Below are 144179 nucleotides of genomic sequence, written 5' to 3' on the forward strand. Positions count from 1 at the left end.
AACTGGTTTCACGATTAAATTCGATTACAATTCAATATGATATATCGATGCATCACGATTATATAAAAATACTTTCCGTACTTTTCAGTAACTGAGAGCATTTTAAGTATCCGAAAATTTACAGACAAACATAATTATGGGTTTTTCTTTTTTTCCATTTGATTATTACTGATTAGGCTATTTCCACATCCACATCTTGATGCATTGATACATTTTTCATGTGGTTGTTAATGTATTGTGTTCGTTTTTAAAATGTCACTATGTGGTTTCTAAGGGGTTTTTATGTAGTAACTAGGGTGTTGACATGTTGCAATTTTTATTTTTTTTTGGCTACAGTAGGGTGTTTCTTTGGGGTTGTTGAGGTATTCTAAGTGTTTTGTAACAAGTCGTCAGGGTGTTAGTTTTAGCATGTCATTATGTGGTACCTAATGTATTGCTAATATATAATGGGTGTTTTAGCGTGTTTCTATGTGGTTGCTAAAGTGTTCTGGGATCTTTTTAGCAAGTTGCTATGCCTTTGCCAGGGTGATCTGGATGAATTTAGAATGTTGCTGTGTGGTTGCTGAGGCATTTACATGTATATGTATGTGCTAGGGAGTTGCTGGTTGGCTAAAGTATTCTAGATCTTTTTTTCTAGAATGTTCTGGATGTTTTATCATGTTGCTAAGGAATTAGGGGTATTCTTAACATGCTACGTGCTTATTAAGAGGTTCTGTTTTTTATGCCACTGTTTGTTGGATAAGGCAATCTGGGTGCTTTGTGGCTACACAGGTGTTCTAAACAGTTTTAGCATGTCGCTATGTGCATGCTAAGGTGTTGTTTCTAAAGCCGTAGACACACTGTTTGATTTTGGCCATGATTTGGCTGTCTGAGATAAATTGAGCAAATCCTAAAAAAAATTCCTAGGCTAAAATCTCTGTCTTTGATAATTAGTTTGACATGTTCACTGAAAACCGATTAATGACTACCTCTGAAGAAATTCGGGCAGTGTCACAAGATTTGGTGCAAAGTCCTTCAGTGTGATTTCTCCTATGACAAACATCAAATTGCTTGATGAGAATTAATACTAGATTTCTTCATAAACTCTGGCGCACCTGGCCACTGTTCACAGAATTCATATGATATGTTGCCTTCGATAAACACCAGTTGCGCCGCTGCTTTTATGTGGGTGTGTGCTGCTTCAATATGCCTGGATTGCCGCGATTCATAGACTTTTCATGATTACCAACATTCTGCCTGCATGTAATCCAGCTCACAGTCACTGAACATGTACAGGGTTGATATGTATGGGTCGATAATGTAAAACTTTATAAATATTTTAAATAAAGTAAAAGTTTTCTTGCGCGTGCCCATTTTTAACATGTCTTGATTGTCGTACAGTCTGATATTAATGACAACTGAGATCCCACAGTGTGACATGATCATCATGTTTGTAGAGTCTGACAAGCAACAATTGTAAAGGACTATTATTTTTAAGGACTATAATCGTGCAGTGTGCACCTGGGTTAAGTGATTTGTATGTAGTTACTAGGATGTTGCTATGTGGCTGCTAAGGCATTCTGTTTTTTAGTTTGTCATTTTGTGGTTGTTAAGGTGTTCTGAGAGTGTTTTAAGATGTCACTATTTGGTTTCTATGGTTCTGGGTGCTTTATAGCATGTTGCTATGCAGTTTCAGGGTTTTCTGAGTATTTTTAGCATGTCGCTATATGGTTTCTGGGTTGTTTTCTTACAGTCTTGTATGAAGAGAGTGCCCCCTCACATCTTTGTGATCTTCTGGTCTATAGATTATGGCTTGTGCCCCTCCAGTAAATCTGCACGATCCTTTTTAACTTTCCACCAGACAAACACACTGAAGTCTAACTTTAGGCATTCACTGAGATACTTATATTAATGCTTGCTTTAGAAAAAAAAAAAACACTAATATTCCAATTCAAACGTTTAAAATAGGCTCCAGATGGGTGAAATCTGTGTGTGCGCGCACATTATATCTCAGAGGAACGTCTGTCTTTCTCTCTTTCTAGATAAGACTGGATACTGAAGGGTTTATTTAATGGGCTGTTTTTGTGCTATCAGATGAACAGACCTGCTGATGTTAAACTGGCACACATCTCTGCTCACAATCATTTCATCACAGTACATTCACACAGTTATCAAGTATATGCTAATTTATATGAATGTAAAAGAGGAAGTGTTAGATGTTGTAACTACTCACCATTTCCTTTCACCTTGTAGCTTTTTAGCTGTTTGTGTGTACAGTCCTGCTGTGACAAATGAATAAAATAACAAATATTTTATGTTGTGAAATCCTAATAATGTATGTAAAATCATTTATAGAAAAATGAATAAAAATTGCTCTTAAAATTTTAGATGAAGTATACTGTGTAGTGCACCTCTTTCCTTCTATGTTTTCTATGACTTTTGGATCATTTTGTCACTTATGCAATGATACCATGTTTGCATGTGTACTCTCTATAAATGTGCAGTTCTGTTTTATAGACTCTTAAATTAGTGAGATTATCCTCTCAAACACTCACTCCACAATAGCATCTATCTGAATCCATAAAGATCACCAAACGTGAGTTGCGCGTGCAGCGAGAGAGAATACAATGAATTTTAATGGCTGTTTGTGTCAAGTGTTTGTCCGCATGGCTGGACAGAGCGAGTCAGAAATCAGAGCCGCATCTCAAAGATCAGCCCACCTAAAGCCAGAGACAAACATCAAAATTCTTTTTTTTTTTAATTTTCTGCACAAAATAGTGGATTTTTTTGCACATGCAAAAATTACATTGCTATGAAGTTGCTAAGTCGTTCTGATTGGTTTAGCACATTGCTGTGAGGTTGCTAGGGTGTTGCTATGCGGTATGGCATCATAATTACACACTGGGTCTAAAATCAGCCAATGCAATTTTCTAAGACATTTTGATAACGTTCCCATTAAGCTATTAAAATGTTATTTAATGTTCACTCAATGTTCAAAATGTCCAGGTTTCATTTATGTTTTAAAGATGTTTTTCCTGTTTATGCGAACATTAAGGAAAATGTTAATTTGAGTGGTACATATTTCGCTGGAAATCCGAGCATGCCACTGTGTCATTACGTCACGTGTTTAAATAAAAAGAAGTTGTCTCCCCCACACTTTACCCAAAACCTACCAATACTAGGGGGGTAAAATGTTAGGAAATCGTCTGTTTTAGAAATGAAACGTTCACTGAAAGACATATTTGTACTAATGTTTTGAGTACGTTATTAAAGACCAGATAACTCTGAACAAACAATATTTTAGCATTACTGGAAGAACATTTGTTTATAGCTTGAGAGAACTGTGACAAAACATTGTTAGTTCTGTTAGCTGAGTAATCAACCTCATACACGGTCACCTAATGAAAACAGAGAACTAGCCTAAATTTGGTCTCACGTTTACTCTTTTCAATGTAAAAGAATTGAAAGCCACACAACTTCAAAATTAAATGCAAATGACATGCAGAACACACAATAAACCCAAACACCGTCTCAATGGGTAGTTTGAGAGCACGTGTCATTATTTACACGCTCTGCGTAGCATTTGGGATGCTGGCGGTCATTATCTTGAGCGTAAACATGAACGGAACGGTTGTTATTATTTCTCAACACAGCTTGATAATAACACACTACTGGAATGATTCAGATAGAGAGAAAATAACAGCTTTTTTTCTCCGCAGCTTCATGCATTTACACATTTACTGTATCTTGAAACTGAATCCTCACAGGACTGGTTTAATTATAAATCAATGAGCGAAAAATCGGTTGATATTTCCAAGCCTCTCCTGCTGTTGACTCTGTGACTGTAGCACGTCCTACTCAGCACTGACTCACTCCACATCTCATGCTTTCGGTTAAAATTAGAGCTCGGGTGGTTAGTTGGTTCGCGGGCTAGTTGTTTGTTCCAGCGCAGGAGTGTTTGTGTGTGTGTTTAAGAGCAGAGAATTGAGCGATGCGTCCTGTTATAACCCGTGAGTCGGTTGACATGTGAGAGCAGACAGAAGCGCCACACGTTCTGCTGTTTGTCCCGTGTGACAGAACGGATTCTGTGTGTTCAGTTTTCACTCAGTCTCCAGTCAGTACGACTGCAGTCTCACCTCAGATGGCACGGCAGCAGACAGTTTGCGGACACACAGCAATGACAGGAGCCTTCTCCAAATCACAAGGGTGTTGTTTACATGGTACCAGAGATTTAGAACTTCTGAGGATAAAAATGTTGCTAGATGTGTTAAAGTTTGAGAGGTTGATCACATCTTAAGGGGACGTTCATTAAGAGTGAATTGTAAAAACCCTTCACAAGGAGGGTAAGCTACAAACATTCATAGCCAAACAAGTTGGCTGTTCACAGAGTGCTGTATCCAAGCATGTTAACAGAAAGTTGAGTGGAAGGAAAAAGTGTGGAAGAAAAAGATTCACTACAAACCGAGTGAACCCCTGCCTTATGAGGATTGTCAAGCAAAATCGATTCATTAATTTGAGTGGAAATAAATTTACAGAAATAAATGTAAATAAATTTACTTTTCCACAACATTCTAATTGTTTAGACTGGTCTATTTTGATGGTCTCAGAGATGATTAGGTCACCTCAAGGATGGATTACATTAAACGACTTTTCAACAAATTCCAAAAAAGTAGGCACACAATTGCTGACTTTGGTTACAGGAGAAAAATTAAGCATCATGAACAAAATTACTGTGGACCGCACAATAGCGACCTTTTAATTTGCTCCGAAATAGGGTTGCCATATCCGGCGTTCATACAGGACATGTCCCAGCCAGGATTTTAATAATGCCTAAAATATCCAGGTTTTGGTTATTTGCACTGTGCAGTTTTATCGTTGTGTAACATTCATGAGAGCTATAAAGAGCAGAGCAGACAGCTCCTTATGCTTTTAAATCGGTTTCACATGTTTGTTCATTCGTTAAACTTGAAGCATTGTGGCACACTTTTTTTTTTTGGGGGGGGGGGGGGGGGGGGGTTTGTGCGCAGTGACACTTCTAGTCAATCGAACAAACAACCAGCTGCACATATTTGCATCGCTTTTATTGTTTCCTCTAGATCTCACCTTCTCACACGCAGCCACACGATTGGTCAATTATGTACAATACCTGCATGTTATTGGTCAAACTGCTCTGGATGTTTTAGGAAATATTAGAATCCTGGCCTTGGAGGCTTGGAAATATTGAGTGAATACTCCGAAAACAAGAAACTCACACAGAATTTCAGCTGTGTGTCGATTGCTAGCATACACTTGACAACGTGTGCCAGAGTGAAGTGATGCACTACTGAGTAGAGTTTTATGAACTGTGAGTGGGGTTTTATGGCATGTGTTTGATTCATTTTTATACTGCTGTTTAATATTCGATACCCAGTCAAAGTTAAACTTTGAAAAGAAATGTATTAATAAAGGTATTCCTATTTCCTTATTCTGGTTGTGGTTGCTCAGACTCCCTATCCCGCAACTAACTGGGCTTAACAAAGGAGGTGGCAGCAAGTTAATTAAAAAGTGAACTTGCTCTTGAGTGTTCATTGACCTGTTTTGACCATTCCAAGATGGCGGACAACTTACGTATATAGCAGCCCACCTTATTCTTCAACAAAGAATTAACTCTATGGGGAACTTCCAGTTTATTAGTCGCTATAGTAAAATACAGAGAAGTATAACAATATGCAGTAAATGGTAAAACTGTTGCACTTCAATCCAGTGTGTTCACAATTAAGATAATACAATTAAAATAATATGGTAAGACCCAACAATTTTCAACAGTTTTTTACATCTAAAAAAGGCTGGACGCGGATGAGACCAGAAGCTAGAACTCCAAAAAATTCTTACAGGGAGATAAGGGTGGAATATATCCTCTGACTGGTTGGAATTATATCTTAAAGCTAAAAAAAAAATCTGCATACTATCGGCAAATAGTGTTGACATCAACTTATGTTCTATCTTATGTTTAAAATCTATACCATATAAAAGACTATATTTTAACCATCATATATTTAAATTAGCAAAACTTTTGTGTTACTCAAAACACAACATAGCATTGGTAACCATTTATTTACTGTATTCAATTCAAAACATTAAAGGGGGGGGGGGGTTTGAAATGCTATTTCATGCATACTGAGTTTTTTACACTGTTAAAGAGTTGGATTCCCATGCTAAACATGGACAAAGTTTCAAAAATTAAGTTGTACGTTTGAAGGAGTATTTCTGTTCCAAAATTACTCCTTCCGGTTTGTCACAAGTTTCGGAAAGTTTTTTTCGAGTATGGCTCTGTGTGACGTTAGATGGAGCGGAATTTCCTTATATGGGTCCTGAGGGCACATCTGCCAGAAGAGCGCGCGCTCCAGTATAGCAGAGCAATGAGAGCACAATAGACGTTCACTGATCAGAGCGAGAGCGTCGCGAAATGTCACAAACAGAGTGTGTTTTTGGTTGCCAGGGCAAGACAACCCTGCACAGATTACCAAAGAAAAAACAGCATTAAGGGACCAGTGGATGGAGTTTATTTTTCAGAGCATCAACGGAATTGTGCAAGTGTTTGTGTTTGTTCCCTGCATTTCTAAAATGCCAGTTTTACAAACAAAGCCCAGTTTGACAACGGATTTGCGTATCGTTTATTTCTTAAGGATGATGCAATCCTATCAAAAAAGGGTCACGATTGTGTGTTGGAACCACAGGCGGTGAGTAAAACTGCTTAAAATATCTCTGCCTCCTTGTTAGTGCATCCGCCTCCCATTGGAGACCCGGGTTCGAGCCCCGCTCGGAGCGAGTCGTTGCTGCTGCTGCTCTCGTTCAGTTTCAGCCTTCACAGCTGTCACAGCTTCCAAACGCTCTCAACGCAAAAGCCTACTCGCGCTCGTGATTCTTTAGCTCCGCCCACACGTCACGCCTCCAGTCGCTCGTGTTTCTAGACAGACTATCTTTCTCTTATGAATATAATAAAACTAAATACTTTTTAGAGTTATGAAAGATGCAGTACTACTCTATAGGTACTCAAGATTAACAGGATATTGAGTGAAAATTAGCATTTCACCCCCCCTTTAATCACAATATATAACTGAACCGATAAATCTCAACACTCTTCTCACATGCCTATTTCTACTGGCGTTTCTTGATTATGTCTGTCTGAATGTCTTCTGTGGGTGGCAGGCCATTTTCTGCTGTCGACCCATGACTTCAGAAACTACCACTTAACTCTGATCTTTCGTCTCCAAGATCACAATTAAAAACGTATCACTTTTAAATTGTGTTGTCGCACCTGAGCTCCTTTCGGCTTTTACTTTGTTCTGATTTCCTCTTTATTCTTCATGAGTAAAGAAACTTTACTTCTAAGAAAAGTATCAAATTTACTTTACTATTCATTTTTATGACAGTCTTTAGAATTAAGGCCAGTCATTGCAGTTCTTGCGCAACTGTGGTGTAACAAACAGTAGGGGTGATAGAGTTTCCTATGACATTTTATGACATTTTATGACATTTTTTCCTATGGATTTTATTGATTTAGGTAACTGCTATAAACATGTTTAACTAACTTGCCCAGTAAGATTTTCTTCAAACTGTTGCTTAATAGTTGAACAAGAAAAAGACAAAAGTGACTGTATAAGAAGACAATTCACACTAACACCAGATATAGCACCTCTTGTGCTAAACACAGACAATGCAACACATACCTGATTTGTGCTTTGAATTTTTTGGACACATTTCATAATGCAAAGATGCATTAAAGGAGCCTGAGTATGTTTCAGGCATAAAAGTGAGCACCTCTTGGCTAGATTAATAATAAATATGCCTAATACATTTTATTTTTAAGGCAGCTTAAGCAGCAGAGTGAAGTGGATTTACACTAATAGTCAAAATTTTCAGTGAGTGTTACTGATCACCTGTAGAAGCACTCATCAGTCGTCCCGTACCTATCCCAGGGTGCCGCGGGGTGACTGGCTCGACAGGAAAGAATGAGATGGTGATGATGATGACAGCGCTGGTGGGACTTTGCTTCTGACAATAATGAGTGATGGCTTCTCTCCAGGGAAAGAAAAAGTGTGTGAGGAAGGAAAAAAAAGAGGAATGGATAGGGAATAAGTGGTGTCATTCTTCTCGCCATTCGCCAGTGCGTTTGTGCCCTAGAGGACTGGAATATAATCAATATCCTTCTGTTCAAATGTGCTCTCTCTCTCTCTCTTATACACACACACACACACACACTCATTTGTGGAGGAACTTTTAATCATGATGTTTCTCTATATGCTTCTAGTGGAGGCCGATTAAACCAAATCAAACTTTTGGGGGTTTTGTCACACATCCATAAATCTGAAAAGGAAAGAGGTGCCCTGTATGGATGAAAAAACAAAACAAATTAATGGACCTTAATTAGCAAAGATGACAATTTTATATTTGATGCAAATGAATAGGCATTTAGCTACTGGAAATGTTTTGGGAAAACACATTTTAATATTTTACTGACTGAAAAATGAAATGTTTTCCATTTTGAATCGCATTTATTCTGATTAAAGGTCCATAACTCCTATTTCTCTGTTCCTCCTGAGAAGAATACCCCAGAAATGAAGAGATCTTGGCAACGTCTCAAACTGTTAATTGACATAACACTGAAATAAAGTCAAAATATTACATAAAATATATAACTGAATTGAAATGAAGTTAATATCAATATTAGTAATTAAAATAAGTCTAAGATGAAGTATTAAAACTTAAATACTAATCAATTGAAGATAAACAGGACTATTTAAATATATAAAACTGAAATAAAATATTAAATTTAAAAACTTAATTGAAAATAAGTTAACACACACGCACACACACACACACACACACACACACACATATATATATATATATATATGTATATATTTATAACCCTATGAAAACTGACTCAATTGGGAAATATTTGAGACAAAGATATTTGAACGAAACCTGAGGACTCTTGAACTATATAAGAGAAACCTTTGAGCAATATAATGCTCCTCTGGGGTGAGACTGCAGCGCTGGCATGTGTTTTTAATGCATAAATAAATAAATGAAGAAAACACAGACCGAAAACCCATGCCAGCATCAGTCATGCCACCGCATTCATGTGATGCTCCCGGAGGGCGGCATCTTCTTTCAATGTCACACTCGCCTGCCTCTTCCTCTCCTCTCTCCTCCTCTTCCTCAGCGGCTCACTGAGGACGTCTGGACACATGCCAGGCAAGATGTCATGCACCTCGAGCCTTCAGGTCACTCTCCTGGAGCCGTGCCCGTGTTTATTTCCCGTTTTATATCATTAGTTAGATGGCTGAATGTGTCGCTGCAGCTGAAGAAGGATTTAGACTGTTTAGCATTCAGCGACGTGTCCCAAAACAAGCTCTGCTGTACCTCACAAAAACAAAATACGTTATGATCCAAACATCATGTCCCTACGCCCTTTTCACCATGAGGGAGTGTACTAGAAAAATATAATTTGTCCAAAATTTCAAAATAACACCATGCTCATTAATTCACTAATTCAGCTCATTTCAAAACCATCCTTGACCGGAACACAAGGATGTATATAACGTCTGTGAAATTTATTCCTTCATACCTGAATTATGTTTCAAATTTCTGAAAAATATAAAAGAACATTTTCCCAGCTCATGAGGCTTCTATAAATGAGACTGAATACAAATAATACAAATTTTGTATTATTTCAATGGATGTCAGGTCAAAACAGGGGTACTTCACAAAAATGTACCATTATGAAATACAATAATAAACATAAAAATTGTTGGTCTATACTTTAAGCTTCTTCTGAAGGTAAAAAACTTGAATAACATTTCAGTATAACATTTCAACCTTATTTTTATTTTATTTTTTTTGGTTTTTGTTTTACAGATTGCATTGCACATTGTTTGTGACAATTAATATGGTCATTTTAGAGTCATTTTCTGTGCGCATCTTTCTTTCTTTTTTTCCAAACACTTAGTAGTGCACCTTGCACTTATCACAGAAGATGTGTTTTCCAAGAACAACCTTCCAATTTGCATCTTATTGCTTCTTTTTTTGTATCATAATTTGGCAGGTGGTCCATCATATGTTTTTGGACTTCAAGAACTGTCCGGCCTTCCCTTGCCCCTCTCTTTTGTCCAGCTTCATGATGTGGAGTTTGAGAGGTACTGGCTGCATAAGATTGCTTGGCCTCCCTCGTTTTTTTTTTTTTTTTTTTTTTTAACCCTGTGGCTTCCCAGAACGCACAAGCACTTTGGCCACATTCATTTTGAATTCAAGGAGATCCATGATTTTCTGTGGCTGAGGTCCTTTGTATTCATTGTCCCCTGCAAAACTCAAGCCAGCTGTTCACTACAGCAACATCAAAAGCATGAGTAATCATGCGCAGCGGCCATTTGCATGATATCAAACCTGTAAAGGCTGATTAGCTGATCAAGCTTGTCGACCCCTCCCATGCCCTTCAATCAGCATTACTGGACGTGATTTCAGTAACAGACATTCTAATGGACAGACAATTCTACAATCGATTTTAAACTTTAAATAATAAGTTAAATCCTTCTATTTTAAATACAAACTATGAAATACTGGCAAACATGTCATTTTTTTTTAAATAAAACCATAGAAAATGCTTCTTGCTTCTGTGTTTGGAGTTAAGTGCTGCCATGCTTCTCTTCAATGTAGTGTTTTTTTTAATTACCACATGCAGAGTTTTACTGCCATTTGGTTGGAAGACAAACGTCCAATCTCATGGACTGCAGGCTTTAAACTAGGTGAAATGCTCCAGAAGTAAAAAAAAAAAAAAAAAAAAAAAGGACTGACATGTGATGTCCATTATAATGACGTAGGGTCCGAATGGGTTAAATCCCTCAACAAAAATCTAAATCAAATAATAATAATAAGTGAAAGTGACGTGACATTCAGCCAAGTATGGTGACCCATACTCAGAATTTGTGCTCTGCATTTAACCCATTTGAAATGCACACACACAAAGCAGTGAACACACACCCGGAGCAGTGGACAGCCATTTATGCTGCAGCACCCAGGGAGCAGTTGGGGGTTCAATGCCTTGCTCAAGGGCAACTAAGTCGTGGTATTGAAGGTGGAGAGAGAACTGTACATGCACACCCCACTCACAATTCCTGCCGGCACGGGACTCGAACTCACAACCTTTTGATTGGGAGTCCAACTCTCTATAATAATAATAATAATAATAATAATAATAATAATAATAATTCCTTCCATTTATATAGCGCTTTTCTAGGCACTCAAATGGGGGTATCTCCTCATCCACCACCACCAATAAAATAAGATAAGATACTTTAACCTGATTAAAATATTGCAAATTTAAATTAATCTCTGACCGGTACACAACAATGTATCTGATTCAAGAGAGATTCACGGATCGGGGTTGGAGACGGGTAGGTTTAGGGGTGGAGTTGTGTGGGTTTAGGGATCAGGGGTGGAGCTGGGTTGGTTAAGGAATCGGGGTTGGAGATGGGTAGTTGTACGGGTGGAGTTGGGTGGGTTTAGGGATCAGGTGTGGAGACAGGTAGGTTTAGGGGTGGAGTTAGGTGGGTTTAGGGATCAGGGGTGGAGACCGGTAGGTTAAGGGGTGGAGTTTTGGTGGGAGGAGTTGGATCTGAATCCAACCTTGCCCCCTGGACCTTGTGTTCATCATTGAGGACCATCTCTGGTAGTCTTGTATTTTTTATTTTCGTTTGCAATGTTCAAGAACAGCTTCATATTTTTAATGATTTTGTCTATAATCAGATGAGAATATGACTATTGAATATACTAATTGCATAATATTGATGATTAAGTTAGAGGTTTGTTTATTTCTAAACAGATTCTTTTTTGGAAAAAAATGAAAATGGATCAAAGACACACACATCTTATCTTTTTGGATAATAAAAAAAATTGAGAACAATTATTGACTGACTGTTCAATGGTTTTTATTATAAAAATATAAATGAGTTTCCAGGCACTTATGCATTGCCACTTTTATGTTATCCCACTTGTGTTGGGGGACTTTTCCGATCACATTCACATCCAGAACCAAAAAAATGGCAGATCATATGAAAGCCAATTCCAATTGATTTTGATACACCATCTTTGGAAATAATTTTTATTTGTTGGAACGTTCCCTTTTAGCAAATGACCCATTTCAGTTCTCATAAATATGTGCTGGAAATCCAGACATATTCACCTGACAAGTGTTGTTAATTTAATAATTAACTTTAATGAAGAAGTTCTGCTTCTGAAGAAGAAGAGTTTATGACCGCAGACTGTAGTGAGCAAATTTACAGACAAAAGGCTATCTAAAGGGTTTCCTTATCTTCCACGATCCCGCTGGGTTGAGCCATGTCTGCCCACGAGCAGCTCAGACAAGAAACCAAGCAGATTCTGATAGACCACAGAAAGATGAATCACCCTGCCACTCACAGGGAGCGCTGAATGGAAATTAAAGGCATATTTCACATTGAAATTCCCTGGGTGTCGAGACGACTCTCCAGAGATAAAGAAGCACGAAGTAGATTTTATGTCTTAAAAAAACACAGGAGTCATTTGCAGAAGCCCATTAATAAATAAAAACAGGCACACCTGAGCAAAGAAATCAACTATACATAGAAAAACATTTGAATAAATTGAAAGATTTAAAGCCAGAAATCAAATCAAATCTGACTGAGCGTGAGAAAACGATGACATGACAGGTTTTAAATTAGTTGCTTTAAGCACTTCCCAGAGACTTTGTCCACATTGTCTTTGCGTGAATGAAGACTGGAATGAAAGTGACAATGAACAGAAAGCGTATTTACGAGAGGACAGTGATATTGAACCTTTCCTGTCAAACATCCACAATACGCAATGTTTAAGAGCAGTTCTTCACACTGCAGACATGCTCAACAAATACTGGCCTTTTATAAGACGTCTGACCCCATCGCTTCCATCTGTTTCCAGCTTTTATGGTATGGTTTTCAGATAGACAGATGTTAAGAGTTACAGCAAACAACCAATACAACTAAATTAAACTATAATAAAATATACTGCATATGCTAAGCAAACCTTTTAACATTCTAAATGCACGAGTGCATGTTTTTGATCTACTGTCTCCCAGCACTATACTATAGGATTTTGACTGTTTAATAATTTATAAATAGCAATAAATGCACAAGTGTTTGAGCATACACAGAAACAAATCAAAACCAACTCTATTTACTGTCCACATGCACAATTATGTTTCCCCATCACCAGTGAATAGCATACTAGTAGTGTGTTGTAGAAGTATGAGTCAGACTCCTTTTAAAAAATATCTTGAATGAAAGAAAAAGACTCAATACTCCTCATCCTCATGAACTTAAATAAATAAAACCATACCCTCAGGTGCACCCCCGAGACACTTTTATAAGAATATCTTTGGAAATGTTTTCAGGAGCCTTTTGGCAGTCTATGGACAGTTGCCAGGCAATATATGAATGTTTAATTGAATGGAACGAATCATTGTTGAATTCAGAGGGCATCTTTATGTGTGTGTGTGTGTGTGTGTGTATGTGTGTGTGTGTGTCCCGTATCAGCAGATGTTTGGTCAAGCTAGTAACTGTCATCAAGGTTTGACAGCACACATGGTGTGAGAATGCAGCAATGACAACAGATGACGATGATGTCACAGATTTCCCTGAGGAAGGACAAGTGCTTAAAGATCAGCGTAAAAAAAAAAAATCCGATTAAATTATATCTTTTTTAAATTATCAGGCATAAATGCGGCATTATGACATCACTGAATGCTGAACATCACATCAGTATGTGTCATCAGGTATTTTTTTTATTTTAATATTTAGATTATATTATATTTATATTTTATAGTGTTCCTGTAGCAAGTGGTAGAGCATTGTGTTATCAAGGTTGGGGGTTCGATTCCCCGGGAACACAACAAATTGATAGCCTGAATGCACTGTAAGTCGCTTTTGGATAAGGGCGTCTGCTAAATGCATAAATTTCATATAAATTATTTAAATATTTAAATCTGGATAAGCAACATTGTTTTATTTTAGTTTCAAAATAATTCTGATGGCACACTGACGTTAAATAAGGCGAATGGTTTCTGTTTCTTTCCTCAAATGGTTGTTCTGTGAGCAATCTACATACAGTATGTTAGGTGAGTGGGTTCGAAATTCTGCGTAAAGGGCAAGTTGCTTTATGGCAGCAACAAATGCACATATACATCTTGGACACCAAAGCTTCAAAACTTGTATCAATATAAAAGTTTAAGTTCACATTAAAGGTACAGGTTGTAGGACCTGCCACTAGAGGGCGCACTACCTAAACAATAACAATCGCGTAGTTTGATGACACTAAGAAAGAGCGTGGAATGATGGTATTTGTTGATCATGGATGGACTTAATGGATGAGATAAAGTTTTATAAATGTTGTGTTTGATGTCAGAATTTTATTATATTGAATTAGACCTGAGTAATGGAAGGTTTACAACTAAATACATAGCAACGCTATGTATTATGCTAAATACAACGCTAGTTCAACGATTTGCATGAGTAGATTAACGTTACATACAAAGTCAATGCAAAGACCCGATCAGACTATGGATCAGATGCTTCCTCGCGCAGGTCTAGAGACGCGATGCCCCGCGTTTGCCGTGTATGCCCCATAATACTAATCTTGTTGGTCATTATAATAGCATACATTTTCTGTAAAGATACGAATCAAGTAACTCACCTGTCGAGTAAAACACAAGCTAGATCGGCATCTCTTTCTAGTTGAAGTTTGTCGCAAAGCTCTCTCCATCTAGAAAATGCAACACTGATATTGATCCTCCCTCTTTCTCTCCTCTTGTCCCAAACTCTTCTTGGTTCGTTTGGTTGGCCTGTACACTTATGTTTACGGGAGCTTTCCTTGTCGACAGAACCAGTGGCAGACGGTAAACAGTAATTATGTTCCATAAATAAGTAACACGATCCACCATAAAACGTGCAAGAAGAAGTAAATAAGGAACTGCTTGAAGCAAGCTAGTGGTTTGCTGGACGCTAGACACTACTTCGCATTTGTCCACGACACTGCTGTCATATGGTTTCTACGTCAGTAAACAAAGGGTAACTAACGTCATTGACAGGCGACTGCACTGCCCCGTGTCACTGTTTAGAATGGGAATTTTCTCATGATTTACAAGTAGTTGAAAACATTAGAGATATTGTAAGTTATCAGCTGGACAACACTAGCCTAGTGGTTTTTGGATATTTTACTACAAATATCTTACAAATTGTACCTCTACCCACTGAATTGGAGCTTGATTAAACGAAAACGCCACCTTTTTTCCATATTCCACTATGTTCTTCTTCCTCTCAACTTCGAAGAGTTGATACGTACCACCCGTTGATACGTGCGTGTAGCGGCACCATGCTAGCGTTTAGCTTAGCACCATTCATTCCTTAGGATCCAAATAGGGTTGAATTTAGAAGCCACCAAACATTTCCATGGTTTCCCTAGTTAAAGATGGTTACATGAGTAGTTAGATGAGTATGGTGACACCAAATAAACAGTGGTAATTTCCTAAACAGGAAAAAATTATGACTATAATGTATGACGGAGGAGCACTTCGCAACAAATATTAAAAAAATATTTTAAGTAAACCTAATGTATCTGAAAAAAAAAGAGTTGTATCTCTTTCCTATTTATCTTATTATCTTGTTCTGCTTCTTTTTCTTTTTTTTTATACATGAACAACTATAATTTTTTATAAGTTTCTCCTTTTACACTACTATTGAAGTACTACTATTGATAGTTCACCCAAAAACTTTGTTTGACTAAAAGTAATGACTAAAAGTTGACAAAAATGCAATGACTTTTCGTCGACTAAATCTAGACTAAAACTATACAAGACTAAAATGTGACTAAGACTATTAAGCATTTTAATCTCATGATAAAGACTAAGAGTAAATCAAAATTAACACTGGTCTGTAATAACAATCTTTATTGTTAAAAGCGTTATATAAATAAAAGGTGACTTGACTTGACCTTATTTTTCAACGGGGAAGTGAGTCATGAGCGAGACTTCTGGTTCATTCTGCTGTAGGGAAATAAGTAAATGCAGTAAGTGCAGTAAACAGTAAAATTGTTTGCACTACAATCCAGTGTGTTCATAATTAAGATAATACATTAAAATAAAATACCAAGACAGATGCAAATGACTCGAAGCCAGGCGAAATGCGTTTACAAAAAGCCGTGCCCGCTCTAATGGAAAAAATAAGGTGGATACAATTACAGTGATTACTTGATACCAACTTTTAAAAAGCTTTCACGTCGTCATAGAACTTGTAATTATAACTTGTGAACTACAGCAAATGTTACCACCGTAGAATCATTGGATGCTATGTGCGATATAGCTCCGAGTCCAAGTGTGTGAACAGCTCCATGTAGAAAGTCCCATGTTGTCATTTCAAAATTACAGTAATTAGGACATGGCGTGAATGCACCCAGGCAAAAGTAGAAGGTCATCTAGGGACTTTTTGCATACAGTTTTTTTTTAATACTATGAATTCGGACATATTACTCTTTTGGTGAACTGTTTTTCACGTACTATATAGTAGGGAGGTATTAGATTTCGGAGTGTTCAGTGAGTGTTTTATGTTGACTGTAGCTATGCAGTTTGAGTTGTATAAACTAAAAAGAACAGAAGACATGAGGAATCAATGTAAAATCAATTAAATCCACCGTATTACCATTCATTCACCCAACTAATGCTTGGAATGCCATAGAGATGGATCAGTCAGAGGGAATGCTGTGAAACATCCTGTGTATTTAGTTTATCCACCCAGAAAACAGACAGTCACATCAGGATGTGAATCACAGACCCAATCGGACACACCGAACACATCCTGTGACTTTGAGCGTGCGCCACATCATGTCAGATGAACAAAACGACGGCTTGATTTCCTGGTCCCAGTCACCGTCAGCTCGAGCTTGGGCTGTAGATGCCATGGTTACCGTCACCCCTGAGACTCTTTGCTTGTTATTCTGTCATTCATACAGCCGGCAGCCGCAGTGTAAATATCTTCAGGCACAGACGATCTGCCAGCGTGATAAAATAGCTGTTGCAGGTGTCAAGTGATGGCTTCTTGAAAACACCGTCTTCAACGCAATGCACATATTCCAGAATGGCCCGTTATATGTTGAGCAGTGACACGAACGCAGTGTGGATGTTACCGTGGAGACGAGCACAATCTCATCCTACGGGTCATAATGGAAGTTGCCAGATCATGGCTAAATGGGACGGAGTAATAACCACCACCCCCTGAAGCTCATCTGTGTAATATTCATGTTTTATGTCATACCCTCTTGTGGAAAACTACATTTCTTTCTGTTTAGTGCTTGTTTGCGTAATCAAGTTTCTTATCAGCGTGTCTGCAGATTCTGATGTACCGTTTACAGCTGCGAGCTCTGAATATGATGAGCATCAGGGGAAATTTCATGTTTCAATTTTGCTGACATTCGTCTTGTGTTCCACGGCGTGCTGATAATATTCACAGAGAGAATTCAGTTCAGTTCAGTTTAGGTCATTTCTGAACAGAGCCCATTTAAAATATCTATATATATTTGTCTATAAATAGCACATTATAGGCCGACATCGTTTTTATTTTCCTTTTACAGGAGAAGAATACTCTGGAAGTCTGGATGCTCGAGTGAATAACAAAAAAGATAAAATAATAATATATTTTCACACATTTTAAGACTGACATGATTTGTTGTTTTAACCACATTTTCACTAATTATTTATATATAAGTCATAAATTAGTATATAGTAAAATATCAGTTCAGCAATACTAATGTTCTAGATCTCTATGTTTAAGAAATACAATTATATATATATATATATATATATATATATATATTATCTGTCTATCTATCTATCTATGCTGAAGTTATGAGCACCAGGGAAAATGTATTGTATTGCTTTCTAACATTTGTTTCCTATACGTAGAGAACTGATGATGACAATAGTTCATGAAGAGAATTTAATGTTAATATATATACAGTACAGACCAAAAGTTTGGACACACCTTCTCATTCAAAGAGTTTTCTTTATTTTCATGACTAAAATTGTAGATTCACACTGAAGGCATCAAAACTATGAATTAACACATGTGGAATTATATATGAAATTATATACATAACAAAAAAGTGTGAAACAACTGAAAATATGTCATATTGTAGGTTCTTCAAAGTAGCCACCTTTTGCTTTGGTTACTGCTTTGCACACTCTTGGCATTCTCTTGATGAGCTTCAAGAGGTAGTCACCTGAAATGGTCTTCCAACAGTCTTGAAGGAGTTCCCCGAGAGATGATTAGCACTTGTTGGCCCTTTTCCCTTCTGTCTGCGGTCCAGCTCACCCCTAAACCATCTCGATTGGATTCAGGTCCGGTGACTGTGGAGGCCAGGTCATCTGGTGCAGCACCCCATCACTCTCCTTCTTGGTCAAATAGCCCTTGATGCCTTCAGTGTGACTCTACAATTTTCATAGTCATGAAAATAAAGAAAACTCTTTGAATGAGAAGGTGTGTCCAAACTTTTGGTCTGTACTAATATATATATATATATATATATATATATATATATATATATATATATATATATATATATATATATATATATATATATATATATATATATATATATATATATATATATATGTATATGTGTGTGTGTGTGTGTGTGTGTGTGTGCGTGTGTGTGTGTGTGTGTGTGTGTCTGTGTACCCAGTGAAACTAAGAACACTTAAAACTTTTAATTTGAGTTATAAATAGCACAGTTATTTTGCTCAGTCATGTTTCTCCTTGTACAAGTGAAAAATCACATTCTGAATATGGGTGTATTTAATTAATTTCGTATTAGTGAAACAAAACATACATTCAGATAAATCTAAAGTCTTACTGTAAAACTATCAAAAGTGTACATCATGTAAACACTCTCGTTGTCTCTCACACTCAGTTTCTATAGAAAAAAAAAAGAAAGAAAAAAAAAAGAAAGAAAAAAAAGCTCTTTAGTCTGTTTGAGCAAATGATTTTTTTTACAGGCTAGAAAGTCTTCAATAAAAGCCCACAGATATTGTAGTGTGTGTATGTGTGTGTTTAGGTTAATCTCACAAAACCTGACAAGAACATAAAAAAGAAAAAAAAAAGAAATCATATTTGCACATTAAAATTAAAATTAAAAAATATATTGATTGATTAAAACACCAAAAAAAAAAAAAAAAAAAAGTTATAATATGTTTCACATTGAAATGTAAAACATATCAAATTAATATATATATATATATATATATATATATATATATATATATATATATATATATATATATATATATATATATATATATATATATCATTTTTTAAATATAAAATATATTAAATTAAAACATGAATGTGCATAATAAAAATTCAACTTAATTCAAATGCTCCAGGTGCATTACAGTAATAAATTAAAGGGAAATGTGTTTTAATGTCATGAAACTAATGCCACAAATCTTGTTTGTAAAAATAAGCTCATTATTTCATGCAAAATATTTATTTTTTCTCTCTTTTGATCTTCGGGTGAAATATATATATATATTTTTTTTGTAAGATTCACCCATGTGTGTGTGTCTGTGTTCTTGTGTTAATTAGACGGCCTGCATGGTGTGAAGAGGAAAAAAGATGTTTACGCACCTCACTGTTACTGCTCATCTGACTCATCATTAAATGATTCAAACATTTTTAAATTAAATGATATCATAACTGGTCAACATCACAGTGTTTTTATCTACTGTTTTCCTTTTCTCTGTATGTTTATCTCCCATGAGATACAATCTCAGAACAGGAAATGACTCTTAAGGGGGGCAATATCCCAGAATGCACTGCATACCTGCTTTGAGCCTTTAACCCTCGTTTATTCTGTTCGACTCTCCTCTCAGTTTTTCTCATCTCTCACTCTCTCTTCTGGAAGATGTTCATTATCTGAGTGAATTCACATCAGTTCATCATTCACTGATCACAGACAGTCCTGTTTGCTATTTTCCTTCACTTACAAACCAGCTCTGAGATAAATCATTTTGATTGGACTGATGATGTAACTGAATCAGTCTGGGGAACTAAAGCCGTTTTGTTATCAGAAAACATCACTACTCTTTTTTCACTTTAATGCAACAACAACATCCCATATAAACTATCATTACAAATGTCTGAATGTGATTCATTAAATCAAGTGTGTGTCTGTATCAGTGTGTCTAGAATCTTTTCTTTTCACTAATGTTCATTTTCTTTATTCTTAGCTGTTGATTTTTAGCGGATTTATGAATACAGTTCTATAGAAGCTTGTTTCCACTACAGAATAAATTAAAAAAAAAAAGAATAAAAGTCCTTTTTCTAAGAATAAAAGTCAGAATTGCAAAACATAAGCATGAGATGTTACATCAATATTTTGAGAAGAGGACTTTATATCTCATAGTTCAGACTTTTCTTCCCACCGCAGGAATCTCGTAATTCAGTCTTTTTTTCACAATTGCCTAGTAATATCTCACAATTTGGTCTTTTATTCTCATATATAGGTTTGTTTATATCTTGCGATGCAGGAATTTCATAATTCAGACTTTTTTTGCGGTTTCTAGTTTATATCTCACAAATTGATCTTTTATTTTCAGAATACATAGCTCATATATCGCAATTTGTCGACATTTTTTCGCAAATGCTAATTTAGAACTCACAATTAAGATTTTCCTTCTCAGAATTGAGAGCTTAAATCTGACAATTTGGTCTTTTATTCTCAGAATAAGAAGTTTATAGCTTGCAATTGTGGGAATCTCATAATTTAGACTTTTGTTTTGCCATTGCTAGTTTATATCTTACAATTCGAACATTTCTTCTCACAATTACTAGTTTATATCTCATAATTTTGATATTTCTTCTCAGGATAGGTCATTTATATCTTGCGATGCAGGAATTTCATAATTCAGACTTTTTTTTGGAGTTGCTAGTTTATATCTCACAATTTGGTCTTTTATTCTCAGAATACATAGCTCATATTTCGCAATTGCGGGAATCTTGCAATTCAGACTTTTTTTTCGCAATTGATAGTTTATATCTTACAATTCGACATTTCTTCTCAGAATTGCTAGTTTATATCTCACAATTTTGTTATTTCTTCTCAGGATAGGTCATTTATATCTTGCATTCGTGGGAATCTTGTAATTCTGCTTTTTTTTCACAATTACTAGTTTATATCTCACAATTTTGTTATTTCTTCTCAGGATAGGTCATTTATATCTTGCATTCGTGGGAATCTTGTAATTCTGCTTTTTTTCACAATTACTAGTTTATATCTCACAATTGAGAGTATATTTCTCAGAGCTGGTAGTTTATATGTCACAATTCTACAAAAAAGTATTTTTTTTCACAAGTCTTTTATTCTCATAATAGTTTATATCTCGCAATTGCGTGAATCTAGTAATTTGGACTTTTTTCGCAGTTGCTAGTTTATTTCTCAAACCGTAAAAACATCCGTCTGTCAGATATTTTGCTTGTAAAGTGTGTTTGTGCATCTTTTGCATGCATTTTATATCTACTGAATGACATTCAGACATTTTTAAGTGTCTTAAGTGTCCATATTCTTCTCCTAAACTACCATATAACTCTCTCCATCTGTCTGTCTCAAGGTTGTTTCTTAGCGTTCTTGCCAAACTTGTCGCTGAGTTGTTGAATAAGGTCAGCCAGTTCTCCAGTGGCCTGAGATTTTTCTTCCAGAAGTTCGTAGCGCAGACTGGAGATGTCCTGTTTTATTTCCTTCAGTTCACCTTTAACACACAGAGCTTTCGTTACTCATACCGAAGATAAGCATATTTTTACTTTTAGGAAAGAAAGTTTGAGTGATCAACAAGACAAATGATTTGAGCTGACAGTCTGGGGTGAAATAAAACCAGAGACTGCAGTAAATTTACTGGGTTTATACCTTCATTAACTTCATCGTTCTCTTTGTCGACCTGAGCCTTCAAAACATAGCGTTTAATCAAGCGCTTCATTATCTTCTGTTAGACAGACAGACAGACAGATAGAAATGAGGGAGAAATAGTTTGTCAGTTCAGACGGCATACAGAGATCATAATGAACTCTCTTCAGGTTCATTTGGTTTGTTGAGTCTCTCACTTGATATCTTGTGGGGTTTTTGATGGGTTTCTTGAAAGTGTTCTCCTCTCGGCTTCTAAGATTTGCTCTATGATGATCAGCCTAAAAAATAAAAAAAAAAAGACCAATATTCAACATGCATTACTGCTTCGAGTTTTCAGAATGTGAAACTGATTTTGTTTGACATGTTTTGTGAGTTTTGAATAACCAGATGTTTCAGTTTTGTATCCGTAACATTCTAAATTTAATCAATCAAATAATATAGAGGGTAACTACATTTCACTTAAAAAACATGTTTTAAAATCAATTAAAGATGTAAAAATGGAAATTAGCTCCTGGTTATGTAATATGCCAAAACTATCTATCAGAAACCAATCACTGTATAAAAAAATTACAAATAATATGCACTTTATATATATATATTTACACACACATAAATTATATACCTATTTAATGATATTACTTTACATAAATGATATATTATTTATAATATGTAATATTACATTACATATTTTATAAGTATAATCTATTCTAGTATAATTATAGTTATACAATAATTCTATAATAAGCATCATTTATTCTTCATTCTAAAATGTGTTTTAGTCCAAATTCTCTTCAGTTTTAGCACTAGTTCTCAATATAATTTTCTGAAGCTGCAATTCGGAAGCATACAGAGGCAAAACACTGCGAATAGCCGATTTGAGCCATTTGCTTGATTGAGTCTCACTGTCAAGATCATTTCCATAAGGATCTTAATCAAAGTCTTTCTGTCCGTCTGCAGCTGCAAATCAGTTTTGAAGACACACAACTGCAGACGAGAGAGAACTGAGACATCGGGCAATCAGACAAGACATTCAGATCTGCTGTGTGACGGATTAAAGTTTATAGAAAAATGACATATACGGTGCATGAGGAACTCAAATGTTGTTTAAGTAGACACTTTAAGTGTTTTACCTTCAGGCGTGAATTAAGCATTCCCATCTCCAGCTCGTTTTCATGCCGATGACCTTTGCCCTTACACAGTCGTATAAGGCAGGACTTGACCCGGATGATCAGATAGTAGAAGGATTTTGGAGTGGGCACCAGGTTAAACGGCGCAGGCAACGTCCGTCCCTCATCGAAATATGACAACCAGAGTTTAGCGCGAGCAAACTTCCACTCCACATCAGCGTCTTCCTACAGACACAGAGAGATCCATCAACTCACAAATCATGATTCAACACCACTGAGGATACAGAACGGAACATGTTTTATGTAAACATGCTGCAAGACAAGTATAATCAGATGCATTTGATAAATGAGTTAGGTCAAAATTAAGCAAAAGGTAATCAGATGACATTACCTTAAACGTGGAATCTAATCGAGGTTTTAGTCATGTAATCATCAGTGATGGATTATAATCTTAAGATATGTTTTTTTGTGAAACCAAGACTTTGTTAAGAGTGAGAATTGGTATTTTTTGCAGTAAATTCTTACCTCTATTTCCTGGTAGGAACTGTTGATCATTGCGATCAGCATGTTGAGAAGAACCACCACCATGGTGACGTTATAAACCCCGTACAAAACATAGCCGATGTTCTCGATGAACTTATGATCATACTTCAGAACCACAGAAATCACCTCCGACAGACCGAATATGGACCAGAACAGAGTCTTAAAGCTCTCCTCAACCCTGTCAACAAACACAGAGCAGATGAACATTATCGCTCTTTCACTGCTATTTATTTCTTTGTCTTTATACAAACTAAACAAAACCGGGTTAAACCATTATTTTACAAATTAAACCACTGAGAAAGCTTGTGACGTGGATGGAGTTTGTGACAGAGACTTTCGTCTGCAGACGTTTGTGTCTTAGTAAATCTGAGCAGTTTGAGACCTGGTGCGATCTCTTCTAGACAGGAAACATGTGAGATTTCTGGGGGCTTTTTCTCAGGAGAAACATCCGCGAGGCAGAAGAACTTCAAGTCTTCAATTGAACACTTCTGTGATTGTGCTTTCTTGTGCACGAAATGTTTTTGTTCCATCTGCGGCTGTGCCTGTTTTTTACAGAGAGCTGCATTCATGAGCTGAATGACTGCTGAATGAAGAAGATGAATCACTCAGTGAAGCAGAAGGAGTGACGCTGGAGAACAGAGGCTCTGTTAAATAATGGATTTGTTTTGTGATGTTGCTGAAATCTCTGTGTTTTAATGCTGAACTCATCGAGTGGACAGAGTCAAGGTCTCACTCCCTCCGTGTCGCTCTGAATATTTAAAAGGATTGTGTCTGTGCCAAAGATGGAATATAAATCACCAACAAAAATACTAAGGTTTGCATTGCTGTTATTTTTAAGCACATTTCCTGTCCAAATTCTCACTGTTATGCATTTGAAAACTTTTTTTTTTAATGTAAACAATAATAATATATTTTTAAATATTTTTTATGATTTTTGTTTCATCATAAATACGTTACCACAACAAATACTACCATGATGCATAAATATGTTACAATTAAAATTATAAATTTTTATGTGTGTCATATAACAATGTTCACATTTGGGGTAAAATGCAGTCAATTGTAATGAACAATGCCACAATTAAAAAAATAAAATAAAAAAATAAAATAGGTTTAATTTTTCTTAATGTACAATATAAATTATTATTAGTTTTAGGGTGTAATTAGGGGTGATACTGTTTCACATTTATAATATTACAAATAAATAAGTACATACACGCATACATACACAAAGGTCTTACAAATAGGATTTATTTTCCCCATAACAAATATATACACTTCTTTATTTTTGATTTAAGAGTGAAATATGAGCAGATTTCGATTGTACTCACTTTTGAGTACAATTTGGCTACAGTTATATCTGTTATTTATTAATATATTAAATATAACTGCATTCACTTTTCTACCATTCTCTGTAAAATTGTCCTTTTCAAATTTAAGTCTCTCTATTTCACACTTGATATTTTCTCAGTCTCTCATTCGTTATTAATATCTAGACGTGGTTTAGAATTTCTCTCTATCCCTAGTAATTTATGATTTCAGACAGTAGGTATATTATAGCCATGAGCAACTGGTTTTATTAACATGTAAATCATATTAGAAAGAGACTATTCGAAAATTATCCACCTAAAAAGTTCTTATCACTTCTGTTATGATCTCCTTCTCTCTCTCTCTCTCTTTCTATTTCTATTTACCCTTAGAAATTACATCTCCTTCTCTTGATTGTTCTTAATGACACTTCTTTTCTACTCATCTTTCCTGTTTTCCATCCATTAGTCTCTCTGAAGAAAGACTGGCCCACTCTTCACTCAAACACACCGGCTCAGATGAATAAATATTACCAGGAGATTAGATGCCTTCACAACGCCAATCAAAAAGATGAAACCAGCTTGTCTGTTTAATATGACAAATATTCTTTGGTGTGATGAGAGAGGAACATTTTAGTTCCCCTGTCACTCTTTAGATATTTGCTGACAAAAAAAGCTATTAAATGTGTGTGCGCTAAAACTGACCCCTAAAGTAAATCTGATAAAACCTCAGTGACATTAAGTGACAATCTGTCAAGAAAAACAAGTCAGCTGTACTTAGAGAAGAGCATTAATGGAATAACTTGCCCTGGAATGAACATTTGCTGAAAAGGTACTCACCCTCAGGCCATCCAAGATGCAAATGAGTTTGTTTCTTAATCAGATTTGGAGAAATGAAGCATTGCTCACCAATGGATCCTCTGCGATGAATGGGTGCCGTCAGAATGAGAGTCCAACCAGCTGATAAAAACATCATAATAATTCACAAGTAATCCACACAACTCCAGTCCATCAATTAAAGTCTTATGAAGCTAAAAGTTGTGTTTGTAAGCAATGAATCTATCACTAAGATGTTTTAACTTCAAACCATTGCTAAAATATGAGTACTCTATCCATAATATTGCTTTCTCAAGGGAATAAGTCATGAAAAACAGTCCAAAACAGTTCTAAACAAATATATGTATCTCATTCTGACGGCACCCATTCACTGCAGAGGATCCAGTGGTAAGCAAGTCATGTAATGCTACATTTCTCTAAGGAAGAAACAAACACATCCAGTATATTTTAAGAAAACTTTCATTTTTGAAAGAACTATTAAGACATGTATCCTTCTCTGAAAAATGCAATCCCGAAATCCACTGAAATGGGATAATAATATGATGATAAAAGAGAAATGATTACAATGCCCCGCTTCATATTTGCGGAATAAAATCCAGCACTTGTTTTGGACTCATTTTAGGCTGCTGATTCTAAATGTGTCTGTTTTATCACAGCATGTCACACTTTCTCACAAAATATAATGAATTTCATAGCATTTTTGCTTTTCATAACTAATTGTAAAGTGAAGTTGCCTTGTATTCTCCCTTAATCAGTAGAAAAAACTGCCACAAAGACATGATTCCTGTCTTCCTCTGAACTATTTTATTAAGTAATATACTTAATCATCATATATGTTCCATGAAGATATTTAGTAAATTTCCTCCATTAATATAATCAAAACTGAATTTTAGTTTATATGCAGTGCTAAGAACTGCATCTGGAGAAATTTAAAGGCGATTTTCTTTTTTTTTTTACCCTCAGATTCCAGATTTTCAAATAGTTGTGTCTCGGCCAAATATTGTCCTATTCTTATTTATTCATCATTCAGATGATGTATAAATCTTAATTTCAAAACTTGACCCTTATGACTGGTTTTGTTGTTCATGGTCAAATTGTATAAATATAAAGTATTAAATCACTGAATCACTAACAATTGTGAGTCACACTATTTGTGTAATGCTTCAAATCCATCACTTACGAGGTTTTATTTCAATCAGGACGTCATGGTCAAAGACAGCTGACTGTGTAGGTGGTGGGTAGCAAAGCAGCTCATTATGTTTCAGCTCCACAGAAGTCTACAGTAGAGCTTCTCAACCACCTTTGCTTCAGATGTGTGTCTGTATATGTGTTAGTAACTGTTTAGTCTCTGGTAAGTGTCCTAAAACTGCACAAACACACACAGCAGCATTTAATTCCTTAGAGCCATTCTCTATGTGTGTGTGTTTCACAAAATTACTTCACAGTGAACGTGCTTAAAGATGTAGGCAGAGAGAAAGAGAGACGCTTTCTGACTCATGTTGAGGTCATCTACCTTCCTTGCACACACACGCGCGCACACACACACACACACACTCACTCACTCACAGCAGGTTCCAGTTTTGTGTTGGTTTCTCTTCTGTTGCTTTGCGCCCACAGACTGGGCATGAAAACCATCCCCTCTCTCTCGATTTCTCCCTTTCTTAAAATATCATCCGTATTTTATCCAGCCGTAGACTGACTTTCATTCCCCTGTGTTTACAGGAATAGCTCTCACGTCTTCTGCTTCTTCAGGTCTTTAGCATTTATATTTAATTCATTTAGCAGATGCTTTTGTACGAATCGATTGACTAATGAGGTCTGGTGCAACACAAGTGATTCATCTTAACCAAAGCACTAGTGGTCCTCGGGGCTTCTGGCTTTAATGCAAATGAGGAGGGCGGGGTCTTCAAACCTGTCCTGAAGATGACCTATAAAATCCTTTCAAAAATCCAATGAATAATTCATACGCTGGAATAATCTACAACACTTGATGATTCTCTCTCCATATCTGATGTCTTTTTCTCGATAAACTGAGTGACATTCGATTGATTGTTAAAGTGTTTGATGCAGCATATATTTATATATAAACACACACACACACACACACACACACACACACACACACACACAGTGTTGGGGATAACACATTACAAGTAAAGTGACTAGTAAAGTAATACATTACTTTTTAATTTACAAAAACATATTAGAGTTACTTTTTCAAATTAGTAAAGACAGTTACTTTTTCCCATTTATTTGTCCCCATGTTGAGAGGAACTGGTAAGATGTTACTTTAGTTCTAGAATAAATGTCAATATGCATTAATTCATTTCACTCACAAAATAAATCAATAAATAAAATTAGATTTAGTTTTCCTCAGAATTAATAAAAACAGTTAAAAGCAACTCAAAATTTGACCCAAAGCTGCAATAATTAATTATGTTAAATAATACAAATATCCTTTATGTATTTAATCTAATTTCATTAACAAATTTGCTGCTGACATGCGATGGTCCGATTCAACCATACTAATAAGCATTTCTCCTTTTTTTATAGCTGAAGAGTGTTGAACTTTCTTTTTCTGCATTCTACTGTACAGACGTGAATATACATTTCCTTCAGCCTGAGGCATTTAATGCGAAAGGGCTTTTACATTTGGCAAAAACATAACTTTTTATTTTAAAAGCAAACAAGCAAGCCCAGTTCAGATTTAAGAAGTAACCCAAAAGTAACATAAGGCATTACTTTCAATACATATTAATAAGTAGCGTAATTAGTTACTTTTAATGAAGTAACACAATATTGTAACGCATTACTTCTAAAAGTAACTTTCCCCAACACTATATATATATATATATATATATATATATATATATATATGTGTGTGTGTGTGTGTGTACATATGTACTCCTTTATATTTAAAATCGTAAACTACTATAACATTATATAATTTTTATATAATATAAAATATTTATACAATTACATTTCAAATGTATTATTTATTAATAATAACATAAATTAATAGCCTTCTAATATTCCTAATATTAATATATTTTATACGTGTATACCACATTTATAATATATATATATATATATATATATATATATATATATATATATATATATATGTGTGTGTGTGTACGTGTTTATATATTTCATTTGTATACAACATTATAATCATATTATTTATACTTTTAGTACATTTATAAATGTATGTTCATTATTAATTATATTTATACATATATTTATTACATATGCATACATGCTTTTATATTATATGTGTGTAGATATGTATTACATTATTTACATGTATTATAGTTGCAGTATATTACAAATGTGCTGTTATTATTAATATTTATGTTTATTTATGTATTAATTGATTTATTACATTTATGTTATTTGTTAATAATATTTTCATACATTATAAATTATATTCACACATATGTGTGTGTTTGTGTGAGGCTTTCCGCAGTTATGCATTTTCAAATAATTCTGTAAAGCCCCTGAGTGACAGCAGGCCCCGGGGGTGACATTTTTCAAGATTTTCTTAAGTGTTTTTATATGTTCCCTGGCGAAAACCCACACACTGACGCACACACTTAAAAAGACTCTATGAGAGGAACCGTGTGCTCAAATGAAGCTCCACACACACTGTGAGCGTGTTTTCTGATCGATGTGCTTCAGCTTCTGCCAGCGGGAGAGTTTTTCCTTTTCTCTCCTGGTTCGAGGACATTTTCACTCATTCTGTCCATTCCTGTCTGTCTGTTTCCTCTGGTTCTTTATCTCTGAGTGTAAAAGTGCAAAGCCTGCAGTGGCGCTTCACAGAGACGCCCCAGCATCACGTCTCTCTCTCTCTCTCTCTCTCTCCCTCTCTCTCTCTCTCTCTCTCTCTCTCTATCTATCTCTCCTGGCTGAATTCATTCAACACTGAGGCTACTTGAACATGTTTGAGTATTCAGATTGTCACTCTCATTCTTTTTAGTGCAAACCTGCTTTATGTGTAAATAGGTCTCAGTATTGATTGTGCCTTATTCTCTAAACGAGCACAACCTAACACTCAGAAACGACCGGCATCATGAGGATGGCGGCATGCAATGACATGCAGCTCATTTTGTGGCACGTTTGCATTATCGGACTTATTACATCTTTAGTGAAACTGGTACTAAACAACACAGCTGGTGCATGCAAAGTCATGCTGCAATCCATTCTGTCAAGTTTCCCCTCTTTCTTATTCTTATACAGTTTATCTATGCATCCGCATTCAAATAAAACTTTATTTGGTTATTTCAATAAAGCTGGAATAAAATATAATTATTAGATGAAAAACTAAAATAAATAAACAAATAAATGGAAATTCAAATTGTTGCAATATCCTCATCATTGTTATTAACTTAGTAACTTGTTATTAAAAAGAGAATAAAAAAAAATGTAATAAAAAAAGTTTAATTAAAGCTGAAACTAAATATATAGATTATATAAATATCATTTTTATTCATTAGAAACAAGTTTATGTAAATTATTATTATTAACAAAAACTAAACCTGTTAAAACATTTTAAAAATTCAATAATTATCAATACTGAACGATATGAAATATTACATTGTTGATACATTTTTTCAGCTATATCGGCCAGCCCTAACATATTATAGATCATATTTCACCCCAAAAGCATGAAATTAGACCTGGATGTGTTTTCAGTCCATTTTCCAATTACAGTATGGTCGCCTTTAGAACAAGCCATCTCTCATCCTTGACAAGTGTCAGTGTGCGTGTGTTTGTGTGATCAGTTTGTGCTGTGCTGCTGTCTATCAAGTGTTAGCCAGCACTTCTTCAATTCTGTCCACTCACACACACACCGTCCCAAGGGAGATCATTATCACATCCACCTGCATCACACACACGCAAGATACTGAGCCGCAGAGATACTACACACACACACACACACACAAAGTATCTGTGCTCTAACCTTTAAGGCTTGTTAGCAAACCTGTGAGTGCTTGAACACTACTGAACCTCAAAACAATCTGTCTGGCGTTCATTTCCTCTGATTCACTCTGAATCCAGGGACAGACTGACCCTGCGGAGAACACAGCTGTAACGCTGGACAGAAAAACATCTGCAGAACTGGAAAAGTTCTCGTCAGATAATTACACAAGTTCACATTTGCACAGTGGTATAATGTAACGAAGTAAAAATACTTTGTTACAGTACTTAAGTATTTTTTGGGAGTTTGAGTTTTGAGTTTTTATATTTCAGCCAACTTTTACTCCACTACATTTCCTAATTAAAATGTATACTCTTATTCCGATACATTTCCCGTAAGTATATCCGTTACTTACTGCAAAATAGTCAGAAGAACACAGACTGCAGGAAAGCAGGTTTGATGAATCAGTTGTCTGGCATTTGCAAGTTAGACTCATAAAAACACCTTTCCTCATGTGCAAACAACCGCGAATGATTTCATTTTCCAGTCGAGGCTGGGGTGTGCGATACAGATTTGTCTGTGATAATATGGTAGGTGTTGTTGTAAAGATGTGCAAACTTACGTTATCAAGTAGGCTGTATAACCAAATCACACAAAGAGTGCATGCACATTGATTTATAAGTCTATTAAAACTATTTGACTATTAAAACAATATTCCAGGCATTTTAAATTGTAGACGGCAATAATTCTTCTGTATACTTTTTATATTTGGGCTATATAATTTGATATAACATTAGGACTTAATCTGTATCACACAATGAGTAAGTTAGGGTTTTTCTGCAGATGCATGAACACATTAAATAATAATTTTATTTATTTAATAAAATTTAGTTTTTTTTAGTACAATAAATCAATAAATAACATTTTAGACATAATATTGCTTGTTTTTGCACAATTTTGCTAATGTGAATGGTTCCGAACAAAGATCACTGCACATGTTTTGCGTCTCTGAGCAATGGATGGTGTTTACTTATTGAATAAATCAGCGTTTTGAACAAATCGGTTGAATAAATGATTCAGTGATTCACTAATTAACACAGTCAAATGCTTTGTTCCTGAATGAATCTGCCGTTTGAATGAATCGGATGAATCTCAGTGACTTGCTGTCATCTACTGGCACTTTTAATTTCACATTTCGACTATTTTTTATTTCTTTTTCTTTTTTTTTTATATCAGTATTCAACATTAAACATTAGGCCTTTTTATACATCTGTATCTGCAGTTTAAATTAATCCATGTCCCCTCTGAGATACATAAACTGTGTAAACACATGCTATTTCAGATGCAGATTCATAGAGATGATTTCTTATGTTGGAATGAAAGACACTAAGTACCGGATGAAGTGATTCTTATTCTTAGCCAAAAATACAAAATGTAGGGGTGCTCCGATCGCGCATCTCGTCAGTAAAGCCGGTTATCTAATCAGCGTTTAATTCCATCAGGTGCGTGATTTCACATTGAGCAGCTGTTGTTAACTGAGAAGATGCGCCAATAAATGTAAAAAACTCAGTATGCATGAAATAGCATTTTACCCCCCCTTTAATGTGAAACTAACATTGATAAACATGCTATGATGAATCATGCATAATACAAAGTTTATCAATAAACTAAATAAGGCCATCTTTTATTGAGTGACTTATTAAAGTCTGTCCACGTCCTGATGAAATATATGAAAATGCATGAACTGATTAAATGTATAGTGCTAATGCACTGAGAGTCACTTTGGATAAAAGCACCTGGCAAATGCATAAAGGAAAATGTAAATGAAATATCTAAGGGTCAGCCCGATTATAGCAAACACATTTTTTTTTCAAAGTTGCTAAAGTTGCATTTAAGATCTGCATTTGATTAGTTCATGCATTCCCTGAAAATCAAACATATGACCTGTTTCAGCTGCTGTGATTTTTGACACGTTTTGAAGCTATTTTATATTTGCACTATTTACAGATTCTCATACCTCCACATTAAGCCTCAATCTTCCACATCTGAGGTTAGTTAAGTTGGTTTGAGGCACAGAGGTGTTTGACGTGTCATGACTAATGAGTTCCACCTTCTCCATGTGAACTTTATCAAGGCACACTGGGAAATGCTGCATGTTGCTCTATAAGGAGCTGGAGATGAAAGCAGATCCACACTGCCCTCTACTGACACCATAAACACTCACACGCGCGCGCGCGCGCGCACACACACACACACACACACACTGTTCACAAAACACACTACATGGAACTAAACGCAGTTCACCTCTGACACTAGTGGAACTTCAATGTTTACATTATTATAGTATCAAGAATAAAATAAAATAATTTTAATTGGACAAAATAAATAAAATATGTTGTCTTATCAGAAGAAAAGTTATATATATAAATTAATTTTTAATTATTACTAGTAGTAGTATTGTTTTTTATTCTTCATTTATTAATAATGTCTCTCTCTCACTCTCTCTCTCTCTCTATATATATTTGTATATATCATACAATTATTTAAATATTCATTAAACCAAATATTCTTGTTTAATTTATTAATAATTATTTATACATCAATAATGCCTGTATTTAAAATGTCTACATTTAATTCAGTTATTAATTTATTAAACAAATATTAGCAAATGTGTGTGTGTGTGTGGGGGGGGTATATATATATATATATATATATATATATAGAGAGAGAGAGAGAGAGAGAGAGAGAGAGAGAGAGAGAGAGAGAGAGAGAGAGTATTCAATAAATAAAAACAACAACAATAAAATAAAACAATAATAACAATACAATAATTATTATTACTAATTATTATTATTATTATTACTACTACTGAGGTGATTGTTTACAGTACATGTAAAAAAAAAATAATGTGAATGTAATCCCCTCCTACAGGCCAGTAAGCTTTCATTTTAAATGTCCTAATAATGTCTTTTTTGGGGGGAAGGTTTTCACCATGTTAGACTGACCTTCGGGTCCACATCAAACCGAAACCTGAGCTCCAACACAATTCACCTTCTCCAATTCAGATTAAATGGGTCTGTGGGCTCTTATTGATTTCATCTGCTCTGCGGCTCTTATTGTCCTCAGAACAGTCTCCATTGCCGGAGGATGCTCTGAGATGAGCAATCAACGCATTCTCTGACAGGCCCAGATACGTGGATGGGACTCTCCATTTAGAGCCCCCATGGAGGAGCGTAACCATGGCAACACTAACAGGGTTTCCGTAGGCCGTTACGGGCCGATAGCTGGCGGTGCATCGCTTTAATCAGCATGCTAATTTCCCACCTACAGCGAACAAAACAACCAGCGCAGACACAACACATCGTAATTAGGATGAAACATTACTGGCCAACACCAGCGAGATCTCTTTAATGGACCCATCCATTCATTCTCACAGATAGTTATAAAATATTGCGATATGTTTTGTTTACAATAACATTGTGATTGTTGATTCAACGATTTAGAAGCTGACATTATCAAGCATGTCACTTTCAAAAATAAACAAAGGCTGGCCTAAAGAGTAGCCTAGCAGAATTTAAATGACCCCAAATGTAATCATTGAAACAAAAATGCCTCTCTGTAAGGTTTTGTCATGTATTTCTACATTATATAGTTTTGCAATATCACACGAGCAAATGTGCTGTATATTCCAAAACACAATGTCAAAGTCATATTGATTTTATACCATTCAAAAACAGTTATCACCAGCAAGAGAAGGGAAAAAAACATGAATTTCACATATGGTAAAATTTTCAGAGGATGTTTTTTTAAATAATTATAATAACATTCGGCTGTAGTAATCAAAGTGTGCCGATATACAGCCATGGCTATGAGTTTTATATTGAATTTATATAACAGTTTGATGGCACAAGTGTGTAAATACATAAAAATAACAATGGAGTGTCTTTAAAAGCCTTCTTTTGCGCAGAACTACTTCCTTCTGCCACAAATTCAAATCTAAAGTTAACAGCTGGCCCAAGCCTCCATTACTAATTCAAAAACGTCACTTTAGACCTATAAACGAAGAAACGCTGAGTTGCTTCATTAAAAGCGTATTGTATGACTCTATTAAAAGCAGTGTATTATGTGTAATACAGTATTATAAGACAGAGATTGACTGAGAGAGTGTGAATACCTGCATCTGATAGGGCATTCATTCTTCAGCTCAATCTCATATTCACAAAAATACATTAGTTTGAATGTCCGCTGAGGAAAGCGATATCTTTGTCAAACTATCCTTTCATCTGTTAAGGGTGATTTCCATTGACAGCGCTGCTCTGTGCATTTGTTGGCTGCATCTTACAAGCTGTTGTTGAAAGTAAAAATAACTTAATTGTTATTAAAAAGGCATTTCATTCTCTTTCAATTCCAATTTCCATTTTATATTAACATTAAAAGTATAAATTCCTTTTTATATAATTTGATATTTCATTGTTTAGAATACTATTTTTAAAACATTATTATATAATTAATTATATAATTTAATATTTTTCTAATATTTGAATAGCATTAATTTATTATGCAACTGTAATTGTAGTGTTAATAAATCTGAATGCTTCTAAATACTAATTGCTGCAATCGACAAAATCGCAGAAATAATAATATAATTTTTTGTAATTATTACACACCCCCAGTTAAAAATGAGAAAAAAATATGACTTTTACTGAAGCATCCTGCTTGATGTTTCTCCTAAGAAAAATCTAGAAAGAATCACAACAGTGTCTCAGACTATGCTCATGTGTCCAGGCCGCTCTCCAGTCATTTTATAGCAATGTATTGTAAAACATGATTTCTTACTTTGTATTTTGATATTTGCACTGGAAAACAAGATGTATTGTATGACAAAAGTTCTCTAAGCCAGGTTTAGGATCTTCTTGCCTATAATGAGGAGTTGTTTGGAGCATTTTATGAGGCATTTGGACCTTTTAAATGAAAGTCAATGAAAGCCGCGGTGCAGCAGAACGGCCCCCGTGAGCACCAGCGGTGTGCCTCATTCTGTTTGCTTTTAAATGGAGCCGGACCGCAGGGATCCACTTCAAAACCAGCTGACCAGAACTTAAAAAACCCATTTGCAGAGCGATTTGGAAAAGATTACAACTGAGCCATTCTCTCATAAGCCTGACATATCTGTGCGCTGAATACAAATCAGTGCTTACTGCTGAAAACAGCACTCACGCTAATACAAGATGACAGCCATCTCTGAGAGAACCAAAGAAGGGATTTTAGGTGAAATTTTGTCATTTCACACAGAAGCTTATGATTTTACCTGTCAGAGCCAAACTCAGAGGTATAGTAGCAGGTATTTGATGGTGAATGTATGTTTGTGTACATGTGCAGCCATAATCTTAAAGAAAACAGCATCATAAAGGGACAAAATAATGTCTAGTGCATCAGTTTAGGGTTAGTTCACAGTTGGTGGGTTTCAAGACAAAAAAATTGGTTGAGAAAGCAGAGAAAAGATTATTAGTATACATAGTAAAGATTCTTAAATCAAGATACATTTACATGAGAAGGACAAGGGCTTATTATAGTAATTATTTATATTAATGACTGAAAAGACATTTAGAAAGCAAACACCCAAATTGTTGACTATAAATAATTATATTTATTTTAAAACTGTGTCGCTGGAAGTCGCTGCACATCAGTTATTTTCTATTCAGCCCATGCCACTAATTGTATTTTTACATGTTAATAAAGGTAATAGATGTTAATAATTTCACATATTGTTATTGTAAATAATTAACATGATGTGGTTAGAATAGAAAAAAAAAATCATTATCATGATTTTCTGAAATTACTTAAAATTACTGTGACCAGCAATTGCCATATATATATATATATATATATATATATATATATATATATATATATATATATATATATATATATATATATATATATATATATATATAGTTTTCTATTCTAACCACCTCATGTTAATTATTTTATATATTGTTAGTGTAAATTAATTTCAGTGAGAAATGTTTATTGTAAATAAAATGTTATGCACAAAAATATTTTTATATTAGGTCCACATCACATTAATAATTGTAAATTTTTTTTTTTTTTTTTTTACATATATATTTTACAGATTTTTTTTTTTTTTTTTGCACAATTAACTTTTTTTTTTAATTCAGCTCATGTTATATTAACAAATTTACATATTTTAGGCAAATTGCAGGTCACTGTAATATTAAATGATTTCAGCAAAACATTTAAAATAATGTAAATAAATATTTTATGCACAAAAAAAGCCCATGCCACATTTATTATTTTTCATATTGCTGTCCAATTGCAGGGCAAATTTCTGCAAGAAATGTTTAATGTAAATACTTTCTTTTTTTTTAATGCATAGATTTTAGTGTTGCATGTGTGATCTAAAATATATCCTCTGATTATAATCATATGCAATATAAGTAATACTCTTTTTAAAAATGAACTCTGTAACAATAATATAGTTCAACATATTGTGGGCCAGTATTAAATAATGTAATCTGTGAAATGCGGTTTTGTAATATGATTTTTTTTTTTTTACTGTGTTGCATGGGCATTGTAAAATCTGTGTATAATTCTAAATATAATATTAGGTAATCTAATATTTAATTAAAAAATCTTAGATTTATTTTAATTTAACATTTGATGTTTGAGATTTCTCATAAAATAAATGTGTAATTTCTGCAACCACCAGCATAAAAAAAGTGATTTTATCACATTTTTCAATTTCTTCTTAAAATGTTTGTAGTATGTTGTGTGTGTGGTTGCCAGGGTGTTGCTATGGCTGCGTGTCACTCACGTGGTGAAGGCGGGGTTATATTTGGCCCCCAGGTAATAGGAGTACAGGTTGAACATGCCGATCATAAAGGCCACGAAGACCATGATGAAGATGACCATGAACTTGAAGATGTCCTTCACAGTTCGTCCCAGAGAGATCTGCAGGGGGCCGAAGCTCTCGTTGGCCGGCAGGATGTATGCGATGCGAGAGAAGCTCAGGACCACAGCGATGGCATACAGACCCTCGGAGATGATCTGAGGATCCGACGGCCTCCACCTGTTCCTCGCTGCAACAGAGACACGCACAGAGAGCTTTACTGAACATACAGCACTGATACCATGGTACTTTCAGTAACTGAGAGCTGATTCAGATTTAAAGGAATGGTAAAGTAATGTCAAGCATGTTTGATGGTTTGAATTCAAAGAGAATCAGGGAGAGGAAGTCAAAGGTGGAGAATGCTAATGAAGACTTTGTTCAGAGATTCTGAGTGAACACAATGAAGATCAAACACACTGTCAGTTCACTCAAAGATTTCACCAGCACACACACAAGCACACACACACACACACACACACTCTTTATGTATGTATTCATATATGTTGTGTGATTTCAGAGGCTGTGATATCACTTTCACACCAGCAGATAGCAGCATTGATAACACATATCAGCTCTATCATACTAGTCATATCTCAGAATGATGTATAATGTATGCAATGCATGCCATACTCAAACTACATACTACAATTTCCAATTATTATTTTAGTATGCATTAATATTTTCAGTTAGTTTTATTTGTATATTTTCAGTTTCCTTTTTAATTTGTTTAATTTACATTTGTTATTTTTTTTTAACATTTGATTTTAATTGTAGTCAAACTTTAACTGATTTTATTTTATTTAGTTGTCAAGACAACATTGCTTATTTTCATTTATTTTAACTTGATGTACTAAAATAACTACAAGTCAAATAAAATTATAATTACATTTGTAAATACACAATTAAAATTTAAGACAAAAAAAAAATATATAAAAGTATAATACTAGCTACCTCAGTTCTAAAACAAAATAAATGTAATGAAAATGACATCTAATATTAATCTTTCATTTTGTTTCATTTTTTTTTTTCTATTAACGAAAATATTAAGTGATAATGGTTATTTAAAATAAATTAAAATCAAACCTATTTAATTAAAATCTGTACAATTTTAATTATTAAAGTGATATGTCAAAAATAAAATAATAATAAAAGTAACTATACAAGTATATACAGTATATATATACATATATATATATATATATATATATATATATATATATATATATATAGATATATATCTATATATATATATATATATATATATATATATATATCTATATATATATATATATATATATATATAGATATATATATTAAGGAAAATGAAAAAAAAAAATCTTAAATGTTAATTTGAAACAAAATTTAAAATATTAATTAAAAATTATAAAAACTATAAAATAATAAAAAATTAAAGTTTTGACTCCAACATGTTATATTATTTCAGTATTTTTATCTATATCTATCTATCTATCTATCTATCTATCTATCTATCTATCTATCTATCTATCTATCTATCTATCTATCTATCTATCTATCATCTATCTATCTATCTATAATACAATTTTTTTTTAATCGTTTCAGTTTTAGATTTGTTTAGCAATAACAACAATTGATATTCCATCCAGTCTAACAAATGAACTCAAATCAATGTCAAAGACAATTTTTCTTTCTCTATACTTGCGGCACACTCTGTTTCATGTACTAGGTTTGTTTGTTTGTTTATTGGCTATTTTAGTCTAAAGTTTAATACTTCAATAATGGCAGGAATTACACAAAAGTTTAGGCAGTACATAAGAGTTACAGCCAATCTGTTAGTGCTCAGAGCTAATATACATCTAAAACACGGCAGTGGTTGATTCATAAGGTCAGAGCGGTCAGATTTCAGCTTAGCTAATGATGCTAACACTCCCACAGATCTGCATCACAGCCTCTCATTAATGATTCTACCCAAAATACCTGAGCGCACTATATGAACGCTTTCTACAATCACACATCACAAAAATGTACTATGGTAGACAAAATTTCAGCTAGAATTCCATCTGTTGTCGTATGCCAATACAACTATGCTAAACTGGTATTATCTACCATTGTCATTGACGAAAAGATATTTACTGCAAGATTCTAATGCTTCTTGTACTGTTTGAAGAAGATGTATTATGATTTCACGGCAGTAACAGAGTGAATCTCATGAAAACATGTCTAGTAGGGGTGTAACGATACGCGTATTCGTATTGAACCGTTCGGTACGACGCTTTCGGTTCGGTACGCGGTACGCATTATGTATACCGAACGGTTCGTTGGAGTAATTAATTATATTTGGAAAAAAAAAAAAAAAAAGAGAGAGATAGAAATATAATGATATGCGTTCAACAAGGTAGCCCAATAACCCAAACAACGTAACAGGCAACGCCCCTGACACTCCCGAAGAAGAAAAAAACACCATCTTATATGTTTATGTTAGGCTACTCAGCAGGCGCTCGCTCACTCAGTACGCGCTGAAGGCTCGTTGCAAAATGGCCAATGCGTTTAACAGACTAGAAATGAGAAGATCCTCCAATAACCAACAGGTCTGGTGTTTGGGTGCACTTTGGATTCCCTTTAAGCTATAATGGTGATGGCAAGAGAGTGGTGGATAAAAAAACAACGGTATGTCGCATCTGCAACATGACAGGGTACACCAGCGGGAATACAAAAAAAAAAAAAAAAAAAAAAAAAACACCAGCGGGAATATCTGGGATATATGCGTCAGTACTATCTGGGAAAAGACGAAAAAAAGGAGAAACATGCACGCAGCAAACTATCCCTGCAGCATTTAGACACTATAGCTTACAGGGAATCCAACCCAAACACCAGACCTGTTGGTTATTTTAGGATCTTATATTTCTGGTCTGTTAAAGGCATTCGACATTTTGCAACGAGCCTTCAGCGCGTGCTGAGTGAGCGAGCGCCTTAGGGGCCGTTCACATATCGCTCCTAAAAACGCGTGGAAAACGCTAAGCACGTCTTTCTCCTCCTTTCCAAAGCGCTCGGGCAGAAGCGCTCATGAGGCGTCTGTCTTTGCTAAGCAACAATGACGTGCTCTCTCCATGAGACGCGGAAATTTCAGCGAAGGATAAATGGATTTGCAGCTCTAAAAATCGCTTGCAGTAGCTCTGCTACTAAATTTATTTCAAAATTGCAATCCATATACAACTATGATCAGCTGTTCCTTCATCTTGGCTGAGCTCTCAACCTTGTTATGGGAAAGGATGAAGCTGATTGGTTGGTTCTTGTCACATGACCCGCGGTGCGCTTGCGGCATTCTGAAAAGTTGAGATGTTTTTACATTTTGCTGTATCTAAAACGTATCGAACCGAACCGAACCGAACCGTGACATCAGTGTATCGTATCGAACCGAACCGTGAATTTTGTGAACCGTTACACCCCTAATGTCTAGGTCACATTCACATTCTCATTTAGTTAAGACTTAAACAACTTTAACTAGTTAACTAAAGCTAAATGTATTTGCATCATGGAAATAATGTCACACTGGAAAACAAAGATATTAAATGAACATGATATCTTATTTCTTATATTTGATTTTCAGGTGAAATGTGACCATGATATGTTTTTAACAATATTTGTACAAAAGTTTTGTATTTTGTACATATTTTTCCAGTCATCTTATGCTGGTATGGCTAAGAGTTCAAACAGAAGTGTGAGGTTCTGCATGCATGCATTTACACACCATATGTGAAGTAGGCGATGTCTGCAGGAAGTGATGCGTTGCTGATGTCATGGTTGGGGACATGCAGATCGACATAGAGCTGAGCTTTGGATGCTTTGAGGAACGCCATGAAACGAGCGGTGAAGGAGGCCACGAAGATCGACAGCATCCCGAAATCCAGAACGTTCCAGAGATGCATCACATACTCACGCGGCCCGTCAGCCCAGATCTCTTTACACTCCGACCAGATCATGCCTGAAACACACACAAAGAAAGAGAGAGAAAATAGGTTCAAATCCAGAATAAGGAAATATGGAAAAAAAACTTGTGATCACACTGAAAAAAAAAAACTGCTGTTCTTCCTCTTCCAAGATACAGTTAGTTGACAAGCATGGCCTAAGAAGATGCAAAAAATGTGGTTATGGTTAAATTGAGAAGAAATTTCTGGTGGGCTCAGAAAAATCTATTTAACGCTGTAAAAAGTTACAGTACATATAGGATTATTAGGGGTGTCGCGATATCAGTATTGACGATAAACGTGATATTTAAAATGAACAGTTCTCTTATGATAACACCACATGTAAATTTCTCTAAAAATGTCCATGTCAAAAAACTGTTTTTGGCCTAATTTAGAAAAAAGACCCTTGACAGATAATGGTTGAATTAAAAAAATTAAAAACGAAAAAGTTATAGAGGTTTAAGTCAAAGAAAATTATTTAGGAGTAATTTTTATTAAAAAGATATTTTATAATACCTTTTGAACTCAAATTGATAAAATCAAAGCCATAAATCTAAATAAGTTGTGTACCAAATTTGAGGTCGATATTTTAGTTTTTTCATAAGATCTTGTTTGGGCGCCGAGTGACGCCGAGTGACGAGGCAAAGCCAGAGGAGTGAAGTCCTTAGGTGGCGGATGGTCAACAACTGACCAAGGTGGAGCCAGAGGGACAATGGAGCCCTGTGGAGCTGGAGGGAAGATGGGCCAAGGGGAGCCGATGGGTCGAAGGTACGAGGTGGAGTCCAGGGCTCGGAGGCTTGAGGCGGAGACCGGGGATCTTCACGCCAAGGTGGAGCTGGAGTCTGGAAGTCCTGATGCAGATCACAGCACCCAGATGGTGCTGACTGAGGAGCAGAGATAGGGCTGAGGATCTGGCTGGTTTTAGAGGAGGTGGGTGAGGGAGGCTGGGAGGGAAACACTTAAGGACCAGCAGATCCACAGGCGATTCAGGGCTGGACGGAACCAGTGGAGATGCAGGAGAACTGGGTAATGCCTCCCCAAACCAGTCTATTAAATCCATCTGGAAAATGTCCATAAGTTTCACATAGTACTTACAAGAAATTGGCTGCAGCTCTCCTTCAGCTGTGGGAAACAGACGATGTTGCCGGCTCACGCACTTGGTCAGTCAATTCGAGAGGCTAAGGGTCCGGTGTGACGATAGACTAAGTAGCGATGATGTGCACTGGCTCATGTGTCTCAGAAACTAGAAACTAGCTTTGCAGGTTTCTTGAAGTGTCTTGGAGACATTGCCACAGTTCTTCTGCATTTAGTCTGTCTCAGTTTGTTCTGTTTCTTTGTTATTCCAGACAGACTGATGATGGTGAGATCAGATCTCTGTGTGGAGCATATATATATGCATGCACAAACACTGGTGGAAACTCTATTAGGTTAATGAAGCAATGAAATAAGCTAGTTAAATTCTGAACAGTACGTTTTAATTTATTATCTCCACTGGACCAAAAGTGTCTGAAAATTAAAGAAACATCATTTTACAGCTGATTTTGACTACGACTGTGAGTTCTTTTAATGGACATTGATACAATTATTCAAAAAGTACAATAAAAAGTATAGTTTATAAAAATTGTAAAGTATTAACACGTCTCTCAGCAAACTGAATGAACTGAGAAATAATATCAGTGACTGTTCAAATCCCTGACCCTACACGTTAGTAAAACTATTTTTATTTAATTAAATTACTATAAAAAAAAATCACTTGACCTGCCTTATTTTTCATAACAAATGTGCACGCACTGAAATGCATCTATAATTAGAATCCTTTTATCTTCCATTACCTGTGCAGAAAGACAGCACACAATAGCACACACTCACACACACACGCACCCTAATCCAGGTCTTACCCAGAACCCATTTCATGATGAGGAGCTCAGTCCAGGAGAACTGCGTGGTCTTGACACGAAACACCTGCCGTGGATGATCTGTTATGGTCTCGTTAGGGAGGTTCTTCACACCCTCAAACCGGTCTGATGCATTCAGAATCAGCAGACCCAGGAAGATGGTGAACGACACGGCATGAGCGACAAACTTCATGAAGGGACTCCGTAATATCTGACCCAGCTGGAAGACATAAAGATGAACATGAGATATTATGTTACAGTATAAGATACAATAACTTTAAATAAAAATAATTGAAGCCCGTGAAGCCCCCTCAGCTGGGATCGTGTAGGGCCCTTTGAAGCTTTACTGAAACTTCAGTAAAATTGTTAGAACCTTCAATCTACTGTTCCTCACTGAAGTCCAATATTTGGAGAAAATGTTTTCCTCAAAAACCTTAATTTCTTTTTAAACTGAAGAAAGTTATACATGAACATCTTGAAAGACATGGGAGTAAGTAAATTATTTATTATTGATACCAAAATAAAACACAAAAAACAAACAATTATGGAGGGGAAAATCATAAAGTTTAGCGCAACATCAAAATTAATGGAGATGATGTGAATGTGAGGTGAATTTCATACAGCTGATGTTCTGATTATTAGGAATAATCCCACTGTGATATATTGATGATTCTTTTAAATATTCGGTCATACAAACACGTTCATCCACAACAGCAGAGAAGTTTCTCTCAGATGAATTGGCTCTCACTGGAGGTTTATGAAACGATTTCTCTCCGAAAGATCATCAGAGACTTTATCCGAAATCAATCATTTGTATTCAGTCAGTGTTTTTCTCAGCACAGATGATGTGAAGGTTTTGATTGCCCTCGCGTTCAAGTGTCTCACACACAATACCTTCATCATCATCATCATCATTCGGCCATTTATCTGTCTGGGAGTTTTTCATCAACTCTTTCTTATTTTAAACACTTAAATGAGACATTGCTGTCTACATTGGCAGCTCCCTTCTAAAGGAGCATCATAAGTGAATTAATTCGAAAACACTCTACATAGGTAATATCACAGTGCTCTTCACGGAATGAAACATGAAGATTCCAATTTGATGCTAACATGCAGGGATGATATGAATATATATATATATATATATATATATATATATATATATATATATATATATATATATTTTTTTTATAAATTATAATAATATATAAAAAATATTATATATCTATCTATATATATCTATATATCTATATATATACATATCTATATCTATCTATCTATCTATCTATCTATCTATCTATCTATATATATATATATATATATATAAGTATATATTTATATATATAAATATATATAAATGTATAAGTACATTTAAGTTTAGTGATTTTGTATTTTCAAAATACATAAAATATGTTTTGCCAGTCAACCTGCTGCTGCTTTCCTAATAATATATAATATAATATAATATAATATAATATAATATAATATAATATAATATAATATAATATAATATAATATAATATATGTGTTCTGATTGACCGTATCATGTCACACAACAATTTCACTTTATGTTTTGGAATGGACCAAAAAGGAAACACAAACACACGTAAATGAACACACAACACACCACAGATTCTATTGTTTCATATAATGCTAATTATAATGTTTTAGATTAATCTTAGTCATAAAAGAACACATCGTGCAATCGTCTCACACAAACACACAAATACACACTTTCCCTGAGAACCTGTTCGTGTGTAGTGTCTCATATCTCTCCATGAGATGGTGTGTGTTGAAGTGGCCATCAAACACAGAATCAGTGTGTAACTCCTCATCCTCAGCATGGAAGTGAAGCGTGAGTGTTTATCTGTCCATGTGCTTGTAGGAGATTCAGTCTGTAATAGAGCTTGGAGAGATATGTGTGTGTGTGTGTGTGTGTGTGTATGAATGTTTATTCATGTGTGATGATAGAAAAGCTGAAGCTTTTACCCTATTATATACATTTTAAAAGGGGTCCTATTATGCTCTTTTAGAAAGTCTTGATTTTGTTTTGGGGATGTACTAGAACAGGCTCTCGTAGTTTGTTCGAAAAACACATTATTTTTCACATATTTTGCATTATTACCATACCTCTCTCCCCAGTCTGGCATGAATGGCTCGAATAGTTCCTGTATCAAATGAAGACCTGACTTCTGGAATACGAGATGCGCTGTGATTGGTTAGCTGGCCCAGTGTGTGTTGTGATTGGTTAGCTGAGACAGTGTGTGCTGTGATTGGTTAGCTGGGCCAGTTTGTGTTGTGATTGGTTAGCTGAGACAGTGTGTGCTGTGATTGGTTAGCTGGGACAGTGTGTGTTGTGATTGGTTAGCTGGGTCAGTGTTCAAGTCTGCTTTATTGTCAGTTTCCACATGTACAGTACATACATACAGAGAATCGAAATTGCGTTACTCTCAGACCCCGGTGCATACAGATAACATTAACATTAAAGCCTAAAAAAATAACTAGATCAAATATAAAATGTAGATTCAATTATACAATAAGGGAATTATAAAAAAAAGACATATAATAAAGATAAAAGTTAAAAATAAAGTTAAATAAAGCAGCGCAAGGTAAATGACAGATATAGTGCTAATCAATGAAGTGAACAACAGTGCAGTTAAAAGATTTTTTAGTGCAAAAAAAAAATCACTTATTAAAAATATCTTAAGTCTGATTAAAGTGACAAGTGACAAGTGACCAAGAGCAGTTATTTAACTGACTGATGAGGTAGTTCCATGCCGAATGAGGTAGTGAGCGGTGAGTGAGCAGACCAATGCTCATCATATAATTAGTGGGGGGGGTTCATAGTTCAGTAGCAGGCTGAAGAAGCTGTGTGATGGGTGAGTGGGATCACCTGTGATGCAGAGGGCTTTGCGGGTGAGATGTGTTCCATAAATGTCCTGGAGGGAGGGTAGAGAGACACCAATGATCTTCTCAGCTGCTCTCACTCTGCGTTGTAGGGTCTTTCAGCAGGACGCGTTGCAGGCGCCATACCACACAGTGATGCAGCTCGACAGGATGCTCTCAATGGTGCCTCTGTAGAATGTGTACATGATGGGGGGTGGGGCTCTGGCTCTCCTCAGTTTGCGGAGGAAGTAGAGACGCTGTTGTGATTTCTTGGCCAGTGCTGCGGTGTTTTCAGTCCAGGAGAGGTCCTCTGTGATGTGCACACCCAGGAACTTGGTGCTGCTCACTCTCTCCACAGTTGCACCGTTGATGGTCAGAGGAACGTGCTGAGTGTGTGCTCTCCTGAAGTCTACAACAATCTCCTTCGTTTTCTCCACATTCAGAGAGAGATTGTTGTCACTGCACCACCCAGCCAGGCGGCTCACCTCACTCCTGTAGTTTGTCTCATCTTTGTTGCTAATGAGACCCACCACCGTCGTGTCATCTGCAAACCTAATGAAGAGGTTGGAGCTGTGTGACGGTGTGCAGTCATGGGTCAGCAGAGTGAAGAGGAGGGGGCTCAGTACACATCCTTGGGGGGCCCCAGTGTTCAGTGTGATGGTGCTGGATGTGTTGCTGCCGACCCGTACTGCCTGAGGTCTTCCAGTCAGAAAGTCCAACAGCCAGTTGCCCAGCGAAGTGTTGAGCCCCAGCTGACTCAGCTTGTAGATGAGCTGTTGAGGGATGATTGTGTTGAATGCTGAACTGAAGTCTATGAACAGCATTCTGACATAAGAGTCCTTTTTTTCCAGATGGGTGAGTGCTCATAATTTTTTTTTCGTGTGTTGTGATTGGTTAGCTGGGCCAGTGTGTGCTGTGATTGGTTTACTGGGACCGTGTGTGTTGTGATTGACAGCACTCAGCGCCTGGTCGGGAAATGTCCCGCCTCTTCCCAAACCTGCCTGCTGTGAGCTTCAGTTTAAATATTGCGTCAATATCAAATCAATTTGAGTGCGAATTTCATCCCATTCGTTGATCTTTGTGATATTACAAATCCTGGAAATTATATGTCCAAACGATTCGTTCGTTGTAGTTTCTGAAAAGGGATTTCGGTTAAATAAAATATGTCCTTTTGAATTGTACTTTGAGCTTTGTAACTTTGCAGATCTTTTAAATGCTCAAACAGCAACATTACAGACTAACTAAAATTGAAAAAGTGTAAACATAATAGCACCCCTAAGGGGCCTTATCAGGAAAATTGGATTGTCTTGCTCTTTTTGATAGATAGATATATATTTGAAACATAAATGTATAATATAATATAATATAATATAATATAATATAATATAATATAATATAATATAATATAATATAATATAATATAATATAATATAATATAATATAAGTGCTGTCAGTCGATTAAAATTTAATCTAATTAATTGCATGACTTGATGATTTATTAATCTAATTATTAGTAAAATATCCCCTAAAGATTATTTAATGCTGTTTTTGTGTTAAATGATAAAAGTATTAAGTAATTATTACAAATAGTAGCTTTAGAAAAAAATATTTGATTTGATTCAACAAACGTTTTATACATAAACGATAGAAGATCGTTTGAGAAACATCTCATAATTTTTTTTCGTTCCTTCAACAGAAGTCATTGATAACCAAAACAGCTTTGTTACCAAAAGCCTTCAAAATACCTTATTTTATATTCCACAAAATAAAATAAGTCATTCAGATATGAGTAGGTTAAATGATATATATATATATATATATATATATCATTTTTATTTTTTGGGTGAACTATCCTTTGCATTACCCCTTGGGCTGTCACTTTTAGTTTGAAAATCGATTGCACAATCGATCGGACCAACCAAGAAAAGTTTCTGAAAATAGGGAATCGATTATTACCAAATATGTACACTATTAATTGTAAAATAATTAAACAATTAAAAAATATACATGTAACAAAATTCGCAAACAAGCAGAAAAAGAAAATAAAGATTTCCGAAAGTGCAGTGTGCACCAGCAATTTTACGCACCTATAAGACCCAGTGATGTCGAAAGCGACTTCTTATGCTGCGTTCACACCAAACTCGAATAGAGCATCTGGCACAAATAATTTCAACGCTAAGTCAATGTAAAGACGCGTTTACGCGCGTCTGGAGGTCTCGCGGCACGGTAGACGCGAATTCGCCTCATTCGTTACATCTAGTTACAGGAGAATCTGAGTTATGAAAAGGACCATTGCAAGATGACAGCGACCGGTTTTTGTGATGGAAAATTGGCAGTAATTGTCACGATCATTAGATGGAGTGCCCATGAACTTCAGTAGAGGGCACTACACTCAGGACCATTCCACCCATCAACCACCAGATGTCACTTGGACTCTTGCAACTTTCATACTGTTGCAGCACACCCGAACTACATTCCCCATGAGTCACTGCATCACAATCATCTTGCCACACCTGCACCTCCTTCATCAGCCAATTTCCTTGCCACACCTGCACCTCATTTACACACACATAAAAGCAGCACAATCACTCTCACTCACTGCAAAATCTAGTTTAGCCTGTCTAGCATTTCCAAGCGTTTTTCCTTGTGTTTGTTATTCCCGTGTCTGATCTTGGATTGTGTTACCGACTCTGATTCTCTGCTGCCTTCCCCCGACCTCCGTTTGTTACCGTTATTGATTCTGGATATCCCTAACACACCTGATGCCGTTCCTGATTTCTGCCTGTATGACCATTCTCTTAATAAAATTCTGCACATGGATCCGAATGCCTCTGACTCCTAAGAAATATTGCTGACTTGTCCTTTCCAGTGCTCTCTTTATGTTCGTCCATTATTTGACGTTGAAAAAGGAAACGTCTTCTTTTTTTTTACATGGAAAATCGATTTTACAATTGATTTAATGAACACTGATGTCTTAAAAATCGAAATTGATTTTTTCACAAAAGTGACAGCCCTATCCCCCCTTCCCCTCTTTAAATTAAATAATACTCTAAATAAGAAACTAAAGCTGTCAGCAGGCAGCGGTAAATGTCTTTATGAGTATTTCATTTTATTTGATCAAACGGCTGATTCATTCAGAAATTTAAGTAAATGGCTCTCTTTATAAATTGGTCTTTAAATCATTGATTCAAACGATTCATTCAAAATGTGGATTCATTCAGAAACATACACCGCTGTGTAGCTTGGACACAGCAATTCTGCTCTGGCTTTAAAGTAATATTTCTGTTGGCAAAATTAAGCAAAAACAGACAATAACGTGTTTCAAATATAACACAATATTAACTTATTTACTGAACTATTGTATAAAATCACATTTGCACTCATTATATTTGAGACAAAACCAGCACTTGATATGTGTGATATTGGTCTCGCTGCTCATGTGTTATAGCTTATCATGTCATATAAATATGAGACAAAAACTCATACAGCAGAATTTTTGCCCCATATATAGATTTTTAGGGCATAACTGCATTTATGCAGTTGCTGTCCTGGATCATATTTGTCAACACTCAACTGTATGAAATGTAAGATGATGTAAAGGTCTGGGGACGGGGCCAGTGTGTTAACTGCATTAAAATATTTTAATCACATTATTTTTTAGAACGAATTAATTAATGCATTAAAGTGACAGCCCTAAATAGAATAGAATAGAATAGAATAGAATAGAATAGAATAGAATAGAATATAGTGACATTACTCCAAAATATGTTCTGATTTTATACTGAATGAAGCTAAATAAATGTCTCGAAACCCTAAAACACATTTTCTGAGGTGTTAACATAGATGAACAGGTTGCACATCAGTGGCACTCATTATGTCTATTCTTAAGGTAAAGTGGGTTTATTATTATTTTTGTTTTGTTTTTTAATGCAATTTTGTTTTTCCGGTTCCAAAAGCAAAGTTGAACCAATGATACGAAAAGTGAAGTATATGTTTTCATTTGCAGTGGTGACTGGCTGCCATGGCTGGAGAGTAGACAACTATGTCATCAGTTTTCTGAGCTTTTCTCAGTATTATGCATGAGAATGAACTCTTATGATCCAATCACTGCACTGTATTATGCATGAGGTCTTCTTACAGCGGATAATTCTAATCTAATGAAAGAGCTTCCTTGCTGTCAGCTCATCTCTGTGAACATGACCGTAACAATATTTAATATAATGACATGTTGAGCTAAGAAGTCATCTTCTACTACAGCAGTGTGGATTACAGTGTCTAAAACAGCTTGTTGAAGATAGTGTGTGATAGTGTCCTCTCATCTGAAGAGTCAGAGAAGCAGAGATGTGTGTTTGTCACCTTGCTGCAGGGCATGATCCAGTAGGCGATGGCGAGGAAAGGCAATCCGACAGTGACACCCAGAACGGTCAAACACTTCACCCCGATGGACTGCTGCCGCAAACCTGACAGATTCTCATACCAGATCGTCAGCAGCTGCTGCTGGCAGTTCGGATGAGCCACAAACTGACACACAAATAGAGAAAAGAGAGGGACAATAAATCATATTACAGTAGCCAAACACAAAACATTAACATTTATACACACAACACATGCTATTGTGAATACTGAAAATGTGCTAAGCAGACACTGGAGTAGATTACCTCAGAAACCGATAATTATAGTATTTTTTTTTTTTTTTTGTACAAATATTTAGCTATAAAATATTTTTGTAATTAGATAAATGTAGATACACAATAATTGGTTACAATTACTAAAGTATTTGTATAATTCTTATAGGGGTAAATGTACAAGAAATAATAAGAAATAATATATGAAGATCATCTTCTTTTATTAATTTTTAAAGAAATTGTTTAAGTTGTCATCAAAACATATTTGTCCGATCAATGGCAGATTATTAAATACTACTAATAATAATTATACATTTGGTCATTTTTGAAGAAACTTTAAGTCAAAATGTATTTTTCTAATCAATGGCAGACTACTGTCATCAAAATAGAATAAAATAAATACTAAATTAATTATTTTTTTTTAATTCACTTTATTACTTTTTTCACAAGTAAGGTGCATATTTTCCAAACTCTCAGTACAAAATCCCAACGGATCACACTTTTAAAATTCTTGTTCCGGTTCCCAGACACACTGCCGCTCAGCCCTCCACCAGCTGGGTAAACTCTTTCGCAGTGCCTGGCCGGTGGATTATCTCGGCAAAGGAGAAGTGCTCACAAACACAGATTTAGACAGATTTGGGAACAATTTTTGACAGAAGTAGGCCTTTTGTGTACATAGAAAAGTCTTAGATCTTTAAGTTCAGCTCATGAAAAATGGGGGCAAAAACAAAAGTGTTGCATTTATAATTTTGTTCGGTATATAATATAATATAATATAATATAATATAATATAATATAATATAATATAATATAATATAATATAATATAATATAATATAATATAATATAATATAATATAATATATAATTACTTCACTTTCAAAACATCATTTGACTACTGTAGCGGACTGTCCTTATTTTTATTCTGCAGATTTCTGATGTTTTTTGTAGACAGGTAAATGTGTGTGTTTCAGAGGAAATAACACAAGCGGATCCCATCTGAGAGAAACAGACAGACAGATCGTGACATTGATTGAAGGTGAGCCGCCGGCTGAGCTCAGCCTGACCGACCTAAAGCCCACAGCGAGTATGTTTGTGTGTTTAGAGTGTGTTTAGACTTTAATAATAGACAATCTATTTCATAAGGTACAAGCCATATAACATCCTCAACCTTAATCAGCAGCTCTCTCTCACACACACACACACACACACACACAGAGTGAAGCTTGTCTATCTTCAGTGATCCATTAAATTCTGACACTGGGAGAAAGATGGTAGTTATCGCAGTCTGTGTGTGTGTATGTGTGTGTGCGTATGTGTGTGTGTGTGTGTCTTTGTGTGAGACACTGTGACACATACGACTCTGTTGTCACCTGAATCTTGTACCTGGTTGCAGTCGTAGTCCCAGCAGTCCCTGCTTTTAATGAGAATTGTCACAAACTCATTTGAATAAAAAAGTGCTTAGTGTCTACAAAAAGCTCCAATTTGCATTTGTATGCATAATTTATAATTTAATCTGCATAATTTATAAAATATGAACTTGATTTGCATAATTTGTAAAAGTTAAATGTGTATTGTTTTCATATGCATTATTATTTTTTTAAAGATAAAGAGTTTCTGCTGAATTGATTTTCAGGAAATGTGCATGAATTTGGAAGCTGTGAAGTGATTGTTCACAAAAACAATTCTTACTTAGTATTTTTGTCTTATTTTTTAGCAAAATATTTAAACATTGTGTTATTTTAGTATAATTTATATACTTATATTTTGAACTTTTTGTATTTTCAGTATTAGTTAAAATTTTATAGGACTTTTTGTAGCTTTCTTTTAATGTCAATATACTTTATTATTATTTAAGTTTTAGTTTTAATTAGTTTAGTACATTATGTTTAACAAATAAAATGAAAAATGTTGCTTTGGAAACTAACAAACATTTTTTTTTTTTTAATTGTATTTATTTTAATTTTTAGTTTATAATTTCAGTTAACATTAAGTTTATGTTTCAGGATAAGTAACAGAATGTGATATCAAAATTTTTCAAAATTAATAGACTTTTCTTCCCTTTTTAGCAGAAGTGGAAAGTAACTAATAAAATTTGCTCGCATTAAAATAAATAAATGTAACAGTAGCTTTTTTGTACTTCTACTTTTTAAAATAATTTTTAAAATCAGTTATTTTACTTTTACTTAAGTATATTTAGTTAGAAGTATTGTACATCGCTACACACTACAGCAAAACATAGAATTGATTTAACACCATTTTTTATTGGTGAAAATACTAGTGGCCTAAGACTTTGCACAGTACTGTATATCAAAACATTATTTCTGCATTAATAACTGCGGGTTTAATTTGTTTATTTCATGCAATAAACCTTCTGTAAATACATAAATGCAGGGTCGGCGCCACGAGGGGGCCCCAGGGGGCCTGGCCCGGCCACCTAGGTTACTGTGCCCCCTCACCTCTAGTCAGCACACCACCCTCAGGCCGGCGACACACTGGATGCGTGGCGCAAGCATCCCAGAAGCGTGGAGTGTCGGTTTTTAATTCGGCTCCCATGTTAACAGGTTAGAGCTTACAGACCGCCTGCGTGAGACGCGCGTCTCAGGCACGCGGAAAACGCGTGCATGATAGAAATAGAACCGACGCCTATTTTTACCGACACACGCGCGCTTGTTGGAAGTGTTTCCAGGCAAAATCTAATATGAAAATGTTTATATGTCATTTTGTACACAAATACATATGAATTCATGATATTTTGATATTTGAAAGTCTATAGGTTGACAAATTCAGATATAAATGTAATTAAAAAAAATAAATGAATAATTATCGATTTTCAAATATTGCACCTGTCAAACAATCTATTTCGCCGTCAATACTTTTGACGGTGTCCTTTATCAGTAGGCGTAGGTGTAGGTGTGTAAAAAAAGTTGATATTGTTGTCATGAAGACAAGAGTCTGGTCTGTCAACGGTCTCCCTCCACAGCAGCAGCGCGCCAGCGCTACGCCACTGGTTGCCACCCTAGGTTCTTTTCTTGCTCAATCCTGCCAATATCACTCTGCAAGGAGAGGATACAGACCTTTTAACTGAGATGAAACTTGTATCTTCACCTGCCGAATGTGTGCGCAATCTCCGCAGTGTTTGAATCTGGCAGTTCTGTGACGCCACTGAACATTCTAAATCATACTCTCAGGGGCACAGAAATAAGAATCCAGTAGGCCTATATGGTACAATAAATGCTAAAAATGTTAAAATGTAATTTACTTTTTTAAGTTATTTTTGTTAAAATATATCTGCTGTGGAGGTATGCCCCCCCAGTGACACAACGAGGCCCCCTCGTTTGGTATGTCCTGGCGCCGACCCTGCATAAATGGCACTTCAGATGAAGCGTCTGTGTTTCCTCTGCATTGCAAAGATGAATTTTGTTGATACTGATTTACAATATCGCACACCCATAGCAGCACTTATAATGTTATAATATTAACATTTTCAAAAACGGTTCTTAGCTTGTTTTTGTCTGTAACCAGAATATAACTTGCTTTTTTTCGGCCTATACTTTGTGGGATGGCCTGCAATAAAATCTCACATGCCTCCCTTAATGTTTTAAATGTCACTTGCTGACATGTTTTTGGTTACTGAAGTTCAACTTGTAAAGGTGTTCTTCTTAAAGTATAAGTTTTTGACTCCACTAAAGCATAAAAATACCATAATATGTTTGCAGATATTTAAGAAAAATGTTAAGTTAACATACTTGTTCATCTGAAAAACAATGCTACAATCAGTTATTCTCCTTTGAAAATGTGCGTTCCGGGCCGGAATGTCGGTCTCTGTTCTGCTTTGTGAAAACCACCCACTGCCACTTTACCCAACTGTATTTTGGCACCTGGGTTGCCAGTTTGTGGAAAACACAGAGCATTTCATTTCATTAATCATCAAGTGTGAAATGTATAGGCCTATCCCGTTTTTGCCTACTAAAATGTAACTAAGTACGCTAACTTTTACTATTAGTTTAAATGAGCTACTTTTTACTTTTACTTGAGTAGATTTTTAGACTGGTTATTTTACTTAAAATGAGTCAAATTTCATTTATTTAATGGCACATTTACTTGAGTAGAATATTTTAGTACTCTTTCCACCTCTGCTTTTTAGACTAATATACATATATTTCTACAAGAGCTCTTTAAATTGCAATTCTGTTTTTCTCTGGAATTGTATTTCTTATCTATTGGAGTGGAGACGATATTTGACACTCATGCTAAACACGTGTTTTTAATTTTAGTCTATTTGTAAAAAAATGTATATTGTTATTGTGGTTATCTCCTAACCTAAGGTACCATCTTTCAAAATGTGAATGCCTCAAATATTTGCATTACTCCTATTAATGCAGAGAAATTCACTTATGACAACTCATCAAAAGTCTAACGACTTTTGGAAGATTGGAACACCTCTTTGGCATTATGTATTTCTTTCTTTTCCTTTTGGCCCTAATGTATGTTTGACCCTATCTTTGTGTTTCTGGATAATGGAGTAAAATCTGTCTTAAACATAAAAAAAAAAAAGTAATTTTAAGTAAATGAGTCTTGATTATTATTATTATTATTATTATTATTATTATTATTATTATAGTATTTGTAAATATTTCTACCATAAAACAAGCCAAAAATACTGAGTTATAAATTTATTTTGCAGTGTACATGTCTAAACTAACACGTTTTAGTGCTTGTCTTCATCAGCAATACACAAACTGCACACAGATGTAATTGTACGGTCAGCATGCACAATTATAACATATTGCAATCAATATAATTCAAGGCTCAAAGGAAAATAGGTAATTATGACGTTATGGCATTCAAATGTGCTCATCTCATAAACACGATGATTGCAATGATCCTCTAAGGATGAATTTAACGAAAGGGTCTTATTGTCACGCTTCTTCAGTCAATAAATCTATCAAGATTTCAATGGCAATCTGAAAATGGTTCAGATTCAATCAAGCTGGCTTGTAATGAGAGCTCATCTCAGAAGGGTTTGGATTAAGCTGAGGGCAATGGACTAATTACTCTCACGTTATCTGTTTAACAAGGTCGTGATCCCTTTAAACCCACTCCAGTGATAGATGACATGGTCAGATCATGATCGTCACATCATCCACTGACTAAAACAGTCACAGCACAGACGAAAAACAGACTGAAGTATGTCCTATACTGTTGTGCAACTTGTAATTTACACTGATTGAAACAAACAAACAAAACCATTTTTAAAGGCACCTGGACTGGATGCTTTTATTACTACAGTACATTATACTGAGAATGTCTTTTTTTCATTGCTTAGATGTTGCTCTTTCATTGCTCTGGAGACTTTCAATCCGTTTCAAAGTATCAATTTTGCCTAAGATATAACTTCTACAGTGCTTGAGGAGAAATCTAAATTAGATGCAAACAAAGCCAACAGCTGAAGAGAACAGAGCTACAAAATCAACATGAAAAGCAGCTCAGATGATTTAATGACAAATGTTTGAACTCGTACTGAAATAATTTCTGACTTCTGATTGAACATTTTGGTATCTTATTGTATCAGAAACAGTTAAGATCTCTTGCGAAACTGAGACTTGTGTGAGATTTTGTGTTCTTTTTCTCAGGAGAAACATCTGCAGATCATCACATGGCTCTCTGGACACTTGACTGACTGTCAGCGACTGCATCTGTGTTTATCTTGTGAAATGAATGAAGCGCTGAGGCGTGTCGCCACTGGCCCGCTGTCTCGCCTTCATTTCCTCTCTCTAGCAAGTTTGACATTTAGTCCAATAAGATCAGATGAAGCCAACTACAATTCTCCGGCTCGCAGCTCATGGTATTTACTATCCAGAAACACCCATGCGTGAACTAAAAACAATAGTCTGTGCAATGATTTCATGAGGAAGCTGTTGGTTTTCCATAGTTCCATCATGTCAGTGAAGCGAGCACTTAAGTCAGAAGGTGAGGAAGTTGTGGAGCTGTTGGCATGCAGACAGCGAGTTCTCCATCTGAGACACAATTCACCAATCATGAGTTCAGCTGAGGTGAAGAACAGAAGCACTCAGATACTTGATTAGACTCCAAACCTGAACACCTCGCCTCACCTCACGTCTCTAAAGCCACTGATTTCATCCTGATCGGACATATTGCTTCTGATTTGTTTGTTTTGCAGTGCACATATATTTTTTCTTTGTAAAGCCTGACATATGAAATAATAGTCCTCAAACCTAATTTAGCACCTTTTTTGTATGTTTTTTGTTGAGTATCATGTTTGATACATCAGGCTTTCATGGCTTATATAGTATGACTTAGTGAGAATATGTAGGAAAAACAGCTCAGTTTTATTCAGGTGCCATGTGCCTTTACAAAATATACTTATTTGTGTATTAAATATGTGTATTAAATATAAGTGTTTCACCTTTTTAACTTCATATTTGATGGCAAGTTTGATGCGGGTCAGACAAGGTCTTTGGTGTTCTGCGGGTGGGTTCTGGTCCACATCACCGTTCAGAATAGCTTCCACTTCCTCTGTGTCACGACAGAGATCCAGAACGCCAACCACGAAATCTTTACACTGCATAGACAACTTCCTGTAGTCATTCTGACAGAGAGAACACATACACAGAGAGAGAGAGAGAGAGAGAGAGAGAGAGAGAGAAGGCCCCACTCACTCAATCAAACCATATTCATTTGACATATTTTACATATTCATTCCAATGAAAGAAATTAAGAGATTTAAGAATTTATTTAAGAAGTTATAAATACAAATATTATATATATATATATATATATATATATATATATATATATATATATATATATATATATATATATATATATATATATATATATATATATATATATATATATATGATGCACTTTTTTAACTTAAAAAAATAAGAAAAAACAGTTTTCTCTCCAGGTACAAAACAAAAACAAAATCTAATAAAAAATCTAACAGCAGTGGACAGCAAATTAATAGTTAATATTTATATAAATAAATATTTTTTTTTTATGTAAAATAATGTGTATATATTTCTAAAGTAATTATACATCATGGTAGTTTTGTTTTACTACAATAAATTTAATGTAATTTAAATACATTTACATTATTCTATAAAAAACAACAGATACTTTAAAACAATCGAGAGCGGTTTCTTTTTTCTTTAGACAAATAAAAAATTTCCGTGGGAAGTTCAATTATTTTGAACTGCTCCCAGGGCGCTGCAGCATAAATGGCTGCCCACTTCTCTGGGTGTGTGTTCACGGTATGTGTGTGTTCATGGTGTGTGTGTGTTCACTTTGGATGGGTTAAATGCAGAGCATGAATTCTGAGTATGGTTCACCATACTTGGCTGAATGTCACTTCACTATTCACTAAAAGAATCTGTAACCGGTGAAAAATGTGTAAATATTCATCTGCAGTGAATAAATTTAAAGGAGTCATATGACATTGCTAAAAAGAACATTATTTTGTTTAATGCAATGTGTCAACATATATATAAAAAAAACGTCTCGTTATGTATGGTAACCCTCGTTCCCTGAAGGAGGGAACGGAGACGCCACGTCGGTGAACGACGAATATGGGATATCGCTTCGATAGACCAATCTACTTTGAGTGTAAACTAAAGGAGCCAATGCACATTGGCATGCAATTATTGCATCCAGCTTCCGCTGATCACTGTGTGAGTATAAGAGGGCAGGGAACGAGGGTTACCATACGTACCTTTCAGTCGGTCACTCTCGACGCCATGTCGGTGACCGATGAATATGGGATCCCTATCAAAGCGCCATGGGTGCTGCCCCTTCCAGTGCCCTGTGTGAGCCGCCTGCACCCATATTAGGTGTAGGCCGGGGCTCAGAACAAGTAGCTCCACTCACCGTTGTCAAAGCACTACCTCACTGGATGAGTTTGGATAACACTGGGAAAACGTACCTGGTCCGCTTGGAGCTGGGACGCTGCGGAAGCCCCATCCTTCCTGAAGGAGGTCTCGGAGGCAAATACACATATAGCATCCATTTAGGAGTATACGGAGACATTTGAGGTGATTAGAAACCCTCTTGGGAAGGCAGAAGTCTGCCGGGGAAACACGGGCTCTAAGGCTATACCGTGGACTATACACACATGAGTACCGCTTAGGTCTCAATATGGAACCCACCCACCCAGCAAGCCGACACTAACCGGGGCCTCTCAGTGTCACTACCCGTTTGAGATGAGAACACAGGAGGATACCGGCTATACACGAATCCTATGGAACCTAGCGAACGTGTTAGGGGTCGCCCAACCCGCAGCTCTACAAATATCTGTCAGCGAGGTGCCACAAGCCAGTGCCCAGGAGGATGCAACACTTCTAGTTGAGTAAGCTCATAACCTGAACTGGCAGGGCACACCCTGAGCCTGATAAGCCAGGGTTATGGCATCCACAATCCAGTGGGCCATCCTCTGCTTAGAGATGGCACTCCCCTTCTGCTGGCCTCCATAACAGACAAAGAGCTGGTCTGAGGTCCTGAAGCTTTGTGTCCGGTCTACGTAGCACCTTAATGCTTGGACGGGACAAAGCACAGCCAGGGCTGGGTCTGGCCTCCTCCAGGGGGAGAGCTTGCAGGTTCACAACTTGGTCTTTGAAGGATGTAGTGGGATCCTTGGGCACGTAGCCAAGACGGGGCCTCAATCCAACTCCATACCAAGAAAAGAGATCCTCTGCCTCGGCTTTTTTTTTTTGCTCTTCTCCCAGTTGACCCGAAGGCACAGCAGGCTCAGGTGCCGGAGCACCACATCCCTGTGCTCGCACAACTGATCCAGAGACTGTGCTAGTATCAGTCAATCGTCTAAGTAGTTGAGTATGCGAACACCTTGCTCTCTGAGGGGAATGAGAGCGACCTCTGTGATCTTTGTAAAGACACGGGGAGACAGGGAAAGCCCAAAGGGTAGGACCTTGTACTTATATGCCCGTCCTTCGAACGCAAACCACAGAAAAGGTCTGTGGCATGGAAGGATGGACACATGAAAGTATGCGTCCTTCAGGTGGAGGATTCCACTCGAGCCCTACCCTCTCGGCGGCTCGGGAAAGCATAGCTGACATTTCGGGGTCCGACTCAGTCATTGTCTCAGGCCTGGCCACTGTCCCAGAGGGCGGCAGCGCAGCCGAATCTTCGTTCGACAACTCTCCCTCCGATGCTGAGATCGACATCCGGTCGGGGGTAGGCCCACTAAATACCACTGGTACGCTCCTTGTAGAGGGCCCAGCGCGTTCCGTGGGTTGCTCCACTGGATCGGACACAGTTCAAGGTAAGCAGAGCAACACTGACGCTCGGCTTTGAAGCGAAAAGCTGGTATGCATTGCACCTGCTGCCCTCTTATACTCACGCAGTGACCAGCAGCAGCTGGATGCAATAATTGCATGCCAATGTGCATTGCCTCATTTAGTTTACACTCAAAGTAGATTGGTCTATCAAAGTGATATACCATATTCGTCGTTCACCGACGTGGCGTCGAGAGTGACCGACTGAAATAGAACACATTGTTTTCCACATACTGTACACTCTTGTTTATTCTCCATGCAACACCTTTCTGAAAACCGTTGATTTTAACAAGGCTCATTGTTCTGAAAAGTGAGGTGTGCGCTGATTGGCCAGCAGTGTGTTGTGATTGGCCGAATACCTCAATTGTGTGATGGAAATGTTATGACCTTTACCATACTGTCTTGGGTATCCTGGACAGTATGGTAAGACAAAAACATTAAAACCCATTATAAACGAGGCATTTGTTGCATCCAGTGGGGACATAATTATGAATTATAACTACTCCTACTGTCTTTTTAAGCGTTGTGTTGTATATTGCGCTCCGTATACATAAAACCTGGATTTTTGATCAGAGAAATGATAAACAACAAGCACTACTCTACACTGCTCAAAACTCACATTTGAATCATCAGTGGCAAATTCTTAAAATATAAAACCATACATACAGGCTCTGAGTCAGAAGCGCCAGACAGTCGTTGCAAAGATGGAACTGCCCCACTTTATAAAAACAACCTTTGTGTAGACGGAATTGTAGTCTACTCTGCCAAGTTCAGGAAACAGTCTTCTGTAAATGCGCTGCACACATCTGAATATTTGGGTTGAACTGTTCTGGAACAGTGTTGTAAATACAAATTAACTACTGATTTCTAGTTGTATCCCTTTTTGGAAGAACAAACAAAGCATTTTCACTTTCACAATGAAACACACAGCATCTCCACAACACAGCAGCAGTGGTAACAATAATACTACAATGAGAATAAAAGTTAAGCATTCTTTCTTTGTGTGAATATCTGGTCAGTATTATGCAAATCTTCACACAGTGACATGCAGGGGAGTGTTTCAGGGGGGCGTGGCAGAGTCTTAATTTTTATTAAGAATATCTCTTTGGATTTGAAACTTTCGTTTTTGCAACTTTAGGGATCTTATCTATACATGTGTGTGTGTGTGTGTATGTGTATGTGTATGTGTGTGTGTGTGTGTGTACATTATGTGTATGCATGTTCATGTGTATGTATATGTATATTTACACAATAAATACAGTAGAATAACATTTTTTAACTATATAAACAAGGTGAAAATAGTGATTTTTGTTACAAAATGTATTAGTTTTTTTTTTTTTTTTTTTACATTATAAGAAAAAAAGCTTAATAGGAAAGTTCTTTTAATGTCATAATTTTGTTTATTTTCATTATGGCCTAAAATGAGTCTCTTGCGAGACTCTTTCAAAAGTGATTTAGAAGTTCAGGACAGCAAAACGTTCCAATTATTTCACTGACGGACAAGGTGAGAGCGACAACACAACACACTGAACTTCAACAGCTCACAAACCAGCATTCACTATGACACAGAGATCCAAACCGGTCCTGCAAGACTGTCACAACAATAATCATGTGGAGGTGTCCGTCTGTCCAGAGAACAACTGCAGTTATCAGCCCTTTCAATCCACATCAGTGTCCTCCAGCAAAATGATTTCTGACACTGAGGTCTGTGGGTGGAACAGATGCTGAGCTCCGGACACCCATCAGACTGAGCTCTGAGATAACGAGCAGTCTGTCCATCTCAGGAAACAAATCCCTTCACTCGTGTGTGAAGCAGCCCGTTCAAGCACACACACGGATCTGCCTTCACTGTAATCAAGGTCTGCCTGCGATAAACTCTCAACCATTCCACAGTTTGGGCTCAAAGCAGCCCGTCATTCTTGGATCAAGCTGACTGAGATGGATTTGCCAAACAAAATTTGTCAGACACACTTACTGATGAATATAAATTTCCATTTAAAAAGTTTGGTATCAGCCTAAGATTACTATTTTCATTCAGCAAGGATACATTAAACTGAAAAAAAGTGACAGTAAAGCCATTCATAATGTTATAAAATGATTTGTATTTCAAATCAATGCTTTTCTTTTGAACTTTCTGTTCACCGAAGAATCTTGAATAATAAAATACATCACATTTTCCACAAAAATAGAAGCAGCACAAATGTTTTCATCATTAGACTTTCTACTAATTATGTGAACGCTAATGCTTCTAGCCATGCAATTGTGATTTTACAGGATGTGCCGATGCATTACATAAAAAATATAAATAATTCATAATTCAATGCAAAGTTTTACATCAGATCTGTAACTCTGATGTGGGTTTTAGAGCATCTGGAACATTGCATTTACAAATCAGCATCAATAACTGAAACTGTTTTATAAATTTGATTATGATTGTCTGCCTCTGGCTTTAAGTGATCCTTACAACAGATATAATATCTCAAATCTTCTACAAAACCATTAAGATTGTTGTCTCAAAATTACTTGCATTAGCTGAAGCGAAAGCATACAGCAGTCAGATCACACACACACAGACACACACACACACACACACACCCACACACACGTGTCTCATTCTGGACCAGCAGCTGTTCTGAGTTTTGAACCCTTTCAGGAAAATACATAAGCATCAAATCGGATTCAAAAATGCAAACTGACAGATCCAGCATCTGCATCCAGCATCTGCATCCAGCATTCATACTACTTCAGCCATGAAGAACATAACCTGGATGAGAGCAGAGCATTAAAATAATCAATTATTAAAAGAGACAACTTCATGAGTTAAAAGTTGATCACATAATAATGATACACGTGAAATTAAAGGAATATTGTTTGGATGCACTGTATAACAGGGCCTGAAATACATCAAGGATTGCTTTACACACAATTGTAAATGCTTTGGAAAAAGTCCAACCATCAAAACAACACTTGTAACAATTAATCTATATTTGCAGAAAACACATACTTTGAACTTAAATAGGCCAAAAAAAAAAGATAAATGTCACCCCCCCCCCACACACACACACAAATCTATATATACTTAGATATAATTAATTATATCTCTTATGAAATATATGAATATTTCAATGAAAAAACCTGTATAGAAACTTCTAGTAAATTTCACAAACACAATGAAACAACAAGTAACACATTTATTTAAGCATTACATTTTGAAATAGAAAAAAAAAAAAAAAAATTCCTGTAAAACATACTCAAACAATCTTTGTTTAACTCCTCTGTATAACATTGTTATTATTTTAGATTTTCTAGACCGATATGGCTAGGAACTATATTCTCATTCCGGCGTAATAATCAAAAAACATTGCTGCAGCAGGTGCAGTGATATTACACAGCGCATTTCATTTTGCACAACTTTTCATTTTCCGTTGGTCTTAGTACATGATGTAACAACAGAAGAGTCAAGTTTTAAATAGGAAAAATATAGGAACTATTTGGTCATTTTTGAGCGAGATGCTTACGGTCTAATCAGATTCAATGATCTATGCTAAGCTAAGCTAAAAGTGCTACCGTCAAACCCGGGAATCGGCTGAATGGATTTGAAAACAGTGGGGGAAAAAAGGGAGTTGAAAATGCCTGTTTTCAAAAAAATAAAAAATAAATAAAATGCAGTGTTCCTTTAAGTCACAATTTTGTTGTAATATTTGCTCTGTTTGCTTTTTACAGTAGTGACTATTTACTATTTTTCATCGTGTGAATCCTGGTTGTATGAAAATCCACAAAAATCATAATATGTAATTGTTGTAATATTTCATATAATCCACAGCAATTAAAAACAAAAACAAAAACAGAAAAAATAAATAAATGTATAAATGATAACAAATGAGATTTCAAGGATATTTTGAATGCTGAACTGGGAAATGTCCCTCGTCTCCATTTCAGGAATCTGCTCATTGTAACCAAACAAACAGAAATACACAAGGACTCTGGTCAAGCAAATTGGTAAAAATGACAAATAATTTCAGTAAAAGCACAGTGGGGTGAACGGCCACCCCAAAACACTCTCATAATGTGACTGTAAGTCATGTAAACACTTTTAACTAGAAACGGCGGCTTGGGAGATACTCGTAATTGGGGCTGTTTTCTTACAACTTGCTGAATCAATGCTGCATGAAAGCAGTTCAACACACAAGAGCATTTTTAGGAATAGCAATCTGAGATAAAGGCTATTAAACTATTTAAATGAATGCACAGCCAGTGTAACAGCCACAAATGTTGATTAATGAATGCAATTTTCTTCTTTCCTTGCAATAATATGCAATACATTAACTATAGACTATGTAAAGCTTCTGAGTTTGAGTTTAATGTTCAGAGACATTATCAGAGGCAAACAGTGATAATCTGTGTGTTTATGAAAATATTTACAGAACAGATTTGGAGAAATCATTACATCACTTGCTCACCAGCGGATCCTTTGCGGTGAATGGGTGCAGTCAGAGTCCAAACAGCTGATAAAAACATCACATTTTGTAAGACCAAACAGTCCAAACATTTCTAAACAAATTTGTGTGTGGATTTTTATGTGAGAGGAATACAGGGAATGGACTTTTTCACTGGAGGTTATAACGGTTATTAAGAATTATGAAATTGTATTTTGATCTGAAACAACGGTTTGATGACGTCTTGATGGATTTGCTTCTTATAAACATGCAGATTTTCTCTTAAAAAATATTATAATTGATGGACTGGAGTGGTGTTGATTACTTGTGGATTATCATGATGTTTTTATCAGCTGTTTGGACTCTCATTCTGACGGCACCCATTCACTGCAGAGGATCCATTGGTGAACAAATGATGTAATGCTACTTTTCCCCAAATCTCTCAAAATCTGTTTCCGTGAAGAAACAAACTCGTCTTCATTTTGGATGGACTGAGAGTGAGTGTAACTAGTTATTTTTGCATTCATGTTTGATGCTGTATGAGACACTGAGAGAGTTTCTGTTTACTGCTCCTGGAAAACAATTTGCTTTTGTACATTAGATTCCTCAACAGGGCCAATCTATGGGGAACAGATGCGGAGAACATTGAGCTCTTTCTCAGGAAACAGAGAGCGGGGTTGTTATACAAACATCTGCAGGTGTGTGTGTGTGTTTGCAGGGGCTCAAACTCAAAGAGACTGTGTTCCAGCAGTCTGACCTCAACACTATATGATGACACCGCATTTACTGCAATGCTTTTATTCTCCATAAAATATTTTTTCTTCTGAATATACCTGGTTTAAAATTTAGCATGTTAACTCTCAAGTGCCACCAAAAATAAATAAATAAATTCCAGAGACATTTTACGTAATTGAAATAAAATAAACAATACCTGAAGTAATTATATATATATATATATATATATATATATATATATATATATATATATATATATATACACACACACACAAACCCGATTCCCAAAAAGTTGGAACACTATACAAATTGTGAATAAAAACAGAATGCAATGATGTGGAAGTTTCAAATTTCAATATTTTATTCAGAATACAAAATAGATGACATCAAATTCTTAAACTGAGAAAATGTATAATTTTAAGGGAAAAATAAGATTTAAATTATTTTAAATGTCATGGCATCAACACATCTCAAAAAAGTTGGGACAAGGCCACTTTTACCACTGTGTGGCATCCCCTCTTCTTTTTATAACAGTCTGCAAACGTCTGGGGACTGAGGAGACAAGTTGCTCAAGTTTAGGAATAGGAATGTTGTCTCATTCTTGTCTAATAAAGGCTTCTAGCTGCTCAACTGTCTTAGGTCTTCTTTGTCACATCTTCCTCTTTATGATGCACCAAATGTTTTCTATGGGTTTTCTATTGGTCATTTCAGTATCCGGATCCTTCTTCTATGCAGCCATGATGTTGTAATTGATGCAGTATGTGGTCTGGCATTGTCATGTTGGAAGATGCAAGGTCTTCCCTGAAAGAGACGATGTCTGGATGGGAGCATGTGTTGTTCTAGAACTTGGATATACCTTTCAGCATTGATGGTGCCTTTCCAGATGTGTAAGCTGCACATGCCACACACACTCATGCAACCCCATACCATCCGAGATGCAGACTTCTGAACTGAGCGCTGATCACTATTTCGGTTTTCCTTGTCCTCTTTAGTCCGGATGATATGGCATCCCAGTTTTCCAAAAAGAACTATTTTTTTTTTTTTACAGTTTAGGCAGTTTTCATTTAAAAATCAAATGACATGCATCTATGCAAACAACTTAAACTAATCTTCTAGACAGGGATCTCTGAGCCCACTTTACTTATTGATTTGTTTACTAGACAGCTCTTTATAATAGCATATGATGGAGTGGATATGATAATGTCAAATGAGAAAATGATCCCCAGTCACACACTCCCATGAGCCCGACCTGCCCGAGGTGTGTGCATTTCATATGACTGACAGCCAGCTGATTTAACAGGTTTGCCCTTTTCACTGGTCTCTTGTGAAGAAATCAGTCTTTCTGAGGGATGAGAAAGACACTGTGAGCTCGAACAACCCAACACACGAACACTGCCTCAACACACACACACACTCTCTCTCTCTCCCTCTCTCTCTCTCAATGGATATATCTGATACTCTCTCGTCTGAAGTCTTCAGATCACATTATAGGAATATTCCAGTTCAGTACAAGTTCTATGGACAGTATCTGTGACATGTTGTCGATTACCACAGAAGATAATTTAGACTCTTTACAGTGATACACTGACAGAGAGAGTCTATGGGGAAAGAATAGTCATAAAACCAAATTCAAAACACTAGAAATCAGAGCCAGCAATGCTGGGACGAAACAGTTTCCATAAAAACCCACCAAACAGGGATAACATCAGTAACAAACCACCACAAATAACAAATATTTGTCATAGAAAAGTATTATCACCAGCCTTCACATTATCACAAGCCACAACTTCACATTTCTAGCCTATCAACTTTAACTGCATTACTGTAAACACCATCTTTTTGTCACAGTGTCTGGGTTGTGTTCCCTGGGTTTCCACTAGGTGGCCTCCTTTCCCACGGTGTCTGTCACCTTATCACTTCCTGTTCCCTTATTTGGTCACCTTCCTCCTTGTTTTAGTTAATTGATTGTTCCCCACCTGTCTCCAGTTCCCTCATCATCCTTCTGTGTATTTATACCCGGTCTGTCTGAGTCTGTGTCACGGAGTCCTTGTCTTATGTGTGATACTTTCCATAGTTTGCTCTTGCCGTGTGTTCGTATTTTTTTTTTTTTTTTTTTTTAATATGTTTATTGGATATTCTGGTTTTGACCCTGCCTGGACTGTTTACCCTTTTGGATTGCCCCTCAATAAATTTCTTACCTGCACTTGGATATCTCCTGTGTTTCCTGTATCACCAAACGTGACAGAAGGACTCCGTCACCCTGAGATCCAGCGGTATGTCAGTTGACGCTTCTTCCCCAGCCACCGAGCGGGAGAGAAGCAATCAGTTTGAAGGAACCCGCCTGGTCGTGTTTCGCGGGACCAGAGGAGGTCGCCGAGGAGGAGGTGGGCGAGAGGTAGCTCAGCATCGCTCTCCACCATGGCCCCCCCTTCGACTCGGGGCTCATGTGGGAGGGACCCGAGCCGCCGCCTCACCATGCCAGAAGGAGAAAGCCAGCGCCACTGCCCATGATGGCCGCAGGTGCAGTGCCACAGCACAAGATGGCCGCCAACCCAGCGCCGCTGCGGTGCATGGCCACCAACCCCGCACCACGAGGCAAGATGGAAGCCAGCCTCACACCACAGTACAGGATGGCCGCCAGCTCAGCGCCACGAGGCAACATGGCCGCCAACCCAGTACCACGAAGCAAGACGGCCGCCAGCCCAGCGCCACAGCACAAGATGGCCATCAACCCAGCGCCACGAGGCAATATGGACGCCAGCACAACGGCACAGCACAAAGTGGTCACCAGTCCAGCGCCACAGTGCAAGATGGCTGCCAGCTCAGCGCCAACGCCCAAGATGGCCGCTGACACATTTCTCAAGTACTTCGATATGCTGTCAAGGATTCTAGAGATTCCCAAGACGGTTTACATGTCTGCTGAGCCAGCGCCACAGCCAAAGATGGCCGCCAGCCCAGCGCCACAGCACCGGGTGGTCGCCAGCCCAGCACCACAGCACAAGATGGCCGCTAACCCAGCGCCAATGCCCAAGATGGCTCCCTGTTCAGAGTCATGGCCAAATGTCTGCTTGCCCAGCGCCGCTGCACAGGATGACAGTCACACCTGACCCTCCGGAGTCGAGTCGGGTTCCAGTTGACCCTCCAGAGTCGAGTCGGGTTCCAGTTGACCCTCCAGAGTCAGAGGGTCTGATCCGCACTGGAGCGTTTCCGCCTTGACCAAACTGCTGTGGTGGTCTTCTGCTCTGCCCTGGGAGACTCCGGCATCGACCACAAGGACGTGGTGGTCTTCTGCTCCGCCCTGGGGGGCTTCCACCCGGACCACACAGTTGTGGTGGTCTTCTGCTCCACCCTGGGGGACTCCGGCATCAACCACAGGGACGTGGTGGTCTTCCGCTCCGCCCTGGGGGGCTTCCGCTCTGACCACACGGTTGTGGTGGTCTTCTCCTCCCTGGAGGACTCCAGTCTCCACCACACGGACGTGGTGGTCTTCTGCTCCACCCTGGGGGGGGGGCTTCATGTTGTTGTTGTTGTTGTTGTTGTTTGTTTTTTGTTTTGTGTGTTCACTTCTGTCCCTGTCCCCCTCTGTTAGTCTGGCCCTCCGTCCCTCCCCCTGAGCCTCCACCTGTCCTCCTCCCTCCTGGTCTCCCTGTTTTGTGTTACATTCTGGTGCCTGTTCCCCATGTTTTTCTTTTCTGGCCCTCCGTCCCTCCCCCTGAGCCTCCACCACTCTTGCCATGTGTTCTTGTTTTGTTTATTGGATATTCTGGTTTTGACCCTGCCTGGACTGTTTACCCTTTTGGATTGCCCCTCAATAAACCTCTTACATGCACTTGGATCTCTCCTGTGTTTCCTGTATCACCGAACGTGACACTTTTTTTTTTTTTTTAATTAAAACTCTTCTTAAAAGTCTTGTTTTTTTTTAAGCATAAATGGACTTTATGTTTTAAATTAGTCTATTTTCCTGTCACCTTGCTTTCTGGTTTAGTCTAAACAGTCTGTCTTATCATTTATGGTGTTAAAATTCACATTGGAACTTCTGCTAAATGAAGAAATGTGAATATAGCTCACACAATGGCAATTTAATTTTTCTTCCTTCTATCATAAACACACAGACAGGTTCATATATAGCTTTCATTATATGACTAATTTCGATATGGATTTTTCCATTACAGCCACAATGTCACATGCACTTCAAATTAATATAATTAATCACAATGATGTTCAATTACAGACGCTTTCACTGTTATTATCACACAGAATCACTCTGGGGTTCACTAATGTGTTAAACAAGATCAATCATGTTCAAGATTGAGAACTGGTCATGCTTTTTACCCCAGGGAATGCTTTAAAAATAACAAAATAATACATTTGTAAAAAATTAAAAATCTAAAGAAAAGGGCACAACAACAGATGTACTGTGTTATGCATAATATACTGAGTTTTGTATAAAAATGGCTGACATTCACAACTATATTTGAGCAGATTTTTAGAGAAAAGTCCTGCCTACAACAATTAAAAAAAGAAAAATAAATAACAAAAACTATATATGGGGTATATATATATATATATATATATATATATTCTCCTCTCCTCTCCTCTCTCACGCTGCAGTTTTCCACAAGTTCATCAAACAACCGCAGTAAGAATATTTCATCAAGCACGGTGAGTAATGGCTTCTCCTACAATTGTTATTTGCACCTCTTGCCACATGTACAGTTTATCTATCTCTGTCGCTGATGAGGGATTCACATGTGATAAATGCAGGGAAACAGTTAGGCTGACAGAGAAGATTTCAGAATTAGAGACACGCATCCAAACTTTAATTGAGGACAGTAAGAATGTTAGGGCTCTAGATATGGCTTTGGATGCGTCTAGCTCAGGGATTCCTGTACATTGTCCGGTTCCAGCAGAGCCCCTGCAGCAGGGCAACTGGGTGACGGTGAGGCAGCGTAGTCGTGGGTCAAAACACCGCTCTTCTGTTCCGATCAAAACATTAAACAGGTTCTCCCCACTCAGTGATGCACCCACTGAGAAACCTGATGAAAGTGCTCTAGTTATTGGCGATTCTATTGTACGGAACGTGAATATAGAGACACCAGCCACCATAGTCAAATGTTTACCGGGAGCCAGAGCGCCTGACATCTTGGCAAATTTAAAAGTGCTGGCTAATGCTAAACGTAAATACAGTAAGATTGTTATTCATGCCGGCGCTAATGATGTTCGACTTCGCCAGTCGGAGATCACTAAAAATAACTTTAAAGAGGTGTGTGAACTTGCAAGCACGATGTCAGACACTGTAATATGCTCTGGTCCCCTCCCTGCTTACCGTGGTGATGAGATGCATAGCAGATTGTCATCACTCAATGGCTGGATGTCTAAGTGGTGCCCACAGAATAACATAGGTTATATAGACAATTGGACGAGCTTTTGGGGCAGACCTGACCTGTTTAAAAGAGATGGTCTTCATCCCTCCTGGGGCGGCGCCACTCTTCTGTCTAGAAATATGGCAAATAGTCTTAGTGTTTATACTTGACTAACTGGGGCCCAGGTCAGGAAGCAGACAGACTGGCTAAACCGACCGTCTGCTAGCTGCCTCCCGTCACAGAGGTCAGTTAATTCTCAGCACATAGAGACTCTTTCACCTAGATATCACACTATAGAGACTGTGTCTGTTCCACGAACTAGAAAATACAAAAAACGTCCAAACCAAGTTAAGGTTAACAATTTAATTGAGGTTCAACAAATAAAAAACAAATGCAATATGGATAAACAAATGATAAAGATTGGCTTATTGAATATCAGATCCATTTCTACGAAAACACTTTTTGTAAATAATATGATAACTGATCATAATATAGATGTGCTCTGCTTGACAGAAACCTGGCTAAAACCTGATGATTACATTATTTTAAATGAGTCCACCCCCCAAGATTATTGTTATAAACACGAGCCGCGTCTAAAAGGCAAAGGGGGAGGTGTTGCTTCAATTTATAATAACGTTTTCAGGATTTCTCAGAGGGCAGGCTTCAAGTATAACTCGTTTGAAGTAATGGTGCTTCATATAACATTATCCAGAGAAACCAATGTTAATGATAAATCCCCTGTTATGTTTGTACTGGCTACTGTATACAGGCCACCAGGGCACCATACAGACTTTATTAAAGAGTTTGGTGATTTTACATCCGAGTTAGTTCTGGCTGCAGATAAAGTCTTAATAGTTGGTGATTTTAATATCCATGTCGATAATGAAAAAGATGTATTGGGATCAGCATTTATAGACATTCTGAACTCTATTGGTGTTAGACAACACGTTTCAGGACCTACTCATTGTCGAAATCATACTCTAGATTTAATACTGTCACATGGAATTGATGTTGATAGTGTTGAAATTATTCAGCCAAGTTATGATATCTCAGATCATTATTTAGTTCTGTGTAAACTTCATATAGCCAAAATTGTAAATTCTACTTCTTGTTACAAGTATCGAAGAACCATCACTTCTACCACAAAAGACAGCTTTTTAAGTTATCTTCCTGATGTATCCGAATTCCTTAGCATATCCAAAACCTCAGAACAACTTGATGATGTAACAGAAACTATGGACTCTCTCTTTTCTAGCACTTTAAATACAGTTGCTCCTTTACGGTTAAGAAAGGTTAAGGAAAACAGTTTGACACCATGGTATAATGAGCATACTCGCACCCTAAAGAGAGCAGCCCGAAAAATGGAGCGCAGCTGGAGGAAAACAAAACTAGAGGTATTTCGTATTGCTTGGCGGGAAAGTAGCATATCCTACCGAAAAGCATTAAAAACTGCTAGATCTGATTACTTTTCTTCTCTTTTAGAAGAAAACAAACATAACCCCAGGTATTTATTCAATACAGTGGCTAAATTAACGAAAAATAAAGCCTCAACAAGTGTTGACATTTCCCAACACCACAGCAGTAATGACTTTATGAACTACTTTACTTCTAAAATCGATACTATTAGAGATAAAATTGCAACCATTCAGCCGTCAGCTACAGTTTCGCATCAGACAGTGCACTATAGACCCCCTGAGGAACAGTTCCACTCATTCTCTACTATAGGAGAGGAAGAATTGTATAAACTTGTTAAATCATCTAAACTTACAACATGTATGTTAGACCCTATACCATCTAAGCTCTTAAAAGAGGTGCTTCCAGAAGTCATAGGTCCTCTTCTGACTATTATTAATTCCTCATTGTTATTAGGACATGTCCCCAAAACCTTCAAACTGGCTGTTATTAAGCCTCTCATAAAAAAGCCACAACTTGACCCCAGAGAACTAGTTAATTATAGACCAATCTCGAATCTCCCTTTTCTGTCCAAGATACTAGAAAAGGTGGTATCCTCACAATTATATTCCTTCTTAGAGAAAAATGGTATATGTGAGGATTTCCAGTCAGGATTTAGACCGTATCATAGTACTGAAACTGCTCTCCTTAGAGTTACAAATGATCTTCTCTTATCATCTGATCGTGGGTGTATCTCTCTATTAGTTTTATTGGATCTTAGTGCTGCGTTTGACACAATTGACCACAACATTCTTTTGCATAGACTTGAACACTTTGTTGGCATCAGTGGAAGTGCATTAGCATGGTTTAAATCGTACTTATATGACCGCCATCAGTTCGTAGCAGTGAATGAAGATGTATCATATCGATCACAAGTGCAGTATGGAGTACCTCAAGGCTCAGTTCTAGGGCCGCTACTCTTCACGCTTTATATGTTACCCTTGGGAGATATCATCAGGAAACATGGTGTTAGCTTTCACTGTTATGCTGATGATACGCAGCTCTATATTTCCTCGCAGCCCGGTGAAACACACCAATTTGAAAAACTAATGGAATGCATAGTCGATATAAAAAATTGGATGACGAGTAATTTCTTACTGCTAAATTCAGAAAAAACAGAGGTGTTAATCATAGGGCCTAAAAACTCTACTTGTAATAACCTAGAACACTGTCTAAGACTTGATGGTTGCTCTGTCAATTCTTCGTCATCAGTTAGGAACTTAGGTGTGCTACTTGATCGCAATCTTTCCTTAGAAAGCCACGTTTCTAGCATTTGTAAAACTGCATTTTTCCATCTCAAAAATATATCTAAATTACGGCCTATGCTCTCAATGTCAAATGCAGAAATGTTAATCCATGCATTTATGACTTCAAGGTTAGACTACTGTAATGCTTTATTGGGTGGTTGTTCTGCACGCTTGGTAAACAAACTACAGCTAGTCCAAAATGCAGCAGCAAGAGTTCTTACTAGAACCAGGAAGTATGACCATATTAGCCCGGTCCTGTCCACACTGCACTGGCTCCCTATCAAACATCGTATAGATTTTAAAATATTGCTTATTACTTATAAAGCCCTGAATAGTTTAGCACCTCAGTATTTGAATGAGCTCCTTTTACATTATACTCCTCTACGTCCGCTACGTTCTCAAAACTCAGGCAATTTGATAATACCTAGAATATCAAAATCAACTGCGGGCGGCAGATCCTTTTCCTATTTGGCGCCTAAACTCTGGAATAACCTACCTAACATTGTTCGGGAGGCAGACACACTCTTGCAGTTTAAATCTAGATTAAAGACCCATCTCTTTAACCTGGCATACACATAACATACTAATATGCTTTTAATATCCAAATCCGTTAAAGGATTTTTAGGCTGCATTAATTAGGTAAACTGGAACCGGAACACTTCACATAACACCGTACTTTCTACATCATTAGAAGAATGGCATCTACGCTAATATTTGTCTGTTTCTCTCTTGTTCCGAGGTCACTGTGGCCACCAGATCCAGTCTGTGTCCAGATCAGAGGGTCACTGCAGTCACCCGGATCCAGTACGTATCCAGACCAGATGGTGGATCAGCACCTAGAAAGGACCTCTACTGCCCTGAAAGACAGCGGAGACCAGGACAACTAGAGCCCCAGATACAGATCCCCTGTAAAGACCTTATCTCAGAGGAGCACCAGGACAAGACCACAGGAAACAGATGATTCTTCTGCACAATCTGACTTTGCTGCAGCCTGGAATTGAACTACTGGTTTCGTCTGGTCAGAGGAGAACTGGCCCCCCAACTGAGCCTGGTTTCTCCCAAAGTTTTTTTCTCCATTCTGTCACCGATGGAGTTTCGGTTCCTTGCCGCTGTCGCCTCTGGCTTGCTTAGTTGGGGTCACTTCATCTACAGCGATATCGTTGACTTGATTGCAAATTAAAACAGACACTATTTCAACTGAACAGAGATGACATCAATGAATTCAATGATGAACTGCCTTTAACTATCATTTTGCATTATTGAGACACTGTTTTCCAAATGAATGTTGTTCAGTGCTTTGGCACAATGTATTTTGTTTAAAGCACTATATAAATAAAGGTGATTGATTGATTGAAAGGTAAATTACCAAAAAGAGATACTCATTATTTACACTGATTTAAATATACCTGAATAAAACCTTGAATAATAATGCCTTTTTAGAAATTAAATGTCTGAACTAAAAAAAAGTGAAATCATGCACTTTTGTAAATGAAAAAAAAAATTGCATATTTGTAAAATGGACTATTTAACACAAAATTGTTATTTCACTATTATCTAAAACTTATTACTAAAATTGTACCTAAAAGTTATTATAAAATCAATGCAAAATGTATACACTAATATATAATGTAATTATAAATAAAAATGGCTGGCATTTACAGTTGCATTTTGGCTAAATTAATCAAACTTTAAAAGTCTTCACTGCTAAAAATACTCATATATAAACTATACCTTTCAGGAATACCTAATACCTTTGTAGACATAAAATATCAAAAATAAAAATCACACTATATAACTGTTTTTATTTTTACTAAGTGTATTACAGTCTATTTAACACTAAACTACAAAGTCGTTTAGAAAAACAATTTGAAATGTCCATTAATATTCTAAATAATTATGAATTAATAAATAAATCAAGGTCAACATTTACAACTGCATTTTAGGGGAAACAACAATAACAACAACAAAATGTCCATTTAACATCATTTGCACTGATTTGAGAAGAATTTTGCATTCATGAAAAATTAACTAAAGTAAGATTTATTATAGCCCATTTAATACCAAAAAGGTTTTTTTTCTTTCTTAACTGTTATTAATACCTGAAAGTTTTTAGAGAGAAAATAAATTCTAAGTAAATAAAGTCTAAGTAAAGTCTAAATTTTAAATTAATTATAAATGAAAAATTGCTGGCATTCGCAGCCGCAATGTAGCAGAATGAAAGCGGTCATTTGTAGCATTCTGTGCTGGATTGCATTCCTCCGCCAGTCGCTGCCGCAGGGATCATCTGGAGTCTGTCGCTCCTGAAACGAGTCCTGCCTCGTCTCTAATGAACATTCCTCAGAAATCTCCGGTAATCCTCCGTCTCAAACCGAGACAAACGGGAGGATTCCATCAGCTGAAGCCACGGCAACAGATGTGATGTTACCGGTGGCAACAGTGGTCACATGACCCATGGAGTGCCAGGTTCACTGACGGCTGTAAAACAACTACATGCTTTTGTTCCCTGCTGTTTTGTCTATAGCCTGTTTTGGAAGAATAAAAACCATGTTTGTTTTCATTGGACGCTAATATAGATGGCATTTCTGAAGATGAGGCAATCTGTGCACCCATACGGACTCAAATATGGGCACTTCAGCAGGAATTAGCTCAGAGACACACTGGCGTCTGACCTCCACACAAATGTTTATATGAGGTTGGGGAGTAAAAGCCTCTTTACAATGAGGAAAGAAGTTAAGAATGATTGGATTTGACAAACCAATCCAGTTCCAGCCTGCACCGCATTCATCGCCGAAGATTCAAGACGATACCACAGGAACTACAGCTTTTCATCATATAAACAGGCCTTATAATGTCTGTTAATATTGTTAACTTAAATTAAAACCATATATATATATATATATATATATATATATATATATATATATATATATATATATATATATATATATATATAAAATCATGTGAAATAAAAATAAACAATAAGTAAAATAACATAAAAAAGGTATTAAGTTTTTTTATTTCAGCAACATTTTTCATTTTCATTTAGTTAACTTGAAGTACTAAAATTATATGAAATTATATAAAAACTATATTATATTAGAATAGATTAGCATAACATATATCTGTCACACTCCAGTGGCCTAGCATGAAGCGAGATGGACAAACTCGACTTGAGTTGACAAAACCTGATAAAGCTAACCTGGGGCAAACTGTTATTCTCCAGTATCCGGTTTTAATGATGTTTATTGGAAACAGTGTGGTTTGAGACATGTTTTCTCTTGTTTGGTGGGTGTGTAAAACATGTCAGCCCAATCTGCAGCAACATGAATATAAACTACGCGGTATTAAAGAGACAGCTCGCACAATGTACTTAACACCAAAATAAATTCACAAGAGCAAGTATATTGTTTGCATGTTTATTTACATTAAAGGCTAAATATTTTCCAGACTATAAGTCACACTTTTTTTCATAGTTTAGCTGGTCCTGCAACTTATAGTCAGGTGCGACTTATTTATCAAAATTTATTTGACATGAACCAAGAGAAATGAACTAAGAGACATGAACCAAGAGAAAAGATTACCTTCTCCAGCCACGAGGGGGCGCTCTATGCTGTACACTGAGCAGCATAGAGCGCCCTCTCGCGGCTGGAGAAGGTAATGTTTTCTCTTGGTGCTTGGTTCTAAATAAATGCGACTTATAGTCCGAAAAATACGTTAACTAAAATAATAAGAGCACAATTATAAATATGGAACTTCTTCGTCTGTCTAAATATCATGTTTAAATAGTCCATATCCTTTCCATAAAAAGGTTTGCTAAACACTGATTAATGTAAAATAAAAATACATATTTATATAATTTTTAATTGTACTATGGAGTGACACTTTCACAAACTTTTCTATACTCCTCTAATTATATAATGGTAAATATTACAGTAACACAGCACAACATCATTGATCAGCAATAATGATAAGACTAATACGCACAATAAAAATAATAAAGTCATATAGATCATAAAACAGTCTTCGTCTCATTATCCTTCATCTGTATAAATATAAATATAATATAAATTTAAATATATATATTTAAATCTGCATGTGATATTCATCAGACTGTGTGAATGCCATGAGTCCATCTGAGAATGAAACTACAAAAACACTGAATCCAACACTGGACAAACCGACATTAAACATCTTTTCTACATGAACAGAACACATGTGGTGTAAAGAGTGCTGTCAGACAGCTCTAGAGGAGGATTGATCCGGGCCACAGACGGATCTGATCCCTGAGGAGTCCAGCAGGATTCGGCCGTCAGATAGATTAGACTCACACTCATTAGTGAGCAGTGTGTGCTGGGAAACAGATGCTGCTCTGCTGAATGCGTGGACTCTTTACTGAAACACTGGATGTGCAAATTAACATTCAAATACACATACACACACAGAGAGAGAGAGAGAGAGAGAGAGAGAGAGAGAGCCCTTGAGAGAAGGGCTGTAGTTAATTACACACACTGTGAAGAACACTTTAATTTACAGTTGTGTAGTGGACGCACACACCACCATCTGAGCCCTGACAAACACACACTTACACCTGGTCCTCACACACATCCAGTTCAGTTGTCTACATAGGGAACTACCTTCTAAGGAGCTGTTCATGTAAAGCATGGAGTGCAAGAAACGCGATTTTCACTGATATATTTGATAAGTTGATACTCTAATATGCATATAAATACAAAACACACACAGAGATATTCTGTTTCTATCTCATCTTCTTTCTGCTGGCTTCTCATCTTCTCCAGGTCAGGATGCCCGTATGAAGTAAAAGCCATCTGCCCAAATATCCGACTCAAAGTACATTATCTGACTGTTTCCTGCTCCATTTCTCAGACACACAAGCTGTTATTTATTTCTCTCATACAGAGAGAGTTGATTGTATTGCCTGAAGATTCAGTGCTGCTGCTGCTTTAATGGAGATTGGGAAGATGAGACATGCTTGTGATATATTCTCATTATTTATATTGAGTCTTTCCATACCTAACACCACATGACTTTATACGGTGATTTCTTACAATCAGAGTTAGGTGCTTCTACACTCTTGTTAATCAGCTATTATTTCCCACTGATTTTAGGAATAATTATGGGTATGGTTAGGTTTAGGGGTAGAGATTGGGTTTAGTTTATATTTTTGTACAATAATGTTGATCCAGGATCATCAGAAGATGTTGATCCAGGAACATGTCTTACTTTGCAAAATCACGGCGACCGACTTACACAGATCTGTATGTACTGTATGTGCTCCAATGAGTCTAAACAGGTAAAGTACACACAACGGGTCAACATGTCAGAACTACAGTAATTATAAAAGAAGAAAAAATATTTCATTAAGATTTTTTTGAATTGCAGCTGTACTTTAAAATATTTCATATTTCTTTCCAAATTCTCCTCTGTGTAATAAAAATGGTGATATATTATTTCACTTTTAAAGTTATAATTTTGTTTTTGCACTGAATTGAACTGCACTGAATGCACCTTTTTCGGTAATTTACTCTCTGTGGAATTACAAAAACATTTATTTCAGTTCAGTCCAACAACATTTTAAACAAAGGCCCTACAAACTTTTTCTTTCTTTCTTTCTTTCTTTCTTTCTTTGTTTTTCACCCAGAAATGATTGTTCCTTTCTGAAAAAGACATTAAACATTTATTTTACTGTAAATCAAATGAAAATAAACCCCTTTTTTTTACTGTTGAAATTAAACTATTAAACAAATTGAATAGGCTAATAATTGTTTTCTGTGTGTATACAGTATGATGATGCTAGTTTTCTCAAACTAAATGGTCAAATTCTTGTGAAGTGACTCCCACAGCAGCTCTGGAGATTAAGTTTTTGTGTTCTTGCCATCATACAGTGAAACTCAGAGGCCGAAAATCACTGCGAGCGTCACGCGTGCATCAGTATTTGTGTAGTAAACAAAACCCCGTTTCTGTCACTCATACATACAGAGGCAAGCAGAACATGCAGGATTCATATTTAAATCGTCTATTTGCATTTTAATATTCACAGACACTAGATCATATCACCATTCAAATTAAGTGGCAGACCTACTTTTGAGTTATTCGTCCAAAAAAATATGAATTCTGTGGCATTATAAAGAGTAAATTATGTTTTCATAAATGGACTCTGCGATGCTGTCCACGTTTTCACGTTTTCAAAACATATGGCTCTAGAAATGTAGCCACACTTCAGGGGCCCTATCTTGCACCCAGCGCAATTGACTTTGTACACCGACGCATGTGTCATTCCTATTTTGCACCCGCGCAAAGCACGCTTTTCCCTCCACAGAAGCACGTCGCTAAACTAGTGAATGAACTTGCGCTCCCTGGGCGGTTCCGCGCAAAAAAGGAGGCGTGTTCCGGCGCAGACAATCCCTGGTGCTATTTTGCTGTTCCATTAAACAATTGCGCCACTGACCAGAAAAAACCTAGTCTAAAGTCAGTGGCGCGTTGCGCGTTGTTCCTTATGCTATTTTAAGGGCGCATGCTTGACCATAATGTATAGTGTGCACAACGCGCATACACTTTGCTCATGTTATTTACACAGATGCAACCGTTATTTTTGCAAATTATAAATTGTTACACTAAAAAAATATTAACACATGAGATGACGGAAATCATTGTGGTGTGCCACGAAGATGTGAAAAAATAGGCATAAATCTAGCTTACAAATTATTCAGGCTAATTGTAGTAATTAAGGATCAGACATGTTTGAGGTCATATATGTATATAAGGACATCTGACAAATTGGTTTGTCCGTCAAGAACCAGGAAAAAAAATAAATGAAACAATTGTGGCTATTTCCTCCCACGCCTGTTTAACAGACGCTATTTTGGGTGGGTTTCTCCCATCCCCATACAACACAACTTCTCTGTCTTTCACTGCTCTTACAAGAACATCAGTCTCCTCGGCTGTGAACCGCTCCTGGCGTGCGCCTGGTAAATACGCCATAATAATAGCAATCCATAATGGAACTTGCATACCTGCTTTTAAAGGGAATGTTGGATGACGCTCTGATTGGTTTATTTCACGTTACGCCCAAACCACACCTATGAATAATGAAGCTACTTCAGACCAACCCATTTTAGATTTGCGCCGGGCGCAAGAGCCCCCAGCCGGCACATGACCGACCTTCAACGTTGAAATATGGTTGAAATAAGGTCAGTTGTGGTTTCAACGTTGAAACAACGTTGATTCAACGTTTAAAGCTGAATGGTTGAAAAACATTCAGCACATGACCAACTTTCAATGTTGAAATATGGTTGAAATAAGGTCAGTTGTGGTTTCAACGTTGAAACAACGTTGATTCAACGTTTAAAGATGAACTGTTGAAAAACTTCCAGCACATGACCAACTTTCAACATTGAAATATGGTTGAAATAAGGTCAGTTGTTTTAATGAAACAACGTTAAAAATGTTTAATGCTAAATGGTAGAAAAAGGTTAACAAGCTTTTAAATTATTTATATTAAATTATTTAAATTAATTATTATTTTAATAGCATTTAAAAATATTTTAGTCATGATACCTATTCTAAAATCTAAAGGTATATGTTAAATATTATCATCATTAACAACAATAAAACTTTCGCTGCTTTATCACACTGAAACAACTCCCATTGGTAGTTTTATTTTATTACTTCTATCATGATTGGTTAATCTGGCTGTCATTCAGGAAACTGGACAACGAATCGGTTCGCGCTTTTCTACATTTAAAAATATGACTGTTGTTGTCGTCTTTCTGTGAGTGAGGCGGCTAACTGTGAGCTGCTGCTCGTTATAACTGACTGCTCGGTCGGTCCCGAATTATTTCATATTTGCCTGTACATTTTTTATTTATTTTGAGCGAATTTGAGTCGTGAAATGTCAATGGAGTACAAAAACTGTGAACACAAGAAAGGTCAGGTGTTCTGCGAGGTCCTGAAAACATCCTGTCACAATGAGGTAAGAAAATCGCTAACTTTATCTTTATCATCTTTTGAAAATAGTAAAGTATTACCAGAGTTTACAAATGGGTAGTTAAAAGAACATGTAACCTGCAGATAAATAAATACCCGTGTGTCTATTTTTGCATTGCTTTATCACAGCTGATCAAGTTAGATGCTCACCTAATGTGTTACTGGTGAGTTATGTGTTAATGTCTGTCTTTTAGAGATTTTCCCATATTTTCCTGATATGAATCCCATGCATTAGGTGTGTTATATATGTTTGTATTCTTATAATAGTTTCAAAGTGTTTTCTGCAACATATAAGTGCAAATGTCGTTATTTAAATAATATAATTTTAATGAATTAATGAAAATGAAAAAAAAAAAAAAAAAAAAGGATTGTTTAAAGCCATGGTTCTCAAAGTGTCAGGCCCCCTCTAGTTGTTATGCAGGTGAATCACTAAATTAAACTAATTAATGTTAATACATTTTAACTTAATCTTTGAGTAAGTTTTTTTTTTTTTTGCACATTTAAGTATGTTACAGTTAAAGTACAGTACAGTTTTGTAACTTTTGTTACATAATTACATTTAAAATTAAATTTTAATTTAAACTTTTTTTTTTCATTTACCTGTGTATGTAAGCACAGTTGTAGTGTTAATGTTCAAACTGTATTTACCATGGTAAAGTGTCTGACAATTAATTTTCTTATTAGAATAAAACTGCCTCATTTTTTAACTGTAGACCTGTAGCTGTATAGTTTGGTCTACTACGCTGCTGAAATGTAATGTTGGTCATTATGGTGCAACTTAATATTTAATAACAAATATTTTCTGAAGTGGTACTTATAAAAAGTTTGAGAATCAATGGTTTAAAGAAATGGTATAATATGAAATCCTGCTTTTTAAGAACTTTTCAGTAAACCATTTCTTCTTTCCCCTTGTAGAGTCATCAAGGATCCAGCTTGTTCTTGAAACATTGGTAAGAAATTGTTCATCTGCTTCATTGCACTGTCACTTCTGCTAGAGATGCTTTGACCTTTTGTGATAGGTTTTGGTTGTGCTTAGTTTAATAAAAATGTACTGAATTTGATTTGACTTGTTTTACTACACTGTAATGTTAGTGTTCTGATTAAAACAGTGTAACTGGGGGCTCTGAAAACACTGCTTGTGAATAATTTGTTAATATTGTACATTTTCATCTGAATACATTAAATAAGTGTTTAATGAATAGTGTTGTCCACTTTGGTTCCAACCTCACTGTTACTGAACTGTAAAGTGAAAATATTGTGTGATTTATTTTGCATTCAGTTTTCAGTTAAATATATTTCACAATATCAAAGTTATTGTGAAACATTGTGGACATACCTAAACAAACTGGTTAAATCTTATGTTCCCTCCAGAAGTTTGCCCTCTGCAAGTGAACGACGCCTTGTGGTGCCATCCCAAAGAGGTTCATAATCACTCTCAAGGACCTTTTCCTGGACTGTGTCCAGCTGCTGGAATCACCTCCCAATCTCAATCCGAACTGCTGAGTCTTTAATCATTTTCAAGAAACATCTTAAGACTCATCTTTTTCACCAGAACTTAACCAACTAATGCTAGCACTTTTCCTTCTTTTCTTGTCTTTTATATATAAAAAAAAAAAAAACCTGGCTATGCGTTCTGTACTAGACTAACTGAGACTTGTCATGGCACTTGTATACTGTTGTTGTTCGCTTGTACACCTGACTGCTTCTGTTCTTCTCATTCGTAAGTCGCTTTGGATAAAAGCGTCTGTTAAATGATTAAATGTAAATGTTTATACAGGACGGTACAGAAAGTGCACAAGTGGGAGAGAGTGGAGGGGACGGTGTCAGAAAGGACCTAGCGCTGGGACACTTTCAAGGATCACCCGAAGCACAACCACACTGTATACACGAGGCTGCTGGTTCTAACATTTTAGAGTGCCCTGCGGTAGAAATCTCATTCTGCATTCCCCACGGTAAAGAAGACACAGTCCGGGGGGGTTCCCATTAGAAATCAACTGGTGGAAGGTTCCCTTCTCGAACTGTTCAACACATTTTCACTGCACAAATGTACACAACTCTTGTAATGAGACACATTACTAAAACATGTTTTTGACAGAAACTGTAGGTTTCCACCAAAATAAAAGATCCACTGGTTTCAGTCATAAAGGTACAAGGGTTTGTCTTGTAAGTGCTGCAAAAAAATATGCATTTATGTGCCAAATTATTTCACAAAAACCTTTAAATATTATTGTATTTGGATTGTTCTACTGCCTGTTTTTAGCATTACCTCCATGCATACTCTGCATAATAAAGTGTGGGATTATTTTCATCTGTTTTATACAGTATGTTTCCAAAATTAAACTGCTGTTTGACAATTTTGAGCATGTGGTAGTTTATTGAAGTTGTTTGTAAAGCCATTGCTGCCAGTCATTAGATTTTTAGCCTTGCATGTACATTGTTGATCTAAATGCCAACTAGGATCTAGGTGTATTTACACACGGTGCAAGGTACGACGGGGAAACAACGTCGTGTTATCAACGCTGATTAACTTTTCAAAATCAACACCTGATTCAGCTTTCATCCCAGGGCTGCAGCACGACCCTAATTCACCCATAATGCAGGTAAGACGGTGAAACAGCGTCGCGATTTCAACGGTGAATCCACGTCGTGATTTCAACGTTGATCCAATTTGCAAAATCGAAAGGTTATTCAACGTTGATTCAACGTCGGGATTTCAACAGTGAATCAGCGTTGTGATTTCAACCATACATCAACGTCACGATTTCAACGGTGAATCAACGTCGTGATTTCAACGTTGATCCAATTTGCAAAATCGAAAGGTTTTTCAACGTTGATTCAACCATGGTACCTGACGTTGTTTCAACGTTGAATCAACGTTGAAATGCCGGCTGGGCCATTTATCCCGCCGGGAAAATAGCAACAGCGCCGAGACCCGCCCACAAACTTACTTGCGCTTCGCGCTTTGACACTTGCGTTTCAGATCGTTAAAATAGGGCCCTATAACACTCTCTCTTTCTCTCTAGCATATGCGCCCAGATGCGTTCTTAGGTACTGAAATTTGCCACCGATTGATTTAATGTGAATCAGTACTCTGTAGTACCAATGCAATTCGTACCCTTAAAAGTACTGAGTTCGGTACCCAACCCTGATTAAAACGTAAATCAGTGTGTCAGCGCCGGTAGCCATGTGGGCTGTATGCTGACATATTGTGCTGACAGTTGTGCTTCAGGTCTCCCAAAATCAAATGCCACCTTGTGGACCTTTCTCACTCCCACCCCACATCTCTCTCTCCCACTCACTTTCTGGCATATCTCTACTGTCCTGTCAAGCAAAAATGTCACAAAACATAAATCATTGTGACAAGATGATCATTAAAAAAATGCCAATCTAAAAAAAAAATAAAAAAAAAATAAATGAAAAATATAATCTAAAAATAAGAAATATCTAAATATAATAAATGGTACTTACATTATGTGTATAGCTGCTATTTTTATAGATTTTAAACTCTTTTTTTTTTTTTCATGAACTGGAAATATCACCCAAAGACTTTAAATCTGTTTAGATTTACCCAATATTTAAATCTTATTTAGGTGCATTAGAGATGTTGGTCAGAGTTGCCATACCTTATAAAAACACTCACTAATTTTGAATATTCACCAGATGCAATACATAACGAAATATGCATGCCTTCAATAAAAATCTCAAACCACCACACAACATCGTGAAAAACACACATAGTGCCTCAGCTCCTGCCCATATTGCTATATCTTAAACAGCAAATGAAGTTTAAGATTTATCAGGACACTATTGAGAGTCGACAATATATAACCACTAACTGAAGCTTAAAAGAAATAGGACAACAACCCAAAACACAAACTAAATCAACAACAGATGAACCCTCCCAGAAATATCTACATTGCTATGTGGGGATATTTGCATAATGCCGCACAAATACGTAAAGAATGAAGGGATGGTTTCGGTGAGGCAGTAATGCTGTTCCCAACATAATGCAAACCAAATGTTTGAGTGTGTGCAGCTCATTTTACAGAGGACAGTTTCCTTTACCTGAGAGAGTACAAGACAGCAGTGCACAAAGGCTGTTTTAAAAAATGGAGCAATTTCAACTTTGCTACAGGACAATTTGGTGCTTCTGAATCAGAAACTGTAAGTATGTTTTATTATTTACTATTGACTGTTGAAATGGTGATGTGTAAAGTAACGCACATTATTTCCAATCTATCTGCATTTCAGATTTACTTGACTCAAACTGATATGGCAAAATTCACCACATTATTAATTGTCTTTATAATTGCTTTGGAAGCAATTATTTGCAGTTACGGTCAGGAGCATTACATTTCCAGTATATGCTTGAGATGTTTGGACAATTACAATGCACTGGGTCCGCTGACCAATCAGAGCAATCTAAACACAACACAACACATACCGCAGAAATAGGAGCACAGAGGATGCAGTATGCACAGTGCTGCACTCTGCACTCACACACCTGGACAATAACAACACGTATGTTAGGATGTTGTTTGTTGACTTCAGTTCAGCATTTAACACCGTCATTCCCTCCAAGCTGACCACAAAACTTGGAGACCTGGACATTAACACCTCCCTCTGCAACTGGATTATGGACTTTCTGACCAACAGGCCTCAGCATGTTTGGTCAGGTCACACCCACTCCACCACCATCACACTTAACACTGGCATACCACAGGGCTGTGTGCTGAGCCCATTCCTCTACTCCCTTTACACCCACGACTGCAAGCCTGTGCATGGATCCAACTCCATCATTAAGTTTGCAGATGACACCACGGTGATTGGCCTCATCAGTGACAACGATGAGACTGCCTACAGGGAAGAGGTACAGCACCTGGCCACATGGTCCGCTGACAATAACCTGCTCCTTAACACCAATAAGACCAAGGAGCTCATTGTGGACTTCAGGAAGAAGAAAGGAAGCACGCATGACCCCATCCACATTAACGGGCTGGCTGTAGAACGTGTTTCCAGCTTCAAGTTCCTAGGAACCACAATCTCAGAGGAACTGTCCTGGGCCACAAACACCTCCAGCCTGGTCAAGAAGGCTCACCAGCGCCTTTTCTTCCTCAGGACACTGAAGAAGAACCAGCTGTCTTCATCCATCCTGGTGAACTTCTACCGGTGTGCGATCGAGAGCATCCTGACTAGTTGCATCACAGTCTGGTATGGGAACTGTTCAGTGGCTGACCGCAAGGCACTGCAGAGGGTGGTGAAAACTGCCCAGCACATCACAGGGACACCACTTCCTGCTCTTGAGGACATCCAGAGGAAACGCTGTCTACGTCGAGCTCGCAGCATTCTCAAGGACTCCTCTCACCCTGACCACGAACAGTTTAATCTCCTCCCCTCCGGGAGGCGTTTCAGGAGCCTCCGAACAAGGACCACAAGATTCAGGAACAGCTTTTTCCCTAAAGCTGTCTCCTTGCTGAACTCTGCCCTCTGACACCCCTTAACACCCCCCACACCACACATAGACTCCTCCCCCTCTTCAACACTCTGATCTATTTATTTATTCACAACAAGCAAAAAACAGTAACTTGTTATTACTTGCACTACTGTCTGTTCATCCAGGAACACTGTATAATTCATTTGCACATTGTAATATTTTCTATGCACTTTACTGTCCATTGCAATACTGTAAATTATGTTCATAATTCTGCCTATAGTGTACATACACTTTTACATAGCCCATCTGTATAGTATGTTCATAGTACACCTACCTGTATATCGTGCTTATAGTATTTAATATCTGTAAATTATGTCCATAATACTTACCTGTATAGTTATTGTACATATTATAGACCTTTATTCTGTACTTACTGCTTATTGCACTTCTGGTTAGATGCTAACTGCATTTCGTTGCCTTGTACCTACATGTGCAGTGACAATGAAGTTGAATCTAATCTAATCTAATCTAAATATTCAGAAGGAGAGGCATTGTAGAAATTGATACGTAAAAAAAAAAAAAAAAACTGGGCAAAGAGGAGCTATAATGTACCGAATGTGAAAATAATGTGTTTTTCAAACAATAAAGCATGCTAACATATTCTATCACACCCGATACACACAATAATGATATTTGAAAATAGCCCTGAAAGAAAAAAGACCTGGAGTGAAGCAATCAGAGTCCTGACCTCAAACTCGCTGAGATGCTGTGATATCACTGTAAGAGAGCAATTCACACCAGATATATCAAGAAAACCGCTAAAATGAAACCACTTTGGTGCTAAATTCCTCCCGACCATGTGCAGGTCTGATGCACAATTACAGGAAACCCTGTGTGGGGGTTATTGCTTCCAAGAGTAGCACAGAAACACTAACAGCAATTACAAACAAGAAAAAAATTGAATCAAGATGCATTTACTATACATAATGTAACATTAAAATACATTTAAAAAAGGGAAAAAATGTAAACAAGACAAAATTATCTGCCACATTTGTGCTGAAAAACAAGATAATACTTAAGAAAATATTTTTTGCAGTGTCCCTGATTTATATTATTTTGTTGTAAAATGTAAAATGTTATCACCCAGCTTTTTATATGAATTAGATATACAAGTACGTCCAACTTTATCTGCATAAATACAGTATATATGGGCAATATGTACTATATAACAAATATCAACTGTTTGACTGCTTCTATTGTTACAAAATGTAAAACATGTTAGCATACCGGTCTCATCTGCTAAATGCGACAATAAGGCATGAAGATATTAAGATATTATAAACATTATCATTTGATGTTTGAAACAATGTGTATTAAAAAAAAATACACATTTTTGAATGTTTCTTACCTTAAACTCCGTCTCTATGTTGGCAAGTCGTGCGAGTTCGTTGCTGAGCTCTAGTGCAGTCAGTACGGGATCTTCGCTGGACAGTGACAGGTAGGCAGCGCTAGCGAGCCCTTTGTATGCGTTCATGCGCGATCTGGAGTGACTAAATGAGTCACGTCTCTGTTTCTCTGTGCACTCATAGCACTTGCAGAAGTAGTCATGTGGCCGCTCGATTCTGGCGCCCTTCATCAGCAGGATGTGTACGATCTCGTACTCCTGACAGTGCGCGGCCAAAATAACCGGCGTCACGTCGTGCGAAAAACGAGTCCCATCCTCGTCATAGGCATAGAAGTCGTCATCCCTCAGTTCCTGCTCCAGCGGGCTCAAAGTCAGTCTCAAACCGCCTGCGAATGCCGGATGAGCCAAAATGGCCTCCACGATTCGCACATAACCTTTGCTGATCGCCAAAAGAAGCGCGTCGCCAATGCGTGCCATCCCGTCCTTCTTTAGCAAGAGCTCTGTGACCTCCAGGTGCTCGTTGCCAACTGCTAACTGCAGAGCGTTTTGCCCCATGTAGTCCACGCAGTTGAAGTTAAGCGTTTTGGACTCATCCAGCATTTTGCGGACGACAGGAATGTTACCGTACTCTGCTGCATCAAGGAAACGCTCCTCCTCTGCCGTGAGGCTGGTGCCACGTTCATTGAACATGTAGGCAGGGCCTCGGATGGCCTGCCGACGGCCCTTCTCTCGCAAGGTGGTGTGCCTGCGATTCATGACCTCTGACCTGAGAGAAGAAAAAAAATCAGTCTTGGAGAGCAATTGTTGAATAAAGTTTTGTTTTCTTTGTCAACAAAAAGTATTCTTGTAGCCGATATCACATGGACTATTTTAATGATGTCCTAAATAATTTTCTAGGCCTTGAATGCGTTAGTTGCATTGTTGTCTATGCAGTGTCAGAAAGTTGTCAGATTTCATTAAAAATGTCTTAATTTTTGTTCAGAAGATGAACAAAGGTCATATGGGTTTGGAACAATATTCACAAAAATTACTAAAACTAAAAAAATAAAACACTATATAAACATTTAAATAATAACAATTATAATAATAATAACAATTAATATTAAAACAATTACTAAAACCTCAAAATATTAATAAATACCATGTTCATAATGATACTAAAATAACATTGATTTTAACAAGATAAAAAAATTTCACCAACTAGCTGTAAAAAGGTTGCTGCTAAATAGCTTAAATGAGTGTATTTAATTTGACTAGTCTAATCTGTTCTGCTCATTGCACAGCACGAGATTCAATCCATAATTGTTTGTCGATAGACTGACGGTTTAAAATGGCCAGTCACAGCTCTCCTTTAAGAAGTCGCTAAATTAGCCTTTCACGCCACATGAGACTGTCTGACTTCTGATTGGCCTAATAATCAATGACATCAGAGATCAGCTCGGGGCTGCAGTGCTTTCAATGGATCTCACACAAACACGTGATGTTCAAAAGTAGGAGCAAAATCTAAGAAATTGCAGCAATTTCAACACACACATTTCAGTTTTTATCATTTCCAGATAAGAGTCTAGATGATGGTATGATTTTCCATCATAAAACACAGGGGTGAATATATCCCACTTTTAAAATGACATGATTGCAGGATGCAAATTTGTTTGTAAAATCATATCAATTTTAGCCCTCTTGATCACAGTCTTGTCTAAAATTGTAGCATATGCTTCAGGAGAAAAAAATAATCAGATGCAACTGCTTGTACAGCATACAAACATAGATGTACTCAAACACACATGAAACATACATGTGCAGTGAGCAGGTACAATATTTATGTTTATGGTGTGATTAGACTTCTAACACTAAGTCTGTGCATCATGTGATATTGAGAAGAGTATGCTGGTGCTTCAGTAAAGGATCAGATAATGATACATTGAAAGACCTAAGAAACATTTACAGAAGATCACAGAGACATGAGGATGCAGGACTACTGAAGACCAAAGGGAAAGAGCCCACCTATTAAACACCCCGGCCACCTTAGCAACCATTTAAGAATAATGTCCTTGCAACCACTTACAGTAGGAATTCCCTCGCAACTTCCTGGCAACCACACTGAAACCCCTAAAATCACAAAAGACTGCCCTAGCAACACTCTAACAACCACCCAAATGTGTCCCAGCAATGCACTGGTAGCCACCCTGAACACCCTAGCAATCACTTAGGAATGCCCTAGCAACGTCCTGGGATGCACTCTGGACAACATAGCAACTACCTGAGAAAGCCCTAGAATCATCTTAGCAACCACATAAGAATGCCTTAGCAACACCCTAACCACCACTTAAGAATGCCCTAGAAACACCTTAGCAACCACCTGAGAATGCCCTAACAACCACATAAGAGTGTCTCAGCAGCACTTTAATAACCACCCTGAACACCCTAGCAATCACTTGAGAAAGCCCTAGCAACATCCTAACAAGCACTTAAGAATGCCCTAGCAACACTCTAGCAACCACTTATGAATGCCCCAACACTCTAACAATATATAAGAATGCCCTAGCAACCACCCTGATACGCCGTTCCTCAGAGACGAATAAAAGAGTGACGTGATAAAGAGAGCGGAAAGAAGATTACACAGCGCTCTGACACATCAAACACACAGAAGTGCGGCTGAAAATGGAAGCCATTCAAACAGTGTGACTTCCCTGAGGGACATGAAGAAGAGAGAGAGAGAGAGCCCTGCTGAGCACAGTGTGTGTGTGAGGTCATCAAGATCCTCCAGATATGTCTGTCTTTTCCACACACACACTTACAGGTGCACAAACTGCATGTGTTTGCATAAATTTTGTGTCTGATTAATGTGACCGACATCTGTTGCACCAGCTCTACAAAACGGAGTTTCATAAACAACTAGATTTTTACTTTTTCTAGGGAAAATGTAAGCATTGTTTAACTTGTATGTTGCCCGTGCAATACATGATTCATTCTATTAACCAATGTAAAAAATAAAAATCACCTTGTGTCACTTTGTTGCTAGGGTGTTCTGGTGGTTGCTAGGTGTTGATTTACTGACTTCAGAGCCCAACTCCAAGTCTATATGATATTCTGGTCTCTAGTAGGTCTTTCTACACAGATATGATGCAATGCATTATGTCAGGGTTTCCCAAACGAGGGTTTGTAAGCTAATCAAAAGCTTAAAGAATTTTAAGAAAATTTTTTTATATATCTTGGTGGGATTATCAGATCAAAGGCTGAGATTAGTTAAAGAAGTGTATAACATGAAAAATAAATAAATAATCTTAAGGATTTGAAACATTAGCTTTTGATTATTTGAAAGTGAAGAATGTCAGACAAATATTAGTACTGTAACTTGTAAAATAAAATTATATAATATAATTATATAATTTTTATAAAATATTAATTATCATTTTACATTGCACTTGTGATTTACAACAGTAGTATATTTTTGATGTTGAGCTTTTATTTGAAGCTAAAATGATGACAATGACAGAAGTAGCAGAGGATTATTATTCAAGTTGATATGGAGCTGATGGACACATACTCACACAGAGAATGAATAATATGCAAACTTGGTCTATCCTTTCATCCTACTGTACTGTAGATCACCTCTCATCTCTCTCTTGTACCAGCATCAGCATAGAAATGGATTTTTTTGCTCCTCATCAGCACAAAGAATGAAAGGAGCAGCTGGAATCATAATGAGAGAGGAAGACTACACGCCAGAGGAGTGAGACAGATGAAACAGAGCGGAAAGAGTGAGATAAAAGAAGTGATGAACCTCTTTACAAACCCTTTGAAATGACGGAGCTTCTGTTGATATTTTAAACTGGGAGAATAAATAAAATAAAATGAGGAACAGGAAGCTGACCAGGAAGTTACTGTTTTTATTCCAGACAAGAAGAAAATGCTTAGGTTACTCAATGTAACCTCTGCTCCCTGAGATAAGGGAACGAGCTTTATGTATGGGAAAACTTATTTTTTTCCTTTCTGCTGAAGCCTGATTTGTTCACATTTGTGTAGCTGCACAAACCAATGGAACCTCAAAGAGACTCAATGGATCCTGATGGCATGAGAAATCTCTACCCACATGGGAGGTTTAAACAGATAGAATCCGCGCCTGCAGGACGGGGATGTCCTAGAATGGCAAAAGTGGACGACTATGGCCAGACGGCAGCCGCACATATCCTACTGATAGAAATGCTGCTGGACCACGCCCATGAGGGGGCCATTCCCCTTGTGGAGTGGGCTCTCACACCAATAGGGCATTCCAGTCCTTCTGATGCCCAAGTCAGAGCTATTGCATTAATAACACAGTGAGACAGTCTTTGTTTGATAACTATCAGACCCTTCTGGCAACCTCCAAAGCAAACAAACAGTTGTTCAGACTGCCTAAACAGTTTAGAAAAGTTTCACATAAACTTTCAGAGCCCTAACAGGGCAGAGAGCGTTTGGTCCCTGCTCGCAGTCTGCATAGGGATATTATATATGTTCTAAAGGGAGTAGAGAGCACCTAGGAACATAGCCATGTCTCGGTTTCAAAATGACCTTGCAGTCATTGAGCCCAAACTCACGAGGCGCTGACGTACAATGCGTGGAAGTCATCCACATGCTTAACCGATGCCAAAGCAAGGGGAAGGGCTGTTTTAAGTGATAAGGGCCACAAGTCAGCTGAACTAAGTGGCTCAAATGGGGGCCTTTTAAGGGCCCCTAGAACCATGGATAAGTCCCAATATGGCACAATCCGAGGGCGATGAGGATACAGTCTCCTCGCACCCTTCAGAAATGTAATGACCAAGTCATTTCTGCCTATTGAATGACTGGGTGGGGATGCCAAATCATGCCTATTGCCGGCAAGAGAAGGTCCCTCCTCAACCGGATGGCCACGGGGCCCTTGTCACCAGCTGCATCAGCTCTGGAAACCAAACCTGGTTTTTCCAGAGTGGAGCTACTGGGAGGAGGGAGCATTTAGTTTCCTTTACCTGCCTGATGATCTGGGGAATCAGGGCGGTAAAAGGAAACGCATACTGGCGAGCCCTGGGCTCGGTCTTGGTCTCGGTCTGGTCTTGGGCCAGGGTATCTCACTGCATAGAGAAAATGTTGGTGTGGAGGTGGAGGTGTGGTTTAGCGAAGTCTGCAGCCGGAGAGCAGACCCGCTTCTGATGAATGTGATCGCAAATCTCCGCTTGCCAGTCTGTGTTTGCCGTATATGGTGCGAGAGGCACTGTCTTTGTTTTATGTTTTATTTAATTAAAAATCATCAGCAGTAAAGTCGATCCCTTGTCCTCTTCCTTCCAACCTTTGAACTCATTTACAGTTGGGTAATGAGAGTTGTCTTCCAAGGCGAAGAGGTCGACCTCTGCCTTCCCAAAGGCTGCCCAAATTTTCTGTACCGTCTGAGGATGCAGCACCGGGACCACCCTGAACACCCTAGCAATCACTTGAGGGGCTACCTTGCCTCTGGAAAGCATGTCCACTCCCAGGTTCATCTTACCCGGCACATGAACTGCCCTTCAGTTCTTTCTGTGCCCAGAGAAGGAGGCGACGAACCAATCTGTACAAGGCATGAGACCTGAGACCACCTTGGTGATTGATATAAAACACCACTGTCATGCTGTCAGAACGGACCAGGATGTGTTGGCCTTTGATGGCCAGAATGAAAGAATACAGGGCTAAAGATACTGGCAACATTGCCAGGCAGTTGATATATAGGCATCGCTGCTGAGCTGTCCAGGACCTGAATTCTGGATTACCCTCCAACAGCGCTCCCCACCCAGAGTTGGACATGTCTGTGGCGATCACTTTCCTTCTGGAGGCCACGCCCATCCTCACTCCTGTCTGAAACAGGTGAATGGTCCTCCAAGGGTCCACAGCTTCGATACAGCGGCAGTCCACCCTGAACAGAAATCTGTTCTAGCGTGGGGTGGGACTCTGGCTTTTAGCCAAAATTGGAGGGGCCGCATGTGGCAATGGCCCAGAGGAGTTACAGAGACAGCCTCTGAAAAACCCTCAGGGGGGGTGTGTCATTTGATGGAAGTCGTCAATCGCTGAAATGTCAGGGACCGATCCGGCGAGATCCATGCCCACATTAGGGTGGAGTCTAGAACCGTTCCCAGAAAGACAGTTCGTCATCTAGGCAACAACAAGCTCTTGCGTGATCCATTCTGATCTGATATCTCTTTGTGTTTTTTTTTTTTTTTATGAATGTCAACAATATTTTGTAACACTCTGTGTCTGAATAAACAAAGGGGTGGTGGGGTACTTTCATTTTTAGTCTTCTTATGTTATTTACTTATTACTAATACTCTTACTACTAATAATAATTTATTTAATTTATATTTTACTATATCAAATAATAAACATTATAATAATTATTATAATTATTATATTATTATTAATTAATAATTTGAATTATTATCTATTCATTAATAATTTTAGCAGGATTTCTTATATATTTTTATATTATAATGATATGATTTACTTTCATGTTGAATATATAAGCTGCATTTGTAAATAGTAATTCTACAAACCCATATGAGTTTCTTCCTTCCATGAAACACAAAATAAGATATCCTGAATGTCCACACAAATGAAAATACATGGTGACCAGGGACTGTCTCCAAAAATGACTCTAAAAACCCTGAAAATTTAGTCTGTTTCACACACAAAGCATTTATATTGCTTCAGAAGACTTTGAACATTGCAAACAAGTTGCATTAACTCCTGTAATGGTATTTTTAGAAGTATAAAAACTTTAAATTTCTTCTTTTGTGTTTCAAGGAAGATATTGACAGCTTCAGATGGACATAAAGGTAAGCAGATGATGACAGAATCTTCATATTTGTGTGAACCCTGAAAATGCTTTTGGAAAATACTGTAGCTCCGGCCATGTTCAAGTCGAGTCTCATCTGGAGATTGACGTGGAGATTAATGAAGATCTGATTCTGCCTGAGGTATCATTACCACTGGAGCGGATCGGATGATGACACAGACAGCTTGTCTGGAATATTTTGGCAGGTTATTATTGTTTTCACCTCAGGCTGTAGTATCGTCTTGAGACCAGAACCAACACTACAAACAGTTTTCTCATGCCTCTGTTTCTTTCAACTCTGCACACACTTTCAGACAATTATCAGTTAAATATCACTATAAAAAAAATATCAAGCTGTCAGACATCAATATTATTTCACGACTTATTGTGGTGATTCGGGCCTGTTTCTCCCACCAACTCCAATGGTTCTGGGGGAAAAGCGATCAGCGCATGCGCATCACACAGGAGACTGTCGATCAAGAAACTCAAATCAGACCATTAATTCTTACAAAATGATTAGTCAGATAATAGTTAGACCAACTACTTTCAAATAATAAAACTTAAATTAAACATAAAATGCGTGCCACACCTTGTTCTTGAAAATGCCACTCACACGATGAATCCTAATGGAGTTTTTGGGTCCTAATGACCAAAAACCTCAAAAAGCAAATTAAATTTCAGTTTTTATTTATTTATTATATATATATATATATATATATATATATATATATATATATATATATATATATATATATATATATATATATATGATGTTAAGTAAACATTATAAATTAATAGACAGCTATTTATTATTATTATTATTATTATTATTATTATTATTATATTAGGATAATTAAAAACTAAATGAGTAATAGACTAATAAATAATAATAAATGCATAAAGACAGAAGCGCAATAAATCTATATAAATCTAGGCTATATAAATTCACTGTGAAAGTAAAAATAGGCTGTTAAAGACCCATTTTACCTCATTCGATCCTTAAAAATTACTTTGGAAGTTTGGATATTGATTCGGTCATACTAAATTTTGACTTGAATAAACCAGTTAATGGAATGATAGGTAAAGTTACCACATGAAGCACAGTTTTAGAGCTACCTGACAATCATTTCACAGTGATCCCGTTATAAGATCTGAAGGTTGGACTCACGTGGCCGGTGGAGCGCCGCTGTGCGGGGTCTCGATCAACTCCTCCTGGCTGCGCGTCTCATGATCGGCTCTGTGTGGCGAGCGCCGCCGCTGTCCGCGGTTCTGGAGACCGTCGCGCACCGGAGACGCGGCGCAGCATCGCCCTATACGCGCCGGCGAGCTCCCGATCAAGTCCAGCGGATCGCTGGGAAATGCGACTCTGGGTCGCGACTCGGTACGTGGAAGTGGCGCAGATGCCCGGCGCTTCAGGGGTCTCTGCGGCTGAGGGAGACCAGTCTGTCCGGCAGGAGCTTGAGAGGAGGAGGAGGAGGAGGAGGAGGAGGGCGGGGAGGGAGAGGAAGAGGAGCCACGGAGACCCTCGCTTTCGTCAGACATCGGGAGAGCTCGTGCTCCGCATCTGGTGAAGGAAAGGGCTTCTTGAAACTGAGACGCGCAACTTCAGCAACAAGTGGGAGCAGAGTTTTAACCTCAAAACACACCCAGTGACACGCACGCACACACACACACACACACACACAGACACACACCCAAAATGAGTGCTTGAAAAACTGCATATACTGTACACTATATAAGTGTGACTTTAAACACTACAGACACAAGTGCCTGATGAACATTTATCCATAATCCGTATGACTTTCTATGACAAAAGAAGATGCAGCGATGAATGTATGAGCTGCTCTTTTCCATACCGTTAAACTGAGAAAAACAAAGCCTTACTTGACAGTCTCTGACAGTATGTGAAATAAGTAATCACATTCTGAACATCTTCTGGAGTGTTTTGTCATTGAAATGAACAGTTTTTTTTATGTTAAAAGAATGTTAAAATTCACTCATAAAAAGAAAAGAAAAGAAGAGAAAAGAAAAGAAAAAGAAAATTTACTGAAAATGTACCATCAAACCATCCAAGATATAAGTAAGTATGTTTTTTCTTCATGGGAACAGATTTGGAGAAATTTAGCATCACATCACTTGCTCACCAATAGATCCTTTGCGTTGCCATCAGAATGAGAGTCCTAACAGCTGATAAACACATTACAATAATCAACAAATAATCCACACAACTTCAGTCCATCAATTAACAACTTGTGAAGTGAAAAGCTGTGTGTTTGTGAGAAACAAATCCATTATTATAAAGCGTTTTAACTACCTTTGTTTCTGGCAAAAATATAGCTCCATAATCCATAATAATGCTTCCTCCAGTGATTAAGGCCATTCCCTGGTGCCCTCTTTTATCAGAAACCACTATCATATCAGTTTTTTCTTGTAAATAGAGCTTGATCTGTACCTATTTCTCTCCTGATTCAGTCAAGACAACTTTTTCACTGAAGGAAGTATTATTATGGGTTATGGACTTGTATTTTCGCTGGAAGCGACAATATGAAGTTAAATGATGGATTTATTTGGGTAGTGAAAACAGACAGAAAATCTATCCATCAAATACAACCCTGTTTCGTATTCTCAACCACAAAACCCCACCAGATTCAAACACTTACTCTTGTAACCTAAATAAAAACTCAAAGGTTAACATTTGCACTTGAGTCCAAGGACTTTAATCAGAGAGTGACCAGTGTGTGTGCGTGTGGAAACATATCTAGGTGCTTTGGTTCAGACGTGAAATGCTTCATGGTCAAACAAACACTTAAAAGCTCAGTGAGCGCTGAACAAATAAATCAACAATGTCAGGATTATTGACCAGGAAATATCAGGGTTTGCAGAAATGCACACCTGTGCAGTTTGGTGTAAAATGCAACACTGCAAAATTATCTTACTCTGTATTTTTGACTCGCTTTACAGTAAACATATCTAAACATTCTTAAATTATGATACAATTTCTCAAGAGTCAAAATTGCTCAAGATATTACAGCTTATTTTTTTTATTATTATTTTTATTTATTTTTATTTTTTTTGAAAAATCTAAATTAAGTGAGGGGTCAAAAAAATTGGAGATGGAAGATCCAAGTGCAGTGTGAGTTTAACAGGGTTATCCAAAATCAGAGTCAAGACAAGCCGGGGTCATAACCAAACATCAGTCCAAAACAGAAACAAACAGGAACAGGAACTCGAAGACTAGGAACGCGAGGAAACTTGGTGACGGAAAGTAAGGACTCCATGCAGACAAATTGAAACAGACCGGATTATATAGGCAGGGTAATGACTATCAAGTGAAGAAACCTGAGTGCAATTAACAGGAGTGCAATTACTGTGATGAAGGGACAAGGCTTTGTGGGAATTGTAGTGCCTGCGGTGAGGTGCCTATGGGGAAGTGAGACCACTAGTGGACACCCAGGGAAACAGAGACCAGACAGCGTGACATATTTCTTCTCAAATAAATGTTTAGGACATAGAAACTTCAATAAAACCCCCACTGGCAGGTTTCCTTGTTGTTGTTTTTTTTTTTTTGGAAACTTGTTTAATTTTGATACATTTGCAGAAATTAAAACTTAACACCTGAAGTAACTTTGCTTCACAAGCAAATATTTATTGATTCAAGACAGTTTAGAAACACAACAACAATGCTAAGAATTTTTATTTTAATTTTTTTAGCTGTGAAAATATTAGTTTACCTAAAAACCAGCAACACCTAAAACCTGTTTGTTAAGTCAAATCAGCTCTTATATGTGGCTTTTTGCAACAGATACTGCTTCAAAGCAGCTTTACGGAAAACAGAGCCAACAGAAAGGCTGTAGTAAGTAAAAAACTTTGTTTTGAAGACAAGGATGAAACCTTGAAAAGAACCTTGGAAACACTGAATTAACAAAGCAAATGAGAAAAAGACTGGATGCTGCTACTGTGATTAGAAAGACAAATGTAAGAAATGAAATATTCTGAGCACAGCAAAGATGATGATTAGAGTGTTTGTTATGGTAAACAGGTATGTGTGTGTTTTCACATATTTTTTCCAGGATGTTTGATCGCTTCAGGCCTTTTCCTGTGTCTTCTAGGAACATCCGCAGGGATTCATTGGACACAATGAGATGCACAAAACACACAAATACAGACAAGCAGAAAGCCTGAGCTCCTCCTGACACTGAGACCACAATCACTCGACTTCCTACTGAAATCATAATGTTCCCTCTCCTCATCCATATCACTCCAAATCTATTCCACACAGTTCTCAATGCAATCAATATATCAGTCTCAGGGGAGGAGTCAATGTCAGAGGTGGAGCCTGGATTAATACTGAACATGCCCTCTGGTCTTTTAAAGGGTGTGTTTGATATTGACTGACAGCTATGATGAGTTCCACATCTCCACTGCAAAACAGAGAAATTCCACAGGTGTGTGTGTGTGTGTGTGTGTGTGTGTGTGTGTGTGTGTGTGTGTGTGTGTGTGTGTGTCTAACTATCCCTTCAAGCTACATGCCATGCCACATTGCCGATCTACATTCATTTAAAGAGCCACACAGATGGGAAATCCAAAATTACCTGTATTACAGTGTATGATGTAGCTGTCCATCTGTGTAAACAATGTGCTAATAATTAAACCAAAAAGTACACGATTTATAAAGTTATTGTCTTCTAAAGTAAGGAGTCGACTCTGAATCGCTGAAACGAGTCGTTATAGATTTCAAATCTTTTGCCCATCTCTATGTACGTCACTAGGAACACTTTGCATAATAATCTCCGCCCACCGTGTTGGGAGAAACTGACCTCTGACCTGCCCCCCCACCCCCCACACAGACGCTCTGGTTGGTGTGAGATCATCATGTCGAGGAGACCGTTTGTTTTATTTTCACTGCCAAAGAATGAAGATCAGAAGAACCAATGTCTAAAATTCATTTTCACCACAATACTAGAGCAGTACAACAAATCCCTTTTGTTGTGTTCACAACATTTCACTGATGACTGCTTTTCTAATCTCGGTGAGTACAAGGCGGGATTTTCAAAGCGTTTGGCCATAAAAGAGGGTTCATTACCAGCTTTATTTAGACCAACGAGCATCTCCGAATCACAACGCGAAGTATGATTATGAAGTTATGTGTCTGTTTTCTCCCGAGCGTCTTATCAGTATGTGTGCTGTCTGCAGCCTGTCTGCGTTGATCGTCATGTACAAACACGTCATTAAAATGAAGTGTAACTCCGTGAAAACTCAACGAAGAGACATGCGAGAGATATCTATAGAAAGCTTGACATGTCTACTTTAAAACTAAACAAATGCTGCCGGAAACAGATATTCTGTGATAAAGTAATCCATATGAAAACAACGCGATGTCTGTTTTTCGTGTCTCCCTTCGTCATATCTAATGTTCATATCTTGAATACACCCACACAGAAGAAAAAGCAGCGAGACTGTTCAAGTTTTTTATTTTACTGTTTGCTTCGTGATGAGAATAAGACATAATTCACCCCAAACAGATGCTAACGCATAGTTTACCGTGGAGGTGTGTGCGGAACAACCAATCAAACCTGACTATGTTAGTTGACCAATCAGAACACAGTATGCTACCGAAAGGTGGGGTTTAAGGAAGCGGAATCTTTTGAACAGCTTCGCGCGAACCGTTTGGGGATCTCTGAGATTTGAGGTAATTTTAAAATGATATTTTGACAAAATGACAATGTTTTTTAACCTTGGATGGATTTAAACCTAATGTACAGGACTTATAAACAGTGATAGGAAGCTTAGAATTTTCATCTTACTGGCTCTTTAATCTTTAGATATCCTTGTCCTCTCTCTCTCTCTCTCTCTCTCTCTCTCTCTCTCTCTCTCACACACACACACACAGACACACACACACACACGCTATCTGATGGCATTTGAATCCCATGTAGCAGTTTGGAGCTATTAAACTAGAGGCAGTGTAACTGCACATACAAACACACAAATACTCACAGACATGCAGCATATTAGTAATGGACCCATTAATTAATTTTCTCGTACTCACATGAACACAGTTATTCAGACTGAGGCAGAAAATAATCATAATAATAATAATGAACATGCCTAAGGAGAGAAATTATACTGTTTTAAAGTTGGTCAATGATTTTAGGAAATAATGTATGTATATATGTACTGTATGTATTTAATTACTTGCTTATTTATTTATTTATATATTTATTAGCTTGCTTTATTTAGGTTATTGCTTGCTTATTTATTAATTTGCTTAAGTCTAAAACACTGAACACAAGTTCAGTGTTTAATGCTCAGTTTCATGATAACATTTGTGTATCATAATCTTGTTTACCAATTTTACATGATATAATTTTTTTATAGGCTGTAGACTTTTTTGCTCTTTATGGTCAAACATATTTAAAGGAGTGTTTATGCATGTTCTAAATTGTTTCAATAGGTGAGATATAAATATTTAAAACTGTATGCATATAATAATTTGTACTTCAAGGGCACACTTCATTTCCAATATTAATATATTTTTGACTTAAATGCAAAGGTGTGGAAATGTGATTAAAGTATATCCCCCCTTTTGAAAGTGTTAAAGCAGTAAAGTTTATTTATTTAAATACAGTGTGTATGTATATTGCCACACAATTTATTTGATCAAAAACACAGTCAATTTAATGTGTCTTTGCAGTAGACGAGTATATCTCAACACCTATTTCTCAGTGAATTCCCTTGTATGTACTAAAGCTGATTCACAAACTGTATACATGCACTATAAGCTGTCTTGCACATATACAGGTCAGAATGATCTGCAGTCAGCACAATACATCCACCTCAGTATATCCCTATAAACCCAGTGCTTATTTCATCCATCATAACAGTGTAAAAATTATGGGCTCAAAGGTTCAGCGCTGGACTCAAGCAAACCAAGGAGGTTTTCACAGCCCATCATCTCCCAGCAGCAGTCATCCATCAATCAAATACAGCCTCTATACTGTTAAACACTATAGAAAGAGGAAAGGAGAGTTTTACAGTGGAAAGAAGGCTTAAGAGCTTCATATTCACACTCAGGTGTGGATGAGCTCTTCTGAGGGCTTCGGCTCTGACATGCATTATGTATAATGGCTGTCTCTTTTGGACTCCTCTATTTGCCCCGAGGCCTTGACAAAGGATCCTCTCTGTCTCTTGCTGCATTTATATTTATTCCAAAATGAGCACACCTAGACGGAACTCCATGAAGTACCTTTAAGAATATTAATTTCAATGGTTTCTTAAAGTAGAAAAACAAGAATTGAGCTGCATATTTATGTGTTTTTTTTTATGCACACTGAGGAAGAAATGATTTTAAGGATTTACTTTATTGAAACAATACAAAAAGAAAAAGAAATACACACTACTCCAGTTCATCAATTAACATATTTGTGAAGCCATCATTAAAAGGTTTCACCTCATTTTTCGGTGAACTGTCCCTTTAAGCCTATGCCTTTAAGCCTGTTATTAGCAATTGAAAACAGGATTTTACATTAGTAATCAACGAGTAAACAGGAATAGTGAACATAAGAGACACAATGAGACCCGGTGAGCCCAAAGTAGCAATAAGAAATACATTTGATACAATATGTGCATGTAAGAAAAATATTTTACTTGTTTTATAATAAAAAAAATACATAAACCTTCTTAAAGAAAGTACATTTCTGAACATTTTAAGCACAAAATCTGAAAATGCTTTTCCAAACCCCAAACCTACACCATTTTTTTTTCTTCGATCTATTCCAGTCTCATATGGACTCAAGTAGTGTGAAACTGCCCTGAAAGTGCATGGCTTCTTCACGGCAAATCAGATGTCTAGTCTGCAGGAGCTGTCAATCAGAAGACAAGAGATATCCAGCATGTCGCTCACATCAATAAACTGATCTTCTCTCCGGTCTGACCCCAAGATCTGCCTGTCATCTCACATTGTGGACAGAACTCTTGAAATCATGTACATGTAACTATCTCAGCGTTCACAGCGTCTTTGAGCGATGGGCCGCTACTCAGGGTTAAAGATCTGTGATAGCACACAGAACCTCCTGTAGCATATCATTTTCCCCCTGAATTCTATTTATAATGTCAGTAAAGGTTTCTTGCAAAAAAGAAAAAAATGTTTTATAGCCATCTTTTACCCCACTTGCTGACCTTTTAGAAATACACAAGCTGTACCTTTAAGATGTGAATATGTTAACGAAGATACGGGTGCGAAGTCATAATCACAGTCATTTTTGCAGTTTAACTGATGATGAAATTTGTTTATTCTAAATATGTTAATAAATCAAAACAATAGGACCATGTACATGAAACACATACAGTCAATTGAGCGCTGAATGCATAGGCGTATATTGATTAAGACAGTAGCAGGTCATTCATGCATTCAGAAAATGTACACACTAATAGCACTAACACAGTTATGAGCTTTTCTGAACACAGCAAGTGTCTGTTTTCTCTGATAAGGAGGCCTGCGAGGACCAAACGACCCATGACTACATCCTGGCTTTTGTGTAATTTACTGAGTTGCCCTTATTGTTCCTGCAGACGCTCGGGCGCGTGCCGCTGGGAAATGAAATGTAAATTAATGTGACAGAGTGACGGTCCTCTGAAATAAGTGAGGGAATGTTGTTCTGACAGCACTTTAAATGCTTACAAAAAAGTGTTACAAAACTCACATATGTAACCTTCATGGAAAATTCAATTCCAGAATGCATTGGCACATTTTACTACCACTGAAATACTATTTATTTGTTTGTTTATTTTATTTTACTTTATTTTTTTCAGGTTTTAGTAATATTGTTGTGTGTTTTTGTAATTTTTTTTATCAAATGTCTATATAGTTTTTATTCATTTGCATTTCGGTTATTGTTATTTTAGTATATCAGCTTAAAGTAAATGAAAATGAGATTTTGCTTAGATGAAATTAAACATTAAAGATTGATTATTTGATTCATTGCTTGTTTCATTGATTCATTCAGGCCAAAATATATTTTAAATAAATCTTAAATTAATTCGTTTTTTTTTTTTTATTGAAAATATATTTAGTTTCAACCTTTCAATATAACAAAATATATTCCAAATTGTAAGAAAATACTTTTACAATTTTATGTTGAGGAAAATTTGGTTTGTAATGTATGTAAATGTATTCATTTATTTATGAATTTATTTATTTATTTTTTCATTGGATTGGTGAAAACTGCAGATAAACAGAAACTTTCTAGTTGGATGAGTTTAATCTAAATGAATAATCAGTCTAATCAGTCTAATAATCTCTATCATAAAGTGTTTCTTCCTGGATGAGAAGCTCCTAAATTTAACAGCGGTGGTGTGATGTGGTGTGTGTTCATGGCGAGATGGCCTGAACCTTGTGTGTGAGCGCTGATGTTATTGCTGTTCAGTCTCTGTGTGTCTGGACTCTGCTGCTGCTGTAATTCAGTTTCACATGCTGCTTTATCTTGCTCTGGATCGTCATAGTTCTCGTCTTTTTCTCCACCATCCATCTGCTCACTGTCCACACACCATCTTATTTCCTTTTGTATTTCTGCTCTGACAAATCGATCTTTGTCACACACACAAATATACAAATATTTATTTGTGAAAAAACTAAAATGCATGTATATACACACAATATCAAACATGCACACAACACAAACACAGACAAACATGCACAACACACCTGCATATCTCACACACACAAACACACACACACACGCTCATTATTAGTGTAGCTCTCCCTCCTTCATCCATATTTCAGGGTTTGTTTTCAGCAGCGAGAGAGAAAATGATGGAGGGGAGAGTGTGTGACGGAGCTGTTTGCTTAAACGCTGTTTCTGTCTGTGGATGAACAGCTGAGACCAATTACCATCCAGAGGAGCCGTTCCTGAGCCTTCAGAGAGACACAGTACTGAGCCATCAGATCAGCTCCAGCGGAGTGAGACTCGTTCAGCAGCTCAGAGACCATTTAACAATCAGAAAATCACTGCAAATGAGTGATTTGAATTATGTATTGAGCTCGAGCTGCTCAATAGTGATGCAGGCTTATGCTTGTTTTATAAAGGATATCAGTCACACATTAGATCTGTTCTAAATCTTAATGAGTTGTCTTGCTGTCTATAGGCAGTTCCCTTCTAAGGTAGCATTCTAAATTAAATGGACCCTAATAAGTGACTGATGGGAAGTGCTCTACAATGGCAGCATCACAACACACACACAGCTTCAGCACGTGAAGCACACAGAATATACAGGGCAGTTTGATATTGATATATTGCTTAGCTAGTGAGCATTGTAAAGTAGACCATTTATAATTCAACTGAAAACATTTTAATCAATATTTTGCAATATTGAATGAAATGCATTCATAATTGGCATTTTTCTAGACTTATCTACATATATTTAATAGTGTTTAGAACATTGGTCTAATGATACTTTATATAAATCACCAGACCCATTGAAATATAACATGATATGAAGTCCATCTGAGATTTTTGTTTTACATGAGCATTTTTTATCAGGCTCCTATGAAAATAACAGTGGACGTTTTCAAAATAAGGCATTTAATAACTGACTAATAATCTTTCGATTGCCATTAAGGTAAATTTACTGAACCTAAACATAGGAGCCTGATAAAATTTTCATTTAAAAGAAAGAAATCTCAGAAAAATATTTTTTTGCATCTTCATAAAGTGATTAATATAAGTCTAAAATCTGTTGCGGCTTTTGTTATTGAGTCTCTTTCATATCAGATGTGATGCCAGCAATACTTGAAACAACAACTGTTGTTTTACTCTGAAAGCCATCCATATAGTAAATGTGGACCTGCAAGCACAACCAGAAAATTAGCTTTATTTACAATAGAAAAAGAATCAAAATGAACAAGAAATGTTGTGAAAACAATCATACACCATAATTAGAGTCACTCCTATGAGATCGAGATCAGATTTCTCAGAGGATGCATGAATTAAATGAATAACAGAAGGCTGTTTGTTTCTTTATTTTTTTATTATAGGGATGAAACTATAAATTTCACCAACCTCCACAGGGAAGAGTCAGTCCTGCTCAAAAACAACTTTAGATATTCAAGGGCTTATTTGAGCCTATTTGAGGCTAAGTTGAATGGATAGAAGAAAATGGGTAGGAAAAGGTGCACAAGCAACAGGGATGACTGCAAGCTTGAGAACAATGTCAAGCAAAGCTGATTCAAACACTTGGGAGAGCTTCACAAGGAGAAGACTGAAGCTGGAGTCAGCCCATCAAGAGTCACCACACTCAGACATCTTCAGGAAAAGGGCTGTCAATCCACTTCTGAAATAGAAACAACATCAGAAGCAACTTATTGGGGTTGTTTCATTGTGTTTTATCAAGTCCAAAGTCAATGCAGCCATCTTCCAGGAGATTTTGGAGCACTTTATGCTTCCATCTGTTGATACGCTTCATGGAGATGCTGATTTAATTTTCCAGCAGGACTTTAGCACCTGCCCACAGAGCCAAAACCACGTGGTTTAAGTGGTTTGATGACCATGACATTACTGTGTTTGATTGGCCAGCCAACTCACTTGACCTGAACCTCACAGAGAATCTATGGGGTATTGTGAAGAGGAAGATAAGTAACATCTGAAAAACAATACAGAGGAGCAGAAGGCTCAACTGTAGCATATGAGCAGTTCATTCATTCATTGGTTCTGAATTAATGAATCTATCTGCACCTATCAAACACACACACAAACGTTTCTTTACATTACAAAATCATGATTTTCTGATTTGTAACTTGGAAATGTTTCTCCTAATTAATGTTCTCAAACAGAGTCATGATTTTGTAACCCTACCTCTAACCAGGTCATAACACTTTATGACCCAACTGGGAGAAACATGAGAGCCCAGCTCGCTAGGAATTCTTGTAAGGAAAAAGGAAAGTAAATGAATTTTAACTGTATTAACTGTATTTCCTTTTTGTGCTTAGATGTCTTCCCATATCAAGTTGGAGTATCTGCAATTTTATCTTGTGTTAATCAAACTTTAATTGTGTGTAATTTTGCATATGAATGTAACTTTATGTTTCTCCTACCTTTAACTGTCATTTTTGGTATCTGTGTAACCGTCTTGTTTTGACTGAACCACTCATACATAGGAAATTACAGTAAAATGTATTACTGCATTCTGGAATTACCATCTTGCTGGAATATAAATGCTGAATTCTGACAACACCATAACTCCAGTGGGTGTCTCCCCAGAGGCAAAGGAAATTTTTCCTGCTTCTGATCTTTGGACGTTCATTGGTTGTTCACATGAACCAAGTCGCTCCATAAGAAGACTGCACACTTCGTCTCAGGGCACTTCGTCTCAGAGCACTTCTTCTGAGAGAATGTCTGGTTCCATGGCTCCTTAGGGAGCTCTCATCGCCGTTTTTCTTTTTTTTTTCTTTTTTTACTAAGTTTATTGTCATATTCGCCTCTCGCTACACGAGGGAGATGAACTCTGAATCATTTCTTTGTTAACTCCACGTTTGGTGAACCTTTAAAATTTTGCGCGAGTCTACTCGCCCCAGAAGTCACGAGAGAACACGCCCAGTTCCAAAAGAACAACACATGTACGTTCATCTTTCGCGGCACAAAGAGACCACATGAAAGTATTATTTTCTATAGAGATTTAAGGTTGTCTATTCCCTTTTTCAAGGTGATCTGATTCCTTGTTGTCTTTCAAAAGGTTGCTGTCTGTGATTTTGCCATTTTATATTATAAGGACAGGAGAATGTTTTCATGGCCAGAAACTATTTTTCCTGGAATTATAAGAAGTGATAACTTTATTGAAAGTTCATAAGTTAATCTTACGGCCATTTGCAGGTCAAACCACTGTTCAATTTGCATTAATTCCCAGTAAAAAAATCACGATAATTGATATGAAGAATGGAATATTGACACAATAATGAGTAAAATATAGTGCCTTGTAATGAGTTATTGATATATACAATTGACCTATTTTTCATCTTCAATAATTTTAATGTAACTGTCATATGAGATGTATATATATATATTAATCATATTCCTGAGTAATTATTAAAATTTCCTATATATCATTTGAGCTAACGTTAATGTACTACCCAGTGCGGTTACACAACGAAAACTAAATTAGTGTTCCTGTGGTTCAGTGGTAGAGCATTGTGTTAGCAGCGCAGAAGGTCATGGGTTTGATTCCCAGGGAACACACATACAGTACTGGTAAAATAATAAAGGTATAGCATGAATGCACTGTAAGTCAATTTGGATAAAAGTGTCTGCTAAATGCATAAATGTAAATGTGGTACCTCAGCAGTGCCACAGGCTGATCGCTTCCATGCCAAACCTCACTGATGCTGGAGTTTGTGCTTAAGAGCCCTGGCCATAATTGAACATACTATAAAGAACTTGAGCTTTTCTGTTTGCCAATTTTTTTGTTTTTATTTAATTTTTTCTTAGAATGATCTTAGGAAATATTGTAATATTTAAAAATACTGGATTTTTTACTTTCATGAGCTGTAAGCTCTAATCATCAAAATAAAAAAATAAAAAAAACTTTTGTAATGAATCTAGAATATATGAAAGTTTCACTTTTTGATACGTATATACACTCACTGGGCACTTTATCAGGTACACCTGTTCAATTGCTTGGTAACACAAATTGCTAAACAGCCAATCACATGGCCCAAACTAAATGCATTTAGGCATCTAGATGTGATGAAGATGACTTGCTGAAAAATGGGGAAGAAAATACATTTAACTGACTATTTCAAAAACTGCTGATCTACTGGTATTTTCACACACAACAATCTCTAGGGTTTACAGAGAATAGTCCAAAAAAGAGAAATATCCAGTGAGCGGCAGTTGTGTGGACGGTAATGCTTTGTTGATTTCAGAGGTCAGAGGAGAATGGGCAGACTGGTTAGATATGACAGAAAGGCAACAGTAACACAAATAACCACTCGTTACAACCAAGGTATGCAGAATACTGTCTCTGACTGCACAACACGTCGAGCCCTGAAGATGGACTATAGCAGCAGAAGACCACACCAGGTGCCGCTACTGTCAGCTAAGAACAGGAAACAGAGGCTACAGTTCACAGGCTCACCAAAATTGGAAAATATTAAATTTGTTGTTGCCTGGTCTGATGAGCCTCGATTTCTGTTCTGACATTCAGATGGTATAGGGTCAGAATTTGGCGTAAAGAACATGAAAGCATGGATCCATCCCGCCTTGTCTCAACAGTTCAGGCTGCTGCTGGTGGTGTAATGGTGTGGGAGATATTTTCTTGGCACACCTTTATTGAGCATTGAGTATTGTTGCTGACCATGTCCATCCTTTTATGACTACTGTGTACCCATCGTCTGATGGCTACTGTCACAAAGCTCAAATCATCTCATCTCAGTTTCTTCAACAAAACAATGAGTTCACTTTACTCAAATGGCCTCCACAGTCACCAGATCTCAATCCAATAGAGCAGCTCTGGGATGTGGGAACGGGTGATTGACATCATGGTTGTTCAGCCAAAGAATCTGCAGCAACTGTGTGATGCGATCATGTCAATATCAGGCCACAAAGAATTAAGGCAGTTCTGAAGTCAAAAGGGGGTTTAACCAGGGCCGGTGCAAGCTCAAATGCCGCTCTAGAGCCTCCACCTCACACTCACACTTAGTTATACTTAAGATGCATGTAAACAAATGTAAAAAAAAAAAAAAAGAAGGTTTTTTTTGTTCATACTGCAGTGTGAAAAAAGTAGCCTACACAATGCAACAGCTGCATATAATTTGTGTTTTATAATAGATAGTGTACAGAATAAAACTAAACATATGCACACAACTTTTTAGCTTTCAAGTACTGGAGATTTCGATTTTTTCTTGACTGATACACACAAACACACATTCACACAACTAATAGCCTACATTTCAGAAGTGTATGCATCACTCTCAATGCTACAAAAACATTTGGAAAAATTAATTCCATCCCTTTTTCACAGATGAATTTAAGCGCATCCAGTGGTTTAGCTCCAACAACCAGGTCCAGGCGTCTCCATAAAACAGTCAGCTCTTCAAACAATTCATGCCCATCAACATCCCACGAGTCTCCATGAGTCAGGGCCTTTTCCAGCCTAAAGCAATCCTGAAGAACTATTGTATTCTCCTTTTCTTTGAGAGATGTGATGTCATATAAAAATCCAAATACATGGTCTCGAAGCAGCTAAAAGCGCTCTTCCACGGAACGGAGGCGATGCATTTCAAAATGGAGCCTCTTTTTTTCTCAAGTGCTTGCTCATTTAAAAGCCGTCGCCTTTTGTACTCATGACCAGATAATTTTATTAGTTTTGGAATATACATTAAAATATTTTGCACGCATATACAAATATGGTGCGGCCGGGTGGGAATTTTTATTCAAAATTTTAAGTTAATTTAAATTTATACTAATGGAGTGGGGAAATTATTATAGGCATATATATTATGCCCATTTTTACAATATGTGATATAAGTCTTTGGTGTCCCCAGAATTTGTCTGTGAAATTTCAGCTCAAAATATTCAACAGACAATTTATTATATCATTTTGAAAATGCCTATTTTTAATGGAAGCGGAAACATGCGGTTTTTCGGGCCTGTCAATTTAAATGCAAATTAGCGGTTGCTCCCCGCCCCCTTTTCCAAAATAGAGCTGCACCATTACAGCTCGGACCAGCTAAAAACATCTGTTTTGATTCTGATTATCATGTTTACTGGGCTGAAATCATGCGTTTCAAACCATATGAGTTTAAACTTCAGATATACGGTTTTCTGAGTGTCGTTTTTTCTGGACTATAAATCGCAATTTTTTTCATAGTTTGGCTGGGCGCTCTATGCAGCTCACTGCTCCTGTAGCCAACACTGAGCAGAATAGAGCGCCCTCTCGTGGCCGTAGACGGCAATGTTTTCTCTTGGTTCTTGGTTCTAAATAAATGCGACTTATATATTTTTTTCATCATCATGACATCTTTTTTGGACTGATGCGACTTATACTCAGGTGCGACTTATAGTCCGAAAAATACGGTATGGACCCCCGAAGCACACAAACAGAAAGCAGCTGTCACAGCATGTGAGTACTAAACTAAGTTCTCATTTAGACAAAAGTTTACATTAAAACACACATGAGTTACAAACACAGTTGGTTATGTCTGTGAAGGTTTTAGATCTGTATGGCAGCAGCAATATACAGTACAGTCAATAAATCAATAATTGCTGTGATTGCTTTTCAAAATAAAAAACAGGAAGTAGGCAAAAACTTATATATATATATATATATATATATATATATATATATATATATATATATATATATATATATATATATATATATATATATATATATATGGAGTATATTGAGGTTTGAGGTGGCTTGAACCTGTGACCTTGTGATAGTCATGAAGAAACACAGACACACACACACAAAATATGACAAAGTTGAAACATGCATTTCTCTCCATCATTTGGCCACATTCACAATCCTTGTAAACATGCAGAAATCAAAACCAACAGGAGTTTCTGAAATTCACTCTGATTCCCAACACTTCCTTCATTCATTCATTCCATTCTTGTTAACTGTTTCTCACACTTGTCACGTCAGGACAGCTGAGAGCAGCACCAAACCAGACACAGACAGAGACAAAGACATATATACTGTAGGTGAGGTGAGTCTGAGGTGCAGAACAGAACAGAGTAAACAAGGTAAAAACTGCATAAAAGTGAGAATGAAAAAACACAGAATGAGACTTAAATCAGAAAAACACTGTAGTATGTTCAGTCCAATAAAGAGGAAGGAGACCGGGGTTGGCGTACGGGGCTCGTGGGATACATTATTTAAATAATAATAACCCAAAATAAACAAACGCGGCAGGTGCGCACACTTCACAGTCTCTTTCGACGTTTCACGATGGCAGTCTTTGTTTCTCTCGCTCGGCAGCTCTCCAGCTCGTTACTCTCATGAGTCCCCGTCTCTCTCGTTCTCCGCTGGTGCTCCGCCGACTTAAATGCCGGTTCCCCATGCCAATCACTGTAACGAGACCCAGGTGTTAATTGTCTTTCACCTGATCCAATTACCACCGCTCGTCTCCTCACTCGCTCTCCCATTGCAGACTTCGCTAAACCACGCCACCCCCGCCACATACCCCCACCGCCCGACCATCCGGTCTGCAACCGCCCAGGAACTCCCAGCCCAGGAGGTAATAGCGAAGGGTGAGAACCACATACCTGATGGCCAAACACTCCTTCTCTATGGTGCTGTACTTAGTCTCTCTCTTTGAGAGCTTCCGACTAATGTGCAGCACCGGGCGGTCCTCCCCCTCCACCTCCTGGGACAGGACTGTCCCCTGTCCGACGCGTCAGTCTGCAAAAAAAAAGGGGAGAGTAAAAATAGGAGAGTGCAGGACAACCCGCCACACAGGTAAACTCAGGGAAAGGCCTGTTGGCACTGCCGCCTGTCTCAGCGCCCTGAGGACCGCCCTCACATGAGGTGTAATCCAAATTGGTGTAATCCAAACAGCGTGGTGAAGGCTGTTTTTTGTGTTTTTGTGTTTTTGTGTTCAGTCAATCTATATGGCCGGCTGCGAACTACGACACCCGGCTCTGTCTCAGTGTAGTGCTGAATCAGGTCAGTATGACCAGGTAGGGGCGAAAACACGTCCACAAATTCTACCTGCAAACACGCAATTTCAGTGAGCTGCGAGGGCTAGAGGTGATCCCCTCCTAGGACCAGTGCAAGGGATTTCTCTTTAGTAATCACTTCTGGCCCGAGATCCTCCTCCTCACTCACTGCCATCGCTAGCAGCACTGACTCCTTCACGCTCCATTTTTTAAGGAGGTTGAGTTGGTAGATTTTCCGTAAGTTGCCTCTATCTGTTCGTACTACCTCAAAATTGAGATCTCCTATCCGCCGTGTGACCTCAAAGGGTCCTTGCCACTTGGCCCGTAATTTGGAGCTAGAGGTTGGCAGTAATACCAGCACTTTATCTCCCGGTGCAAATTCTCGCAGCTTAGTCCCCCGGTTATACAGCTGGCTTTGTCTGTCCTGGGCCTGAAGCAAATTTTCCATAGAGAGCCACCCCAGTGTATGAAGTTTTGCTCGCAGGTGCAGGACATATTGAATTTCATTTTTGCTATCTGAGCGTCCGTCCTCCCAAGTTTCTTTCAGGAAGTCCAACACCTCCCGGGGCTGACATCCATAAAGAAGCTCGAAGGGGGAAAACCCGTGGAGGCTTGGGGGACCTCACGCACAGTGAATAAGAGGGGTTCTAGCCAACGGTCCCAATTTTTCGTGTCTTCTTGTACGAACTCCCGGATCATGGTTTTTAATGTGTGATTATACCATTCGACCAAGCTATTCGTTTGTGTGTGATAGACGCTGGTACGCACTGCTTTAATGCCCAACAATCCGTACAATTTGCTTAACATGTGTGACATAAACGCGGTGCCCTGGTCCCCACCTCCATAACTGGGCACCTATCCACAAAATGGCCCGGATCCCTGCAACACCTGCAGGTCGGCCAAGGCCTCCCCACCGCCCTAGTGGCAGGAAGTGGGTCAGGGTGTTGGCGTGGGGAAGCAGCAGAAGGATCATCATTCCCCTCTCGTTGAGGTACAGCCATTCCCTGTGCAGGCTCCCTGTGCAGGCTCCATCCTCATCCTCCAGTGGGGAGCGGGTCTCGGTGGCCCTGCCCAACGGGACCTAGGGAGAAGGACAGATTTCGGGGCAGGGGGGAAGGGTGAGACAGGGGAAGAGAGAGAGAGGCCCCGGAGCACGCCGCCAGCTGATCCTCCCCCAGATGGATGGCCAGATCCAGCGACCCACTAGGCAGTCTTCTTTGGGAGATGGGAGACGAACTGTTCTAGTACCACCGTGCTGATGATGGTCTCGGCGTCGCTTCCTCCGGCCAACAGACCCGGATTGGCCAGCTGTCCATCAGCCACCCACATGCATCTGCTGTCCTCATCTGACCCTCCCGGTCCAGCAAGCTCAGGAACAGCTCGCGGTCCTCCTACTGGGCCTGCATCATGGCCTGGAACTGGCATTCATGGTCAGCCCGCAGATCCAGCAGGGCTTTGTGTTTTTCCTGATGCAGGCCCGCGAGCGATGTTATGATGTCCGCGAATGGCGATGTCGATGATCCTGATGGAGTCTGCATGGCGGAATCGTTCTCCTTCCTCCTGGGTTTCGGCACTAGTGTAGTATGTTCAGTCCAAAAAAGAGGAAGGAGACCGGGGTTGGCATACGGGGCTCGTGGGATACTTTATTTAAATAATAATAACCCAAAATAAACAAACGAGGCAGGTACATGCAATTCACAGTCTCTTTCGACGTTTCACTATGGCAGTCTTCGTTTCTCTCACTCGGCAGCTCTCAAGATTGTTACTCCCATGAGTCCCCATCTCTCTCATTCTCCGCTGGTCCTCCGCCGGATTAAATGCCGGTTCCCCACGCCAATCACTGTAACGAGACCCAGGTGTTAATTGTCTTTCACCTGATCCACTTACCACAGCTCGCCTCCTCACTCGCTCTCCCATTGCAGACTTCGCTAAACCACGCCTCCCCCGCCACTAACACTTAAATCAGAATGAGAGTCTGATGAAAGTCCTTTTGCTCACCTACACTACCGGTCAAAGTCTGTGATAATTACAGTTTGTCAGTGTTGTTAAAGAAGTATTTTCTGCTCATTAAGGATGCATTTATTTGTTCAAATGTACAATAAAAAATAAAAAATAAATATATATATATATATATATAAATATATAATTGTGAAATATTATCACAATTTAAAATAACGATTTTCTGTCAGGATATTTTAAAATGTATTTTATCCCCTTGAAAAAAAAAACTGAATTTTCAGCTTTTCATCTAAAACAAGTGCAGACAAATTCAAATATGTGTCCAATGTGAATGGCCCCTTCTAATGCAGTCTAGATAGGCAACTCACTGGGCCATGTTTGAGAGGCGTTCAGAGGTTGTGTTTACATCACTGTGTCTCTCGCTGTGGATTTGTGTATAATTGCAGGTCTCTGACAGCACTTTAATACAGTAAGGTTTTACAGTGTCTTCAGTGAACGCCCCCTCGCTTCTGTCTGGCTGTCTCTAGTGAGGTCAAACTGTGCTGTTAGAAAAGGCTCATTTCTTTTCTGCCTCGTCACACTCAGTAGGAGTTAATTAAGCTTTAAATCTTGTTTAAAACAAATTAATAATTCATCTAGCAATTTACAACTGCAGGTCAAGAGTGTGTGAGAGAGTGTTTCTAAGTGTGTTTTTGCTCATGCTGCTTTCAGTTTAACTCAGAAATGATAATTTTTTTCTTGGAAAGGGCAAGAAAAGCTCATAAATAAGATTTCATTGTATAACTTCAAAGAAATATGGAGAAAAACTGGCAGTAAAATGATATAAATGGTACCATTACTGTACTTTTCTGAATATTCAATGAAATACAAAACTTAATTTCAGTTCCCTATCTGTCGGTAGGAGTTATGTCGAACGACATATGGGGTTCTCACTTGGGAGGCCAATCATCTCTGAATTTAACAGAAAACACCAATGAAAATTTCCCTGGGCGCTTCGGCTGAAAGAGCAGTTTCTAAAAGAGCAAATCACGGACGATTTGCGTCTTTTTCAAGATGCCGCTTCATCCGTGTCCTTCTGGATGCGGTCGTTTCCTGTCTTCAGTTGATGGTCACGAGCGTTGTCTGCAGTGTCTGGGCGTCCAACATGCTGAGACTGCGCTCGTGGATGATTCATGCGTCTATTACATGAACATGGCAGTGCTGCGATTGCGTCTCTCACTCCTCAATGGAAGTGCAGCAAACCCTTCTGTCTCCAACCGTCCTGGTTTCTCTGGCTCGAGCAGGGGACCGCTGGCTGGTGCTCTGGGAGATCTGAGGGTTACAGTGAGAGCTTCTCCGCCGTGTCCCATGTGGCTGCCGATTGATTCTGCTCCCAGTGCCAGCTGTACTATTCCTTGTCCCAGGCCCCCCTGGGCACGGATGCACTGACACACAGCTGGCCCCGGGCCTAATGCAGGTATGCATTTCCCCCAGTGAGCCTGCTCGCACAGATGCTGTGCAAGGTCAGGGAGGACGAGGAACAGGTCCTGTTGGTTGCACATTACTGGCCCACCCTGACCTGGTTTTCAGAGCTCATGCTCCTCGTGACAGCCCCTTCCTGGCACATCCCCTTGAGGAGGGACCTCCTCTCTCAGGGGCTTGGCACCATTTGGCACCCGCGTCCAGATCTTTGGAACCTCCACGTGTGGCTTCTGGATGGGACGTGGCAGACACTATCACTTAGCGGTGGTAGACACTATCACTCAGGCTAGAGCCCCCTCTACGAGGAAGGCCTATGCTCTGAAGTGGAGTCTGTTTACGAATTGTTGTTCTTCTCAGTGAGAAGACCCCCCGAAATGCCCAGTCAGAGTCGTGCTTTCTTTTCTGCAAGAAAGGTTGGAGCGTGGGCTGTCACCCTCCACCCTGAAAGTGTATTTGGCTGCTGTTGCAGCCCATCATGATCAGAGGTGTCAAGTAACGAAGTACAAATACTTCGTTACTGAACTTAAGTAGAAATTTGGGGTATCTATACTTTACTTGAGTAATTATTTTTCAGCCTACTTTTTACTTCTACTCCTTACATTTTCAGGCAATTATCTGTACTTTCTACTCCTTACATTTTAAAAATAGCTTCGTTACTGCTATTAAAACGCCACAACCTGAACAACATCACAACCCTGTGCCGCTGCAATTGTCGACAAGCCGGGGCGTGCCACAAAAGCTACACTTAAGGTCATAACCTTCCCAAAGCCCCAGTGCAAATTCACTGACCTTGGTACCGAAGAGACCAAAGGGAGAGTACATCGCTGCTGGAGACGGCCACTCTGCTGTTCCGCCCACACAAAGTTAGTTTCATTAAAAAACATTTAAGAAAAATAAAATGTATTATGGTTTCCAAAAAAAAATAAAAAAATGAAACAGCACAACTGTTTTCAAGATTGATTATATTAAATGTTTCATAAGCAGCAGATCAGCATATTAGAATTAATGAATGTGACTGATCTGATTGCTCAAAATTCAGCTTCCATTACAGGAATAAATTACATTTTACAATATATTTACACAAAAAGTGTTATTTTAAATAGTAAAAAATATTTCACAATATTACTGATTTCACAGTATTTGTGTCCAAATTAATGCAGCTGTGGGGCGCAGAAGAGACTACTTTCAAAAACATTAAAAAATCTTACTGATCCAGACTATTTACCTTGTACTTTTACTGGAAAGCAATGCAAAAGTACTCACAGTCTCTATTAAACACACAGAATTTATCACTTGTAAGGTTGCTTTTGGTTAGAAGGCAGATTGTAAGCAGCCTCCATCACTCTCTCTCTCTCTCTCTCTCTCTCTCTTTATCTGTATTAAAGCGACAGAGCATGACTTCAGATGATCATTAGAGAGAAATGACATCTTCATTCCTCCAGCGTGTCTCTTGAAAACGTTAATTATTTTCATTACATAAGGACTGCACAATCCTCCCCTCCTTTAAACTCCTTCTCATCATTAATTAGTAGAAAAAGTCTGGTAAGAAGCTCCTCAACAGAAAGATGATCACTCGGAAGTTAAATGTGAAGCGCTTTTAGGCTTATTTTAATTTTGTTGTTATGCATGAACTTGGCTCTTCTCATTAGCCAACAGCCCTGATCGGAAGATTAAAGGTTACCACGGCAACAAAACAGGAAGAGGAGGCGTCTGGAAAACAAAAGATCAAGGCCTGGAATGACCTCGAAATTATTTTACAAAGTGTTTGTGTGCTTTCGTTTGTGCGCACGAAAGACCTACAGTACAGTGACAGAATCAATGTTTGCTTTGCTCCTGTGAGGTCAAAGGTTAATTGTATGCCAGTCTCTAAGCAGGCTTCTGCTGTCAATCAAATTCAAGGCTGACGTTGACCTGCTGACTGTGTCTGATTTATGTTTAAATTAGCTTTAATTTAAACAAGTACGGTGTACGGTAAGGGAATTACTGTCTGTGTACAGACCTGTTAAACCATCATTTAAACACACACACACACACACAAGCACACACATATTCCAGCATGACGATGTCAATATTGCAGCGTGTTTCAGATCACATGGCACACATTTGACCTTGTGGTTATTTGAGTCATTGTCTGCAGTGGTTTCTGTACATGTTTTTTGACCAGGACTAAGTTCAGGTCATTCAATCTCAGCTAGACTCTAAAGCCTGTTGAACTTAGCAATAGTCAGGTCAGAGGTCAAACAAAAAGAAAGACCGAAAACTTTAAGACGTCACATGCTGGAGTCTGAGGATGGAGAGGACCATTTTATAAATCTCTCGTGCTATTTTCAAGCATCAATATTTCAGTCAAAGCAATAGATTTGAACGCTTCAGTGAAAATAATAATAACATGTAAATATGTAAATAATTTCTGTCCTGACTAGTCGCTACCAGAAGAAAAAAGAAATTAAAGACAGTTTGTCAGTCTTCATTTATAAATAAGTCAAGATTTATAAATGCAGAAACCGATCTGCATGTGATGCATGTGCTGATACCAGTAATTAAAATAATCCAACATCAATTATTAAAATGTACAGAGAAGTAATCACAATATGCATTTTACATTTCAACTGCTTTGCATGTGTGTACAGTGCTGTGAAATTTTTTCACACTTAAATGATTCAGATCATCAAACTAATTTTAATATTACACAAAGATAACCTAGGCAATACAAAAATGCAGTTTTTAAATAATATGTGTAGTTTTTAGTTTTATATTTTCCATTTTAATTGAATACAATTTTTGTTTGGCCATTTTAAATAATTTCAGTAGTTTTTTAAGTGTCTGTATAGTTTTTATTCATTTTAATTTCAGATTTAGTTTTAGTTGTTTCAGTACATCAAGTAAATTTATATGATCAAATGGAAAATGAAAAATGGCAATTGGTAATACATATTTCATATAATTTCATTTCTGTTCACATTCATTGTATTCAATTTAATTTGTATTAAATTTATTAATAATCAAATAACAATAACAAACATTTGTTTTGTTTAAAATTTTAATTGTAGCTAGTTAACTATAATAATGTTATAAAATAATTAATAATGATCATTTTTTATGAGTATAAGAACATTAGAATATGATTGATGAGCTCCACCCACAGTGAAATGTAATTTGTCCAAAGTCTCTTCCATAATAATCGCATATTAATCACTTAATATTTTTGGCTGCTTCATTTAAAGGAACAGTACACTTCAAAAATGAAAATGTTGTCATCATTTGCTCACCCTCATATCTTTCCAAACCTGTATAAGGTTTCTTTCTTATGTTGACCACAAAAGAAGATATTTTGAAGAATGCTGTTAATCAGTCAGTTTAAGTATTTATTTCCCTATTATGGGGAGCAGCATCTACAGTATTTGGTTTTTCAATATATCTTCATAAGAAAGAAACTAATACAGGTTTGTAACAACATGAGGGTGAGTAAAGATGACAGAATTTTCAATTACAAGGTGAACTATTCATTTAACAGCGGTTCCAGATGCAAAATTCAGATCACGTCCCTTCTGCGCCATTGAAATGAATGTGAATGCTAAGAGCATGTTCTCCAGGTATTATACACTCACAGGATAAATCTAATAGACTGAACGCTCTCAGCGCTCTTCTGATATTACAGCTGATTATGAGCAATATCTCAAGCAGATGTCGCTCTAGATGTTAACGGAGAACATTTACCTACTGAGAATTCCTGCCGCTGTAAAACATCTGAAGGTGCAGCGGGGTTCAGCTCAAATCAATCTACAGCAGTACAAAATTAAAAAGCTCTCAGTCTATAATTCTTTCTGTCTGGAATACTTCAAATGAACCCAGGTCAAATACTGTACATATTCATAACTGTACACTGTAAAAAAAATCCTAATTTTACAGTAAATAACTCTAACAATTTTAGAGTATATTTCTGTTATTTTAAATTATATTCAAAACTCTGTAAAATTACAAACAATATCTGTAAATTAATTAATTGACTGTTAATTTACGGATTATATCATTAATGATAAATTACAGTAATCCTCATTTTTTTTACACGACAATTACTCTATTATTTATACAGTATTTTTCTGCTTTCTTAAATTACATACAAAATTGTGCAAAATTACAATAAAAATTTTTTATTAAATTTGTAGCTCATTATATTAAAGGTTTATATCCATACTAACAATCTAACATATTTTCTTGTCATTTTAAAGTAAATATTATTAGTTTTACATTTAATTTGTATTTTTACATATAAACTCTGTAATTGTCAATATATAATTTTAGTAAACTTTTATCATTGCATAAACAATTTGTAGTCTCTTGTATCTTTGCTCTCCAGATTAAAACTTTCAGGCATGTTGTGCCTCTGGCCACACACAATAAGTGATGTCACAGAAAGTAAAAGCACTTCCAGTCCAAGAAAGCTGACTATAGTAACATTTAAATTCCAGGAAAGCTTTGCAATAGTCCAGACATGATTTAGTCAAACAAGAACGAAAAGAGCAACAACATGCTTGAAAGTTTTAACCTTGCAGCAGAAACTTTTTGCCAAAGTGGGTTAGCGTGGACTTAAGTGTTCACAATATTGAGGCAAAGCATCAGAAAATAGATTAACACAAATGAAAGTGAAGTAACAATTTATTGCTAAAGATTTTTGTCAAAGCCTTAACAGCAAGTAGATAAATAGCATGTGTATATTTTTTTCTATTCTTTTTTTTAAAACGTAATCTTTTCCTGTAATTGCAATGATACCACACTATTGGCTGTCTCTCTGAGTGCTTTTGAGCATGATTGGTTATTCTGAGTGTCATCCGGGAATCTGGCCAATAACAGTTATGCACGCCTTCACAGTTCAAGTTTGATTATACGTCAGTTGGAGTGAGAGGGTGTGAGTGTGCTGCTGGCTACTCGCGATCTTCAGTACTACTTCGGTTCTGTGCATGGTTGCCAGGGTAGCGGTTTTCCCGCACAATTGGGCTATTTTAGAAAAGGAGTTACGGGAAAACATGCGGAGTTGCGGGTTGCGGTTTTTTGAGCTACATTTATAATGTACCGCGGCCGCAAAAAAAATAAAAAATAATAATAATTGTGGACAAAGATGAAAGTGAACCTTTTATTAGTGTGTGTTGATACAACAAACGCTTCTTCCCGCGAGATGCGAGTAGGCGTACGCGCCACATGTGCTTTGACATCACAAATCAAGCATCATCATCAAGTCTCTCACATCATGGAACAGATCGTGTACCGACAAGTAGGGCTGGGAATCGATTCCAAAAAGAATTGATTCCTCGATTCCGAGGCGTTGGGAATCGAGAGTCGATTCCAAAGGTTGGAATCGATTCCATCAAGGGGAATCGACTCCTCATTCAGAGAATATTTCAGTTCAACAAAGCTTATCTATGGAAGTCTCTCTAACGGAAGGGCAGGCTATCCGACAAAGGCTGCACACATTTAAAGGCCATGTTGCAGGTTAAACACCACTTTCGATTAATGGGTACATAAATCACTCAAGATATGTATATCATTTTTAAAACGTCTCAAAAATGGTCTTAAAGACCTATTTTTTAAGTTTTTGGTATTAACGGTTTTTTTACGCAACTCGGTGATGACGTCGTGTTGGGGAGTCGAGGAAAGGTAGCCTCAGTCTAGTATGATGCAGAGTTCCAGGCAACCCGTAACCCGTGTTTTTCCAACCCTAAACCCATGAAAGTGCACTGGAACGGCAATCAAATCCGTGACTTCCCACCCGTGAACTCGTGTCTCATACTAGATCGATGCACTCTGAGTTCCGAGGTCACACGTAGCACGCGAAACAACGATGACAGCCCATACGAATAATACTGCCTACGGATGCAGTGTTTATGCAAGTAGTACACGTCGAAAAAACGATTTTAGGTCAATGCAACGTTGCAATAAAATAAATAATCTAGTTACAATTCCTTGCGATCAGAAAGTTTGGCGTAACTTGCCTGGAATGGTACAAAGTCGTTAGTAGTGGTATGAAATAGTGATTACGAGCTCAAAACCTGCCTTGAACGCAGCATCAGAACTAACGTTATAGCGTATATATAATATATATATATATATATATATATATATATATATATATATATATATATATATATATTTTTTTTTTTTTTTTATTTTTTTTTATTTTTTTTTTTTTATTACTGTCATTGAATAGCACCGAGTGAAAAAATCAATGTTTTCTTTATATCTAGTGGCAGTGATCATGATGTTCGTTCAGAGAAGTACCGGTAACCTTTGTCATAGTGTCGTAGAACTGGTAAATTTTGTCTTTGTCATCTAGAAATAAAAGGCATCATGCTAGCTATATGGACGTTTCTAAGCGTTTATCTCGTCCTCCGGTGAAAATGCTGTTGCAAACGTAGCCGTGTGTCTGTCGCTGTGTTTGACAGGAGCTTGTGTGGGTGCCGTCCCATGTAAACTGCGTTAGAAATAGTGATGGCCGATTCGTGAACGAATCGTTCAATTTAACCGGTTCTTCTTAGTGAACCGGTTGAACCAGTTCACCAAATCGAACTGAATCGTTTGAAACGGTTCACGTCTCCAATAAGCATAAATCCACAAATTACTTAAGCTGTTAACTTTTTTAACGTGACTGACACTCCCTCTGAGTCAGAATAAACCAATATCCCGGGGTAATCCATTTACTCAAACAGTACACTGAATGAAATGCTGTGAAGACCGAACTGAAGATGAACACCGAGCCGAGCCAGATAATGAACAAACACGCCCACTGCTGGAGCAGTTCTCGTTCTCGAGTCAAGAACCGGTTGCTTCGGTTTTCGGATCACCAGTACACTCAACCGAGAATCGTTTCTGTCGGACGCGTCCGAATTGAGAACCGATGAACTGATGATATTGCGCATGCGTGTAATTTTGTAAGTATTTTGTTAAACATCGGAAAGTGTGATAAAATAACTATATTTTTTTTTTTTATTTTTTTTTTTTTAGATTAATGTTTCCAATCTGTATATTGTATATAATGTATAGGCCAAATGGGTTTTCAGGGAAGTTGGACAATAATTAAGACTCTAAAGACTCTTATGTTTAATAGGAATAAGGGATGATTTATGAGATATCTGTACTGTATTTATAGTTAATGATGACATTCACAAATAGAGTTTGTAGTAAACAGAACATGCAGCTGATGACACTGAACTGCAGCACGTGCCGGTTAGAGCGATTCTCGTTCTCGTGTCAAGAACCGGTTGCATCGGTTTTCGGATCATCAGTACACTCAACCGAGAATCGTTTCTGTCGGACGCGTCCGAATTGAGAACCGATGAACTGATGATACTGCGCATGCGCGATTCAGCGTGAAGCCAACTGACTCACAGCATGTCTGAACCAAAGGGATTCTTTTGGTGATTGATTCTGATTCTGTACTAGTAATATTATGAGCGCGGGTATTTCGAGGACTTGGATGAAGGGCAATCTGGCGAAACGTAAGTTCATTTAATAACAAATACATCGCAATGGATTATGTTTAGTAAGTGGATCATGACCGATGAACCGTTTTTTTCAACCGGTTTATTGAATCGAACCGTCCGAAAGAACCGGTTCGCGGAAAAGAATCGAACTTACCATCACTAGTTAGAAAGCTTGTGCTGTAGGGAAGTGAGTGCGTTTGGGTCGCTGTTGGTCGCTATCTCACTATCTATCTGTCTGTCTATCTATCTATATACTGTATCTAGTCTATCTATCTATCTATATATATGTATTTATCTATTCATCTATAATCTGCGTTCTGCGCTATCTGAATACTCTCGTCTCTCTAGTCACTCTCAATGCGGCTTTGGTAAATTCTCTCCCCAACGTGACGTGATGCAATGCATTGTGGGGGAAAGGAGACCGCTGTAAGATAGTACCTACTTTTTCGTATTATATTCCGTTTTGTGATACCCAACAACATAAAATAAAATGGATAACAGTTTAAATGTTTATTACCAACAAGCAAATTGCACATATTCGTTAAAAAATTAACCTTGCAACATGGCCTTTAAATTCCCGAAAATAAACAGAAAGAAAACAAGCGGCACTGATCATTTGAATTTTAGGACCACAATTCACCTAAGCCATAATTACAACAGTTGTGAGATAAAAGATTATTTTCAATTATATATATATATATATATATATATATATATATATATATATATATATATATATATATATATATATATATATATAAACGATTCAGAGGTTATTTTACTGTGGAACTGGCTTGTCTACAATTTTGAGCGCTGCATGAACGAATAGATCATGACGTCACTGAGGGTCTTGCTCTTATTACCATCTTTTATATATATATATATATATATATATATATATATATATATATATATATATATATATATACAGTATTGTTCAAAATAATAGCAGTACAATCTGACTAACCAGAATAATCAAGGTTTTTAGTATATTTTTTATTGCTACGTGGCAAACAAGTTACCAGTAGGTTCAGTAGATTGTCAGAAAACAAACAAGACTCAGCATTCATGATATGCACGCTCTTAAGGCTGTGCAATTGGGCAATTAGTTGAAAGGGGTGTGTTCAAAAAAATAGCAGTGTCTACCTTTGACTGTACAAACTCAAAACTATTTTGTACAAACATTTTTTTTTTTTTCTGGGATTTAGCAATCCTGTGAATCACTAAACTAATATTTAGTTGTATGACCACAGTTTTTTAAAACTGCTTGACATCTGTGTGGCATGGAGTCAACCAACTTGTGGCACCTCTCAGCTGTTATTCCACTCCATGATTCTTTAACAACATTCCACAATTCATTCACATTTCTTGGTTTTGCTTCAGAAACAGCATTTTTGATATCACCCCACAAGTTCTCAATTGGATTAAGGTCTGGAGATTGGGCTGGCCACTCCATAACATTAAATTTGTTGGTTTAGAACCAAGACTTTGCCCGTTTACTAGTGTGTTTTGGGTCATTGTCTTGTTGAAACAACCATTTCAAGGGCATGTCCTCTTCAGCATAGGGCAACATGACCTCTTCAAGTATTTTAACATATGCAAACTGATCCATGATCCCTGGTATGCGATAAACACCATAGTAGGAGAAACATGCCCATATCATGATGCTTGCACCTCCATGCTTCACTGTCTTCACTGTGTACTGTGGCTTGAATTCAGAGTTTGGGGGTCGTCTCACAAACTGCCTGTGGCCCTTGGACCCAAAAAGAACAATTTTACTCTCATCAGTCCACAAAATGTTCCTCCATTTCTCTTTAGGCCAGTTGATGTGTTCTTTGGCAAATTGTAACCTCTTCTGCACATGCCTTTTTTTTAACAGAGGGACTTTGCGGGGGATTCTTGAAAATAGATTAGCTTCACACAGACGTCTTCTAACTGTCACAGTACTTACAGGTAACTCCAGACTGTCTTTGATCATCCTGGAGGTGATCATTGGCTGAGCCTTTGCCATTCTGGTTATTCTTCTATCCATTTTGATGGTTGTCTTCCGTTTTCTTCCACGTCTCTCTGGTTTTGCTCTCCATTTTAAGGCATTGGAGATCATTTTAGCTGAACAGCCTATCATTTTTTGCACCTCTTTATAGGTTTTCCCCTCTCTAATCAACTTTTTAATCAAAGTACGCTGTTCTTCTGAACAATGTCTTGAACAACCCATTTTCCTCAGCTTTCAAATGCATGTTCAACAAGTGTTGGCTTCATCCTTAAATAGGGGCCACCTGATTCACACCTGTTTCTTCACAAAATTGATGACCTCAGTGATTGAATGCCACACTGCTATTTTTTTGAACACACCCCTTTCAACTAATTCAACTAATTGCCCAATTGCACAGCCTTAAGAGCGTGCATATCATGAATGCTGGGTCTCATTTGTTTTCTGAGAATCTACTGAACCTACTGGTAACTTGTTTGCCACCTAGCAATAAAAAAATATACGAAAAACCTTGATTATTCTGGTTAGTCACATTGTACTGCTATTATTTTGAACAATACTGTATATATATATATATATATATATATATATATATATATATATATATATATAATTTTTTTTTTTACATTTCTATCAGCCAATGATAATTATAAATAATACGACACGAGATCAGTGGACGAGAGCGCATCTGATTGACAGAGCTCTATCAGTCATTAATGTTCTCGTTATTTTGTTTCAGTGTATGGTTTGTTAATATTATGCAAAGTATACAAAGTAAACTTCATCATTCAGCTGAACTGTGCACATTTATTTTGGACACTTCACGTCTTATTTAATTCATGCGATAAACTCATGTCCCTGCTGAGCTGGGCTATGACTAATTTCACGGGCAAAGCTGAAAAATCTAAAATTTCCCTATCGTCATTTTTTTTTTTTATAGGAAGGATACATTATATGACCTATCCTGCAGTCATCATGATGATATTAGGTTCCTTTTAATCTAAAAATAAATAAATTAAATAAAAAAGAATTGGAAAAGAATCGAAAACAATAGTGAAGATTCTTCGATTCCAGGACCAGGAATTGGAATCGGAATGTTTATGGAGCAGAACAAGCACCAACGGAGAAGTCCATCATTAGTAAGTATCCACTGCAGTATATAAAACCTTAGTCAATTTTAAAGGCACAATGCACTCCAAAATAAAAATAATAAAAAAAAATTCCTCATGCCATCCCAGATGTATATCTGACTTTCTTTCCACAGAGATTTTTTTTTAATTATCAATTATTATAAGCCAATATAATGCAAGTGCATACTTCAGAAACTACAAACAGCCTGCTGTGTTTTCTGCACTTTTCATGAGCTTACAATGCTCTTGGATTGTTGTCAAGATGTTTTTTGGACTTTTTTGACCTTCAGTATTTTGGTTTCTATTCACTTGCATTATTGGACACAAGAATACAAGAGATGGATAATTTTTCTAAAAGTCTAGTTTATTTTTTCTAAAAAAAATTGTGTTCATCGGAAGAAAGAAAATCAACTAGATATGGTGGAAGAGTTCAATGAGTAATTTGAGTTGTTTGTTTGGGTTTGCTATATTACACACATTTTCATCATACATTTCATATAAGGTTTAAATACCCATATCATAGCAGTCTGAAAACACTTTCAGTTAAGACAAATATTGTTTGTTTATTTTATAAAACAAATTGGCATTTTTAGGTGTTTATCTTGCAATGATACCCCTGGAAAAGTATGTCTATTGTTGTGAATCTACATGTTCCTTCTTTTGGTGATGCACATTTTTTGTCACATCTGACAAAAGTTTTAGAGACAAGACAAACAGACAATTTAAATTCAATTTATTAAGCTTGTTTAAAGGGAAAAAAAGAAAATAATTTAAATAATCCTTTTTGAGAGAATCATAGTCCTTTTTTTCTTCCCAGATGCACCAAGGATCCAGCTGATTACTGGCCATTTGCATGATTGCTCTTTATTTGCTGTATCTGTCATCTGGTACACTTTTGTTGTATGTTTTGATTTAATGTATTAATACAGTTGGATACATGTAGTTAGGATTCTGAACTAAAAGACAGTATAATATTTATTATCAGAACTATGCGTGGCCCCAAGGGGTCAGGAGAATATTGTGAAAACAATAAAACCAATTTGGAAAATACAAGCCAAAAATTATTTTTTTTCACCACCCTTTTCAAATGTGAAATCATGACCTCATCATGATAGTAACCCTAACTGACAAGACACTTAGAAAAATCATATCTTTAGTTTTTCAGTTCCTCCTGGGGCCTTTGAGGAGCTGTTTGATTAGTATTGGTTTATAATGTTCATTTACATCTTAAAACTAAAAATGTAAAGGAACACTCCACTTTATTGGAAATAGGCTAATTTTACAACTTCCCCAGAGTTAAACAGTTTTACAATTTTCGAATCCATTCAGCTGATCTCCGGGTCTGGCGGTACCACTTTTAGCATAGCTTAGCATAGATCATTGATTCAGATTTTCTAGGCCAATTTGACTAGGAACTGTACTCTCATTCCTGCGTAATAATCAAGGAACTTTGCTGCGGTGCATGGGTGATGCAATGATATTACGCAGCGCCTGCTTCCAACGTGACCTGCATTAAGTTTTCAGGCGCTGCGTAATATCATTGTGCCACTGTTCCTTGATTATCACACAGGAATGAGAGTATAGTTCCTAGCCATATCGGACTAGAAAATTGCAACTTTTCATTTTCTGTCGGTCTAAGTACATGATGTAACTACAGAAGAGGGTTTTTTTTGAGAGAGAGAAGAGATGCTAATGGTCTTATCTGATTCAATGATTTATCCTAAACTATGCTAAAAGTGGTACTGCCAGACCCGGAGATCAGCTGAATGGATTTGAAAACGGTAAATCTCAACTGGTTAACTCTGGGGGAGTTGTAAAATGAGCCTATTTCCAAAGAAGTGGAGTGTTCCTTTAAATTTAAATTGTTTAATGTTTAGAATCAATAGTGGTGTGAAATCTTGTAAATGAATCAGTTTTGTGTTCAGTACGTTTAGAAAATTTCACTTTAATCCTAAAGAATTTGATAACTGTTCTACTGATAACTACTAGTAGTTAAAATGTTGTATTTAATTTAAGATATATACTGTAATTTATCAACTGAATCATTTCATTTTATTTAGATTACATGTTTACGGAGATGATTTTAATCTGTTTTTTTTCTTCCTTTTTTGCTTGTGTCTTCCAAAATAAAACTGTTAATTTACAATCTTGAGCACGTCTTGACAATTTATTGAAGGTGTTTGACTGTAATAATTTAGGAAATACCTGTAAAATAACAGTGTTTGTCCATAAAACTATTAGTGCCATCACTTTATTGAAGGTGTTTGACTGTAATAATTTAGGAAATACCTGTAAAATAACAGTGTTTGTCCATAAAACTATTAGTGCCATCACTTTATTGAAGGTGTTTGGTCATTTTAATCTAGGAAAAATCCATAAAATAACAGTTTTACACTGTAAAAAAATAATAATAAAAAAACTGTCAAATGACTGGCAGCCAAACAAAAACCGTAAAATTAAAGTAAAATATCTTAATTAAAACAAGGAAAAACCTGTAAAATAAGTGTTTTTTTGTAAAAAAAATTTAATGAAAAATTCCGTAAAATGAGAGTTTTTGCACTTTATTGGATTTAAGATGTTTTACTTCAATTTTACGTTTTTTGTTTGGCAGCCGAAGCTGCCAGTCATTTGACCGTTTAAAAAAAAATGTTTTACAGTGTATTGTTTTAGGCCAGGAAGAAAGTGAGATCAGTTAATCAGTGTGTATATTGATCGTCAGACCGCTTCTGTGAATGAACACATCTGTACACACTTCTGTCAAACTAGCAGCTGTCTCTTCAGTTCATTAAATATCCAACAGACACGGAAGGAGGAACCCAAACCAGAAGATCACAGAGACTCTTATAAGATCAAGATTTGGAACACCTTAGCAATGCATAACACCACCTGTTATTTAAATCGCATGCATTTTAATGCTAACTTAAATATATAACACAATAAAGAAATATAAATGGATTAAAACAATTTGGACCAAAATAAAAAGTAATTATTGTGCTTCAATGCTGTATGTTACTGGTTTACGTCTTCTTAATATTCTAGTCTTTCCTGGTGTGCATTTTTCATACAGCTGAACTATGGCCGAACATAAAATCCATTCAGACATGACAGATTGCTCTCATATGTTTTTAAAAGAGTGGGAATGTAGTGCAGAAGTTTGTGACTATATTTATGGTGCCTTTTTAGTGGTTATAATATTTATCCATAAATATGTGATTGTTATATTCAGAATATTTATCTAAACCTATAAGCAGTGACAGAAAATTTTCTAGAAAGGATACATTATCAAGGAGTGATATTTAAAGAGATTTTCTGACCCTCCCATAGAGAGTAATGTAATAATTATGATCAAGGTCCAGAAATGTAGCAAAGAGATAATAATCCATATGACGTCAGGGATTCAAACATAATTTTACGAAGATATGGGAATACTATTTGTATGCAAAGAAAACCAAAATAATGACTTTATTTAACAATTTGTCTACTCCGTGTCGCCCTATATCCCCATATTGGAAAGTATCCACTGAACGTAAACAGCTTATGTTGTTCTGTGTCAGCTGTTGCATGCAGATACATTGTTTTCATTCAAGACAAAATGTAAACAACATAGAAAAATGCATCCGCGTGGCACAGCTGGACCTTGATCATGTCAATTACATTGCCATCTTATTGGAGGGTCAGAGAGCACTCAGAATTCATCCAAATATCTTAATTTGTGTTCCAAAGATGAACGGAGGTCTTACATGTTAAAAATGATGTGAGGGTGATTAATTAATGACAGATTTTTTTTTTTTTTTTTGGGGGGGTGAACAATCTTTAATTAAACAAATGACCATGCACAGGCAGACAAGAGGCTAACCAGTGACACTATGAGAAATGACGTTGGTGAAGAATTGAATGCAACACTGTCAGATTACCTCAGATTTCATTAATCGGTGAGAAAACCTTACAGTTCAGAGCACATAATATAACAATAATAACGCCTCCAGTTCTTGCTCAGTCAGCAATAACATAATTAAACCAAATCACCTACCCTGCCTCATTCAACCAATTCAACCAGTAATGTTAGAAAAATAAAGAGTTCTGGCATGAAACTTTGATGGCGCAATCCGATAGGCACCGGCGGCGCCAGGGGGGGTCTTGGGGAGGTCTCAAGACCCTGCAAAAAATGCCTTGACCCCCCATTTGACCCCCCAACCTCTTCCTGATTAAAATATATATATATATATATATATATATCTGGGATAAAGATTAAAGAAAATTCTCTTCAAACTACACAGAACAATAATAATTATTATTTCGACATTTATTTATACACTGAACCGAGAACCGTTTCTGTCGGACGCGTCCGATTCGAGAACCGAGGAGCTGATGATACTGCGCATGTGTGATTCAGCGTCTGAGCGTCTGATCCGAACTGATTCTTTTGGTGATTGATTCTGAACTGATTCTGTGCTTTTGTTATAAGCGCGGGTAAAACGAGGGCTAGAATGAAGGGCAGTCATCGCCAATGACATTACATCGAGCGCAAAAAAAAACGGTGAACCGTTTTGTTTTCAACTGGTTTATTTGATCGAATTGTCCGAAAGAACCGGTTCACTTGAGCATCTGCTCCTTTGCCCCTTAAGTGCCCTTTTGTGAATGCCTGCCTACGCCCAATCATAATATTAGTACAATTTATTAATAATAATTTAGCCGTAAATAAATGACCAACATGATGACCTTTCACCTGACGACGACGACCTCATCCGACCGGGACGATGATTCACTCATGCCACCCACGCATTTTTTAATCGCTAGAGGATATTTTCAAGACCATGGCAGCTGGTCAGTGGTGTTTCATTCTCAGCTAAGTGATTTTGATGTTTATTTAATTATTATTATTTTACAAGAACGATGTGATGTGAGAACATGCAGATATGTTGTTTATATTGCTGTGTGTAGAAGTAACTCTAGCGTGCTATATAATTATATTTTACTTGTGATGCAAATATTTTTTTTCTACAATAGCAACAGTGTTTACAACAGCAAGACCACTTTAGCCTTTAAACTCAATAATATCTCTCTGGAAATAAATGTAAAAATATCAATGTCAATAAAAAGATGCATAATATTCCTGACATCAAAGTGCAGTGTGAAGGATATGAATAACAAATGTAGCCTGTCATTTGTTTACATTGCAAAGGTGTTCAATTTTAGACAACTACAACATTAATAATAATATGAATCACTATATTTCATTGTATCAGTTTTTTAATGTTTTATATGTCATCATATAAACAGAGGCTGGTGAGAAAGAGGAAAATGTAGAGGCACAAGTGTTTTCTATAGTTTTTACTATAACCGCTGTCTTAATTATTCTGTAGAACAGAGAATAAAAAGCCATCAGGTCGGGACAATTTAAGACATTTCAGATTCTAATCCCAGAGTGTATTATTATTTTAAACTTTAAATCGTCTTCTCTATTGTTTCTTTTTCAAAACTGCATCAAAGCATTTGCTGCTGTATCAATATATAATCATCCATATCGATACGCAAATCAGCAAGGAATGCATCACAATATATTGCTGTGTTGATATTTTGATTTTGTTCCATGTGCCCCCCCTTTTAAACTTTCAGCACCTGCCCCTCCAAAGGTCTCTGCACGGCCCTGTTCAGAGGGAGTGTCAGCCACGTAAAAAAAGTTAACAGCTTAAGTAATTTGTGGATTAATGCGTATTAGAGATGCGAACCATTTCAAACCATTAAGTTCGATTTGGTGAACTGGTTCAAGGAGATCCGGTTACATCGAATAATTCGTTCGTGAATCGAATATCACAAACTGCAGTGTTTTGAAGTCTCACACAACAGACACGGAACAGAAGACAATGCTGAATAAAGTCGTAGTTTTTGCTATTTTTGGTCCAAAATTTAATTTCAATGCAGTAATATGCAGTTATTAGCCGTGTCCACTGTATTTTTTGTTGGTTTTCATGAGACCCCCCTTGAAATGACCAGGACCCCCCCCAATCAAAATTGTCTGGAGCCGCCACTGCCGATAGGTCTAACTCAATCTGATGAAATGACATCATTATCACATGGCATAGCTGATTGGTTCCCTCCTGTATTGGTAGCCAATGATCCCGCTGCTCAACATTCAAATATATGACTAGAGCTTGCCATAGCAGTGCAGCTTGCTTCAGAAACCTCCACCATCCCCAGCTCCACCTGTTTAGATCTGCTGCAAGGTGATTAATGTATGCCGGAGGGTTATTTTATGTATGTTATATTTGCAGCAGCAAAATTTCTCACGTGCTCACAGCAGCATGTTGTTGATGTATTGGCAGTAGCTCATCTCGGTACTTGCTCTCCCGCAGCAGCAGCATAGCAGATCTATCCACCAAGACCAAACACATTAATATTGTCATGTACATAACCATGCCAAATTCATCCAAGATGTCCATCCAAAATATAGATTATTTTGTACTGTTTGGTTATTGATTTTTTTGAAGGCTTGGTGGGGTGGGGGGTGAAATAGAAATATAGTTTCATTCATTTCAGTTTCATTGAGTCTGTTCATTTTGTAATATCCATGTCCCAGTTCTCTAGTTTAATGCATTTCTTAGTTTATTTATTTGAAAAACAAGCATTGATGCATTGAAGTCATGTTTCAGTAAATCATAAAGTGGTCGAACAAAATTAGCCATTCTTTATTTACACATCCATAGCTGCTAATTGTGTAGACCTGGACAACAATGCAAAAATAAAATGAAATAAAATAATTAGCAATTCATTATTTTAGTGAACTGCCAAAATACATTATTAATGGAATCAATCATTTGGAAGTTATTTAAAAAGTGGTAAAGGGATGCATTTGCTGAATTATGCATATGCAGTCATTGCAGAATGAATATTGTTCCACATATTTCACATATTATGCTGGTATGTAATTTGAAATCCAGTTCATTAGTATGTGTGTGTGTGTGTGTGTGTGTTTAATCTGGAAAAAAGAAAAGAAAAAAAAAACCTATTAAATGTTCTTTGTGTTGTTCACACACACATTCATCATGGTAATCACCTGTCGAATTCCTGGTGGGAGCACAGTGAGAATCTATTACTGCATAAAGAGCTGAAGACATTATCAACAGAGCACAGAAGACGTTTTCAAGAGCCACTTCATCCTCAGATCAAACATCAGGTAATATAATGATGAACTAGCTACTCAAACCTATCATGACCCACATCAGCAGAGAAACGTGTGTGAAACCATAAACTGAACAACAGCCTCAGACTGAACAACAGGATGTTATGTCTATTAAATATTTTGTGGTCTATTTATATATTTAAATATGAAATTATATTTATATTCATTTTAATGACAGCACAAGTTCAGCATAAGTATGGCTGTTTTGTAATTGGCTACATGAGCTCCATCAGACACTGTGATTGGCTGTGATGTCATCATCGATTACAGGGAGGTCACAGCTTTGAGGAATCTCCAGAGATTAGATGTCAATCAATGAGATGAGTAAATATAGTCCGAAACAAAACAGACATGACTGACAGCGCAACTGAATCATTCAATATCATAATTAGTGAGCGGTGTGGTGTTTGTTTACCTGTTTAAGGTCACTGACTCCTCTCATTACAGTCGTCAGAAATGTGTGAAACTGTCTAGACATTTTACTGAAATGTAAAAATTAAGAAGTCAGAGAGTTTGTTTCTTTGATAATCTGTTATGGATGATAGTGAACCTAATGGACGGGTAAAAACAAGATATTTACTCCATGCTCTGACACAAAGGGTGTAGATATGCAGAACAACTTTTGCGAGGTGGATTTACATATTTGCATGCGATTTGCATATAATGAACAAATGTGTTCCAGGTGTTTGCTGGCACAGAAAATCACATTTTCTCCTCTGTGACTGTAAAACTTTGGCTGCATCCCAATTCACACTCTCTGTCCCGAGTAGTACATGAGATTAGGATTAAATCAACTCAACCCACAAATCATGCATTGAAAATAATACACCACAATCAGATGGTGCTCTGTGGTGCTCTAAATCAATACTTTTGTACAGCAAGGACATATTAATTTATCAAAGGTGACAGTAAATGTGACATTGAAAAATGGAGGAATAGATTGCTTTTTAAAATATATTACAATAGAATATTATAGTAGAATTGCACAATTGAATTAATAATTGTAATAATATTTCACAATTTTACTGTAATTTACATTTTAATCAGGTCAAATAAATAAAGCCAAATAAAGCCATTTTAATCAGGTCAAATTAAATTAAATTAAATTAAATTAAATTAAATTAAATTAAATTAAATTAAATTAAAATTAGTGTCTAAAGTGTCTAAACAAATTATCAAATGAAATGATTTTTACCTTTTATTGGCGAAGGTTAAAGTATATTTATTGTGTAACTACACTGCAAATTGGGTTCCAACCTCATGCACATTTTAATGGCAGTATTCTAATGGCAGTACTCTAATGTCCACACCATTTCAAAGGCTGTGACATTTGACTTTTACTATTATTTTAAACTCAGTCTGCACCCAAACTGCCAGTGAACCCAACCCCGAGCTTCACTTTGAAATCAAGAAAGAGCGAAGTGTTGTTCCTTCTCATATGCCTCATTTCTGGCGTACTTTGAGCATGTCAGAAAGTGTTCTGGATGGATGACAGCTGTCCAGAGAACAATTACTTTCTTGAACACCTTTTCACACTTTGACACTCGTCTTCTATTCTCTTTGCTTTCCATTACCCTACAGCCCTCCACACACACTCTCTGCTGTCATTCTGCTCCCATCATCTCTGTCCCTTGCGACTGTGTTAAATTGGTCTTGTGTTATTCAAATGTTCACTGTAATAGTCCCTGTCTAATTCTCTTTCTCTCTCCCTCTCTTTGGTTATTGCTAATGATTTAATTCTTGTTACAAGATTCCTTGAGAAGCAATGATCTGTAATTAGACTAACATTCTCATTCTCTCTCTCTCTCTCTCTCTCTCTCTCTCTCTCTCTCTCTCTCTCACCAAATCAACAGCAGTTAAGCTTGTTTCTACTACTCAATATATAAAGTTTTTTTTCTCAGAACTGCAGGATATGAAGTCAATATTGTAAGATATAAACTCAGAATTGTGAGACAAAGGCAGAACTGCAAAATATAATGTCAGAATGCTCTCAAAATTGCAATATATAGACTCAAAATTGTGAGACAAAAGTCAAGTTGTAAGATATAAAGTCAGAATTGCATGATATAAACTCAAAATTGTGAGATATAGTCAGAATTACAAGATATAAATTGCAAATATAAAGTCATAATTGTGAGATAAAAAGTCAGAAATCTGAGAAACACTCAGAACAAGAAGAAATCTAGAATTTTGAGTTCACATATTTTTACTTGCAATTCTGAACATTTACCACAAAGAAAGTCACAACTGCTTTTTTATTTTTGATGGTGCAAACAAGCTTCCGTAAGTAACAGACAATATGTCATTATACTCAGTTCTAGAATGTTATCTGGTTGCCGAATGGCTGAACAGTTCTGAGTGATTGCTAGTGTGTTTCTTTGTAGGTCTGTGAGGGTGTTGTGAGTGTTTCTATCCTGTTGCTATGCGGTTGCTAGGTAATAGATTGTGTTTTTTGGAAAGAATCAGATTTCATTAAGTTCGTTTGACATTTTAATTAAAACAGGAAGAATGAGACAGCACTATTGAGAAACATAGTGAGTGTGAGTGTAATTATTATCTGGTGTCCTCCAGAGGGACTGAGCGTAATACTTGAGGTTCATATCACAGCAGAAGAAGCAGAGGAGTGTGAAATGAATCTTTACCTGTATGAATATTACTACACTTCACCGTCTTACTCATTAACAGAGACAAATGCCAAACCACAAAACGGTCGTTTCATTATGCACGCTTTGGTGTGAAAGCTCGCTAACTTTCAAACCACAAATCTCAATTCTGTATATAAACAGAGACGAAGACTAAGACAAACAATCGTTTATTTCAAAACTTTTGTGCAGATAACAGTCTGGATTCATTTACTAGCGACCGTGTTCACGTCACTATTCTGTGTTTGTCTTAAAGGGACAGTTCACCCAGAAATGAAAATTCTGTCATTAATCACTCCCCCTCATGTCATTCCAAGACCTCTGCTCATCTACGGAACACAAATTAAGATATTTTTGATGAAATCCAAGAGCTTTCTTACCCTCCATAGACAGCAATGCAACTGAAATGTTCCCAGACCCAGTAACATAAGCCGCGTTTCCACCGCAGGAACTTTACCCAGGAACTAGGGACTTTGGCCTGGTACTTGGTGTGTTTCCACCGCAGGAACCAGGAACTAAATAAAGTTCCGGGTAAAAAAAATGCCCCTCAGAAAGTCCCTGCTGGCGAGGTGGTACTTTTTTAAAGTTCAGGAACTTTCGGGGGCGGGACTTTGGCGCTAAAGGAGGCAGTGGTATTTGATATCCTATTTCGTTTTATTGTAAATATACAGTAGGGAAAATTGCAGTAGCCAAGACGAGCTGACTGAAGTTATCAAGTATAATATATATATATATATATATATATATATATATATATATATATATATATATATATATATAGTTACGCTGCTGTTTATAGATTTACTAGACTTGCGTAGTTGCAGACATCACACTCCCCAGTCGAATGCACAAAGTCTAAACTAACTACCGATGATGCACCTCCAAAATCAGCATACTTTTTTTTTTCTTTTCTTTTTTATCAGCGGTACTTTGTATTGAGAAATGCGTGCGGACCTACATCACCAGTCTATTTGCCTAATCTTCCCGGTACTTTACACCGCGGTGGAAATGCAGAAAGCAACAGGTCTGGGGGGAAAAAAGTTCCTAGGAAAAAAAGTTCCTGTTAAAAATGTTCCGGGTAATTTCGGTGGAAACGCGGCAATAGTAGGAAATGAGAAAAGTACGAAATTGTGGACAGAATTTTCATTTTGGGGTGAACTATCCCTTTAATTGTGTGGGAGTGAGTGTTTGGAAGAGGTTAGTCTAAAACAGTCTGACAGACAGTTGCCAAGGAAACTAATTAAACTGTTTACCTCTTCTAATATGACACAGCAGAGGGAATTCCTGTGATGGAGGGAGATAGCTTGCATTGGGTCATACACAACATGTGCATTTCTTCTGTACACAGAACATGACTGGTAGGCTAAATATGCATGTTTGTAAACTACTGTATCCCCACAAATGTCATGCACTTGACTTTGGATTTCAAGTGCCCTGGATGTAATGGGAGAATGTAAAAATTTTGCATAGGCTACTGTTTCACATACTTTTTATGAAAGAAAATATAAGTATAAAAACATATAACGCATGCAATTGAGTCGCTTTGAATAAAATCATCTGCCATTTGCATTAGTGACACTTGTACAATTGTTTTAGTTGATCATGATCATCTTCAATGAGATGTAATGTGATAGTGATACTATGTACCCTGACAGTATGCTAATATAACCACAAACACCCAGAAAGAACTCACGCTACCGTAGGTTATCCCACATATGAAGCTCTTCTGCCCCAGTGTGTCAGCATTAGGACACTAAATGATTCACCTGGTCATTATGACATCACTGATCTCTGACCCCACCCACAGAGACTTCATCCGGCACTGTTGCCATGGGAGACAGGGCCGGCAGCGGTCGTCCAATCAGAAGGCTGGAGCAGGATCAGACGGGAGAACACACAGATATTTCCTGCTCAACTCAACTTTAAAGAGTTTGATCAAGCAGGAAATTAATCTAAACGTGTTAGTAAACATTCTGACTAAAATAAATAGAGTTAAAGTGTAGGACAAACACAGAGCTGGCTGAGATTAGTGTGTCAGGCTGCAGTGAGTGTGTGTGTGTGAGTGTTATGAGCGTCGAAGTGTGTGTTTGTGTGGCTGACAGAATCCAATTGCAGAGAAACACCAGACTGTCCAGCATTAGCAAACAATAATCAGACAAACAGGGATCTGACAAACAACTGTCCCGTGAGGCTGATTCAGAAGGGTGAGGATTAGACGTCCACACAATGATAGCAAAACCTCAAATGTTGAAAAATATACTGTATATATAATGGTGACTCAGTGTCTCCACAATGATGGTGTGACCTCAAATTAAATAAAATAAATCTCAATTAATTAAAAATATAATAATAAAATAAAATAAAAAAATAAATTACATTTAAAGAGTTAAAAAATATATTATCTCAATATAAAGCAAAAGCAGTCCCAATTAAGTTCAGTTTAGCTTTCGTTTTGTTTTCATGGACACTTATGTTTCTGTTGGTTTCTGTCTGCTGCTGTCCCATTTGCCCATCATTCATTAGTTGTCATGGTTCTTCATTATGTTTCTAATTAGGACGCACCTGTTTGCATTTGAGTTCATCACCTTCACTGAACACCACAGGATGGACACACACACACACAATCACTTCAAATGCAGTATTATTACAGGATGCTGATTATATTTACATACATGTTCCATATTTTTTATTTAAAAAGCAGCAACACTGAGGAATAAAAGTGTAGTAGTTTACAGTGTGTGTTTGTGATGCTGACAGGATATCAGAGCCTCTCATACACACTTTTATCTATCTTAGGTAATAAAACAGACCATATTATGCTATCAAGGTTTTTTTTTTTTCAGTCACTTCTTTAAAGTTGCAATTGTGTCAACAGTTTTAGCTTGCATAATATAATTTATCTAATGTACACAGTCTTAACTGTAAGATTGTATGAGTTTTGTAAATCTGTTTTGTTCTTAATAGGAACCAACTTTAGGCCAGCAAAACTGGACATGTGACATAGAAATTTAAGTACTTGAAGTAGTTACTCAGGGAAATAAACCTTCTTAACTCATGTGTAATACTGAAAAAGATCAACACTGCCCTCTGTTGGACATTGTGTTATTTTTGTGGTGTTAGATCCTCACACAACATTGCTGTTAGTCATGTGATTTGTCTTTTAAGAGTCAGTGAACAGATGCTAAGGTGCTTTTATTTTCAGCCATGAAGATTTGATGCACAAGTGTTGAAGCATATGTGTGGGGCTCATGTCTTGCCCTGATCTACAATTTTGCAGGCAAAATAAATCGGTCTTTGTAGGTCTTTTTGATCCATATTTGTTAAACTGCATTTTGTGATGTGTATGTCACTTAACCACAAACACAGCAGAAGTTCTCTCTCTGCTCACTTTGCCTAAACAGATATGCAATAGAAATGAGCAAAATCAAACACCGACAAATAAAAGAGCCTGACACTGTATGAGCTGATATAGGGCAATTAGTTCAGGAGAGTCTGGGGTGGCTGTCCACAGAGTGCTGTATCAAAGCATTTTAAATGCAAAGTTGACTGGAAGACAATGGGTAGGATAAGGTGCACAAGAAACAGGGATGACAGCAAGCTTGAGAATACTGTAAAGCAAAGACTACTGAAACACTTTGGAGAGCTTCACAAAGAGTTGACTGAAGCTGGATAGAGCCCTGCACGGGCCTCAAATCTAGGCCCGAGCCCGGCCCTGGCCCGAGACGCTCAGGCCCTAGCCCAACCCGTGTTCGACAGCTCATCAGAATTATCAGCCCCAGTCCGACACGAGCCCGTGTTTTTATTTATTGATTTATTTATTTTATTACACAGCGGAAGCCTGCCCTATTTGCAACAATTAAAAAAGGTGTCAGTTTTGCGTTATGTTTCTTTTCATTTCTTTATCAAGTTAATTTAGAAAAATGTTTGGAGCATAAAAAAAAAAAAAAAAAAAAAAGACGATTAACGTTAAACAGCCGAGCCGACAGCGAGTAGCCTAAAACATATTTAATCAATTAAGCCTCTCAAATTAATGCTAATACTTTACTTGGCTACAATACAATCCATATATAAAACACTTCAAGCATATCACACAGACAGTTAGTTAAATAAATGTTTGTTTATTAAACCACAGTGAGTAAAATGAAATAAAAAAATTGAAATACTGAAGCAGGCTCGCAACAGCGCTCGCAAACGAAATGAGAAATAGCCTACAATCTAAACAAAAATATTCATTAAAAACAAACTTGCAGGGCTCTAAAGCTGAAGTCCGTGCATCAAGAGTCACCACACTCAGACGTCTTCAGGAAAAGGGCTATATATGAAATATATGAAAAAAATATGTGAAAGTTTTACTTTTTGAAAAAATAACTTTTTCACTAGATTATTTTTTTTTAGGTGCTCCTTTATATGAAGTACTGATACATACGATTATTTGTAATATTCTGTGAATAATTTAGGCTTGAATCATAACCACATGTAACTGTTCATGCTTCTTGTTCTTTGTTACATCAATCAAATTTGTGAACTTTTCAAATTGCTGAACCAGTCAAATCCACTGTATTGTAATCACTAGTTTAGATCACCCAGTAAAACTCGAAAAGAAAGATATGAATGAATTTAACACCCTGAATTATATCTACAGTCTATGTGTATACATTTATAATAAAGATAAAATCTCATAATTTTAAAAGAGTTTATTGCTGGTACAGACCAATGTTTAAAACACTGACTTCATATCATTCGAGTTTGATTTCAAACACATTCAGTGAAATCAAGGCTCTTTTTTTCTTCTACAGCTCTGTTACTATCAGGCTTTAAGAGCTTTATCACTTCTGTTTGTAACAGATCCAAGATAAGAAACGATAGAATAACGAACAGCCAATATGCTTTTTAAAAAACAACAACAAAGAGACAAAATTAAAAGCGAGTGGATGGTTCAGACGGTTCAGAAGAGGATTTTGCTTCATCAGGTTTGGAGCTCGTCTGAAACACAAACACACACACATTCACACTTGAATAAAGGTCGTGATATACAGTATATACTGTGCACGAGTTGCATGATGGGAAGCCATATCACAGTGTTTTTTTTGAGTGTGTTACCTTGGTTTTAAAGAGCAGGTTTATGACTCCTTTGGAGCGGCGGTCACCGGTGCGGTCAGATGGCAGACACACAGAAACACTTTTACTGTCACGCTTGGACCGCGCTGACTCCACCTCCTCACTCCCATTGGCCACTGACAGAGACAGACCTGAAGACAGCATGTGAAATCAACTGTCTGTTAACAGGACTTCTTCCTGTTTTGTTTCCTGTTTGAGAATTTCGATATCCACAAAACAGGAAGTAGATTTTTTCCCTCCACAAACATTTAGGTTTGCTAAATATCTACATGAATAGCATTAGCTAAAACTAAAAACAACAAGAGGGAATGAGAGGAATCGGTGTGATATGACTATTGTACCTGTAATAGTGGGCAGAGATCTGGAGTTGACGAGGCCGCTGCTCTCACTCGGCTCTGACAGATTCGTGTCACTGCGAAACTCCTGCTTCTTGGAAAGCTAGAGAGAGAGAGAGACAGAGAGTTAAACTAATAGAAACCATAATAATATTATCACAAAAACAAACAAAAACAGGTTAATTAAGGACCAAACTTGCAAAAATACTCAATAAATTAATGAACTTACAGGGTAAAGGTATTTCAGTGTGTCTCAACTCTTTTTATTAAAAACAATTAATGAAATAAATTAATTAAATATAACAATATCAAGATATTTGGTCATTTCACTTTCACAATACTTTATGAATTTATTGTTAGATGTATTTACTTCGTCACATATTGAAGTTGTAGTGATTTATTTCTAAATGCATCTGCTGTCTCACCCGTTTGTCGAGGGTGCTGCAGCGCTCTTTCTCCTCACTGATGAAGATCATGCTGCCACGACCGGATTTCTTCTTCTTCTTGGATTTCCTCAGTTTCACCTGAAAAGAACAGAAAGAGTCACCTGAGCATGATGATGTCATCACGGAGAGCTGCAATCACTGGTCTGTTTTTGAAACATGTCATAGCAATATCTTCATCATCTTCACCTCCACTTCAACACCACTCTCATCCATCACACTGATGCTTCCACTGGAACGAGGGTTGATGGACGGAGAGGGAGGAACACCACTGTCCAGAGACAAGCTACAGGCAGAGACAGAGAGGAATAGAAAACACACTGTATACTGCCTACTACTTAAAGTAAATAAATAAATAAATAAATAAATATTTAAAAAAAAAAAAAAAAAAAAAAAAATATATATATATATATATATATATATATATATATATATATATATATATATATATATATGTATATATATATATATATATATATATATATGTATATGTATATATATATATATATATATATATATATATATATATATATATATATATATATATATATATATATATATATTATGTGAAACAGAACGCATTATGTTGTGATAAGCAACAGTATTATGATACATGACCTTGCCACTCTGAATATTTAATTTAGCATCATCTCAGAAATAAAACAAATATGAATAAAATATAAATATCAAAAGTAAATATGAAAAAAACAACTAAAACAATGTACTACTAATAATAAAAAATAAACCAATAAACTAATAACAATACAATTAAAATTCTGATATTAAAATATTAACAAAGCAATATTAATAAACAAATGAATAACAAATCAAACAGTATAATACTTACAAACATGTATTAAAATATAAATATTAAAACAAATATAACACTTTTTTATAAAAAATAAAATAATATAACAATATATTAACAACAAATAAAAAATAAATATTTAAACAGAAAATAAAACAACAATTTCTAAACCAAGCTATATATTTATAAATATGAATAAATTATAAAACAAACTTAAAAAAAATAAAACATTAATAACAAATAAGAACAAAATTACTTAATTATAAATATTAAAACAAGTATTAAAAACAAAAAAAAAAATTATTAATAAATATTAATTAAACTATTAAAATATAAGCATTAAAACTATATATTAATAACAAATATTTCAACAAATATTGTGTATTCTATTTATTTCTAGAAAAGGATGCATCATCTTATAAACTGCAGGAAAAATCACAGCATGTTTTTTTTAACAGAGACACATGTGCGTGTGGGCGGGGTCACCTCTCTGGGTGTGTCTTAGTGGGCGTTCCACATTCAGATCCAGCCAATGAGCAGATGGACTGTCGGACGGAGCGCAGCATAGAGCGCGGCCGAGTGGATCGTCTCTCATCCGTATCAGGCTACACAACAGGAAGAAAATCAGGACACACTTCGCTGATCCCTTTCCCTCCGTTTCTGCTGTCTGGCTTTCATCCTTACCAGCTCTCTCACTCCATACTCCTTCTCCACCTTCTTCTTCAGTTGTTTGAAGCACTCCTCCATGCGCTCGTGGAAAGGTCGAAGGTCATCCGTCACCCTTTTTCCATGCAGACTGATTCCTCTTCCCA

At 37.1% G+C, this 144179-nt stretch overlaps 2 protein-coding genes and 1 long non-coding RNA gene across 3 annotated transcripts in view; 1 reads left to right on the forward strand and 2 right to left on the reverse strand.

The window, feature by feature from the left end:
* Window positions 1-19548: 19548 nt before the first annotated feature.
* Window positions 19549-89115, reverse strand: LOC127971938 (short transient receptor potential channel 7). Its single transcript, XM_052575275.1, has 11 exons — window positions 88362-89115; window positions 57399-57581; window positions 50702-50866; window positions 43463-43679; window positions 41348-41581; window positions 37546-37810; window positions 23631-23826; window positions 23109-23330; window positions 22176-22256; window positions 21982-22057; window positions 19549-21826 (listed from the first exon to the last, which is right to left on the reverse strand). The coding sequence occupies exons 1-11, from the start codon at window positions 89112-89114 to the stop codon at window positions 21684-21686; spliced, it is 2535 nt and encodes an 844-aa protein (XP_052431235.1). The 5' UTR covers window position 89115; the 3' UTR covers window positions 19549-21683.
* Window positions 81867-83671, forward strand: LOC127971939 (uncharacterized). Its single transcript, XR_008156975.1, has 2 exons — window positions 81867-82469; window positions 82891-83671. It is a non-coding gene; the product is annotated as an uncharacterized LOC127971939 (long non-coding RNA).
* Window positions 89116-141342: 52227 nt separating the features above from the next.
* Window positions 141343-144179, reverse strand: part of LOC127971195 (dedicator of cytokinesis protein 2) — a 97826-nt gene continuing 94989 nt past the window's right edge. Inside the window, exons 45-51 of the mRNA XM_052574034.1 lie at window positions 144052-144179; window positions 143854-143972; window positions 142749-142845; window positions 142542-142640; window positions 142123-142219; window positions 141764-141912; window positions 141343-141646 (exon numbers count right to left, since the gene is read on the reverse strand). The exon at window positions 144052-144179 is cut by the window's right edge and continues 10 nt beyond it. Of these exons, the coding sequence (XP_052429994.1) occupies window positions 141581-141646; window positions 141764-141912; window positions 142123-142219; window positions 142542-142640; window positions 142749-142845; window positions 143854-143972; window positions 144052-144179 (755 nt within the window). The 3' untranslated portion in view covers window positions 141343-141580. The remainder of the gene's footprint in view (window positions 141647-141763; window positions 141913-142122; window positions 142220-142541; window positions 142641-142748; window positions 142846-143853; window positions 143973-144051) is intronic.

Source organism: Carassius gibelio, chromosome B14 (assembly GCF_023724105.1).
Source record: "Carassius gibelio isolate Cgi1373 ecotype wild population from Czech Republic chromosome B14, carGib1.2-hapl.c, whole genome shotgun sequence".
Lineage (NCBI taxonomy): Eukaryota > Metazoa > Chordata > Actinopteri > Cypriniformes > Cyprinidae > Carassius > Carassius gibelio.

Bases quoted from the DNA above. Each gene is read 5' to 3' on its own strand.
- LOC127971938 (XM_052575275.1), bottom strand. From the start codon at position 89,114: ATGAATCGCAGGCACACCACCTTGCGAGAGAAGGGCCGTCGGCAGGCC. The intron at 23,827-37,545 runs GTGAGTGACACG...GTTTGTTGACAG, and splicing joins TATAACCCCGCCTTCACCAC to GGTTGAGGAGAGCTTTAAGA. The intron at 23,331-23,630 runs GTAAGAATTTAC...CTGTGTCTGTAG, and splicing joins GTTCCTACCAGGAAATAGAG to GAAGACGCTGATGTGGAGTG.